The 121,896-nt window shown below is 47.9% G+C and overlaps 1 protein-coding gene and 2 long non-coding RNA genes across 13 annotated transcripts; 2 read left to right on the top strand and 1 right to left on the bottom strand.

The window, feature by feature from the left end:
* The first annotated feature begins 40,153 nt into the window (after positions 1-40,153).
* LOC310684860 lies at positions 40,154-91,777 on the top strand. 3 transcript variants are annotated; one of them, XR_014514895.1, is made up of 5 exons: positions 70,346-70,462; positions 73,598-73,663; positions 80,146-80,316; positions 81,398-87,089; positions 89,785-91,777. It is a non-coding gene; the product is annotated as an uncharacterized lncRNA (long non-coding RNA). The 3 variants fall into 3 exon arrangements; XR_014514893.1 differs by lacking the exons at positions 70,346-70,462; positions 89,785-91,777 and adding an exon at positions 40,154-40,595 and having other exon boundaries at positions 81,398-88,136; XR_014514894.1 differs by lacking the exon at positions 89,785-91,777 and having other exon boundaries at positions 70,329-70,462; positions 81,398-88,136.
* LOC310684940 lies at positions 41,000-50,278 on the bottom strand. The gene is made up of 2 exons (XR_014514989.1): positions 48,760-50,278; positions 41,000-44,445 (listed from the first exon to the last, which is right to left on the bottom strand). It is a non-coding gene; the product is annotated as an uncharacterized lncRNA (long non-coding RNA).
* Positions 91,778-102,056: 10,279 nt separating the features above from the next.
* On the top strand, positions 102,057-120,119 carry SPACA6 (sperm acrosome associated 6). Of its 9 annotated transcripts, XM_083455629.1 has the most exons (9): positions 102,058-102,954; positions 103,791-103,868; positions 108,424-108,492; positions 110,371-110,394; positions 110,507-110,584; positions 111,483-111,586; positions 115,057-115,213; positions 117,996-118,242; positions 119,957-120,119. In XM_083455629.1, exons 1-9 carry the CDS (start codon positions 102,447-102,449, stop codon positions 119,991-119,993), a joined length of 1,302 nt encoding a protein of 433 aa, XP_083311755.1. In that variant the 5' UTR covers positions 102,058-102,446; the 3' UTR covers positions 119,994-120,119. The 9 variants fall into 9 exon arrangements, with proteins under 9 accessions (XP_083311754.1, XP_083311755.1, XP_083311759.1 ...); XM_083455633.1 differs by lacking the exon at positions 103,791-103,868 and having other exon boundaries at positions 102,058-102,950; positions 111,488-111,586; XM_083455632.1 differs by lacking the exon at positions 110,507-110,584 and having other exon boundaries at positions 102,059-102,954.
* Positions 120,120-121,896: the final 1,777 nt, after the last annotated feature.

Raw genomic sequence — 121,896 nt, forward strand, 5'->3', positions numbered from 1 at the left:
GTAGTGACCGAAAAGCACCCCAGAGGCTAGGAGGGTGGTACTCAGTGAGCAAAATTCCTGTTTGGCTATGGTATTTCCTCTCCCCTGAGTCCATGTCTCTGAATCCTACCTCACTTCCCTTCCCCCTCTTCGCCAGCCTGTCTTATGAGGTGGGAATTATTCACCATTGAGGGGTGGTTGTTTTTTGAAAGGGTGGGGGTAAGCTACGGCTACTTTGCTGAGCTGGGCAGCTTACTCAGCCCCTCAGACTTCAAGAAGTAGACAGAGCCCATGACGTTGCAGTCTACCCCCTGGTCCACCCTGGTCTCTGGGAACTTTGCCTTCAGTTGCTACGAAACATCTGGCTGGAGGGATCTGGGCAGGCGCTGAGTCAGGTCTTGGAAGCGGAGATGCTATCATGTACAGGAAATGATCCGCTCACTTGACAGATGAATCTGCAGGGAGGACAAGCTTTCGACGGAACTGAGTTTAGGTCTTAGCCCTCCGCAGTACGTTGGGGCTGTCATCTTGGGCACAGATGATGGCATGACTCACGCCCTGAAGGAATCGGAGCGTCAAAAGGGAGAAGGAACGAGTCCTGATTGTAGGACGCTGTTTTCAGATTTCAGGGGGGGTGGGGAAGGGGAAGGTTCAGTGGCCTCCTCTGGCAGATACTTCAAATTAAAACGCACATATTACTGGGGCGGCAAACCACAGAAGTGTAAAAACGTCAACGTGAGATCACAGCTGAAATGAGCGTAAAGCAGAACGGCTGCAACAATTCAGCATTGCAAAATTCAGCCCAGTGGAGAAAACCCAGTGCTTTTTTTTCTAAAAAAAATGTTTAGGGGTACTCTCATTTTCCTACTCATATTGAAATACTGCCCCTCAATGAGGCCACACTTAGATTCACAAAATGTTTAGGGGTATGTGTACCCCTGTGTACCCCAAGGGGGGAAAAGCATTGATAAAACCTATGCGGGCCAATTCATATCCAGAATGAGCTGTGGTCCAGCGGTCAAGCAAGCTGAAGGTCCCAGATTCAGTCCCTGGCATCTCTAGGTAGAACTTAAAAAGGCTCACTGGAACACCAGATTGCTGCTACCAGTCAGTGTGGACAATACAGTGTTAGATAGTTCAGAGGTCGGGTTCAGTAGAAGTCAGCTTTCCATTCGGGAATGCCTTGGGAAATAGAATTGTCTTTGTCTGCTGCCAATGAAGTAATGCTGTGGAAGCCAGCAAGCCACCTTAGGGAGTGCATTTAGCAAACAGGGTGCCGTGACTGAAAAGGCCCCGTCTCCATTTGCCGCTGACCTACGGTAATTTCAGATGGCGGTGGCCCTGGATGAAAACCTCACTGCAGGAGGAGAACCTGGATAATGAAAGCAATCTCTGGATGGGCTCTTGTAGAAGAAGGTTGTTGATAACTGTTTGGTTTTGGTGGGACTTGCTATGGAATGAAATGTGCCATGTAAGTGACATGGACTTAATTGTGTCAGTTGTCAGTATTGTAGCAGTTGTCAGTACACCAAGTGAAACTATCCATTATTATTATTATTATTATTATTATTATTATTATTATTTATTTTATTTATATCCTGCCCATCTGGCCGGGTTTCCCCAGCCACTTTGGGTGACTCCCAATAGAATATATTAGAAACACAATAAAACATCAAACATTAAAAACTTCCCTAAACAGGGTTGCCTTCAGATGTCTTTTAAAAAGAAGATAGCTGCTTATTTCCTTCACATCTGAAGGGAGGGCGTTCCACAGGGCGGGTGCCACCACCGAGAAGGCCCTCTGTCTGGTTCCCTGTAACCTCACTTCTCACAGTGAGGGAACCACCAGAAGGCCCTCGGAGCTGTACCGCAGTGAAGGGAGGTGGAGACGCTCCTTCAGGTATACTGGGCCAAGGCTGTTTAGGGCTTTAAAGGTCAGCACCAACACTTTGAATTGTGCTCGGAAACATATTGGGAGCCAATGTAGGTCTTTCAGACATATGTGCTGCTGCAGGGGTACGGGGTTGCAATAATGGAATGAGTACCTATTGGATGGTGCCCATGCAGTCGCAGAGAGCAAACCATCCGTCAGGGGCAGCTCATCCTATTTTGCCACCTGAGATGTCTGCAAGAGATTCCTACTTCTTGTCACGTTTGCAGAGATCTTTCTACTTCATATACACCACTTCCCAAACCAGCAGTGGGAGCACACTGGCTGCAGAGTAAACAGAAATGTGCGCGCAGCCTCTTTCTGTAGCACCTAGAAGCTCCTCCCAAGAGGACCCCGGCCCACAGGGTGGGGTGTGCGTTGTTGTCTTGGCTATTAATAGCCACTTATCAGACGTGACGTTGTTTCCCTAGGTGTGGTCTGGCTGAGACGTTCAGGAGACGCCAAAGGGGCTGGAGGAGACTGTCAGGAGCTGAGGTTTCGCAGTCCGTCCTGCAGCCGCAGCTGGTGTTGGCGTGGCCAGGACAAGCAGATCTTGCAAGGGGAGGAGAAGCAACTGAGGGAATGGAAAAGCCTCTCGCAGAGGGAAAGTCAGCGACACCCAAAGACAGACAGGGGCCCACCCAGCTGAGCTCAGCACCACAGCTCGGCTCAGCCAGCCGGGCAGGAGGGGAGGAAGCAGGGTAAAATAGGAAGGCACAGTCTGAGCAAACACAAACTTTCTCACTCCTTCGGACACGGAAAGGGCCGAGGAACTGGGCCTAGACTGCTGCAGACTCCAAACTGTGGGTGTCTCGGTGTGTCCTGGAATGCGAGAGAAAGCAGAAACAACACACAACAGAGCTGAAGCATAGCTTGCGCATTTCCTCCTGCATAGACATCTCAATGCGACTGTGCTCACACCATTCATTTAGAGCACGTGGAAAGCATAATTCCACCCCCACCCCAAAATGGAAACTGTACAGTGGTACCTTGGGTTACATACGCTTCAGGTTACAGACTCCGCTAACCTAGAAATAGTACCTCAGGTTAAGAACTTTGCTTCAGGATGGGAACAGAAATCGTGCTCTGGTGCTGCAGCTGCAGCGGGAGGCCCCATTAGCTAAAGTGGTGCTTCAGGTTAAGAACAGTTTCAGGTTAAGAACGGACCTCCAGAACAAATTAAGTACTTAACCCGAGGTACCACTGTAGTTTTCTTCTCCCAAGGCTACAATTTCCAGTACCCTTAATGAACTACAGTTCCCAGTACAGTCGTACCTCTACTTACATATCCCTCTGAATACAGAATCTTCAGGCCATGGCAAACCCGGAAGTGTATACTTTCGCCCCGCACGCATGCGCAGAAACACGCCTCTATTTACATTTTTTTGGGGGTGTGAATGGACCCCTGGAAGGAATTAAGCTCATATTTGGAGGGTCCACTGTATTCTTTTTGGGGGGGAGGGAGGAGTCCTTTAAATGTATTGGGTGTACACAGCCCATGAGAAAGAAATAAACACACATACACTCTCCCCACTTTTGTACTCTACCTGGAAGTATGACAAGGAAATATATGAGTCATCCTCAAACATCTGTTTGGGGTTTGGGGTGCTTTTTTGTTTCTTTAACCACTTCCAGCTTTGTGCGAAGTGGCTGGAGAGCAGGAAATGGGTTGTTTCGAACTCAGGTCCATGTATGTGTGTCAGTGTGTGTGTGTGTGAGAGAGAGAGAGAGAGAGAGAGAGAGAAGAAGAAGAAGAAGAAGAAGAAGAAGAAGAAGAAGAAGAAGAAGCTTCTTTTAACGCAGAGAAATTGCATGTGGTACAGTCCTTCCTGGACTATGCCACTTTAAAGAGCACAAGAGCAAGACTGCATGCTTGCATTCTTTCCCCACATTTATTTGTTTTTAATCCAGGTCTTTCTGCACATAGAAAACTGGCCTAATAGTCTCCCTAATTTCCCAGTTCCAGTGTGACCCCTGACACAAAGCTCCATCAGTAGGTCTTGGCCATAGTAGCCAGTCCGTGGGGTGGGGGAGGTCAAGCTGCCATTCTCCATCCCCATGTAGTTCTGTTCCAGAACATTGTGGGAAACACCAAACCAAGAGAAAAGACAGAACAGGTGCAGCAGTGCACCCTGGGGCCCACAGATGGCAGGTCCAAGCTGCTGGGCCTGTAGCTGGCGCTCCTGTGGATGCGCTTGCCTCACTGTGGGATGGTGAGATGCGTAGAGCAATTGACAGAAGGACTGTACCACATGCTCTTTCTGCATGTAAAAAGCAGAGCCCTGCAAAGAGTGCATTTGCACAGGTCCATTCATTTCTGATAAAGGCAAAGAAATACTGATCTTGCTAATCATCTTCTGTTTAGTAGTAGTAGTAGTGATAATAATAATAATACTTTTATTATTTATACCTCACCCATCTGGCTGAGTTCCTACAGCCATTCCAGGTGGCTTCCAGCACATATAAAAATATAATAAAGCTCACATTGAACTCATTCCAGGTTAAATTGGGGCAGGGGAGAAACTAGCTGACATTCTGATGCCGACGGTGTTGGGTGGCTGGTGGAAAATCTCACATTATGCGCCCATCTGGAAGCACCCTTGCATTGCACCCTCATAGAAGCATAGAATTGTACAGTTGGAAGGGACCCCAGGAATCATCCAGTCCAGCCCCCTACAATGCAGGAATATGAAGTCCCATACGGGGATTGAACCTGCAACCTTGCCGTTATCAGCACCACGCTCTAGCCAACTGAGCTATCTAGTGTGCCTTGAAAAATAAGACAGGCAAGCTATTTCCCTGTGGTTTATATACCCACCCATCCCTCTACATTACATAAGAACACAGGAAGACCCCTTATGCTGAGTCAGGCCATTGTTCCCTCTGGCTCAGTATTGTCTGCACTGACCGGAAGCAGCTCTGCAGGCTTTTAGGCAGGGGGCATTTTCTGCCCTATCTGGAGATGCTGGGGATTGAATCTGGGACCTTCTGCATGCAAAGCAGGTGTCCCCCCACTGATGCATTTTCTGAATCGGCTTTTAGATACCGGTACATCCTGCATCCATCCAGTTTCATTGGGATGGCTCAGTCGGTAGAGCAGGAGCCTCTTCATCTCAAGGTCATGGTTTCGAGCCCCACGTTGGGCAAAAGACTCCTGCATTGCAGGGGGTTGGGCTAGATGACCCTTGGGGTCCCTTCCAACTCTATGATCTTTGTTTTGGCAGGTGGTTAGTGAGATCGTGTGGTTGAGGAAAGCTGAGACTCAGACTCACCCAGATGAATCCCAATACACATAGGATTGAAAGGCGAACAGAAGCTCCCGTCTAATTTGCATTGGTGTTTGGTGCCATCTCCTGGACCATGATTGAAACATCACCTGAGTAGCTGATTCATAAACATTGCCATGCGTGCACTCCTCTCTATGGGGTTGCAGCGCTCATCTCTCTTTCAGGCCGAGGGAGCTGGTGTTTGTCCACAGACAACTTTCCGGGTCATGTGGCCAGCATGACTAAACTGCTTCTTGCACAACGGAACACTGCGACGATACGATATGATACAATACGATATCTTTATTGTCGTTGTCCCAAGACATTCAAAACCCCCTAAAAACTCTGAAAGCCCATTTTAAAATACAATATACAGTGGTACCTTGGGTTACAAATGCTTCAGGTTACATACACTTCAGGTTACAGACTCCGCTAACCCAGAAATATTACCTCGGGTTAAGAACTTTGCTTCAGGATGAGAACAGAAATTGTGCTCCAGCGGCGTGGCGGCAGCAGGAGGCCCCATTAGCTAAAGTGGTTAAGAACAGTTTCAGATTAAGAACGGACCTCCGGAATGAATTAAGTACTTAACCCGAGGTACCACTGTACTATAGAGACTCCTTATACTGCATTTAGAACCAGAATTGCATTTGGGTAGAAACTGTTTCTCAGGCGGCTAGTACTGGTCTTAATAACCCTATACCTTCTTCCAGAAGGCAAAAGCTGAAAGGGATCATTTCTGGGGTGCATACTATCCTGCGCTATCTCTGCAGCTTTCTTATGGGACCTGACAGCATAGATTTGATCTAAGGTGAGTGCCCCCAATTATTCTCTCTTCAGTCTTTACAACCCTGGACAGCATTGTTTTTCCCCTGGCTGTGCAGCTCCCAAACCACACACAGAGACCATAAGTTAATACACTCTCCACAGTACAATGGTAAAATGCCATCAACAGGTCCTTTGAGAGATTGTTTTTCCGGAGGATTCTCAAAAGCCAGAGTGCCCGGAAACGCCGTTTACCTTCCCGCCTCAGCAGTACCTATTTATCTACCTGCACTGGCGTGCTTTCGAACTGCTAGGTTGGCAGGAGCTGGGACAGAGCAACAGGAGCTCACCCCATCGTGGGGATTTGAACAGTCGACCTTCCAATTGGCAAGCCCAAGAGGCTCAGTGGTTTAGATCACAGCGCCACCCACGTCCCTTTGACTGGACTTAACTGTCCAGGGGTCCTTAACCTTTACCTTTACCTTTACTTTTCTTTAAAGCGCAAAGTCCCTGCCTTGAGCATGATTAAGCATTTCATCAGCACAGACATGAACCACGGTTAAGTCTGGCCTGGCTTTCCACTTAGAACCCTGGTTTCAAATCCCAGCTTCAAACACAGGCAATAGGAGTGTTGATACAAAGCTTAACTAAGTGCAATGCAGATAGGAGGGGAGGAGAAAGCAGGTGATGCCACAGCTGGTTCCTGGGTGTTGATTGTGCTCAAGCCATGAGAAGCATGATTGTGCCATTGGGAAGAAGAGCCATGGCTCAGTGGTGGAGCACATGCGCGACATGCCAAAGCTCGCAGGTTCGATTCCCGCCATCTGCACATCGGGTTGGGAATGTCTTCTGTCCAGAAGCCACTGCAGGTCAGTGTAGACAGTAAAGAGCTTGCTGGAACACTGGTCTGACTCCACATGAGGCAGCTTGCTACATTCCTAATATTTGGAGGGATTTGTTCCAATAAAGACAGCCTACAGATCCCACAGAGGCTCACAAATGTGTTTGTGGGCTGGGAAGCCTCTGTCTGATGCTTTGCAAGGGTGTTGTCAGACAGTGGCTTGCACTTACCCCATGTAATCGTCGCCTCTCCTGTTCATCCTCCCTCTCTTGTTTTTCTACCCTCTTTCGCTCTCATCATGGAAATTTAGATGGCAAGCCCCTTGAGGCACAGACCTGGCTTGTGTTGTTCTGTAAAGTGGCATCAAGTGGACTGCTGCCAGGCAGTAGTAAAAAAAATAAATTAAAACAAATTAAAATAAAGAGGGGGACAGACAGCTCAAGGGTCAGATAACTCCAATGAAAATATGGACATCCTAAGGAAAAGTGAGACATTCAGGGATCAAATTAGAAACTGGGATGGCTTCTCTAAATCAGGGACGTCCTTGGAAAACAGGGACATTTGGAGGCTCGGTGAGAACCCAGTTATATTTGGGTCCTCCTGCCCTTTTGAACTGTTTCCCGTCTACACAACTTTTAAGAAGTGGCACCTGAGTTTGCTTGTTTCCTCTTCCCTCCCCACACCTTTGTCCTCTTGTGTTTGGCTGAGGTTGCTGTTCATGTTTGTTACGGTTAGTCTGTCTAGCAATCTCTTGCTGCATATCTACAGGGCCGGCCCACCCATGAGGCAAGGTAAGGAGACTGCCTCAGGGGGCAGGATCCACAGGGGCAGCAGATCTGGCCTCCAGGGAATGTGTCACCCACTGTTGCTGCTGGGGTGACAGCAAGGACTGGGGTGCACTCTTTGGAGGCAGCCCTCCCTGGTATGCTGCCTCCACAGTGGCCTCATGACAAACAGGAGGCTACTGGTCTCCTCTCCCCTCCTTGTTTCCAATGTAGATCTTTAGTTCTCCCTTGTTCCTGCTGTAGATCTCCACGCATCCCTTCTTCCCTCCCTGGGGGATGTCTTGGGCCAGCCCTGTATATCTCTGAAAACTAAGAATAATTATAGGATCACCATATTTCAAGAAGTAAAAATCTGGACACAAAGGTTGTTGAGCTTTCTTTGGGAAATCAAAGTTGTTGAGGTGTTTTGTTTTGTTTTTTGTTTTGTTGTGTGTTGTGTTGTGTTGTTGTGTTGTGTTGTGTTGTGTTTGTGTGCAAATTCCCCACAATTGTCATTCTTGGTTCTGGTGGCAAAAACCAGAACATTTTGCCAATTTTTCAAAATTTCCCCCAGGGTCACTGATTCCACTGTGTGGAATTCTAGACATATTCTGAATGTATAGCTGGAGGTGGCTGGAGCCCTTTGGGACCGGTAGGATGGAAGGCAAGGAGACCAACAGTAGAGGGCGCCAGAGCCAATAACAGGCAGAGCTAATTCATTCTCGTTTTTTGCCCCTCTTCTCTTTCCTGCTGAATTCTACATGGGCAATGATGGGTTTAAGGAAAGGGAAGCAGACAAGCTTCCTGGACTGGTTGTAAGGAAGAAGGCAGACAGCTGTGGGCTAGCTAAGGGCAGTTTCATGGACCAGCTTCCCCTTCTTTAACTGCATGGTGTTGTACACAACTTGAGTGTTCTACTAGACAAAGCACAGCCCTGTTTCAAGGTGTCCTCTGTTTGAAGGGCTGTCTGGTCCAAGTCAGCTTTATAAGGAAGGAACCCCAAGAAAAAAGGCCTCAAACCTCTTTGAGACCCAGACAGTAGACTTAGCAGGCACACAGGCCACATTTACACCATAACGTACAGTGATTCCACTTTAAGCAGTCATGGCTTCTTCCAATGCATCGTGGGAGCTGTGGTTTGATAAAGGTCCTGAGAGAAGTAGCTCTGGGAGGGGAAAAGGGGTCTCCAAACTACTCTCAGCACGCTTAACAAACTACAGCTCCCAGGATTCTTTGCGGGGGGAGCCATGGCTGTTTAAAGTGGTACCATAGTGCTTAAAATTACTGGTCTTCAGCTGGTGGTTCAGGACACGCTAATGGGTCACAGCCTGGTCCATCAGCAGCACCCCCTGCAGTTATATGGTAAAAGATTAAGAAATGGGTCCCCAAATGCATGGTTGAGCTAAAGGGGCATCCTGAGTCTCAAAAAGTTGAAGACTGCTGTTTTAAATATATGGCATAAATGTGGCCCTGGTCACAGTTTCCTTCCAATACGGTGAGAGGTATAGTGGTACCTCTGGTTCCATTCCGGAGGCCCATTCGCAACGTGAAAAGCCCGCAACCTGAAGCGCCATATCTGCGCAGGTGCGTGGCACAATTTGGCACTACTGTGCATGCGCGAAGCGTGATTTAGTGTTACTGCGCATGCGCAAGTGACGAAACCAGGAAGTAACCCTTTCCGGTCCTTCCGGGTCGCCGTGGGACACAACCTGAAAAAACGTAACATGAAGCAAACATAACATGAGGTATGACCAGATTGCTGTCTTCATGGAGTCACCTGGGATAGCTCAGTCTGTAGAGCATAAGACAGTTAATCTCAGGGTCGTAAGTTCGAGCCCCATGATTCCTGCATTGCAGGGGGTTGTATTAGATGACCCCCATCCTCCCAACAGTACAATTCTATGGTCCTGTTTTAAAGTCTAGTAAAAGCAATTTTGCATGAGGGTTACATTCCAGGTCATTGCGCACAATTGCGAAGGGTGCATAAGCCCGCCCTGCCCCGTGATGCCACCTTTTTCTGCCACTTCCAGGTTCACAGCAATGTGCGTGTGTACAGCCGTGCGTTATTTGAAGGCGTGCAAAATGGGAGTTGCCTGTAAATATTTCCAAAAGTGCGTCGAGACAGACACAAATTAGCACATGCAAATGTTACGCAGATCATTATTTTTTATTTATTTATTTATTTATTTATTTATTTATTTATTTATTTATTTTAAGAACATGCAAGTGACCACCACTGAGAGCCAGTGTGGTGTAGTGGTTAAGAGCGATAGACTCGTAATCTGGGGAACCGGGTTCGCGTCTCCGCTCCTCCACATGCAGCTGCTGGGTGAACCTTGGGCTAGTCACTCTTCTCTGACGTATTTCAGCCTCACTCACCTCACAGAGTGTTTGTTATGGGGGAGGAAGGGAAAAGGAGATTGTTAGCCGCTTTGAGACCCCTTCGGGTAGTGATAAAGTGGGATATCAAATCCAAACTCTTCTTCTTCACCCTAGAGCACAGACATGTCTCGTTTGCCTTTGGCACCAGGTTTCTTACACATTTTAGTAGCAGGTCAAAAAGGAAAAGGGCGTATGTCATCTGTCTCTCTCTGTGTGTGTCTGTGCATCTGCATTTCCAAAGATGGACAGCAGAGGGAGAATTTTTTTTTCATGTTAAGGCACCTAAGCAGCCCCTGAGAGTGCCCCCTTCTCAACACACAGACAGAGCCTGCATACACTGTGCATGTACAAACAGTTCTGTTTGCTCACGTCCTCAGTCTTGACCCATGAGCTCTTCCTCCCCTAGCCCGGGGCTCGCTCTCCTTTCATAACAACTCCACAGAGTTTCTGCCCGCAGCTCACCCTTTGTCACCCAAGCAAGGGCTGCGTCCCATCAGCCTCCCCACAACTTCCACCCCCAAGCTGCCCAGTGCCGTTGTTGCTGCTGCTGCACCATGGAAGCCAGCAAAGGGTTAACATGTTCCAGACAGAACATGGGGGTCGGGCTCTTTGATCTGCTGTGACCCACTGACCTGTGACCTCTGCCTTCATGGCTGGTCGGTGGCGGAGAACTAGAGAGCAGCTGGAGCGTTCGATCCTGGAAGGCGGGGAGGGAAGCGTCCTGTCCTGAGAGACACAAACACACATCTTGCCAGAGTCCTCAGAGAGTAGGCACGGCACGGGGACCAATCCTCATCGCTGTTTTTGCCGAAGCAAACACGGCGCGCTTTGACTTTTCGCCAACACTTCTGAAACATCGCATCGATCTCCCGAACGACCAGGTGTCAGACTTGCAAATCCAAAAAACGGATGCTTGAGATGTTGTTTGAGTCCAGTTGACCAACTCTTGCCTATATCTGGGGCCCATGTGGATAATGTTGTTATATAGTTTAGTCACTAGGTGGCGCTGGACTAAATCCTAGGTATCTGCAGGGCTGGTTCTTTCCTGCTGCTGTTCTGTCCTTGTTGGAGATGGGCAGTGAAGGTCTTGCCTCCTGAGTGCTGTGTCTGTTATTCCTTCCATTACGGGGCAAGCACCTGGGGAAGGAGAGAGACAACACAAGGCATCTTGGTCCCTGAGGGGAAGAACAAAATGGCACCCATTGATCGATGTACAAAAGCCAGCTGGGCTGCCAACTGAATTTTCTTCCAGTACTGGCCTTGAGATAATGCTCTCCACTGTACCTGATGGCAGCAGGCTAGTTATGGGGGTGTAGAGCCCGGGGAACATAACATTCTGCCTCCCAGCAGAAGTTAAATGACCAGGGAGATCAAGTGGAGCAGCCTGAGATAATGGTGATGATTTCGCCTTCTACCCACGTCCCAAGGCGATGTACAAACTATAGTAAAAACTGCCAAAAAAATAAACCCCCTTCAAAACAGCATGAAAAGTAACAGGGCATGGATTTGAAAACAATACAAAGTACACATGGAACAAAAATACTCCAGCCATTATTTTAAACCCACCTTCGTCAACTTGGTGCCCTCCAGATGTTTTGGCAGCAGCTCCCATCAGCCCTAACCATCTTCCCAATAGTCCAAAACATCTGGTGGGCACCAGGTTGACAAAAGCTGGTTCGAACGCTCAGCATTGCATAGTTGATGGCAACCATCGCATACCAGCTGATCTCCAAAATTCACTAGTGTGGGAGTTCTTTTATGGCTCTTTACTAAAGAAATAAAATTACTGGTAAACATGCTAGCGTGCATCAGAACCCTTGTTGCACATAGGAACTGAACAACCTGTGGAAGTCCATCCTTTCGCCTAAGCCGACACCAAGCACTACAGGTTAGCGAAGGCACAAGTGTTTTCTGCATCCAATAAGCGCCTCTGGGTTGCGTATCCGGTGCTCCGGTCTGGCGAGGCCTTCAGCTATTCCCTGCTGGGCTCAGTCCCGTTTTCTTCCCTTTGGGGGAAGCTGGCGTCAATTTTGCAGGAGGGCGTCAACCGCAACCACAGACTGCAGCACGACGTGTCCTTGGACGACCTAGTGTGCTGGAGCAAACTCGCCAGCATTCTGTGTTCCGGGGTGGGAGTGAGGTGAGCGGGGTTCTGGGAGGGAGAGAACTTTCCCCGCCTCTCCTACGTCAGCCGAAGACATCGCTGGATGGCATTGGACTGACTTGAGCAATGTCCCAGCAGTGGGGAGAGGCAGGATCTGTACTAGGTAGAGGCAACCGGAGGAGGCCTGGAGTCTTTGATTTTGCCTGTTGCCTCACCAGGTGATACACAAGGAGCTGTGCGATTTCCAAGAACAGCCTTTGCCAAACTCGTGCCCTTCAGATGTCCTGGACTAGAACTCCCTTCAGCTGATTTGGAACCCAAAACATCGGAGGTTGGCAAAGGCTGTCCCAGAAGACAGAAAACCTCCATGATTGATGAATAAATATGATCTTGTATGCATGATACTGGAGGTAGCTGTATGAGGTAGAATCTGAGTACCCAAGCAATGGGCACCTCTGCACTGAAGTTTATTGTGGACTTGGTGCTGCTCACATATGCAGGCTTTGCACAGCGCCCACATGACTCTTCTCTGTGTGCCATTCCCCTCTTCCAACCCCCTGGCAGGCCCTTTGACCGCATGGAAACTGGAGTGAACTCAAGGAATAAAGGGCATTCTGGAGGTGCAAGGTGTGAGCGTAGGGCTCTTGCATTCTTTTCATCTTCCAGACATTTGCTGGGGCCTCTTACTCTTTCCACCTCAGCTCGAGACATCAGTCCATGTAAGGTGCCTTCATTGGCAGGGTCCTGTCACTGCCTCAAGACTTTTCACTCAGACCTTTGGGGTGCGGGGATGGAATATCGAGCCAAGTTGTTCGACGAGACCGGCCAAAAGTGGGAACACTTCACTTACTGCTGAAATACATTTGCGGTGATCGTCGTTTTTAACCGCTTGGCTGAATGAATTGGTTTGATTCATAGCTCCCAGTTTGTTTTTGTTTGTTTGCTTGCTTTGTTTTGTTTTAACATGTGAATATTGCAAACCGCCTTGTGATTCTGCCAGATAAAAGGCAGTCTAGAAGTACAGTGGTACTTCGCAAGACGAATGCCTCGGAAGACGAAAAACTCGCAAGACGAAAGAGTTTTTCGTTTTCTGAGTTGCTTCGCAAGATGGATTTCCCTATGGGCTTGCTTCGCAAGACGAAACGTCTTGCGCCTTTTTTTTTAAACCGCCAATGCATTCCTATGGGAAACCGTCAATACACAGCGGTGCTTCGCAAGACAAAAAAACTCGTAGAACGAAAAAACTCGCAGAACGAATTAATTTCGTTTTGCAAGGCACCACTGTACAGTGGTACCTCAGGTTACATACACTTCAGGTTACAGACTCCATTAACCCAGAAATAGTGCTTCAGGTAAAGAACTTTGCTTCAGGATGAGAACAGAAATCGTGCTCTGGCGGCGCGGCAGCAGCAGGAGGCCCCATTAGCTAAAGTTGTGCTTCAGGTTAAGAACAGTTTCAGGTTAAGAACGGACCTCCGGAACGAATTAAGTACTTAACTTGAGGTACCACTGTAGAAGGAATCATAAATGCAAGAAAAGAAAGAACACATTCATAACTGACAGATGGGTATTGACATATGACTGTCCCCTAAGGTCCATCTCTGGGCAGGTGTTACTCCTTTCGCCATAGCAGTCGCCCAGTTTGGGGTCACTCAAACCCACCTCAAGCATTATCTGCCTTCATTCTGTCAAGTCACTGGGAAGATGGCTCTTCCACTGAACAATTCTTAATTTATTTTTATTTTTACATTCTCATTCTCACAGATGCAGCCTGTGTGTGAAGTGTGTGTGAAGCCTTATTCAATTCCAGACAGTGCGAGGAGGCAATCTCCTAATCTCTCCATCCAAACCCTCCCCATGCCTAACACTTCTCTGTCCCTAGGGGAGATAACAGTATCTTCAGTGCCTGGAGCAGTCTTTTAACACCAGCCGGTAACAGCTCCATCACAGACAGGAATCAGCAGCTTTTCTCAGCATGGAGAGGCAGCGGTGGCAAAAGCTCCACCTGTTTATTTCTGTCTGTTTGGGGGGGGGGGCAGGAAGCCAAGTTCATATTTGTGGCAAGCATGGCCCCTTGACGTCACCTTGAATTGGCAGAGAGGGTTGTGCCATTTCAGGGAGCAGTTGGGGCTAGGTACCACTTTTGAACACTTGTGTAAGGAAACTCCTTGCCAGGAGAAAACTAACATGTTAGGGAGAGAGGCCTTGCTATTATCTTTCGCCTGAAAAGGGAAAAGCAGTTGGGATGGGGGCTAATTTGGAACAGACCAATGACAGATTTAGGGGCAGTGTGGGTGGTTCCCTCACACAGAGCACCAAGCCGAGGGGGCACAAAGTTGAAAACATCCATAAATGAGAAGATGCATTTGGAGGCGCCAAAATTTGGCTTTGCACTGGGCGCCTCATTACAAAAGATTACCAAAGTCCGTCCCAGATCAGACAAAGAGAACAGAGAGATAGGGTGAAGCAGTTAACCCCTTTTTAAAAAACGTAGCTCACAACTGCATAGAATAAATATGTGCATAGCTCCTTGACACAAGAGTGGATTCTGATTGCCCAGAGATCCGCTTGTTGCGTAGAGCCGCTCTACACACAAAGGATCCCTAAACAAGGCTGCCGAACACACACAGTGGTTGTTGTTGTTGTTTAGTCGTTCAGTCGTGTCCGACTCTTCGTGACCCCATGGACCAGAGCACGCCAGACACTCCTGTCTTCCACTGTCACCCGCAGTTTGGTCAGATCCATGTTTGTAGCTTCGAGAATACTGTCTAACCATCTCGTCCTCGGTCGTCCCCTTCTCCTTGTGCCCTCCATCTTTCCCAACATCAGGGTCTTTTCCAGTGAGTCTTCTCTTCTCATGAGGTGGCCAAAGTATTGGAGCCTCAGCTTCAGGACCTGTCCTTCCAGTGAGCACTCATGGATCACTGCCTTGCCGTGGCGAAGGGGGTCATAGTGGAGAGTTTTGACCAAACGTGATCCACCTGGAGCAGGAATCGGCAAGCCACTCCAGTATCCCTGCCAAGAAAACTCCATGGACAAACACACAGTGGTTAGGGGAGTGAAACCAGCACTCTGTGGGAGCTGGGGCAACGTGGTCTGACCCCACAACCACCCAGTTGTCTTTACCCTGCATGCTGCCATCTTCAGATGCTTTCTCAGCGAAACATATACCTGAAGGAGCGTCTCCACCTCCATCGTTCAGCCTGGACACTGAGGTCCAGCTCCGAGGGCCTTCTGGCGGTTCCCTCCCTGCGAGAAGTGAGGTTCCAGGGAACCAGGCAGAGGGCCTGCCCTGTGGAACGCCCTCCCATCAGATGTCAAGGAAATAAACAACTATCTGACTTTTAGAAGACATCTGAAGGCAGCCCTGTTTAGGGATGTTTTTAAGGACTGATGTTTTATTGTGCTGTTAATTCTGTTAAGAGCCGCCCAGAGCGGTTGGGGAAACCCAGTCAGATGGGCGGGGTATAAATATATTATTATTATTATTATTATTATTATTATTATTAATAATAATAATAATAATTAAGGATGCCTCACAAGACGCCTTATGCTGCTTCAGGCCATTGGTCCCTTCAGCTCAATACTGTCTACACTGACTGGCAGTAGCTCTCCAGGGTTTGAGGCAGGGTCCCTGGGGACCTTTATAACCAATGCACCAATCGCATTGAGTAGCATGGAGAAGGAAGCCGCCATTTTAATTTCCCACAATGCCCTTGGTGTAGCAGCACTCCAGGGCATTGTGGGAAATAAAAATGGTGGCTTAATCACGTGCTGTTGCCTACTGCTGCTCCCAGGCGGTGAGGCACTGAACTAGGAGGCAACGCATCAGACAGCCATTTGCTGAGGGCCCCCTCAAAGCTGGGACTGCGCCTGCTAGACAGGTGCAATTTTGCCAGAACCAAGAAGCACCTTCCAGAATCTCTTCTTAGATGCTGCCCCTGATCACCCACAGTGGTAAATTTCCAGACCCTGGGCGGTTAATTTTTCCTTCTCCGGAAGGCAAAATATTGGGTTTTCACCAAACAGGGAAGGTGCAGAGAAAAGCAGGCAAAGGATGAATTGCTGGACTGCTTCCTTCCGAAAATGCTCAATAGAGAAGTTTAGCAAGGAGGATGGAGGGGCAGATGATGGATGGATGGTGTAATGTTTCTCGTTTAGCTGGTGAGGATGCCTGCATTCCAGAGCAGCTCTTTGAAGGCCAAAGCCAGCCAATTGGATCGGCGCTTCCCAAGTGTGGGCGGGGAAAGGGGCTGTCTGGCTCTGTGTCCTTGGCTCACCCCTCCCCTGAGCTAAGCAGCGGGAGGGGCTGAGGGCCAGGAGATTCCTAAGAAGCTTCCAGATGCAACTAAGCGGAGATGCAGATGGGGAGGAGGAGGAGGAGGAGGGAGAGAGGGAGCAGAGATGCTCTGTTTGCAAAGCTGGAAGGGGAGGCAATGCAGAGAGCAAGTCTGCATTCCGCCACCCCAGCCTCTTAGCAGCCTGCAAGGAGACATCTCTCCCCTGGGTGAAAGCTGAACTCTCCAGAATGGCATCAGAGGACACACTTCTGCAAGGCCCTTGCACACCAGGCTGGCTCTGAATGGTGCCTGTGTGCCAGGATGAATTAATCAACATGCAGCTTATGTTGCAAAGCAGAGACCCATCTGTACTGGGAACTCTGCAGCAGCGGGAGATGGGTTGGGCTTGCAGTCAGTCACATGCCTGGTAGGTCGGCTCTTTGCAGGGTCAGTGCTGTTTCGAAGGTTGTCTCCTGAGAGGCGCATAGCAAAGCAGCAACCAGGGTGCGCCAACAGGGTGCGATGAGAGTGGCGCCACTTGAGGCCTTCTGAGAGTCCCATGGGTATGAGCTGAATAGATGGGGGCCATCTTGGTGTTTTGTTTTTCTGACAAGGAGCCTGTGACCTGAGCAACAACGTGACAGGCAGAAAATCAACAGGTGAAGCCCTTTCCCATCATTATGTACCCTACATAGGCACCTTGACACCACACATTTAAAGCATTATGATCTCTCCTTCAACAGCCATGGCCTCCCCACAAATAATTCTGAGAGCTGTAGTTTGTTAAGGTTGTGAGACTTGCTCGGAGACCTTGATTCCCTCCAGAGAGCCACAATTCCCAGAGTTCCTTGTGGAGAGGGTTTGATTGTCAAACTGCTCTTGAAACTGTAGCTCTGTGAGGGGAATAGGGGTCTCCAAACAATTCTCAGCACCCTTAACAAAGTACAGTTTCCAGGATTATTTGAGGGAAGCCATGACTGTTTAATGTGATATGATACTGCTTTGAATGTATGGTTTAAATGTGGCCTTAGAGTATGTTATGACTAAGTGGTCTATGATCGCTGAAGAATTGACGCTTTTGAATTATGGTGCTGGAGGAGACTCTTGAGAGTCCCATGGACTGCAAGAAGATCAAACGCATCCATTCTTAAGGAAATCAGCCCTGAGTGCTCACTGGAAGGACAGATCGTGAAGCTGAGGCTCCAATACTGTGGCCACCTCATGAGAAGAGAAGACTCACTGGAAAAGACCCTGATGGTGGGAAAGATGGAGGGCACAAGGAGAAGAGGACGACAGAGGACGAGATGGTTAGACAGTGTTCTCAAAGCTACAAACATGAATCTGACCAAACTGCGGGTGGCAGTGGAAGACAGAAGTGCCTGGCGTGCTCTGGTCCATGGGGTCACGAAGAGTCAGACACGACTGAACGACTAAACAACAACAACAACAAGTGGTCTATAAATCTTTCTAAATAACTTTTTAAAAAACAACACCAAATATTGACATTTTCATACAGGAAAAGGCTTCACCTGGTGCTTTCCCCGCCACCAAGCACCATTTTTAACAAAGAGTTCCTTGATATAGGACAGGGGTGGGTCAGCAACCTTTTTCAGCCGTGGGCCAGTCCACTGTCCCTCAGACCACGTGGGGGGCCGGACTATATTTTAAAAAAATAATGAACGAATTCCTATGCCTCACAAATAACCCAGAGATGCATTTTAAATAAAAGCACACATTCTACTCGTGTAAAAACACCAGGTAGGCCCCACAAATAACCCAGAGATGCATTTTAAATAAAAGGACACATTCTACTCATGTAAAAACACGCTGATTCCCGGACTGTCCGCGGGCAGGATTGAGAAGGCGATTGGGCTGTATCCGGCCCCAGGGCCTTAGGTTGCCTACCCCTGATATAGGAACAGATAAATAAGTTTCATTTAAAGTTTCATACAGGGCACCTAATGCCTAAGTTTTGATATAACAAGTCTGTCCATCGCCTCTCACAAAATCCATCCAAATTCAGATTATTACCCTCCAGTGTCAGGAAGCCAAGTTGACCAGAGCCTACACAGAGTGCCAGGGCAGGGCAGCTCCTGTGGGTCTGATGGGGTAAGGGACCACACTTCACCAACTGGGATGGAAGCGGGGGGCGACCACCCAAAAGAGACGAAATAAAACTAGAACAATGGCAGGTGTAAAGGCCTGGTGACACTTGCATTTATTTAATGAGACTATAAACTGAGCTCTAGCACAGACTGGTCTTTGACCAGCTGAAAACCAAGTTATCCAATCAAGGTGTAAAATTCCACAGCTTCTCCCCGCCCGCCCCCCGCAAATTTTACCACAGATGAAAGGCCAAATTACACATAATGTCAAATGTGTATTGTTCTTGTCTTGTTGTATTTCTGTACTGCCTATACTGAAGACCACAGGGCAGCTGACAATATAAAAACACAAAAATGCATAACATAATAAAAAGCAAAAACAACACTCCCCTCCCTGCCCCCATTTTATGTTTGCAGTGGTTTTACTTTAATACAACTCTAGAATCAGCTGAGAGGACTGATGGTTATCATAGCATAGGCATCTGCAGAATTTTTGCAGGGTGGGGCGGGGCAAGTAAAACACTGAAATGGGGAACAGGTTAGTTTTTCATACACACAAATGAGAAAAGTGGGTGGCAGGAGGGCTGTGAGTGTGTCCTGGAGCCCTCATGCTGCCTTCCCAATGCCAGGTGAGCAGCCCTCCACCTTGCTGGGGTTGGGCAGGGGGTGTCAGCTCTGACGGTTCCTGGCTTCATGTGTTTTTACAGGGGTAAAGGGACCCCTGACCATTAGGTCCAGTCGTGGCCGACTCTGGGGTTGCGGCACTCATCTTGCTTTATTGGCCGAGGGAGTCGGCGTACAGTCATGTGGCCAGCATGACTAAGTTGCTTCTGACCAACCAGAGCAGCGCATGGAAATGCCGTTTACCTTCCTGCCGGAGTGATACCTATTTATCTACTTGCACTTTGACGTGCTTTCGAACTGTTAGGTTGGCAGGAGCAGGGACCGAGCAAGGGGAGCTCACCCCATCGCGGGAATTCGAATCGCCGACCTTCTGATCGGCTCTGTGGTTTAACCCACAGCGCCACCCACATCCCGGGCTTCTCTTACAGTGGTTTAAAAGATGGCCAAGGCAATGAATTGTGTACATCAAGTTGTATCCAGCTCAGTTCTAGTTAAGAGTTAGCCCACCGAAACTGATAGACCTAAAGTAGCTGTGTCCATTCATTTCAATGTCTCTAGCACTGGATGCAACCCTTCAATATCGATGATATTATTGATGATGACGGTGGTGATCATCCCTAACAAATATATAGTCATAGCCAGGTATTAAGAGACCCATAGGGAGCGGGTGGCACTGTGGTCTAAACCACCAAGCCTCTTGGGTTTGCCAATCGATCGGAAGGTCAGTGGTTCGAATCCGCGTGACGGGGTGAGTTGCCATTGTTCTGTCCCAGCTCCTGCCAACCTAGCAGTTTGAAAGCACACCAGTGTGAATAGATAAATAGGTACCACTGAAGCAGGAAGGTAAACTGTGTTTCCGTGCACTCTGGTTTCCATCATGGTGTTTCATTGCACTAGAAGCGGTTTAGTCATGCTGGCCACATGACCTGGAAAGCTGTCTGTGGACAAATGCCAGCTCCCTTGGCCTGAAAGCGAGATGAGCGCCGCAAACCCCATAGTCACCTTTGACTGGACTTAACTGACAAGGGGTCATTTACCTTTACCAATTTACCGAAAGGATCCTTGCTCTCTCCAAAGCTGCTGGCCGAACTATCTTGTTTTTTAATATATTTGTCATCTTTTCTTGACACCCCAGAGTCTGACACTTGTGGCAACTACCTCAGACTTCCTCAGGGTTGCCCAGGCCCTTGACGGTCACACCACAAATTTTCGCTAGGCCTCCCCCTATGTGCCAGAGAAACAGATGAAAGTTTCAGCTTTCTTTTCCTTCCCTCTTCCTTCTTTTTAAAGTTATTTATATTCCACTTCTTTAGAAGAAGAAGAAGAAGAAGAAGCTTCAGGCAACTAACAATAATTAAAACATTAAATCACACCGTTGGTGATATTCACGGTTATTCCCGGCTTTGAGGCAAGTGGAACAGAAAGGTGGCGAGGGAGGGTCGGGGAGGCCACTTGTAAGATTGTTTGGCAGTGCAATCCTTTACTTGTCTACTCAGAGGTAAGCCCCACTGGCCTCAATGGGACTTAGCCCAGCCTCAGAAAACACAAGAGGGTATCTTGATCTCCAGCACCAGCCATTAACTCCAGGACTGGCAATTCTGGGGGTAATTTACTGTGGAGTCGGTGCTGCTCATGTGAGATCTGTTGCAATTTCTTCCACACACAACGTAATCGCTGTAAAACCTGGTATGTTACGGCAAGTGGGACACTGCCCGGCCAAGCTCAGTCTGCCCTCTTGCTTACATCCAGCCCAGCGGGTGGCATCCCCTGCCATCTTCCACTTCTTTAGTTTCAAACGTTGGCCTCCTAGAACTCAGCAGGAATAAGGATGGAGGGCAACATCATAAACAGTTGGCTCTGCCAGACATTTGCTCTGGCTCTCCACTTACTTTTGGCCTTCCTACTTTCCTGCTTTCCCAGTCCCAACGGGCACCAGATGCCACTGCATAATTGGCATCAAAATGGCAGCCTGATTCTCTCTCCCCCCCCCCCCCTTTAATATAGATTTGCTCATTCTGGGAAGAAGTTGGTTTCTTTAAAACAAACAAAAACCTGACCCAGTTGCAATGTCTGAATCAGCCCCTTTTCAATATTAAGTCCCTGTTTGGAAGTGTCCACAATTTCTGGTACAGTTGAGGGAGACCCGTACAGAAACAGGGCCCAGGTTCCCAAGGAGCTGACTGGTTTTTTTTAATTGATACTTTATTGAAAAAAATTCAAATATAAAAGAATAAAGTGATACAAAAAGAAAAAGAAACAAAACACACAACTGTGTAAAGTGGGGGACGACAAACATTATATGAATATATACAAAAATACCCTAACCCATACATTCTTTCATAAATTTTATATTATTATCCTAAGACTAATGTAAATATTAATCGCCTGCTACATTTTGTATAAATTCGTTCTAAATATTGTCGTATTTATCCAAGCAGAGTCTACTGCTATAAGCAAGTCTGTTCGTAGGTTGCAAGTGTTATCATATTATCAATCCACTGATTAAAGGAGATAATGTCTTTATTCTTCCAGTTCGTCAATATAAGCCTCTTGGCTACCATTAGAGCGCGTAAAATCCATTTTTGTTGTCCAGTTGTTAACTTTCATATAGCCAGTATACAGTACCATACCGATTTAAACAGCCATGGCTTCCCCCCACCAAGAATCCTGGGAACTGTGGTTTGTTAAGCGTGCTGAGACTCGTCATGAGACCCATGTCCCATGCAGAGCTACAATTCCCAGGAGGTTTAACAATCAATCTCTCTGGACAAAGAATTGTAATACTGCAAGGGAAACAGGACTCAACTCTCAGCCCCTGTAACAAACTACAGCCCCCAAGATTCTTTGCGGGGGGGGGGAGCGAGCACGGTTTAAAAGCAGTGTGCCATTCCAACAAAAGCAGAGTGCAGGCAGAGGCCGAGGCTGTACACCCCAGACATTTAAAGCATCCCATCTTAATTAATAATAATAATAATAATAATAATAATAATAATAATAATAATATTTCAAAATATAATAATAATAGGAGCTGTAGTTTACCAATCACAGCACCCTTCACAAATTTCAATTCCCACGATTCTTGCTTGGAGGGATTTTCCTCGACGCCCTCTGTTTCTGCAGCCATAGGAGCAAATTCCTAGGGGCCAAGGGGTCTACGCCCCCCCCCTAAAATATTTAAGCCCCTCAAAAGTTGATTAGCATTGCCATTCAAATAGTGTGCGTGCATCGCATCCTGTGATCGATTATACGAGGCAGGGCTTACCTTCCCTCCCCCCACCCCAATATTTGATTCAAGTTGGCACCCCCTCATTAGCCCAGGTCGCTGAGCCAATGGTGAAAAAAAAAAAATGCCAACTAGAAACCTCTAAGCGGCATGTGCAATCAAGGGGACGAGACCCTAAGTCCTTCGCCATTCTCCTGGCGCCCGGCACCCTGCCGGTGCCGGATGAGACCCATACCTCTCCCGCGCGGAGCCCTCCAAGCTCCTCCCCGCCTCGCCTGTCGCTCCCAGCTGCAGCGGCGGCGGCCGTGCGAAGGCGGAGCGGGGAGATGGAATTTTTTCCCCTGGCTGCCGGCCAAGGGCTCAGCCTGACTGCCCGGCCACAGTGCGCGGCTGGGGGAGGGCAAGGAGGGAGGGAGGCCGCCAAGGCAGCCAGCGACGGAGGCGCTGCTCTCTGCAGCCAGCCAGCCGAGCCCGGCGCAAGGGAGGCGCAGCAGAGCGCGCAATCGGGATCCCAGAAGGTTATGGATTCGCCGGGTCCTGCGCCTCATATGCATGGCCAGAGTAACGCGGCCAGGAGAGGAACGGCTCCAGAAATATACCCCCCCCCTTAAAAAAAAACCCCACCCCTGCTCGCCATTTGGACATGCACGTTGCGCGCTATGCAGCCCCGTGGGTGCAAAACCAGTAGGAAGATCACGCAGTGGGATCCAAGCTGCTTTACACCGGATCGCCTACGCCTTGCCAGCAGCCACTTCCTCCAGCCTTCAGATCTCCGACAGGGCCTGACCAAGCCGCCAGCCTCTTGGACGGTATCCACTGCTGCATATATGTAGAGCACATTCACACACAGGTGGAATGAGAATCATGGGAACTGTAGTTTGATCTGGATGCTGGAGGGTGGTAGCTCTGTGCGGGGTAAACTACAGTTCCCAGGACATTGGTGGCAGCGGTAGAGACGTGCATGGTGCTTGGGAAGGGGCTTCAACCCCAAATGTGCCTCTTCTAATGTTATGCTATACTGCGTTTGCTGGCCATTCTGCATTTCTCTCTCCTGCTGCTTTTCTATTTCCTCCTCCTGAAACTTTTTGCTTTTTCTGCCTTTAAAATAAACGCCCCCCCCCAAAAAAAAACACTGGGTCCTTGGATATCACTGCTGCATCTGCCACCCCACCTTGCAAATGCACTCAAGCTGTGTGAGAGAAAGGTGTGGAACTCGTTATTCAAATAGGACTCTCTTGCTCCCCTTCCCAGAGTACCGTTTTTTATACAAAGAGCTAAATCCGAAAGAAAACACTGCTTTTGCAATCCAAGTACAATTGGCGACGTTGGGCCACTCACTGTCTGTTAAGCCTAACCTACCTCACAGGGTTGTTGTGAGGATAAATGGGGAAGGGGGAAACTACCACCTTGAGCTCCTAGAGCAAAGGTAAATGTAATAACAGAGAGAGAGGCAGAGAGAAAGGAAGGAAGGAAGAGCAAAAGATTACAGGTCTTGAAGTCACCTATCAACAGTTAACACCTGGACAGCAGGCTAAGCAGTCAGGCAGGTCACCTGGTCACAGTCTTCCCCACCATGTTAAGATATATTTATTTTTAAATTATAGTAATTATTTCTAACTTTGCATCTCTTGGGGCACATGCAAATTTTATGCAGATCTGTGTTTTAATCCCTTTTTTTTGCATGCATTTCCTCGCTTTAGGGTTTGTTTGTTTTTGGCAATGTGTTTATTGGCTACTTTAGTTTTTAGTCTGGACATGCACAAGCAAAAAACCAAAACAAACAGCATACTTCTATGTCCAACCATGGAAGAGGGATGTGGCTCTTTAATTTTATTCTTTTTTCAAATAATGAGATTGCCTCCGAATCGCAAAGCATTAGCATTTCTGGCTCTGCTGCTTCCGGGTTTCATTGGGAACTAACAGAACACACAATTCAGTCAGTCGTAAAGGGTATTGTGACACTTTCCCCTGGGATCAGAAACAGCTTTCCAGCTTGGCACCAGGCAGATGGCCTAAGGCAGCTTTGCAGGTAGCCATGCATGGGACTCAGGCCAGAGCCAGCTAGGCAGACAAGCGGAGAAGGCTGCCTGTGGATTATACCCTTTTAAAATCAGGGGCACTGAGGGCTGCTAAAGCTGCTGCTGGGGTACCAGCAAGAAATTCAGGAAGTGTTCTGCCCAGCCGTAAGATGCTGCTAGAATATGGACAGCTTGAGGCCTGATGTGCAAGACTTCTTCGGTCCCTTTGCTGCCTTGATCGGCCTAAAACATGGATTTGGGGTGGAGAGAGAATGCTGGTTGAAGACCCTGGTAACATCTGAGTTGTGGGCGTTGGATGTGCCCCAAGAGCACGAAAAAGAATCAGTACATATGTCAGAAGACCACGAACCTTAAGCACACCAGAAACCATCTTGGGTGCGGTAACAGCAGTCAGGCTGGTGGGTATGCAGGGCAGGGCCTTCTTGATGGTGGCACCATTCATTTTTTCTTCCAAGTGAGATCAGGCAAGCCCCATCCCTGCAAATTTTGAAGGCGTCTCCGACAAAACATTTGTGTTCTTCTGCTCTTAGGAGGATGTTCAACTGAATGAAATCCATTTAGCAGGAAGGTTGTTGTCTCTGTGTGCTGGTTAATTTTAAAGTTTGAGGGTGTTTTAAAGTTGTATTTTGTATGATTGCCACATGGCATGTTTGCCGCCTTGAGAGGAGATTCTTCTTTAAAGTGCGATAAAAATCTACTAAAATAAGTAAGCAAACAGCACCGTACTTTCCTGAGTCCTTTTGGATGCAATGTTAAACTTGCTGATTTGTCTTATGTTTATTTTGAGATCTTGCTACCATTTGCCCATCTGTAATGCTGTTTATATTTATATTTAAAATGTTTTATTGCAGCTTTTATGTAAACCACTCAGGGAACATGATCAAAGAGGACCATTAAAAAGAAGACCTGTGAACAAATTAAATGTCTTCTGGATTCTGCTTCCAGGTTATTTCACAAGTGGAACCCAAATATGCTATCTCCCTACCCAATCTCTACCCTGTGGCACTATCAGTCTTCTAACAAAAGCCCGTTTCATTCAAGTCAGAGTTGGCCCCGATATGGGGAGGAGTCGGACTGTTCTGTGTACAGTCAGTAAGTCACACAGTTCAAGCTGGAGTTCACTCTTTATTAGAAAAAAACAACCTTCACAGACTTGGGTTTCAGGCCTGATGAGCACAGCAACACTTGCCCTGTAGGTGATACGCAATGAAATCAGTTGCCGAGACGAAAAGCTCCCATCTCCCTACAGCTGCCTAAGTCCCCTCCTCTCCATGATTTTCCCCAAGCAATCAGAGACTGCCTGCATGCAGCCTGTCACTGCTCCACCCATTTCAGCCCTCTCCTGGTTCTGGGAGTCAAGGGAGGAGGAAGACACCCATGACTTCACCAGCCTGACTCATCTCTGCTTCTGGACCTCCCTCCTCCCACTCGCCTGCTTCAGCTTCTGTCTCTGATTCTGGTTTGCCACAGACTCTCCAAACCACTGAGCCCTGTTACCCCTTCGATTTCCCAGTCTTCTCCCTCTTCTCCCTGTAACCACTCTTTACTGTCCCACCACCGCTCCCTGGGCTCTGAGCCGCCTTCTTCCCTTGGTGGTGCTCCAACTGGTTCCTCCCAACACTCCTCTGTGTTCAACCAGTCCATGACATTGGCTTAACTTTGCACCCCAAGTGTTTTTGCCTGGCTGGAATGTGTCCTTAAACTCTGATAATGCTTTTTGCTTGTCTGGATGGAGAATAGAGGGGGGGGGGTGTCTGTGTAGAAACTACCCTGCTGTACAGAGCTAAAACTTAACATTCATTACTCCACCTACCCCCAGTATGTAGCCCTCATAAGGGAATGTGGCTTTCAGGCTATAAAAGGTTCCCCATCCCTGGGTTAGGTAGTGGCAAAAGCTTCACCAAATAAACTTCTTGGGTGTTGTTACTGGCACAAGAAGCACCTTTAAAATGAAAAAGTGGCAATCTTCTTGGGAAGAAGATGTTTTCCCTTCACAGATACAGCTTAGCCATTATCTGAAGAACATTTTTATATGCTGTACAGTTGATTTGTTTTCCTAATTTGTACTTTGTGTGCAGAATTTGACCTTCCATCATGCAGAATAGGTTTCCATGTCGTCCCCTTCTTGCTACCAGACTCTTCTTTCTTCCTCGGCATCAAAGACTTTAGAAGCTGCCATAAACCCCATTAAACCTTGCCAGGGAAGCCAATTACCACCTGTAAACGCATTATACTTGATCAGCGAGGGACTAATCTGCCCGAAGTGGAGCTCAAATTGGGGGCTGAGAGACAGCAGCAGAACTCGGGCTAGTTTAGAAAGAAACGGATGAGCAAAAAAAACGGATCGCGATAAAACTTAAAAGTGACCCCTGTGTGTTGCAGGATTGAGAACAGAGCCGGGTTCATAGCAAAAGGGCAGCCCTGAAGTGGATTGTTCCTTCCAATTCTATCTCCTGTTAATTATGCCTGCCCCAGTTTGAGCCAATGATAATCCCTTTTATTCTGCATTATTTTCCATTTGTCCTTCCAGTGGGATGGCTATAAATAAACCACAGCAAACAACAACAGCATGTTAGAGAGCGAGAACTCGACAAGACAAGCAAAAGCCAAGGAGAGTCAGTACTGTAGTTAGAACTTGGAGCTGGGACCAGAGAAATGGGGTCTCAGGCCCCAGATCAGTGGAACATTTGAATCTGCCTTGCACTGAGTCAGACCATTGGCCCATCCAATATTGTCTACACACCAACTAGCTGCTGATCTCTCGGGTTTCAGAATGGAGTTCCTCCCAGCCTTATCTGCTATCCACTGAGCCACAGTCCTTCCTCATAAAGGATATGAGGGCTTAGTGAGGCTGCCCCACTCCTAAGTTTTCTCCATACATGCAAGCACCCTCACGGGCCATAGGGCTGCAATGAGGGCAGTTATCAGGGATTTCAGTTGCGCTATCATCCAGCAGGGCTTCATTTAACCTTTTGAAACGAGCCTCAGTTTCCCCGTGGTAACTCAAACTCAGATCATGGATGCCGCAGCGCAATCAAGCTGCAAATTTACTTTCTGGGAAAAACAGAAGGAAATCAATCTCAGTCAGAGCAATCTTGTCCTGGATGTGGCTTACACATGAAAGCGTTTTTAGGTACTGTACTGTGAAAAGTTGCATTCAACTTTTCTGAAGATGGTTAGTTTGCAAGAGGGGCATGGCCTGCCCTTCAGATACCAGGTTTGCAAGAGACAATGTACAACTATAATCCAGTGATCTCACTGAGAGATCTGCTTCTGCTTTTTCTGCTATTTGATGTCCATGCATCGGAGGCCATATTACAGTTGACAACTGTCCAAAACTGATCAGGTAAGATGTTGAGGAAACAATTCTCCCTTGAATACCCAATGCCCAGGATTTTGAAGGCTTTTCAGATGGGGTAGGCACATATTTTCTCCTTTACGACACAACCTCAGCATGACAGGATGGCTTTCTGCCTGCCGCATTCTTTAAGGCTGACATCTGTCTGGCTTTTCTTGCCCATATCTTATGGGGCTGGTAATCTATGGCCAGCATCGGACCAACCCTTGACCCAGATTATCCAAATCCAGAAATAGTTTGAGAAGAGCACCTTCTCTACTGTGCCCCTTCTCTCTCTCTTTTTTTAAGAGCGGAGAGAGCAGGTGACTTTTAATATTCCGTAGTTAAGAACATTAGGAAAATCTAGTCCAATATTTTGTGTCAGCAATAGCCAACCAGATGCCTCTGAGAAGGCCCTCCCTTGCTGCTAGTTTTTAGCAGCTCATCTACAGAGGTATTCCACCTTTGAATTTGGAGATTCCATTTAGAACATAGGATGCTGCCTTGTCACAAGACTATTTACCCTTCAGTATTGTCTATTCTGGCTGGCAGCCTCAGCCAGAGGTCTTGCCCATTACTTGCAACCTAATCCTTTTGACTGTTGATGCTAGAAATTGAACCTAGCAGGACTAGTAGCAAGGAAAAATGGGGTGGGCCTTGGCAAGTGCCCACCAAAGTCAACAGGTCTATTCGGGTGGCACCACGAAAGGCCTTCCAGTGAGTGGTCTTTTCTTGATTTCTACCATGCAAAATACACTTCAGGGATTCGTTTTCTGAACAGGGCCCGACCCAGTCCTTGTCCTAGGCATGTCGTACTTGCACAGAAGGCAAACAGGCCCTCAACCATACCCTCCAACATTTCTCCAATGAAAACAGGGACGTCTCATTTCATAATGACATCAGAAGGCAGCCCTGTTTAGGGAAGCTTTTAATGTTTAATAGACTGTATTTTAATATTTTGTTGGAAGCCGCCCAGAATGGCTGGGGAAACCCAGCCAGATGGGCGGGGCATAAATAATAAATTATTATTATGCTAATTTTACTATTTATACCCCACACATCTTACTGGGTTGCCCCCAGCCACTCTGGGCGGCTTCCAACATATATAAAAAACATAACAAAACATTAAACATTTTTCTAAAAACCTTCCCTATACAGGATTGCTCCATCCCCTCCAATGAAAATAGGGACATCCTAAGGGAAAACGGGACATTCCGGGATCGAATCAGAAACCAGGATTGTTTCTCTAAATCAGGGATGTCCCTGGAAAATAGGGACACTTGGAGGGTATACCTCAACTTGTGAACAGAGATGCCTTAAGTACAGGCCTTGCCCCACTCTAACAAAGTTGCTGTTGTTTTGTTTGTTTCTGCCTGGCATTTCTTAGCTTGCTAAACTGGCAACTCTTCCTCCTGTTGCACACCAGCGAGCAAGTGTAAGTGGATAATGACCGCCTCGCTTCGCCGCAGAACGGACTGCCCAGCCACTTCCAGGTCAACCCTAAAATGTCAAGAAAAGGAGTGGGGCCTGCAGCTGCTAGGCAAACCGTGAGGCGCTCCTTGGGCCTAGCTAGGCAGCATAACCAGGTAGCTGGGACCCTGGGAGTAAAGGTGTCTGTAGACGCACAAGCTGAAGGGGGTGTGTGTGTTTGTCACACACAATGGATATGCACACCTCCGGTGCTTTCTCCAAGAAATCAAGAAACTAGGGCATGCGGTGCCAGTTCGGGCTAAAAAAATTCCACACATCAGGGCTGCCGCAGGCTGTGAATTCTTGTGGCCTATTTTAAGCTTTAAAATACCCAGCCATTTTAGAGGGCAAAACCAGGCCATAAGATATTGCACTTCCCATGTCAAAGACAGTTGAATTCTCAGACGTTTCAAGCACTGCACTCTCGTTGCCTAGGCTTAATCCGATCACGGAAGTCACCTTCGTGTCAAAGCAGTCGTTTCCCCCCTTTCTTTTCCCTTTCCCCTTTTTTTGCAAGGCGGCTGGATTCGACTTATCGCCGTGCAACAGCAACGCAGAGTTTCTCGATGGTGTTCTTCTGCAAAGACTTTGCTGCTACAATTCATGACCTAGGCTTTGAGGCCTGGCCAAAAGTTTCTGTGCAATAATTGTGTTTCCAGAGTGGAGGGGGTCAGCGGCCTCTGAGACTGGCTGCAAGAATGAAAATCCATGCAGGATATCTCACCACACCCTCTGACTTGTGTGTACAGCTCTTTTCTCTCTCCCAATTGTGATGTCCCAATGACAGTGCAGTAAAAGAGGTAAGCAATACTTGAGAAGGAGGCTTGGAGGCACCTTGGCAACAAAAGCACACACTCCAAAATTTATCCAATGAAATTAGGAACGTCCTATTCAATAATAATAATGTTGTTGTTTAGTCATTTAGTCGTGTCCGACTCTTCGTGACCCCATGGACCAGAGCACACCAGGCACTCCTGTCTTCCACTGCCTCCCGCAGCTTGGTCAAACTCATGTTGGTAGCTTCAAGAACACTGTCCAACCATCTCGTCCTCTGTCGTCCCCTTCTCCTAGTGCCCTCCATCTTTCCCAGCATCAGGGTCTTTTCCAGGGAGTCTTCTCTTCTCATGAGGTGGCCAAAGTATTGGAGCCTCAGCTTCACGATCTGTCCTTCCAGTGAGCGCTCAGAGCTGATTTCCTTAAGAATGGATAGGTTTGATCTTCTTGCAGTCCATGGGACTCTCAAGAGTCTCCTCCAGCACCATAATTCAAAAGCATCAATTCTTCGGCAATCAGCCTTCTTTATGGTCCAGCTCTCACTTCCATACATCACTACTGGGAAAACCATAGCTTTAACTATACGGACCTTTGTCGGCAAGGTGATGTCGCTGCTTTTTAAGATGCTGTGTAGGTTTGTCATTGCTTTTCCCCCAAGAAGCAGGCGTCTTTTAATTTCGTGACTGCTGTCACCATCTGCAGTGATCATGGAACCCAAGACAGTAAAATCTCTCACTGCTCTCCTGTTTCACCTTCATTAAAAGATTATTTAATTCCTCCTCACTTTCTGCCATCAAGGTTGTGTCATCTGCATATCTGAGGTTGTTGGTATTTCTTCCAGCAATCTTAATTCCGGCTTGGGATTCATCCAGCCCAGCCTTTCGCATGATGAATTCTGCATATAAGTTAAATAAGCAGGGAGACAATATACAGCCATGTCGTACTCCTTTCCCAATTTTGAACCAATCAGTTGTCCCATATCCAGTTCTAACTGTAGCTTCTTGTCCCACGTAGAGATTTCTCAGGAGACAGATGAAGTGATCAGGCACTCCCATTTCTTTAAGAACTTGCCATAGTTTGCTATGGTCAACACAGTCAAATGCTTTTTCATAGTCAATGAAACAGAAGTAGATGTTTTTTCTGGAACTCTCTAGCTTTCTCCATAATCCAGCGCAAGTTTGCAATGTGGTCTCTGGTTCCTCCGCCCTTTCGAAATCCAGCTTGCACTTCTGGGAGTTTTCGGTCCACATACTGCTTAAGCCTGCCTTGTAGAATTTTAAGCATAACCTTGCTAGCATGTGAAATGAGCGCAATTGTGCAGTAGTTGGAGCATTCTTTGGCACTACCCTTCTTTGGGATTGGGATGTAGATTGATCTTCTCCAATCCTCTGGCCACTGCTGAGTTTTCCAAACTTGCTGGCATATTCAGTATAGCACCTTAACAGCATCATCTTTTAAAATTTTAAATAGTTCAGCTGGAATACCATCACTTCCTCTGGCCTTGTTATTAGCAGTGCTTTCTAAGCCCCATTTGACTTTACTTTCCAGGATGTCTGGCTCAAGGTCAGCAACCACACTACCTGAGGTGTACGAGACATCCATATCTTTCTGGTATAATTCTTTTGTGTATTCTTGCCACCTCTTCTTGATGTCTTCTGCTTCTGTTAAGTCCTTACCACTTTTGTCCGAAGCTGTACGCCGGCTCCCTCAGCCAGTAAAGCGAGATGAGCGCTGCAACCCCAGAGTCGGCCACAACTGGACCTAATGGTCAGGGGTCCCTTTACCTTTTACTTTGTACGAAAAGTTCCTTTAATAATAATACCCCGTCCATCTGACTACCACTCTGGGTAGCTTCCAACATATACATAAACAATAAACATTTAAAAACTTCCCTATAAAAGGCTGCCTTCAGGTGTCTTCTAAAGGTTGTATATTTACATATTTCCTTGGCTTGGGGGGGGGGTCACATAACTCCACACCCACCAACATTGATCCAATGTAAATAAGGATGTCCTACCATACCCTCCCAAAATTTTCCGATGAAAATAGGGACGTCCTAAGGAAAAGCGGGACATTCCAGGATCAAATAATCAGAAACCAGGATGGCTTCTGTAAGTCTAGGACTGTCCATGGAAAACAGAGTCACTTGGAGGGTCTGCAAAGGCATTCAGACCCAGTTATAGTACAGACAGTAATCTATCTGTTGACAATAGGAGTCACAAGCCTTTTTTTGCCTCTGCATGTGGGGGAAGATCCAGAGCTTATGCCCTCAATAAAAGCCCTTCTGCTGGATCACACCTACCTAATCCAGCCAGATGCGCAAGTAGGACATGAGCACAACGGCACTCTTCCTCGCTCAGGTTTCCCTCTGGCTCATAGGCATCATGGCAAGTTGCAAAATGCAACTTGCCAGTGTGGTGTAGTGGTTAAGAGCGGTAGTCTCATAATCTGGGGAACCGAGTTCGTGTCTCCGCTCCTCCACATGCAGCTGCTGGGTGACCTTGGGCCAGTCACACTTCTTTGAAGTCTCTCAGCCCCACTCACCTCACAGAGTGTTTGTTGTGGGGGAGGAAGGGAAAGGAGAATGTTAGCCGCTTTGAGACTCCTTAAAGGGAGTGAAAGGCGGGATATCAAATCCAAACTCTTCTTCTTCTTCTTCTTCTTCTACTTATGTAAGAAGAACGCTGCTGAATCAGGCCAAAAGCCCATCTAGTCTAGCATCCTGCCATCACAGTGGCATACCCTCCAGCATTTGTCTGATGAAAATAAGGATGTCATCATCATCATCATCATCTTTATTCCCCATCCATCTTACTGGGTTGCTCCAGTCACTCTGGGCGGCTTCCCACATATATAAAACATTAAACATTTTTTAAAACTTCCCGATACAGGGCTCATAGCTGTCAACCGTCCCTTATCTGGCGGGAAAGTCCCTTATCCCAGCGCTGTGTCCCGCTGCTGTCCCTTATTGATGATGTCCCTTAAATTTCCCGGGTTTCAAAAGGAAGCAGCTCCTCTCCCTCCCTGCCTGCCAGCCAGGGAGGAGGGAGGCTCCAACTGTGTTGCTTGGCTGCGTTGCTCACCCAATAAGGAGTCTAAGAACGACTGGGGGGTGGAGCTTGCATGCCTTGTGCCGATCAAATCAGCTGCGTTGCCTGGGGACTCGCCTTTGCTCAGTGCTTCCCAGCGGAGAGGTGACGGTGGTTTTCCTTGCTGCATCCCCTTTGCTGGGTTGCTGCGCTGTGGGAACCACCGCTTGAGGCTTCGTTTGGCTGCTGGCTGGGCTTTCTGCCTTTGGCTCGGAGCGGCTCAGAAGTTGAACATACCTGTGTTCAGAAAATCCCTTTTGGCTGTTGATCCCTTATTTTCGAGGCTGCCGGTTCCTTATTTTCAAATCTGTAAGTTGACAGCTATGACAGGGCTGCTTTCAGATGTCTTCTAAAGGTTGTATATTACTTATCAGCGTAAGCTACAGTCCAACATGGCGGCAAGAGCTTTGGGGCAGCCCACCTAGGACGGTCTCACAACTCACCTGTGTGTCCTGTCCCACTCGTTGAAGACCTATGCTGCATTCCAGTCCATTCCTCCCAATTTTTCGTGCCCCTCCTGGCAACAAACAACATTCTGAAGTCTCTGAGCATGCTCAGTTCCCATTGGGCTGTTTTTGGGTGCATGGCATGGCATACCCCCTATAGATTTTAGCCTAAATCTTGTTTCCTACTTTACAAAGCTTAGGGTGCCCTTGCCCATGCTTATACCTCCTCTTCCTTGTTTCTCTGTATCCCCATTTTGGCTTCACGGCCATCATAACTCATCACTTGAGTTCACTATTAATGCATGAGACAATCCATACACAGTCGTACCTTGGATCCCGAATGCCTTGCAAGTCGAACTTTTAGACTCCCAAACGCCACAAACCTGGAAGTGAGTGTTCCGGTTTGCGAATGTTCTTTGGAACCCAAACGCCCGACACGGCTTCCCATTGGCTGCAGGAAGTTCCTGCAGCCAATCAGAAGCCACACCTTGGTTTCAAAATGTTTTGGAAGTCGAACGGACTTCTGGGATTGGGAGCTTTGTCCATTGTAAGTATTTTATTACTTATTGCATCCCTCCGCCAAAGAGCTCAACATGTTTCCCCCCTTATTATATTCACAACCTCCGTAAAGTTGGCAAAGCTGAGAGAGTGGGAATGACTGCCCAAGAACCACCCTATACCTGCCGTGAAACAAAGGATGTAATAAATGAGGTGCATTGTTATTTATTTGATGTGTTAGCAGCCCTATACCAAAAAAAAAAAAAAAAAAAGGTTCTAGAAAACTTAGAATAAAAATCCACTGAAGACCCAAGTGGTCTCTGGTCAGGCAGTGCCCTCCATTAGCCAGCCTGAAGTGATAGCTGCCACATTTCCTGGGGAGAGATAGCTTGATCACAGTTATACATGCCTTGTCCACAATTACATTAGATCGCTGCAATGCCTTGTCCTTAGGGCTGCCTTTGAAGGCTGTTCATGAACTTGAGTTAGTACAAAACGCAGCTGCTAACTGGAACCGGCTAGGGATAGGCTTGTGTGACATCATCTTTGATGTCATTTGGGCGCCACTCAAAGACCTTATTAATTGCACAAGGCGCCCCAGCATTTCATATAAGCCGAAGCTGTTCCTGATTATGGTTTTATCTGTTGTGCCAAATTTCAGGGCTCTGTTTTCATTTCGGTTTCTGCTATTTTATTCTGTATGGGTTTTATTTCTTCAATGGTTTTATCACTGTACCATAAGCCACACTTTTTTCTTTTTCTTTAACTGAAGGGTGGCATAGTTTTCTTCTAAACTTTTTTTTTTAAAAAAATTAAAGCACTGGGGAAAGTCAACCAGTTTTTACTTCCCGTTTTAGATTATTGTTTATTATGTCCGAAATGGGACAAACTGAAACTGCACCAACCATGACTGTTCCTGGAGAGGGATAGTTTTGCAACAGCAGTCCATACACTTGTAAGCTCACAATTAGACTAGTACAATGCACTGTATGTGGGGCTGCTGCTTGCACTGGGTTCAAAACGTGCAGGCAGCTAGTGCACAATGCAGCTGCCTGGGTGGGGGGTGGGGGAACCTCAGCTTTTGCACATATCACACCAGTGTTGAGAGATCTGCACTGGCTGTGCATTAGCTGCTGAGCCAAGATTTTGCTGTTGACATTTAAGGCCTGAAACAACTTGGGACCAGGATACCTGGCAGACTGTCTCGCCTGATACAAACCAAGCTGATCTTTCAGATCTTCTGAGGAGACCTGGTCTAATCACAACCAGCATGGTGACAACATGGGAGCAGACCTTCTCGCTGATAGCACCCACCCTCTGAAATGCCCTCCCTTGGGTAATTTGCAAGGCGAAGGCAAAAATGACCTTTAAAAGCCTTTTTAAAACTTACATGTTTACGCTGCTTTCCTGGACTCTGACTCTTAATTTTTAATTTTGAGGACAGCTAAGATTTATTTGTGATATACAGTTGCTTTCTGGGTTGTTGTTGTTTTTTTTGGTGATTTTCCGGAAATTCTATTGAATGCTGTTTTGATATTTTCATGCAAACATAAAAAGATAAGTTATGGTCAGTGCTTTTTTTCTAGAAAAAGAGGTGCCAGAAATCACCATGAACCCTTGTTCTTTTATAATGACAGTGGTGCCTACCTGAGAGGTGCCAGAACTGAGTTCCGGTGAGTTTTGGCTGAAAAATAAAGCCTTGGCTATGGTTACTGTTAACTATAGTTAAGGAAAAACATGCCAATTTTATTCCTAAACCATAGGTTTGGGCATAATAATAAACTGTGGTTAATCGAAAATGGAAGCAGTCGTACCTTGGTTGAACGTTTTGGTTCCCAAATGCCGCAAACCCAGAAGTGAGTGTTCCGATTTGCAAACGTTCTTTGGAAACTGAATGTCTGGCGCGGCTTCCGCAGCTTCCGATTGGCTGCAGGAAGCTCCTGCAGCCAATTGGAAGCTGCACCTTGTAAGTCGAATGTTTTGGAAGTTGAACGGACTTCCGGAACGGCTTCCATTCAGCTTCCAAGGCTTTATAAGCTGTATAAGCTTCCAATCACCTCCCTATCAGCATGCCATAGGACAGAGAAAGGGTGGGAGGAAGCATACAAGCCTGTGTAATATTGCTAAACCATAGGTTAGCATTGTGTCTTAATCTGACTAATGTATAAGTTTTGATACAGTATACAGGCTTTCTGCCCCACCCACCGTTATGGCAGGCATTTTAACATAACCTTGTGAGGGAAAAAGGGTTGACTGCTGCAATGTGTTGTTCATGGGATTGCCTTTGAAGACTGTTCAGAAACTACAGTGGTACCTCGGGTTACATACGCTTCAGGTTACAGACTCCGCTAGCCCAGAAATAGTACCTCAGGTTAAGAATGCTTCAGGATGAGAACAGAAATCGCACGGTGGCAGCACAGTGGCAGCGGGAGGCCCCATTAGCTAAAGTGGTGCTTCAAGTTAAGAACAGTTTCAGGTTAAGAACGGACCTCTGGAACAAATTAAGTACTTAACCCGAGGTACCACTGTACAGCTAAGAATATTAACTGGCTGATTATTCTGAAGATATCACATGAATGCTTCACAAACTGTACTGGCTACTACCCCATTACAAAGCACAATCAACTTGGGACCCAGATTCCTGAATGTACCTGGTGGTGGGCTGAGGTCCTCTTTGGAGACTGTTCTCCAGGTGCCCCACTACCTGAGGTCATGTATTACCTCCTGCACCAAAGACAATATGCCTCTGACCAGTTTCAATGAGCATCACGAGTGGGAAGGTACTACTTTGGTGCTTGAGGGCTTCCTGTAGGCATCTGGGTCGCCACTGAAAATTTGGATGCTGTACTGCATAGACCATTGATCTGACCCAGCAAGGCTCTTCTACTGAGGCTGATGTTGCTGTTATTAAATTTATAACCCACCCTTCCTCGCGAAGGAGCTCAGGGCGGCAAACAGCAATAAAGCATCTTAAAAACAATTCCAATACAGATGGAGGCTTGGAAAGATCTCGACTTAAAAGTCCTGTTGAAAGAGGAAGGTTTTCAGTAGGCACTAAAAGACAACAGAGGTGGTAGCTGCCAAATAATATTCAAGAGGAGGGAACTTCAAAGTGTAGGTGCCACAACACCTAGTGAGCCCAGCAACACCAATGTTCTTATGACCAGAGAAAGGGCCTTATCGATTGTGGTACCCTGTTTATTGAATACCCTCTCCACATAAGCTTGGGCTGTGCAGTAATTACTAACTTTTAAGTGGTCGCAAATATGTTTTTTTAAAAACCTATAGTTAGATTTTTTGTTTTTTAAAAAACTTGTTTTTTGTAAACTAGAAGTGCTGCTGATGAGTGGTATATAATTTTTAACAAACAGTGGGGTTGATATGATTTAGGCCTCTCCTGCTCATAGAGAAACCATCCGTGTGGACCTTAATAAAACACACCCACTGCCTCTGCTGTCACTCTGGCGTTCCTCACTGCACCTTATCCAAACCTCCTTGTGGTGAGACCTGTTGTCTCCTCCAGCTTTACAGAGAAAATACACATGGTCTTAACTGTGTAGTTCTGCCTCTGGGTGCAGATTAGTCTGTGGGAAGGAAGTGCCCTGAACTCAAGGGCAGAACTACATCATTAATATAGAATTGTAGAGTTGGAAGGGACCCTAAGGGTCATCTAGTCCAACCCCCTGCAATGCAGGAATCTCAGCGAAAGCATCCATGACAGAGGGACATCCAATCTCTGCTTAAAATCCTCCAAAGGAGAAGAGTCCACAACCTCCTGTGGAGCATGGTCCTTAGGTTCAGGAATACACCAAGATGATTGGGGGTTGGACTCGATGGCCCTTGTGGTCTCTTCCAACTCTATGATTCTATGATCCACTACAGTAGTACCTTGGAAGTTGAATGGAATCCGTTCCGGAAGTCCGTTCGACTTCCAAAACATTCAAAAACCAAAGTGTGGCTTCTGATTGGCTGCAGGAAGCCCCGCCGGATGTTCGGCTTCCAAAATAGTTCACAAACTGGAAAAGTCACTTCTGGGTTTGCAGCGTTCCGGAGGCAAAACGTTCAGGAACTAAGCTGTTCGAAAACCAAGGTACAACTGTACAGTGTTGTGTAACTTAAGGACCACCTTCTTCCATGAGAACAGTGGTTCCATCATGGCAACACTTGGGGGGCAGAAGTCCAGGCCCCCACTCAGTTGAATGTGTAGAAGGGCCACCAAACACAGCAGAGCTAACTTACCACACTTAGAAGTAAGCCATTAAGTCCAATGTTCAAAGTATAAAATTACCTAACTAAACCACTGTGCAAGATCAAACCAAAACTCTTCCTCGTGTCTTGGAAGCTCTGCTTGAAATTTCTCTGCCATCCGCACTTCCACATCAGTTTGTGATTTATTTATTTTTATAGAAGTCCTCAAGAAAATACATCAACATTTCAGGGCAGACTTCTCCTAATATATGTATTACTGTGCCATTTTGCCCAACATACACATTTTTTGCAAAACAATCTACCCTCTATTATAACACATTGTTAATTTTGCTAACATGTGGATTTTCATGCACATTTTCTTCTAGCATGTGCACTTTTGTACACATTACTTGGCTGGAGTACTGCATTGCAAAATTCAAAGACGTATGGATTTCAAAAGTTGCCTGTGTTTCGGTGAGTATGAATTTGGTAGTTTTATCTTTAATGTGAACTGAATCAAATTTCTTCCCTATCCATATCCGGGACAGAGTGAAACATCTGGGGAAGATTCTTTCTGCCCTCTTTCTCCTGGTTTTTAGAAACTGGGGTCAGTTTCTGTTTATTGAGTCTTCATCCTATTCAGGAGATTAGAGGACATAGCATCCAACAAACACTGCCCCACACTGTCCAGCGCATTTCCCCCTAACTTTCCATATCACAAAATCCCCATTTGGGGATGGGCAGGTTTGTTGTGCAAAGTCTTCAAATCAACGCACTGCAAAACCAAGAGTTTACCAGTGCGTGACTGAATCGCACCCAAAAATAGTGGCAGTCTGGAAGCATCCTAGATTAAAGGGTTGTTTTTATTAGACACCTTCTAGGCTCTCCAGTTATCTATAAGCTTTCTTGTTTGCTCTTATTAGTTTTTGTTCGTTGGTTTCCGGTTTGTTTTTCGTTCATCTCATTTGTTGTATATTTTTCTGATTATTTTATTTGTGCTGCTTTGCTTGCCATGTGTGACACGTTTTCCAGATTAAAAATGATTTTGTAAGCCCGTCGGGCCAAAAGGAGAGATAAAAATATGTATATGACATTTTTGAAAGGGGGACTTTCTTGAGCCTCTTGAGGTTTCGTCGCTTCATTCATAATTCCCTGCTAATTTAAGATTTTGGGAGCCTTACCCTTTGATTAGGAGTGACTTGCATGGGGCAGGAATACCGTTTCCTTGAAGGAAATGCCAGCTAAGCTGTAGTAGCCACACTGATAAGTCCACTTTCCAGTTTAAATTTTGGGCAATATTTCCCAGAATTTGCCAATTCAGAGGCCCAGATCAGAATTGGTTTGCTTGTTCAGTGGCAGCAATAAGATTAAGGAAACAAGCACTGGAGACTTCCTTTGAACCTTTTCCAGGGTCTACCTAGGAGATGGGGAAGCCTTGCTCAGTTGATGGGGAAAGGAGGGTCTCTTCCTTCCAGGTTGTTCAAGAGAAACCTAGAGAGCTTAGGGAATCAAAGATGGGCCCAAGCTCCAGACCAGGCCCTCCTATGTGCGTTCAGAGGATGGAAATCCATCAAAGGACTGCTTGCCCGATCTATACCGAGCAGGATCCTTCCCCTTACGCGCTGGCAATGCTAGAGGACTGGGACCTTTCTTTGGAATGCCAGTTTCCCCCTTAGCTAAGCGGGAAAGGAAAGCAGACTCATCCTGCCACCGTTTGGTGCCCTACCTAGAGTTTTTATGGCTACTGTGCATCTTGTTAGTCCCTGATTGGCAGCTAACGGCACGCCTCCATGGGCGAGGGAAGCACACTCCACACATGCCCAGGGGCAATTACCAGGAGGGATCCAACCCTGGCACTGCAAAGAACCTAGCGCCTGCTGGGCCCTCTCTCCGTTTATAATCTCTTCCCTTGCTTATCACTTGACCCAAGTCAGCTGGCTGCGGCCGGGTGGGGAGAGGGAGAGAGAGAGAGATCAGGGACCCAGGAGTCCTGCTTCCTCCTCCTCCACCACCCAAACTCAGCTTTCCTCCTCCTCCCCATCTAGCTGTGTTAGGGCACCAGACCAGACCCCGTGCAGCCTCCCCCCGCCAATGAAGCGGGCGACGGGCGAGCGCGCCTGCTGCAGCCCGGAGCTTTGCTGCTTAGCGCAGTCCAGCGGCTCAGGCTCAAACCAGCCACTCCAGGGCGAGCGAGGGGGGGAGTCGGCTGCTCCGCTTTGCTTTCTTTTCTCTTCCCTCCGTCTCTCTCTCTCTCTCTCCCTCGCTCTCCCACCCCTTTCTTTTCCGGGAGGGGATCCAATATCCCGCCCCCCCTTCTCCAACCAATGACATCACCAGCACCCCCAAAGAGCCTCTCCCAGCATGCAGCGCTGGCGGGCCCCGGAGACTTGGTCTTCGTTGCCGGTGGAGACGCAGAGGAGGAGGAGGTGGAGGAGGAGGAGGAGGCTGGTGGCGGCGGCAGCAGCAGCAGCAGCGCTTCGGGTCCTGGCAGGTGAGTGCACGGCGAGGCTTGAAATTAAAGATCGGTGGCGGCAGAGAGCGGTGGAGGGGGGGGGCGTCCTCCCCTTCCCGAGCCATCCCCGCCTGCCCTGAACCGGGGCAGGGGGCATGCCCTTTTTGCACTCCTCTATCCCTCCCTCTTTCCTCTTCTCTCTGCATCCGCAGCAGCCCCTTTGCCTTGCCTTCCCCGCTAATCTCTTTCTCCTTCTGCCGATCTCCCTCCCTCGCCAGCTTTCCCTTCTGACTTTCTCCTGTCAACCTTATCTGAGGCTCCTTCCTTCCTTCCCTCCCTCCCGCTGGAAGTTCAGTGGCTTTACTCCCCGGTAAGTGGCCTATGGCAGCCTCCCAGCCCCCTTGTTCCTCCTTCCCTCCCCGTCTCTGCTGTCATTCTCCTGCTCTCCGAGCCCGCTTCCCAAATCTCCTTTCCTCTTATCTTGTGGATCCACCCCCCTCCCCGATCCCGTCCTTCCCAACCCTCTTTTTCCTCCTCCTTAACCTTCTTCCTCTGCAAACCCTACTTCTGCATTTTTTGCGGGGTGGCGGCGGCAATTCTGCTGCTTTCTCTCCCTTTTCAGCACCCCGCCCCCCTCCCCGTTTTCCTCCTGCCCTTGAGTTCATGCATTGCTTCGTTCCCCTCCCTCGTTCAGCAACCTGACATCTCCCCTCTCTCCGTCCTTCTGTCCGTCCTCTCCACTTTCCCTCTCCCGCCGCCGCCGCCAGCCTCGTCTCCTTTCACTCCTGGGTTTCTTCTTTTAGCTCTGAGTTGCGGAGAGACCCCCTTTCTCTCTCCTCCTTTTACCCGCACACCCCGCGCGCGCGCTCCGCCGCCGCCCCACCAATTCTGCAAGATGCAAAGAAGGGCAAAGCTTCCTTCTCCCCTGCAGGTGCAGCAAAACTCCTGGGCTGGACAGCCGCCCCCCACCCTCCCCTCTTTCCCCTCCCTCCCCGTTTCCCCTGCGGGGCCCCTTTCTAACTCAGCCTCTCGCGCTGTGTATTTTCCTGTGCAGAAGCCTGGAAAAAAAAGAGAGAGGGGGGGCACACACGCGCGCACACGAAAGAGAAGCAGATTGGACTGGAGGTCAAGTTCGGAGAGAGGGGAACCAGGAGCCTGGGAGGAGAAGGAGGAGGGGTTCCTACTCTCCCCCCACACCACCAAATCAGAGCAGAGGGGTCGGCAAGAGAATGGCAGGCAACTTCCCTCCCCATCCACCTTGTAAGATGCGCGTTCTTTGTTCGTCTGGATCGCTTTCCCCCTCCACCCCGCGCGCCCACTTTGTGGGAGCTCTTAACTGGGGGAAAGAGAGGATCACCGCAAGCCCCCTCCCTTCCCCCCCGAGGATCAGGTAGGTCGGCAGGGCGGGGTGAGGGGCGCTGCAATGGGAGGCTGCTCCGAAGGAAGGAAGTTGAGGCGCTGGGGCCGCTTGGAAAAGATAGGAGGGTTCCTTTTGCAGGAGGGTTCTGCCCTCGAGCGCAAAGTGGGGGGGAAGGCAGTGCGAGCCCCGTGTTTACTCGAAAGCAAGCCCTACACTTCACGGGGGCTTGCTCGTAAGAGTTGGGCTGCAGCATAAGAATCGTAGAATCCCCTTGATACTTTCCTCTTTCCCCCCGCCCGCCTCTTTTCTGTCATCTTTCCTAGGATTGGTACTGTGCATTGCAATAAACATTGCGAAGGGGACCCCTTTCAGATGTTTCTCCCCCCCCCCCCACATTAATGCACATATTTCGAGGGGAGGGGTGGAGGCTTTTCTGCAAAATCAAAAGGAAAAGCGACTGTCAGGACACTTGGGTTCCTTTCCTGGGAGCCGGAAGAAAAGTGCAAAGTGGGTTGGAGCAAGTAGGCTGTGGATTGAGGCGCTCTTTTAATGGGGAGCGGGGATCTTGAATGGGGGGGGGTGGAGCGGAAGATTGCCTTGGAAGTGGGGCCTGTAGGATTTGTGTAAGGTGGCTGCAGGCGAATCAGATCCGGAGATCATGAATTGTTTTCCAGTTACGCATTGGGCATCTTGGGCGAAGGTTTGGGGTCTTGGCATCTGGGGGTGGGGGAGGAACACAAATCCAGGCAACCTCCTTGGGAGACAGCAGCAATTCTCTCTTCCCTGCCACCCTGCCTGGTTTTGCTTGCCTCTCCCCCTCGCTCTCTTTCGTCTGTCCCTGAATTCTGCCATTCCACTGCCCATATAATTTATTCATCCCAAGATGCACCTCTCTGCAGTTGCAGGCAGGAATGGGGGAGGGGGGCCCAAAGAGCTTGCCTCCCCCCCCCAATGACTCTACATTTTGCTTCTGCTTGCAGCCCCTAACCTGTCCTCCGTGGAGCAGGGGAGGAGGGCATTGTGGGAGGTTTGGGGCATCCATGGAGCTGAAGGGGTGTGTGTGTGTGCCCCCCTCCCCGCTAACGTTTAGGGGTGGGGAGGGCAATGCAACACGAGAGTAGGAGGAGCCCAGGGAAAGCACCGAGGAGAGCTTGGTGTTGAGGCGGGAGAAGGGAGATGGGGCATTTTCAGGGTTTGAACAGCGTCTCCCTTCCGTGCCCCCCCCCTTTTGACTTGGAACTTGCAGAGTGTAAATGTTATTCTGCTGAGATTCGGGAAGGGGTGGGGTTGAGAGCAGGAGAGCATGTCTTTGGGATAGAGCTGGAAACACTCTTTCATTTGGAGGTGGTTTGCATGATCTGCTGAAATAGGTTGACTGAGGATTTGCAGAAGTAAAGATGAATTCAGAGCAAGGGTGGCAGCTAGAATTCCAGACTCCTCTTCCCTCTCCCTCTATTCCGAAAATCACACCTCTTTCCATCTTGGCAGGATCAGGTACAAGAACCCCCCTCCACCCACCCACCCACCCCACAATCCTAGCCGAGTCGGCTGCTCTTTTGAGAGCTGTGGCACTCACAGGGTTAATGTCTGGCCGTCTCCTTGGTGGGGAAGGGCGGGTCTGGAATTAAAGGGTCAAGGGGGAGAGACCCAGCTGCAGCCTGTCTGTGAAGCCAGACAGGGTCAGAGGTCATGGGCGAGGTCAGGGGTCTCTCCCAGCGCAGCCTCCATTCATTGGCAGCGCTTTGCGTGAGCATAAATCAGTTGGCCTAGGAGGGGAGTGGGGTCTAGGGGGCTACAGGCAAGGAGTGGGGCACGCCTCTGTGGTGCTTGGGGAAGCTGCTGCAAACTGGGAATCCTCCGCTCACATCCTTATATAACACAGCCTTACGGCTCTCCATGCGTGAAAACACCCCTTCCCTCCCCCTCTCTCAGTCTTGCTGTACAGTGCATAGAGACAAATCCATAGACCACTCGTGCAACACAGTCATGAATGTGTGTGCACGTGTTTGCACTATAGTTTGTGTAGCAGCACGCAAGAAAAAGTTAACACGTGTTCAGAACCACCTCCGCAGTCCAGGGAAGCAGATGCATATGTTCCTCATCAAAGGTGTCACTGCATCCGCGCATGCGTGAGTGCACACAAACAGCCTCTGCTAAGATGTTCCAGGGTGGGGCAGCATCTTGGGAGTGGGGGGCATAGCCTTTTGGCTCCCCACTCTCTGACATATATTGCCGCCGCCTCTGTGTAGAATAACACTAGGAGCAGTGGGGGCACGTCCAGCACACAGACACAAATTATGAAGAATCATGCATTATTCTACAACCATTACCTAAGTTCATTGCTCAATATGCAGATGCATGTGTACTCTCTCTTCCATATACACTGCACAAGTGCACCTTCTTCCCCTATATATATCTTTCTATTCACTCACCTCTGAATATGACACCATCCCACAAATTCCAACACGGCATAGATCCCAGGCCCCTTGTGGTTACTTCCACGTCTCTTTTGCGCAGGCACCAACCAGCCTGTAACACAAGAGATGTGCCTTCATACCCCAGAAATCATACCTGCTCCCCTTAGGCGATGACTGGGCCCTTCCCACCGGTAGGAACCAAACCTTAATGCAGTGGGTAAAGCACATTATAATGGTCTGTAATATAATGAGGAACAATGCTTAGTTTGAATTAAATGCAACCATCACCCCAGTGCTATGAATCAGCAGATGCGTTTTCCATGGGGATAAGGATGCATCTGAAATTTCATATGCACGGCCTCCAAGAGTTATGGGAATACCTGACTTATCAATAACCGGGAACTTTCACCATAATGGACAGATTTGAGAACAAAAACAGAGCTGCAGCTAGCTAGTTAGTTGCCTCAGAAAGGTAGCAGACCTTATAAGATGGGGCTATGGACCGATGGGGGAGACTTTGAGGTGTTTGGTTTGTGGGGAAGACTGCTGCCTGGTGATTTCACCACTGCCCCCCTCCCCACCCCCTCAGTTGTGACCTACTTTCTTAACCGCCCAAGTAAAGGTGTCTTGGATGATAAGTGGGCTTGGGGTGGTGGTCCTGATCTGTTCTCCCTTTCTGGCTTAGAGGGGGCTGTATTTGTCCATAGTTCCTTAATTTAAGTGTTTGTGTGTCCCTGTTTTTCTGCTTGCATATGCAATTTGACTAGGGTGCTTTTATGTGCTGGGTTGTAGCTAAAAGCTTTGATCCCAAATCTTAGCCCAGTGAAATTATGATCTAGTTGGGTGGAGGGGGGGGGGCTATGCCCAGGACACCCTTGTGTATCTTATCTATGTTTGGCTAATTGTACAGCTTTGGGAGAAGATATGCGTGTGAACGGGCACGGCAGTATGATGTGCAAAGGTGCTGCATGCTCAAGGAGGTCGTGTTCACCTAGCGGAGCACGCCTGCACAGCCGGTCTTTTGTGCACACAAGCATGCAGTCTCCTACAGCCCCTATGCCACCACCCCCATGTACTTTCACTGCCTGTGTTAGAGCCAGAATCCTCTTAAGAACTTGACCTCCCGACCAGCTCTAAGGCGGTGTGTGTGTGTGTGTGTGTGTGTGTGTGTGTGTAAGAGAGAGAACGAGAGCAGGGAGGGAATTGCAGCACAGCAGGGACAGATGGGGGAGGGGAGCTTATTGCAGTGGTCCCATCACTAGCTATTTTCCTTCCTTGCTCCTTATCCCTTTACTTTTCTGCTCCCCCCCCCCCTTGCCCTCCTCTTTCCCCACTTTGTGGATATCCCAGCCTTGGTCTCTCCCCCCATATCCTCTGTGTTAGGAAGGTGGAAGCCTGCATTCAAAGAAACTGGCAAATGTTTCTCTTTGCAATAGTTGCTCAGGGACTGTTGGAGGCTGCAGCCTCTCTGAGCTGTGGTTTGAGGGGCATGGTGGAGGGTGGGGATTCTTCTGTCCTTTCGGTGTGAATGAGGTCATGAAAAAGGCCCTTTGAATACAAGCCACTGTGGTATAAACGGCTGGTCTGGACCGGTCTCTGTGTGTTTTGAAACCTGCACCATGTCAAAAACGCACAATGGCACCCTGTGATCCATTTCCCCACCTGTCCAGATATATAGATATCCTACCCATCACTCTGCTTAACTCAGCCAGCTTCTTATCTCCACCCTTTTTTCTAATGCACACCCATCGATGTCTTGCAATACACCGCCTGCCCTTCATCTCTCCCCATTCATCCATCTCCCCTACTGGCTTCCTCATCCATTCATCACCCTTTATAGGCACTGATCTATTTCTGCTCCTGATAGGCAACTTCCAGCCCAGCTCCGTATTCCCCCGCCCACTCGCTTTTCCATCATTCTTCAGACTTACGCATCCGGTGATTCCCATACAACTTTCTATGCCGTCCCACCCCACGCCCTTGCCTTCAACACCATATGCTCGTATTTACCGCATCGTCTGCATTTAGCCACCCATGTCGGCCACCATTTCCCACCTGGTTTTCCACACTCACTTGTTCAGATATGCCCAGGTTTCCACATACCTGAAGGGTCTGGCACTGCTATTTGGTGGTTGCTGGAGAGGTCAGAAAGCATGTGTAAGGGCAAGTGTTTCTGGGGATGACAGGCCTACCTTAAAGGTTTGGGGCAGTTATGAGGCACCTTCTCTCTATCTTGCCCTGTTATTACCTCTTCTGTTGGCCTAATGTGAATTATGGATTTCCCCCACCTTAGGGGTCAACACCTTTGCTTTTTGTCCTTTTTGTTTGTGTGTTTCCATCTCTCTCACATGCTCACTTGCTCAGCCTTTCCAGGAAGCATCTCTGTGTCCCCAAGATTTGTGCATTATGGTGGGTGGGTGGGTGTAAGAGGAGGATGGGGCAAAGAAGAGAAAATGCGCAGTGACATGACCATCCCCACCTACCTAGGAACTTGGGGTTTGGAAGGAGGGAATGAAGGAAGTGGTTTGACCTTCGAGAAGAATGGGTTGGACACAGCTTTCTCATATTACAGCAGAGACAAAAATGTCATAATTATCAGAGTTGGGCTAGTGCTACTAAAATAGAAGTAGCTTCTTCATGTTAGGCCGCATGCATAAGTTTTGTGAGGCTATGCAAAGTCTCAATTGGTTTCATGTTCCCATAACAGATGGTCCTGGCAGGTAAGAAGGAGGTGAAAAGTTTGCCATGCCAGTCTGTTTAAAAGGCCAGGCCCTTTTGCAAGGAGGAGAGTGCGATGTATCTTCCATGACAAAGCAAGCAGGTGGCCACCAGGTCAGCCCCAGTTTCCATCACTGCCACCACCCAATTTTTTCAGAGCTCTGCATGCTTGCTGTAAGGAGGAACACAGGGGCATGAATTTGGGAGTGGGCCCACTTAACTGATCCAGGGCACCAGTCAATGAGACGTAACTTGTGACATTTTGGGAGTTTAGGAGTGCTTCTAGTTGGATCCTGGGTTTTCAGATGTCAGGGGCATAGAGAGGATTCAAATCTGTGTTAACGATTGTGGACATGGGGCCTGATGGTATGGTAGTTATCTCAGAGGATGCCTTCTTATGCAGAGAGTGTATCATAGAATCATAGAATCATAGAGTTGGAAGAGACCACAAGGACCATCGAGTCCAACCCCCTGCCAAGCAGGAAACACCATCAGAAGGTGGTTCCCAGAAGGGGAGTGGCAGAACACAGAGTCCCAAGTCACTGAGTTTGGTTGTTAGCAAACAGGTTAGTACTCATGGACAGGGTGGACTTCCTTCTGGAACTGTCCTGAGACCTAGGCAGTTGCCTTTCTGACCAAGAGTCCCTGTCCCCATTGCTCAGTCTCCCCCATTGCTCACCCAAAGCAAATAATAGCTAATGCTTCTATACAAAAGCCCTGCACCTACATTCTAACATCATTCCATCACTCTCCACCACCTACCTAATTCCACTCCCCAAACCCGGGAAACCCAGGAAAAGAAGGACCTTTTCCTGGCAGATGAAAATCACAGGTCCCTTATTCCATGGCTAATCCTAGGGGACAGCTAAGATGGCGGTTTCAGTGTGCGCCTGTGTTTTAAGCAAGGCCAGCCCAACAGGGCGCCTCATGTAGCGAATATGGAGAGCATTTTAAGACCATTTGAAGTCCCAAATATCCTACTGAAAAACTGTCTCAGGATACTTGGGGGTGGCTGAGAGATCAGAATGTGGATCGTATACAGGTTTCCTAGAATGGTTTCTCCAGGCTGGTTCCATCTTGCCTAGAGGATGACAAAATATTGGAATACGGGGTAGGAGAAAGCTGAGTGGCAGTGCAGCAAATTACTCAGGTGATAAAAAGGCTCGTTTTAAGTGAAGCAAAGGCCGGGGGGAGGGGGGTTGGCGGCAGTGATATATTTTAAGGTGGCAGGATTATCACCTTTGATCAAAAATCAGGTGTGGGGGCATAAACCCTGTTAGAGAGGTTCTGGGATTTCTGTCTGTCATGGATTTCAAATGTATGGGGTGTCTCCCAGGGGGTCCCTGCATTGTGTTGGCCTCCTGGGTTGTTGGTCAGCATTGTGCATTGTCTTGCTCCCTAACCAGGTCGGTATCCTTTGCTTTCTTGACTTCCGTGGCCAGGCTCCTTAGCCCTCAGACTGTCCCATAGCCTTTGTGCGGTGATCAGCCTCCGAAACTGTGTGGCCTTGCGTAGTTGTCTTGGGTGTGTGTGTGTGTGTTAAATGCGCGCGCATGTATTTGTGGGCGCACGCCTCTGTGGGTACCGTGACACTGCAGTCTGGTGCGTGCACGAGGGTCACCGCTGTGCACTTGCTTTGCTGTTTTCTCTTTGTCGCGTCCCCCTCCGCTCCCCCCCCCCCACGTTTGGCGCATGCATTCGGTTTCACCTGTGCGCATTCTTGTGGCATTGTAATTTATCTGCTGCTGTGCATTAGCCGGGTGATGTACATGGCTGCGTCGCTCTTTGTCTGCATCAGTGGTGCTCCGTGCTTCTGTATCGCAGCGAATCACTGCTTGAGGCTCAGCACCTTGGATCCGACTGTTTGCTCCCCGTGCATGTGGTGCTTCAGCCCGGATATGTCGCGGCACATGCATGTGTGTGTGTGTGCACTGTTGTACGTCTGTATCAGGTGCTAGACTGATTCTCCTGGGACTCTGCCCCAACCCCGCCCCGTAGTGTCTGTGTCTCAGCCTCTTTCCCCCTCCCCAAGATCCCCCTTCAGGGGTCAGGGAGTGCCAGCGAGACAGTCTGCCGCCATGGCAACGAGGCCTAACACAGGCTTCAGCCTGACAGTTCTGCTCCCCCCTTAACCCTTCCGGGCCCAGGTTTCGCTACCTCTCCCCAATCCACCCGCTCGCCCCAATTCAGTCTGCTATTGAGTCCTCTCCTCCAGAAACTTTGCTAGTTAGCTTTTCCGCTGCAAACCCCTGCGGCTTAAAAAACACGGTGACCCCTCTCTCCCCACTGCCAATACCCCTGACTTTGCAACATCAAAGTTGCTTAATTGCTTCAGCCCCAGACCACCCTTCTAATGGCTTTGTACCACCCCTGCGTCCGCATTGCCGGTATGGCTGCTGTTGTGACGCTAAGCCAACCCCCAACCCCCAAAAGCCCTTCCTATTCTTTTGTGTCGTACTTAAACCAAACCTGAAAGATCCAATTTCCCACCCACCATGCTTTTCAGCTGTTGCTACAGCAAAAAAAGGGGGGCAGGCACCTTGTTCTTCTAACTACAGAGTTTTCTAAAGGATGAAGTATTCATGGGGACTAGATGCATGCCCTTCCAGCCATATCTTATTTTCTCACTGTGTATACTAGCTGCAGGTGTGGGTGGTATTTTAACCTCTTAATAAGTTATATTTAGCTGGATCCCACAATACTTCACGATGATGATGATAGTTTCCTGTTGGATCTAACAACTTTGCTGTTATATCGTGCAATTTGGGAAGCTAGATTCGCGTCCAACAAACATGGATTTGTGGGGGACTCCAAATGCAATATACAGTATTTGTTTTTCTAACCATAAGGGAAGGGGCACATCTGAAAATATGATTTTCAGGTTTTATCTGGAGGGTTGGGCCCACTGTCAGGCTTCATGGAGCGACTTTTATCCCCTCCTCCCCGCATATGAAGCTCCTGTAATTTTTTTTAAGTGTACCTATTTTTACTCTTAACAAATGTTGGGAGGTCATGTAGAAGCCACAGATTGACAATAAGCAGCAGCTGCCGTGAGCTCAAAGGGTTGTCAAGAGGCCCTGAGAGGTGAGGAAGGGAAAAGGAGAGAGTCCTCTCTTAAGCAGGAATATTATAACTCAAGAATGGGCATCTTTTTGTGGTCCCCTGTACCTTTTAATAGCTATGCAGAAGGGGGAGCACAATAGCCCTGGCCTGCTTGTAATCCCCAGTAACTGATATTCCGAGACACCCTGCCTTCGATACTGGACGTAGCATATCATTACCATTGGGAGCTGTTCTCCTCCACAATTTTGTCTCATCGCCTTTAAAAAGCCACCCAAGCTGGTGGCCTCTTGTGGCAGGGAATTCCACAGTTTAACCGTGTGCTTTGTGAAAAAGTCTTTCTTGCTTGTCTGAACCTTCCGACGTTCAGCTTCTAGCACAGTGAGAGAAATTTCAGTGCACTACTCCAATATGAGAAGCATCATCTGCCAAAACATTTTTCCTGCATATGGCTCTTAAAAACGCAGGCACCTTGATGCAGAAGAAATGTTGGTTGTCTTCTCCTTGATTCCTCCGCCGTTATAAACGATAAGAGAAAGACTCCCTCTGCCCTTTCCTTCCCAATGTGCCTTTGTCCGGCATGAAGCACATGGCTGTTTGCATTATAAGAATTCTGGGATGCATCTGTCTGCCTTTTCTCACAGCAGAAGGAATGGGGTTGCATTCTTTGGTTCTTAAAGCTGACTGGGTAGGGGAGCAAAGGCACACTCCCCTTTGAATAACCCCTACCAGAAGACTGCATGCTGTTGGCCTATGTTAATGTGAATGCAGCCTAGTATGAGGAAGAATTTTGTATACCATTGGTCCATTGCAGAGAGAGCTGAATTGCCTTGATGCTTGTAACACATCCCATTTAAATCAGGCTCTAAGCAAGAAAGGGGCTGCAAGCTTCTGTGTTTATAAGAGCATCCTTCAGTGTTAGTACAGAAAACAGCCACCCTTAACCATTGCTGCCTTTGAGGAAAAGCCAACACACCAATACTGACCCAGCTAGCTTTTTTAGCTGGGCCTAAGGCAGGGGTGTGGGACCTTTTAGGCATGGCTGGCCAGATCTTTATCTCTCTCCATCCTGTGGGCCAATTTTTGACCAGTTGGTGAGACTATGCTCCTGTCAATCATCTGACATGATAATGCACAAGCAGCCAACCCAGTCATGTGACATGGGGTGAACAGCAGGTGGATGTGATTTGGGGAGAATGGCCTCATGGGCCAAATAGGGAGCCGGATTTGGCCCAAAGGCTTGATGTTCCCTACCCCTTGGCCCAAGGGGTGTTGGGAAGGGGAAACTTTGAGGTTGATTAGCAACTACATTTCACCTAGTATCCCCTAGTTCTAGCTTCTGTCCTTAATGGATACCTTTGCCACTGGTGAGTATAATGAGCCACTGCTGCAGAAGGCAAGGTAAAGGTAAAGGGCCATTAGGTCCAGTTGCGACCGACCCTGGGGTTGCGGCGCTCATCTCACTTTATCGGCCGAGGAAGCCGGCGTACAGCTTCCGGGTCATGTGGCCAGCATGACTAAGCTGCTTCTGGCGAACCAGAGCAGCGCACGGAAACGCCGTTTACCTTCCCGCCAGAGCGGTACCTATTTATCTACTTGTACTTTGATGTGCTTTCGAACTGCTAGGTTGGCAGGAGCAGGGACCGAGCAACGGGAGCTCACCCTGTTGCGAGGATTCGAACCGCCAACCTGATCGGCAAGTCCTAGGCTCTGTGGTTTAACCCACAGCGCCACCTGCGTCCCTTTTTGCAGAAGGCAAAGTTGACTGCAAAGATGGTGTGAATGCTTGCTTATTTATTTATTTAATATTTAAATCCTGCTGTATGACTTTATGAGTCCGTTGTGGTGACTTGCCATTCAACCTTTTTCTAACGATTTTTGACTTACAATTCTAAAACAAACAAACAAACAAAAAACCCTGTTGAAATCCACCGAGCTGAAAATTATTATTATTATTATTATTAATAATAATAAAAACAACAACAACAACAACAACAAATCAACTGTAAATAGTAAGCTGGCTCAGCCTCCGAAAGCTGACTGAAATAAAAGTGGAACAAGTCAGTGGAAGGCGAGGACAAAGCTAGCCTGGTGGGCTTCAGTTCAGGTAACCATTGACAGGTTGCCAAAAGAGAGGAAATGCAACCCTAGGCGGGGGGGGGGGGTAAGTGCGCACAGATTTGCATAAAATAATTACTAGAATTTAAATAGAAATGCAATACATCTCATCATCGTGGAGAAGCCTGTGACCTGGGAACCTTTGTGCCTCCTCTTTCTGGGGTCTTGGCATACAAGGAGGCCTGTAATAGAGGAGTCGTTTTCCTTACGTACGGTATTCCTGAGTCTAGGCCTGTGGCAAATTCATTCAGCCCTCAGTATCATCCCGCTCTCCAGAAGCTGTGGGCCACTCTTGCTATCTGGACTGCGTTCCTTTCTGGTGGTGTGTGTATGTGGGTGGGTGGGTGTACTCCCAAACAAGAGATAGTGAGGCAGGGAAGGGATGGGATGGCACAGAGGGGGAAGAGGCTGTGTAATTTGGCAGTACTGCAAACACCTTCTCGTTTTGACACTGCCTCTGCCCACAATCTCCCCACCTACGCAATGATTTTTTCCTGTGGGTCAAGGACCCTCCATAAGGTGAGGAGCATTATTTACTGCCGGGCTAGATAATTCAGGGCTTATCTCTCTGTTTTCATATCCTGGTTCCTGATATATCCCAGCCGTTGGCTTCACTCCTCCACCACCTTCAGCCACTCAAAAGATCTCCTCCTTGTTCAAATGACTTTATCCTTTTCTCCCTTGCTGCCCCAAGATATGTATTGGCAGTCGCCAGGTGCCCAAAGCTGGTAAAAGATGCTCTTGGCAACAACCCCTTAGTGAGCAAAGCAGGGTTGAGCATTACCCTCCAGGATATTGTCTCTCACCCCAACCCAGATCCAGCTGGGATGGGAGATGTACAGGCTGCCTGAAAGCCAAGCATGCTGTCTGGGAAGGTGGTGAGAGGCTTGCAAGCAGAGGGAGAAATGCTGATGGAGATAAAAAAGGGTGTGCTCACCAATCGATGAGGCCGTCTTGAGAAGATGCCTGGCTCTTTGTCCTTTTTAATTTGAGTGCCCCATTGTCTCTTTGTCAGCATTTGGAGGCTTAAAGCTCTCCGAGCCCCTCTATGGTTTTTGAACAAAATTCAACTGTCTGTGAGTTCCCTTTAAAAAAAAGGAAAGAAAAGAAAAACTAGTCACTTGCGCAATTGCCTTTGCCTTTCTTTGTTTCTTTATTTTGTCGGTGGTCTTCAACCTTTCAGTCTGGGACCCAACTTTAATCCCAGCCTGCTACAATGGCCCCACTATTCATTTTCCATTATGTATGTATGCCCCCGTCTTACCCTTTTCTTTTCCCTGTCCACTTTCTCCTTATCTCTCCCCATGTCCTCCACCTTTATCCTCTCTTTCTGCTTCTCTTACTAATATATATGCATATAGAAAGAATACTGTGATTGCCCCTCTCACGTGTGACCCATCTCGGGTTGACTTGCAACCTGTTTCCACCCCCCGCCCTCAATTGGACCAGTGTGCTATAACCAGAGAAACTTTGGGCTTCCAAACTAAAACTGCAATCCTAAACATTAGGCTTCATTGAACTCACATATTCCTTTAGGTAAACGTACTCAGGACTGTTGTTGTTGTTGTTTAGTCGTTCAGTCGTGTCCAACTCTTCGTGACCCCATGGACCAGAGCACGCCAGGCACTTCTGTCTTCCACTGCCACCCGCAGTTTGGTCAGATTCATGTTTGTAGCTTCGAGAACACTGTCTAACCATCTTGTCCTCTGTCATCCTCTTCTCCTTGTGCCCTCCATCTTTCCCAACATCAGGGTCTTTTCCAGTGAGTCTTCTCTTCTCATGAGGTGGCCAAAGTATTGGAGCAAGTATTTGTAGTGTACTCAGGACTACACTACAAATTCAGGAGCATAGCTGCTCCTACAGAGTCCTCCCCTCTTCCTCCAGCGATAAGGAAGTCTTGGAGCCAAACTGGCAGAAAAGAGGATAATTTGACTTAGCAGTCTATCACTGCAACACAGAGGTGTAATAACATCCCAGTAAATATAGGACCTAGGCTGCGCAGGAAGGGAAAGGTAGGATGCCTACCCTAGTAAGTTAATTTGCTGCCTTGACATGTTGGTGAGGACCTGTGGTTTGTACACCTTTTCTAAAAGGGATTAGGCGAATGTATGAAAAATAGTTCTATTTGTGTCTATTAGTTGTGATAACTTCATAGAGCCTCTATTTGTAGAGGGTACGGTATATATATATCTCAGTAACTGGTTCGGAACAAGAAAGGAAGGCTATTGGCCCATGCCTTGCTGCAAAACTCTCAGAGGCTTTCTGGTAGACCATAGATGGAAACAAGATATTGGATTCAATGGGCCTTGGTTTGATCCAGTATAGCAGGGACTGTAGCTCAGCAGTCGAGCACTTTGCATGCAGAAGTTCCCAGGTTCAATCCCTGGGCATTTACAGTTTAAGGAACAGCTGGCAGGTGGCAGGTAAGACTGTCTGCCTGGAGAGCTGCTGTCAATCACAGTAGATAATACTATACTGGACTAGGTGGACAAATAGTCTGACCTGGAATGTGGTAGCTTGCTATGCCTCCAAGTCAGTTCTGTGACTTGTAGGAGTCTTGCTAGTGTGGAAATGAGTCTTTTGCCCTAGCTGAAAGCACACACGCCTTCCAATCCAAAACTTGAGCAATCTGCAGTTTATTCCCCCACCCCTTCCCGTTTCTAGGACCAGAATCTGGAAGGTCCATGTCCGTAGTTCCCTATAGTTATTGCCTCCAACCAACTAGGTTTTATCTTCTGTTGAAGCATCAGAGGTTGGTGTGGTTACCAATGGCATTTTGGGTGCTGCACATGAGTTTTTGAGTATGCATGGTGCTTCTTTTAGGGATCTGATGCATTTGTGCAACGTGCTTGACTCCTGAAGACTATTAAGTCCAGGGCCTCCAATCCACACTGACCCCTGCTTTTCTAGGCAGTTGATGGGAATGAAGATAGAACTGTGTAAACTACATTCCCAGCTTCCCTTTAGGAGCACAGGGGGAAAGCACCTGTCTCATCAGGGACACTTCTGTGGAGCATCAGAGCAGCAGCACTTGCCAGCTTGTGGGTGGGCATTTTAAAGAGCCTGGAGTATATCTGAAAAAAGACAGGATATTGTCTCTCCTGATTGTATCTGGGTATGTCATACTTCAGTCTCAGGGTCCAACTGACCACTATATATTGGGTTGGACAAGAACTTTTCGGCAGGCAAGATTATTTTGGCGGTTTTTGCCTTAGCTTGCTTTACCATTTCTATCTGGCATTGGTTTGTTTGCTTGAGTTAGAATGAATTTTTTTGCTCCCTTTTTCGCTTGTTGCACACTATAATATTCCATAGATGGATTAGGTTAATTTGTATATCCCCTGTTTCTGCAGTGACCCCCTTCAAGCACGGAAATTGATTCTGGGGGCATAAATGACAGCATACCAAGGACCTCAGTTTTTCATTTAACAGTAAAAGCAAGTTACTAGCCCCTGAGGTTGTGAAGGTGTGCTCCAAGGTATGTGGGCAGTGTCTAGTAAAGTTCATGTCCTCCAACACTGCACAGATGAAAATAGGCCTGTGACACCCCTATTCTCCTACCAGAGATCAGCTTTTGAGCATCATTCATTCTGCATTGCTGCATTCATTTACTGTGCAGTAGGTAGCCTGTCCTTTGCCGGTTTAGAATCAATATGTTCTTTGTTCTTTTGGTTGCAGATATATTGGTGGGGGGGAGACCTGATTGTCTGATAATATACCATCACAATCTCAAAACATATGTCACCATCTGCAGTATGTAAAATGCCAGGATTTGTTTTTTGTAGCGTGTGCATGCATTTTTATGCATGTGCAGAAGGGTGAATATACATCCATCACTTATCCTGTGCACAGAAATTCACCTTCTAGATACTTTGGGGAGGAACCTAAATGTTGAAGAGCTGCAATTCTAGCAGCCCATGCTAAGAAAGCTTTAATAACCCCCCACCCCAGCACAAAATAGGAATAGTGATTTACCAGGAGTGGTAGCAAAAAATATAGATAGTTTCTGGCAAGCAAGGACAGTTGACATGTATGGAAATTTGAGATGAAATCTCAGAAGGCTTTTGTGCCTTTCATAGCCCTTTGTGACTAGGAGATGCAGGATGAGTTCTGCAAATATATCCTAAACTCATTGTTTCGTACTGATCTGCTTTTTGGTACAGAAGTTGGTCCACCTTGCGCCAGAAACATAGGCTGCTTCCACTAACTGTTTTCTCTGAAATTGTCACAGTTCACTCACTCGGTTATTCTGAAGAATCCAGACAGTGGTGCTCCCAAACCATTACATTCCCATATTTTCCCAGATATAGTCTTGCTTTTTCAGCTTCAGATCTGCCTCCTATACAGTGGTACCTCGGGTTAAGCACTTAATTCGTTCCGGAGGTCCGTTCTTAACCTGAAACTCTTCTTAACCTGAAGCACCACTTTAGCTAATGGGGCCTCCTGCTGCCGCTGCGCCGCCAGAGCACGATTTCTGTTCTCATCCTGAAGCAAAGTTCTTAACCTGAAGCATTATTTCTGAGTTAGCGGAGTCTGTAACCTGAAGCGTATGTAACCTGAAGCGTATGTAACCTGAGGTACCACTGTATTACCTTTTCTGCAATGTGGTCCCCTACTACTGTCACTGCCTCTTAAGCAACTTGTACTTGCCATCTGTGAAATTCATATATATTATAATTATTCCCAATTTATAGAGTGAATGTGCTTGTGTGTGAGAGAGAGAGAGTGTGTACACAGGGCAGAGGTACAATAAAAACACTTGCTGTGTTACAATTTGGTTGTAGATAAACAAGTGCAAAAGTTTCTGTTTTTGAAAGGAAACAAAATGCATGGAGGTTGATGCAGTTTGCAGATGAGAAGAAAATGGGGATGAATGGGAGGAGAGACCTGCAGTGCACCATATGTTTCTCTATACTGTGCCATTATGCATTTTTACTATGGAGAGAAAAGTGTTACAGGATATTACTTTATTTATTTATTTATTGAGATTTTTATTTATTGTGATTTGTGCACTCCTTGATTGTGAATTAAACCTCTTTGTTTTAAAAATGTGAAATACACGTTCAAATAGTTAGTGTTGGTTGGAAAAGTAGCTTGTATGTGGAACCAGAGTTTTAATTTCACTTCCATCTGACTGCGGAAGAGCAATGACTGCATAATACTAAGACTCTCTGGTGTGGAAGCTTTCTTATAATCTTGCGGATGCCTCTGGGGGAGCGTGTGTGCCTTCAGTCCTCTATCTCCTTCTGAATCGCCTCTTTGGCACAGGTAGGTACAGTCATCAAACTGGTCCATGCAGCTGAACTCAAACAGTGAATGCATCATTGGTTTATATTTAAGCAGACTTAACATTTGGTGGGGTGCAGATTACTGAGAATTTTGCCTTTGGCTGAGGGTTTTCAATTAAAAAAAGACCTTCAGGTTCTCTATCGGTCTGTGACTCAACCAGAGTGAAGATCGCCAAAGAGACAGATAAGCATAACGTGAACAAGGAATTTAAAAAGAAGGCCAAAAACGGTTAGAGATACACTGGCCATATGTTCTGCGTTGCAGAGGAGAGCCCTTTATTTTGAAGGCCTCTCAGAGGACGTTCCTCTATTTGAAGGTGACCTCTGTTTGAGGGCTCTCTTATCCAGGTTGGGATTAAAGATAAGGAACCATAAAAAGGAAGAACAGGAGCCTTGACGTTGCGCATCAGCAATGAGCGGCACCTGGTCTGAAGGTTGAGAAGGCACACAAGTCACCTGGTGCCTTCTCCGCTATGTTGAAATGTGTTTCTGTTCATTACATCTATACATATAAATCGCCATATGCAAATTCTGTGCAAATTATTGCCCTCTCTTTTTTTGGTGATGCAAATCTTCTTTGTTGGCAATGCGTAACTGGCCGTGAGGAACAATGGCCAGGAGGAAGGGTGGTGTAAACCATTCCTTCACTTTTCCTAAAGTCTGATGCTCTTTATGATGTGTTGACTTTCATCTTAAACTGCCTCCCCTCCGGCCAAAGTGCTAAAATGGATTCCAGCTCCCATCATCTCTAACCATCAGCCATGGCAGCTGGGATTGATGGAAGTTGGAGTCCAACAACGTCTGAAGGCTGGTCCCTATCTCTGATTTAGAGTAGTCTGTGGATATTTAGTGAGAGAGAGGTGGAGATCTCTGCTACTTCAGTGGATAGCTAAATCGGTAGAACACCTAACTCCATCTCAGGGTCATGGGTTTGAGCCCAACATTAGACTAATGATTCCTGCATTGCCAGGGATTGAACTAGATCAGGGTTTCCCAAACTTGGTTCTCCAGCTCTTTTTTGGCCTACAACTCCCATCATCCCTAGCTAGCAGGACCAGTGGTAAAAGGTGATGGAACTTGTAGTCCCAAGTTTGGGAAAGACTGGACTAGATCTTTCAAGGGTGGTGCCTTCCAACTCTATGATTCTGTGAAGCTGAGCCAATGGCAGTGTTAAGGGCCAGGAAACACAGGCCTTGCCAGGGCTACAGTGGCACCAGGAAAAATAAACCACCAGAGAAGGATAAGTAGAACTAAGTTGTACAGGGGGTAGGGAACCTGTGGCCAACTCCCATCAGCCCCAGTCAGCATGGCCAAGTGTCAAGAAAGATGAGAGTTGTATCCTACACCCATACAGTCCCTGTACCTGCTGTACTGCTCTGAAAAGTTTTAACAGAGCAGGAAATTCGCCTTGCGCTGCACAATATGCCTTTGTGCTTGTCATTTATGGGCTAGCACTACTCAAGGATATCACGGGTCGCACCAAAATTTGCCTTATACCCTCAAAGGAGCAGTTGCCTCTCTATCCTAGAGATTTTTGGTCATCTCCCCACAAATTATATGCTGTTTCTAGAATGGACCTGAAGCCATGCAGTGCCTGTGCCCATTCTGGAAACAATTCAGTCTCAATTGGACCTCCTTTTTCCAAGTGCGGAAAAAAGGTCAGAGATAGAGATTGCCACAGTATCTGACTACAGTATATTTATGATCCACCATACAGGTGGAGCAGAGGTGTGGAGATGCAATCCCCTTGTAATATATTTCTGACAGCATGTGCTACTGAAGCAAACTTGAAGAAACTGTAGGATGGGACGAAAGCCCTTGCGTCAGCACAAAAAGTGCAGTACCTGCTTGCAATTACAGGGAAAGAGAAATAATGATAGATTATTGGTACCAGTGGATAAATTTCTGTGTTTGGATATGTGCATTCTCAGAATCCACAGCCTCAGTTTGTCTTACTCTGCACCTGGGAGGCTGGCTTAAGACATTTAAATTTGAGGTTCCCAGCACTTGCAGGTTTCATAAATTTTGGCGAGGTAAATGGCTATAATAAGGGGGTTTAGAGTATTCTGTGACAAAGCAAATCGTAATTTTCAGTTCAGAACAAATTAAAATGATTATAAATTAATCTACAATATAAGTACCCTAATTCCCCAATATAAGTAGCCTAATGTCCTTATTTGCACCCATCTCAACATTCATTTTCCAACCTTATATCTGGCATGGTCTAAAGAGATTTTGGGGCATACGCCGCTTTTAAATAATTGTGCTACTCTGGAAATAGACCCAGATGTGCTTCCATTAAATTCAGCGGGACTGGCTCAAAATAAGTTAATGTTGGATTGTGCCCCGTGAAACTACTGGCATCTGAGGCACGACTGTTGAAAAATATTTCAGATTCCTAGGCAACAACATCACATATTTCAGTGCCTTAGAAACTAGGCACCTGGGATTTTTTTCTCAGTTGAACTTCTCGGTCATAGTCAATGCTGCCTCCCATTTTGAAAAAGCCAGGCTTTCTCATCTGCTATGATGAGAGAAATGATTGGTGCATTTTTGAAAAGGCAGGGCGATTTCTGGCAAACAGTGGCCTAGTTCGGAATCTTACCCCGGCCAAAGATTGCATTCCTAACTTGGCATGTGATACAGGCTTGTATGCAGCGTAGCACCAAACATTGCTCTGCGCCAGTGAACAACCTCCTCTTAACGGGATCCGACCCATCTCTTATCCCCCCCCCCCATGTGCCCCACAAATATGTTCCGGGGGTTTCGCCAACCTAGGAGGGACAGTGAAGGGAGAGGAAAGGGTGGCAAAATCACATGCTCTGGCTCCCAGTTAGCACAAGGGTTTAGCTGAATGTTGCCCAAAGACCAGGGGTCGCCAACCCTTTTGGGCCAGTGGGCACATTTTGAATTTTGAGAGTGCTGAGGGTGCCTGTAGCAAAATTGCAACCGTGGGAGCAGCGTAAAGCAAAATTAGAGAGACAGCCATACCCCACATTCTTGTGTTTACCGTGGGAAGTCAGCTATGTCCTGCTGGTCCAGATTGTGGAGATCACACAATATTGATTTTACAAACACACACAGATACTGTAGCAGCAGGGAGCATTCTTCAGTACCAGGAAAAATATACAAGATGCTCAATATCTTTCATTCTAGAAGGGCTAGAAACTTCTTTTAAAAATATCTTAAAAGGAAGCTTAGAGTCTGGGGCACCTCCACTCCCCCACTTTTGGAATCAGGAATTTCAGTCAGGGTAAGTATGTATCTGAAGAACAAGGCCGTGGATGTTTTTTCTCCATAATGAGAACATTATTAAAAACAACAACACACACACACACTTTTTTTTTCTTCCAGAAAATTTAGTTTCCTAGTTGTCCAGAACAAAACAAAACATTTTAAATAAAATTCGGAGGAACCTCTGAAGCAAAGGTCTTTGAGGTGTTGCTCAGATATTGACAGCAAAAGCAGCTGTGCACCCTTCTCCCCTTTTTAAAGGCGAGATTTGAACCCTTTAGGTCGGAACTGGTAAGAAGAAGACACTTGCTGGTCGAATTAGCACAATTGCGTACTTTGTACATTGTGTAGAACAGGGGTGGCCAACCTGCGTCACGGCAGATGTTGTTGGCCTCCAACTGCCCATCATCCTCTGCCAGGATAGCCAGTGGGCAGGGATGATGAGATATAAAATGTCCTGTGCATGTGTACAAGAGGGTGGAACATCACCATTTGGGAACCCACCATGATGCTCCACCAGCACTTTGTTCCCTTCCTGCTGTGCACTGCCTAAACTGTTTCACCCTTCTAAACTGTAGGAACCCCAGCACTGTGGTTCTGTCATCCCTGTTCTCTATCGGGCAGTAGAGATACCTATCTTGAATCGAGGAGAATCGAAAAGCTTCCATCCCCTTCTGTATAGGGCTTGCGCCACCTTCTGTTCATACATTTCTGTGGGCCAAATAAAGAGCTCCCCTCTCCTCAGTGGTGGAGTTTTGTAGGGACAAAGTATTCTTGTGAATGACAACCAGTGCTGTATCCTCTGTGCCAGTCCTTGCAGATATTACTTTGGGGGCCGTATCTGCACTCCAGATGTACAGTGGTACCCCGCAAGACGAATGCCTCGGAAGACGAAAAACTCGCTAGACGAAAGGGTTTTTCGTTTTCTGAGGTGCTTCGCAAGACGGATTTTCCTAAGGGCTTGCTTCGCTAGACAAAACGGCCCTGCCTCTCGTGTCATGGTGACGGTCACTGTACGCACGCGCGCTCGCTTCCCCACTCCTCCGGCTCCCTCCCACCTTCCCGCTGACTGCTCTTCCGGCTCCCTCCCACCTTCCAGCTGACGGTTAGTGCCTCGCGCCGCTGCCCACCCCCCTCACGCGCTCCCCTCAGAGAGCCGTTGCTGCCAGCAGCCAGCGTTGCAGCCGGAGTCGCGCTCCTGAGCCCCGCCGCCCTCCAGCAGCCGTGTCGCACGGTGGCCACAAGGCGCGGGTGAGTCTGAGGTACCGCCTGCGGCAGCTGTCCTGCTTCTCCCCGCCCCTCCCCGCCGTTGTCAGTGTTTAGATGCAGTGGTGCTTCGCAAGACGAAAAAACTCGCGGAACGAATTAATTTTGTCTTGCAAGGCACCACTGTATATTGGTTTTCTCCCAGTTATGGCTTCCACTCCAAGGATTCTGGGGATTGTAGTTTGGTGAAGTAAGGCAAGCTCCCCTTCATGTGACTGCAGTCCCCAGGCTTCTTTAGTGCACTCACACTAACTTTCCTGTAAGGCAAGGAGGCTGTGCGTTTCCAGGCCGGATATCTGCTTGCAGTGGCTGTCGCAGGTCGTTCTATTCCCAGGTATATTTCCACAGGGCCCACGTGGGCACTTCCTTTCAGTTTGACTCAACACTCTGTAAATATGGCCACCCACAGTTCTGCTGCCCAAAGAACCACCTGGTCCTAACAGTATTTGGGCATGCAATCTGCACACATCTTCTAATGCATGCAAACACACAACACTGCTTTGTGTTTGTCAGCAGGCTTGTCCAGCTTGCCTGGCATTGTCTCTGACTGGCAGTAGCTCTCTGAGGCTTCATATCAAGCTCCTTCTTATATCCCTGGTGCTTGCGTTCCTTGTAAACCAGGGACGCCAGGGGCTAAACTTGGGATACGATGCACACAGAAGCATGTGGTCTACCCCTGAGTTGCCGGCAGCATCCATTTCTGAGGAAGTGGTGAAGCACAGACATGTTCAGATTGCAGAGGAGCGCCACTCAGAATGGAATACTTATGATTACCGGAAGCCATAATAGAACAACTCCTTAAGATGTGGGGAAATGACTTACCCATTCTTTAAGCTGCTGAACTGTATTCTCATCGACGATGCCAGAACACAACAACCAACGAGGGTGTAGTGAAGCCACAAGTACCTCCTGCCCTCACACAGAAAGGTTTAAGAAGTTGCACAGGATCAGTCCACATGCGTCCGTTCTTTCTGGTTTATTCCTTTGCCCCAAGATTCACTGGGTTCGTGCCATGTGTTCAAGCTTCTCATGCAAACACAAGAGCTGGAAACTTGCCTTGAATAAAACAATTAAACTCGAAATGCCAAGGACGCTACGTGGGAATTTGCAGGAATATAGCAGAACCCTTTCCACATTGGGGAAACGAAGGAATTCTGTGTGTGCCCGCTGCTGGCGTTGAAGCAAAAATTGAAAAGGGAATGGTATTGCAGCTCATAAAATCAGGAATATTGTAGGGTTCTTGGAGAATTCTGATGAAAATGGAAACTGGGATGAAAATTGCAAATGTTTGCTTATTCTTCCCATGGCTCCCTGACTGTGGAATGCTCTCCCCAGAGAGGCTCACCTGACACCCTCATTACATGCCTTTAGACACCAGGCAAAAACATTCCTCTTTACCCAGGCCTTCCGCTGTATGGACTGTAAAAATGTGGGGGAGAGGACTGTTATTTTTATGATTATTTTACTATTATGCTGTCTATAAGTTTGCTTTTTATTATGTTTTTATCATTGATGTTTTGTAACATGTTTCAAAGGTTGTACACCATCCTGAGATATTTTGATAAAGGGTGGTATATAAATTGAAATAATAATAATAATAATAATAATTAATAATAATATATAATATAATGTCCGGAGCGGAAATTATTCCAGCAAATACAATCAGTATTCACTGCTGTTGTTGCTTTCAGTCCCCAAACAACACATACAGTGGTACCTCAGTTTACGAACTTAATCCATTCCAGAAGTCCGTTCTTAAACCAAAGCCGTTCTTAAACCGAGGTGTGCTTTCCCTACTGAGGCCTCCCGCTACCTGTGCCCTTCCACCATTCAGCTTCCATTTGTTAGACCAAGGTAAAGTTCGCTAACCAGAACACTACTTCCAGTTTTGCGGAGTTCTTATACCGAATAGTTAGTAAACAGGGCTGTTCTTAAACCGAGGTACCACTATACTTGATTACATCCCCCGTTGAACCATTTGCATTGTGCTTCCTTTACATCGAAATGAATGGGGTGGAATAGCGTAATGACAACATAATTTACATAATTACGTAAATTGCATACGTAATGTAATTTTGCCACAGCGGGCAGCAAAATGAATGATGTAGTTTTTGGCGGAGGGTGAACTGCAGTGGGACGGAAACAGAGCTGTAATGAGTATAGGGCAGAATGAAAAACAATGCCTTTTTACATCCCTAGTCATGGGATGACCTGCTGCTGGCTCTGATTCTGTCCTCATGCCTGGCAATCATGCCGCGCTGCGATGTGGATCCCACACCTCAGTTGAGTATTGGAATACAACTGGTATGCAGCTGACCCACGCTATTTTGCAGTAAGCATGGACTCTGGTGTATAGATTGCATTCAGGGGAGACCACCCAAAAGGATGTGTCTTACCCAAGGATGCTTCATGAGCATGCAGCTAAATTAGGATATCCAACTCATGGGGGCCTCGTTGGCTCTTAGGGACCCTCTTTCTGGTCCCTTCTGTCAAAGTTTCCCATTGAAGAAAGATAAGAAGGCTTTAAAATGATCACCAAACATCCTCAATAGAGGAGGAAATACTTCCCTGCATGCAAATGGGAGGACGATTCTTCCTATGCAAGAAAGAAGTGCCTTGACTTGCCTAAATGGGAGCATCCTGCACTCTGTGCTAAGTGCTTTACTGTAAAACAGGACGTGTGGGAAGCAGCGCTTGGAAGTGCAGGGCCAATGTAGCTTGGTAGGGTTTCATGCAACAGTAGCTCTACATTGTCTCTGCCACCAGTGCATAATCTGCAATTTCCTGTATCTGCCATGTAGACGGATGAGGTATTTGTTTGGGGATGTGCATGGCTTGCTGTGAAGTTAGGGAATGCTAAGTAAGCACATCTGAGACCGCTGTTTACTTGCTATAATTATTTATATCCCATCTTTCAGGATGCAAATCCTTCTAAGGCGCAGCTTACAGGCAGCACTGTAAAATCAGAACAAACGACATCGAAACAAAAGAAGTCATTGGGATCCTTCCCACAGGGCATTTGGTGGTAGATGGTTTGGGGGGCAGAGAGGTGGAGAGGGAACAGTCCAGCTGGGCCTCCTTCCCTCTCTGTGCCCTGGTATCCTGCCCCAATCTTCTTCTGAAGATGCCCCTATAAACCACTGGTGACACCCTGGGGGTTGTGACTAGCAATTGGATTGTAATCTTCATGAAGTGAGTTGCAATAGATGGCAATCAGGGCATGGTGAGATCAGGAGAGACGTGAACCTCAAGACCAGTGGGACCACAGCCCCCAAAAGTGCCAGGATCCTTACCTTCTACAGAGCATCCAGGAAGACCAGGTGTGAGGTTTTCAAGTTATGCATAAGACAGAGGAGAGGGAAATGTTTCTCCCTGTCTTTCTCATAACACATGGGACCACTTATCAGCGGTAGATTCCAGACCAGGGGCAGGCAACCTAAGGCCCAGGGGCTGGATGCGGCCCAATCGCCTTCTCAATCCGGCCCGCAGACGGTCCAAGAATCAGTGTGTTTTTACATGAGTAGAATGTGTCCTTTTATTGAAAATGCATCTCTGGGTTATTTGTGGGGCATAGGAATTCGTTCATTATTTTTTCCAAAATATGGTCCGGCCCTTCACAAGGTCTGAGGGACAGTGGACCGTCCCCCTGCTGAAAAAGTTTGCTGGCCCCTGTTCCAGACCTTCCAAGTGTCCCTATTTTCCAGGGACACTCCCAGATTTAGAGAAGCCGTCCCGGTTTCTGATTTGATCATGGAATGTCCCGCTTTTCCTTAGGACGTCCCTATTTTCACCGGAGAGATGTTGCAGGGTATGGAGCTATGTGACTCCTGACCCAAAGAGATAAGTAACTATGCAACCTTTAGAAGATATCTGAAGGCAGCCCTGAATGGGGAAGTTTTTTTAAAAAATTTTTTAAATGTTTTATTATGTTTTGATATATGTTGGAAGCTGCCCAGAGGGGCTGCAGAAACCCAGTCAGATGGGTGGGATATAAGTGATAAAACAACTACTAATACAGAGGTACCTCGGAAGTCGAACGGAATTTGTTCCAGAAGTCTGTTCGACTTCCAAAACATTCGGAATCCAAGGTGCGGCTTCCAGTTGGCTGCAGGAAGCTCCTGCAGCCAATCGGAAGCCACAGAAGCCCTGTCGAACATTCAGCTTCCAAAGAATGTTTGCAAACTGGAACACTCACTTCTGGGTTTGTGGCATTCAGGAGCCAAAACATCCGAGTACCAAGGCGTTCAACAACCAAGGTACCACTGTACTGTTATTGAACAGGACGTCCCTGGTTTCATCAGAGAAATGTTGGAGGGTATGAAATTCAGGACCGAATTTTAAAAGTACTCCTTATAGACACACGCACGCACACAACAGTGTGCATAATTAATATATAGCGTTTACTGTCGCAGGATGCGGCAACGGCCACAAGCTTCAATGGCATTCAAAGAGAATTAGACTTATTCATGGAGGGAGGGAGGCGTATTGATGACTATTAGCCTTAGTGGCTGAATGAAGCTGCCGCATTCGAAGGCAGCATGGCTGGGGGCTTTGTGGACAGGAGGCATTAGTTGCTGGGGGGCAGTCAGCAGTGGAGTCTCATTGCGTTCCTACCCTACCCATGGGCTACCCCAATGCATTTGGTTGGCCACTGCCGGAAGCTGTATCCTGCCATAGCTCCGCGATAGAGCATCTGACTGGCATTTAGAAGGTTGTCGGTTCAATTCCCAGCATCTCCAGGTCGGGCTGGGAATCACTGCCTACCTGGAGAGCCTCTGGCAATCTGTGTAGACGATACTGAGCTAGTTAGACTAATGGTCTGGCTCCGAATAAAGCAGCTGCTTATGTTACTTAGTCTAGCAGGGCCAACCTCATGTATGAGAATTCCCCACTGGCACATCCTACCTCTTCGGAGTTAAGAGGAGCTCAGAAAGCATAGCTTTCTTGTGGGCTCCAAAGTCTTGGAGCCGACAGCGCTTACTTGTTTTCTGCTTTGCTCCGATCGCCAGGAAAGAAGCAGGGGCACGAAATGGCTTGGGGTGAGGGGGGGAGAGAGCTGTAGGAGGTGAGAGAGAAATCTAAAATGGCTGCCGCTGCTGGTCACTCGTGCCTCGGCGGCTAGTGCTGCGAGTCCTGGCTGGGCTGCATGAGGATGGAAGCAGGAGAAAGTCCAAGAGAATGGGGAGACAGTGAGATAAGATGGGTTTCATGTTCAAGCCTGGGGTTAAATATGTGCCCCAAGTCTGGGAAGTTTGCAAACCGCCGCTGTCTATGCACCCCCTAAACGAGCCGGGGAAATGGACTCCTTTTCCGGTCATAGGGGCAGTTGGATTCGGACAGAAGAAATGCACCAGAAAGAGCCAGCTCTGTTTGGCTGAGGCTGTGTGCAAGGAGAAGAATCTGTGGAGAGCAGCCCTGAGTCTCGGTTTGGGGCTGGTGGCCCCAGGCCAGCCATGGGTGCCCCTACTCAGAGGCATGAAGGTTCCTGCCGAGCTGGGCTGAGTCAGTCGGGGTGGGAGGAGAGAGTTAACCATGGCTGTTGGATCATGGCCCAGAGCTCTGTTTTTTTTCCCAGCGTCCCTCTCTCCTTTGCTCTCTCCCGCTCTCCCTCCTCCTTTCTCTCTTTCTCTTCCCCCCTCCACTGGCACTGAGCGCTCACTTATTCTCCCAGCAAAGCACCCCCAGCTCTCTCCCAGCTCCCCTCGGCCACTGTGCCCCGGCACCCTCTGCAATCTCCTCTCCCACCCTGCTCCAAGCCTCAGGCACCATCTACCTCAGCTTGGCACACCCTGGCAGAGTTCCCGGCCTCTCGTCCCTCTCGCCCTCGGTGCCAGCCAAACCCCTCCATTTTCTTTCTCCTTCGCTCTGTAACCTGCACCCTTTCTCGCTTTCGTCCCCCACCCCACCCCCAGCTCAGGGCATCCCCCCGTCCCCCCGCTTGAACCCTGAAGACCGCGTCCCTGGAGGTGAACCCGTCCCGAGCCGGGTGAGGCGTCGTGCTAAAGGCTTTTTTATTCCCCCTGTGTATGCCAATTTTGGGAAGAGGAAAAAAGTTTTGTTTCGGGATAGCTGTGGGGCGGTGGGCTGAGATTGAGGGGCGTCCCCATCGGGTTGGGACACTGAGAGGCTTGGCTTGGCAAGCGAGGGGGGACGAGGGTGGAGCATAATGGCGGCGCTTTGTTTGAGGATGGGGGTCCCGCAGGCGGGGAAGCAAGCAGGTCATGCTTGCAGTGCCTCAGTTTATCTTTGCTGTAGTGAAGCCCAGGTAGATACTGCAGCCCCAAGGGCCACGTTGACCGTTCTTCTGCCGTACCAGACAAAAAGGAGGCGATAGGTGGGCCAAAATGCTTGGACCACATTGCGCCCGGGCACAGTTTGTGCCGTGGCGGTCGGAGCAAACGCCAAGTCCTGCTTCTTCCTCTGATCTAGGAATGCCAAGGCACAAACTGCTTAAGGGTTAGCTGGGCTAATTCCCGGAGAGCACCGCCGTTGCATCCTGAGCCCTTTGATGCTCTCCCTTGTGCGCCCCATAATTTTGGTGCGTGGCCTCACGGATCCTTCACCCTCAGAAGGGATCTTAATCCACCACTGCAGAACCCCACAGGCAGGTACTGCAAATGCCAGCAGCCTCCTTTGGTTATTCCGGCTCACCCCCGGGGTTTGGGCCCGCAGCCCCTCCGCGCACACCCCGACTGTTCGCCTGAGCTCCCCCAGGCTCAGTTTTTTTAAAAAAAAAAATTGGCCGCAGTGCAGTTGTGTAACAGGACTGAAGGCCTTTCAGGAATTTCCCCCATCAGGCTCTGGGCTGGAAGATCGCCGCAGAGTTAGGTAAGGAGCGGGGGTGCCTGGAGTTCTGTGGTTCCCAGGGAATCTGATCTGGCCTGGCTGTAGGGCTCGGGAGCAAAAAGCGGTGTGGCGGCAGCAGCGATAGGGGAAGTGCAAAGCCTCAGGATCTCGTTCAGACACCTCCTTCTGCGTTTGCTGCATTTGCTCAGCTCCCGTTTGTCTGCATCTAAAACCGGTGGTGTGTGTGTGTTTCGTTTTCAAACCACAACAGGGGCGAAAGAAGAAGAAGAAAGGGTTATCCAAGACAGTGTAGGATGGGAGCGTTGCCCCTCAGCAGTCCCACTCCAGTTCGGTGGGGAGGAATAGCAAGAGGTGGTTGGGTGGGGAAGGCTGCAGTGGGTCAGGGTTGAAAAAGAGAGGGAGGGAGGGAGGGAGAGAGAGACTTGTAGCATTGATGGAAGCTGTATGCGCAGCACTAAGAAGGGGGCTGGCGGGTGCCATGGGCGATGGATCGGCACAGGGAGGGTGGATTGGCACGATGCCAAGGCCTAGGCGGCCGTTGCTAGGAAACCCAGGTTCCCTTGGCAGCCAGACCGCCGTTTCACTTTCATTAAAGGGTGAGGGAGACGGAGACAGAGAAGAAATGGGGAAAGTGGCAAAGGGGGGGGGGAGAGAGGCAGGTCAGGCAGAGCCTTTAGAAGGGGCGGTGGCGGAGTCGGGTCAAGCAGCAGCGTGTGGTGGTCACAAGGACGAGGGCACAGTGCGGAGCTGGGTTCAAATGCCCACTGCAGAGGGCAGGGTGGGGTCGCATCATGGTGTGCCAGCCCCTCCGCCGCGAATAGATAAGGAATCAACTTCTCCCTCCCCAGAAGATTTTCATGAGGAGAGGGTGTGTGCATGTGCGCATTCATGCTCTGGGCCTTTGGCTCACAAGGAAAGTGCAAATGTGAGTGGGGGGGCAGTGTGGGGGAGAGAGCAAGAGGGCAAAAGACCCACCGCTGGTCAATTTGGGGGGTGTAGTATCAAGACAAAGGAGGCAGAGGCCTTTGCTCGTGCTTTTCAAAAAAAGAATATTCCACAAAAAATTATAAACTACACAGCAACCCTTGGTCCCCCCCCACCCCCTCTGCAAGCTCCCTACTCCCCCTCACTTGCTTTGAGGAATTTTAGGCCCAAAGCCTAATCCCTTTCTTTTACACTCCCCACCCCACCCCAAAAACCCAGGCTGCTCTCTGCTGCCATTGTCTCTTCTGCCCTCCCTGCAAAATGGCCAGCACGGGTCATTTGGAAGCTGGGACAGAGGCATATGGGGAGGAGGGGTATTTGGTGGCTGTGAGTGTCTGGAAGCGGGTGGGTGATGGGTTGGTAGATCAGGAGAGCTTTGGATTCCAACCTGGAATAGCTGTGGTTGAGCTCTGGCAAGTGAGGAGGGCACCACGCAGGGTGAATATTCGCTGCACTTAGGGAGACAAGTCGCTGCGTGGAGTGGCAGCCGGTGGGGGGGGGGGGTCGGGAAGGTTGGGTCAGCAGACTGGTACTCCAGAGCAGCTGGCAATCTGGAGGGTGGGCGTTGAACTGGAAGAAAGGAGAGGAAGATAGATGGCACGGGGAGGGCCTCTCCAGTTGGCGCTTAAGGGTTGGCACAGGAGACGGTGGCAGGTAATGATATAGCTGGGGAGGGTTGGCGGTTGCGAAGCCGGGGGGGGGAGGGTGGCAGGTTCCTGGCATTTTGAGGCCAGGTTGGCGAGCAGAGAAGGCCTCGCAGGCAGGCGGGTGGGGGCGGAGGAGGGCTGGCTGCCTGGCACTCCGGGGGCCAGCCTGCTGGCGGGCAAGTTGGCATAGTGTACCGCAATACAGCGTGATGTGAATTCATTAGAGGCCAGAGCGAGAGAGCGAGACAGGAAGGGAAGGGAAGTGGCGGGGGGGGGGAGAGAATGGGAGACGGGCACTGACCCAAAGGCCAGACAATGGCAGCAGGTAACCATGGTGATGCGCCCGGCTGTGCCAGCCTAGCTGCCGAACTGGGAAGAGAGTTATCCAGACAACCCCTGGGGAACTGCCCGCCCACAGTGGTGTGGGGTGCAAGAGAGGGGTGGGTCACCCATTTCCATTCTTCCCCTTCTGTCTACTATTTATGAATGTGCGGCTGGTGCCAACATGACCCCCCCCCCTTTCTGCTCCCACACTCCATCTCTACCTCCTCGGCTGTTTTCTCCATCCTTCTCTCACACCTCTGTCTGATCTTTTCATCTCTCTGTCGTCCTCTGTTGCTGTCTGGCTTGCCCCTGTTCTCCCCCCACCACGATAATCTCCCCCCCCCCCCGCCCCGCCCCACAGCGGTGCCCTTCTTTCTTTCCAGCCAGACCCCTATCCACATCACATCCCCCTCTCCATCCCAGGACCCTCCTGTGTTGACGGTGCCGCCTGAGGGACGGCGGGGGGGCAGGGAGGTGGCACCGTGCCCAGATCTGAGTATTCCTCCCTGCCTGCACGTCCCTATCTTTCTTCTCTATTGTCTGCCTCGGTCTTTTCGCTTTTCGCCTTCCTCTTGTTCTCCACGCCACCGCCACAGCTGTCCGCCGGCTTCTCCCACCTCACACTTGGCCCTCTCTGTCGTTTTATTTCCCACCCCCACCCACCCCCTGTGTATCTTGGCACGAGATGCCCATCTAATAGATATTCCGAGTCTCACTCTCCTCTGCCACTGCAGCCCCCCTCCCATTCCAGCACAGCACCTCAGGGTGAGTCCCGGTAAATGGTCTGTAGGTCCCTCACTCCACCCTTGTTCCTCATTTTAAAACACACACACACACACAGAGAGAGAGAGAGAGAGAGAGAGATTAAATGTTTAGGGGGAGATGGTGACAGTTGTGGGGGGAACATGCCTGGGATTTATTTCCTCCTTTACAGACCCATCTTCTCCTTGCACTCCCTTCGTCCTTTCATTTCTGCCATCGTCTCTTGCAGCCAGAGAGATTCGCGACCAGGCCTGGCCCTGTTGTCAGGCAAAGTGGGGCGGCTGCCTCAGGCGGCAGATGCGGGCGGGTGGTATCAGTGGTGAGATACTGAAGGGCAGAGCTGCGTTCATCATGCAGTCTGCTCAATGCCTCCTAAGCTAGCCTGTTGCCCTCAGGTACTACTTTTGTACCCAGAAAGGAGAGAGGGCGCCATCTTGTCCTTTGTCTCAAGCAGCGAAGTGCCTTGGGCTGTCCTGTTTGCAGTACAAGGAAGGTGCCTCTACGTATTAGGGCTCCATACACGCTATACATCTAAAGCATCCCCACAAAGAATCCTGGGAACTGTAGTTTACCCCTCCCAGAGTTACAATTCCCAGCACCCTTAACAAACAACAGTTGCCAGGATTTTTGGGGGGAGGCTGACCTGAACAGAAGGAGCCTTGTCTTCTGTGGGAGAGCAGGGGTGGTGTTCAACTTGTGGGGTGAGGGTTTCACCTCAGAAGATGGGGCTAGTTTAGTGGGTACCTAGTTTAATATAGCTAATATATCTGGTTTTCATGACGCTGCAAAGGTCCATTTCATTCTGAACCACGAAAGGAAACCACCTTTCCAGTTTCTAACGCAGGAGAAACGATGGCAGAATTAAAAACCCCATTTGGATTTCTCCGGAAGGGCCTGTTACGCCCCTGTCGGTCTTCAATCCTGGTGTAAATTTTTCAGCATAATTAGAAAAATGCAGGCGATTACCTCAGAGTGCAGCCCATAGATAGGGATTATGAAGGCCTCCCCCCCCTCCAAAATTATAATTAACTTGATCAATATTCCAGTGTAGGGCTTGGAGAGATCCCTGCTGCCAGCCATTGTAGGCAGTACTGGAACAATGATCTATCTCATTATAAGGCCATTTCCCATATTTCTAAATTTCCTGTGGCTTCTCTTGAAATTCCTTATGATGTTTCGCTCGAGGAAGAACATCTAAAATACCCCATGAATTTTGATTTAGGTGACGCCTGGCAACAGCCTAAGGATGCGTAGAATTGCCCAGGTAATTATTTGTCAGTTTGAGCAAAATTCGTTTGGCTTCCCTCCACGCCCCCTGAGGACGAATTTTTAAACGAACTCCTCAGGCGAAGTTTCGGCTGAAGCAACTGGAACCTGCGAAATGGAGCCTTTGCAGGGCACCAGGAACTGATGAGCACAACTGACTTGTACCTCAGAGAGGATTTTTGTATCAAGGCCTACTTCCTGAGCATCTGTCAAGACAGAGATACCCCGAAACAATAGATAGACCCGTTATTCAAATATACCTGCTTGCCTCTTGAATCTACAGGACTTAGCATTTATATAATTAACTAGACCTCTCTCCTTTTTCCTTTAGTCTTGTTGTTGGAGGGTGCCTCTGAACATGGACAGAGTCTTTCTCTCTCTCACACACACACTGAGTTGTCACTGGGGTGTTGCGTGTTGAATTTTGGGTGTAGGAAATGGGCTTATCACTCACTGATCCTAACCTAGCTTGCAAGGTTACACATAACAACCCGGTGTAACTTATCCTGAACTCACTGGAAGAAGCGTGTTATGCAAATGAACAAAAGACAAAAAGAATTAAGGGGAACAGAAGGGTTTTTTTCTAGAGAAGTTTGTTTCCCCTGTGCTTCTTATTTTCTAAGAAAAAATAAGCCCTTTAAAATTGGGGGTTCAAGTATTCCCCACCACCTGGGAACTCAAAGTGATTAAACTACAAATGCACTCAGAAACCACTAAACTCAGCTTTGCTTTATTCGGTTTGTACAGTCTCCTTAAACAAAGAGAAAAACTTTTCCCTCTTTTTTTCTAGACTAAGAACCAGAGAACCCATTTCTGAGCCCCACTGAAGAGAAATGGGGGAAGACAACCCCTAGAGGTAAGACTGTTAAATGAACATTATTTCCCCTCATCGGTAAACATCATTTCACAAGCAATTTGCACATTTAAAACGACAACAAAAAGAAGTATTCTGCCGTTCTTGTTCGGTCTCACCACAACTTTGCTGCTGATGTTCCCATTTTGCAGATTGGGAGCTATAACTTGGGACAGCGATGACTTCCCTGAGACGGACCAATGAGTTCATTGCTGCCCAGAGATATGAACTTAGATTGTTCAGATCCCGTGCATTGTTAGTAGTTTGCCCTGGCTTTCTTCTCCTCCACCAGACAGTTGCCTCTACCCATCTTCCTTATCTTGACTCTGCTGGAAGGCCCCAACCTTTTAGCATCTTTATCAGGGCTGCTTCAGTAATTGCAAGGAAGCATCGAGAGCGAAGCACTTCCTCTCCCCACCCGTGGTGTCAAGAGGCGAATGATGGGCATGTCCGCTGTGCCAGGGGGTGAGGAACCTTTTTTCAGCCAGAGGGCCAAATATCCTCCTGGACAGCCTTCCGAGGGCCACATTGGGCAGGGTCACAGGCAAAAACAAGCAGAGGCAAATTTTACCTTTCTGCTGTAGGCCAGTTCCTACACAAACTTGCACACCCCATCCAGACAAGAAAGAGGCCTTGTCAGTCAGGCTGAAGTGTTTAGGGTGTGAAGCAGGCTCAGGGTTGGGGTACGGCTTGTTGAGAGGGTGAGACTTCCAACAGTCAGGCAGATGTTGAGTGCCTGGGCCTCAGGTTCCCCATCTCTGCCCTTACAGGGACATGAGTGTTCTCCCCTCTGCTTTAGGCAGATGTACTTTGTCCTGTGTGAGAAATAAACGCCACCTCCTTTATTTATAGGGAGAGGAGGCATATGTGGCTTGTGCTTTCTGTCTCTTACCACCTGTTCGAAGAATTTAAAGGAGCTGGTGATCGTACTGTGCCCCTCGCAGACCCCCAAGCATGGGGACCCCTAGTGAGAGGCTGTCATTGCATCATACCCTTCCTGACTAACCCTCCCATTCCTTCCCCACCCTTCAAAGGGCGGGATGGGTGTAAGGTTTACTGCTGCTGGGACACAGGAAGGAGGGGTGCTTAGCACCAAAGGATTGCCCACCCATCCCTCCCCAGGGTTCTTCTCTCTTGCCTCTGAGCTGGAGAAACGCCCATTCATTTCAGCAAACCATGCACAGGAGAATTTCCTAGAGGACATGAGAGATTTGCCTTTTGAATGTTCAGCCTCAGGCACCCAAATAACTTAGACCGGCTCTTGCTGTCGCGTGCCACCCACTTCAACACCTCTGTGACATGACTGGCACCATCATTGTGAAGAGTCTTTGTACAGCAAAGCGTGGCGATGAGCGTAATCAGCCTTTCCTTCTTCTCTTCCGGGCCCTCCCTGCAAATCTGGGTTGAGTTACTTTCATATTTTGAGTTGATTCACGGTTTCCTCTTACACTCTGCAGTGAGTCAGCACTTTTATTTTGAAAAATCGTTGTTTTGTTCTGAAAAGAACCGGGCGAGGCTTCTTTCACAATTCCGCTGCAGAAACATTTATGTTTGGAGCAGCTGGAAACAGCTTTGGCTGGGGAGAGGGGACCAGCATCCACAAAGTGGCTAAGAGGCTAGGGTACCCCACCCACGTGCTAAGCATCTGTCTGTGCAGAGAGCAATCAATTCGAAGTGTTGGATGCCCTCACCCAAGCTGCATAGGAGTGTCCGGTTTGCAGATCTGTGCCATACATTTAAAGCACATGGTTTTCCCCAAAGAATCCTGGGAACTGTAGTTTGTCTAGGGTGCTGGGACTTGTAAGTCTGCGGGGAGGAATACTACGCTTCCCATGATTATTTGGGAGAAGCCATGTGCTTTAAATCTATGGTGGGGGTTGTGACCTCAAAATACGTTTAAAGCACAGGATTCTTTTGATGGGCGGGTGCTTTAAACTTATGGTGTATACACACCCTCACTCCCTAGTGACCCTTCCCCCTTCATTCTGCATATTTAGTAGTGCTGCACAGCAGAAGGAGCACAGTTTCCATTTGGAAGCCCTGTGACGGCTCCCAAGATGGTGACCGTAAACAACATTAGCTTTTATTGCTGCTGCATCACAACTGTCGAGTCATTGTGATGTCCACCAAGACCCCTAGATCCTATTCATATGTATTGCTGGTAAGCCAGACGACCCCCCATCTTATATGTGTGCATCTGGTTCTTCCTGCCTAAGTGCAGAACCTTACATTTGTCCCTATTGAAATTCGTTTTCTTAGCTTGGGCCCAATTCTCCAATCAGTTAAGGTCTATTTGAATTCTGATTCTGTCTTCTGCGGCTACCCCTCCCAGTTTGGTGTCACCGACAGATTTGATGAGCAGTTCCTTCATCCAAGTCATTTACAAAGCTGTTGAATGATGGGCTCAGGACAGGACCCTGCGGCACCCCACTTTCTCCCAGAATAATAAGGAGCCATTAGAGAGCGCTCTTTGGGTTGCGTCAGTCAGCCATCTTGCAAATCTACCTAGCAGTTCCAGCCCATATTTTCCAAGCTTCTCCACCAGAATACCATGGGGGACTTTGTCAAAAGAACTCAAGATACACTATGATTCCTGTTTCCGTAACCTGACTTCCTGGTGCAAGTGAGCCAGTGCGAGAAAGGCTCAAGCGGTGCTTTTAAAACTCCCAGTTACACTTTCTCCCTACCAGCCTGCAGTGTGAGCCCTGGATTCTCCAGGCCAGATTTCAACAGAATGGATGACTCGTACAGGGATGAACTAAGTTAAAATCCCCTTGCCCAGCCATGGATGTGCTGGGAACTTTGGGCAGGCCACAGTTTATTGAGCTCAGCTTCCTGTCTCTAGAATTGCATCCTACCTTAGCACTCAAATGATCAAGGCCTGCTGTTATGTACTCCAGGCTCAAGCTGTCACTCCAGCTCAGATTCATGGCTCTTCTTCCAGCAACAGGTAATCTGGTTTGGGGAGGGGCAGGGAAACCCAACCAGCAGAATCCTAGGTCCTTAAAGGATTCAGAATCCCAGGACCAGGGCACATATTTATGTTATTTTTGCCCCCCCAAAAAGATGCTGATTTGGGAAAGAGCCTGCTGGATCAGGCCAAAGGCCTGTCTAATCCAGCATCCTGTCCCCAACTAGATATTCACATGCAAGCATGCAAGATGGAACTGAGCACAACAACACTCTCCCCTCCTATAGTTTCCAGAACCCGCTCATTAGGAATATACCACCTCTGACCAAGGAGGTAGGGAAATCCATTCTGTAGGCAAAGTGTGTGTGCGTGCGGGTTTTTTTTTATGTTTAAAAGGGGGCAGTGGGAAGGAACAAAAGCCTCAGGCCCCCTTGGTTACCCCCTTAACAACACCCTTGTTGCCCAGCTTGGGCCCACTTAACTCTGATGATTAAAATAAGTAAATAAAATTCCAGGAACTGCATTCCTTGTTCCTCCCCCCCAAAAAACAACAACAACAACAACAACCCCAAGGTGATTGAAATGAAGTTTGTACAGATCAGCTTAATGTGTCTAAGGTAGGCATTTTTTAGCTCAGACTCCTAGACTGTGTGTGTGTGTAATGACATTTCATTTGGGTTACACACATAAATATTAAGCCTAAACACTGCTCAACAACTACCTCTAACATTACATTATATTTATTATTATTATTATTATTATTATTATTATTATTATTATTATTATTTTGAAGCACAGTATGGTGTCTGAGATAATACATGTTACGTTACCATCTGGTTAAACTTACAGTACCATAGCAGAATGCTGGTGGCGAAAGAGCTCCCCCTTGTGCATTTTCTCTGAAATTCCTCTCTGCCGCTACCCTCTTGCATTTTGTCCTGTGACAACCGTCCTTTCTCTTTGTTGCCAGCTTCTGCAGGACGGTCCATAGAACAGGCTCACCAGCCAGAAATAAGCTAGCAGAAGCGGCGGGGGACGGACGGACACCCTCTTTGTTCAAAAGGCAGTGTGGGCCATTTGAAGAATAATAAGTGGGAGAGAGAGAGACTGTCGTGCCACTGGGAGAACTAAGAGCATAACCCAAGTCAGTTGTGCATGGTCTTTCGCGGTCACTCCTAGCCGAGGGTCTTCCATGAACACGGTCTTAACAGTGTGTCCGTAATTGACTGTGGAAGCTAATTCTGGATCCACACGTCCTTCCACAGTGGGCACATAGGTCTCCAGGTGGGAGATGATCACAGTGAGGATTTGCCAAACATGCCTTCCTCTTAGCTCATTTCTCCCTTTCATCCTGAATTTTTGCTTCTTCAAAGTCCACAACGACTTCAGTAGAGGCTAATCTCCAGCTCAAGTGCTTGCAAGCCAGTGTTTCTGAATTACGTTTTTTAGATTTGCCTTGACATCGTCTTTAAACCTCTCTTATCGTCCACCAGCATTTCGCTTTCCATTCTTAAGTTGGGAATAGAGTACAGTCAAACTTCGGGTCCTGAATGGCTCCGTTTTGGAACGTTTTGGCTCCCAAACGCCAAAAACCCCAAAGTAAATGCTCCAGTTTTCGAACATTTTTCGGAAGCCAAATGTCCAACGCGGCTTCCGATTGAGTGCAGGAAGCTCCTGCAGCCAATCGGAAGCCACACCTTGGTTTTTGAACAGTTTCAGGAGTCAAAGTGATTCCTGGAACGGATTATGTTCAAGAACCAAGGTACCACTGTTTTTGCTTTGGAAGATGATAATCAGGCATCTGAACAGCATGTCCATAGTTGTGCATCCACGACTATGAGAGACAGTTCCAAGACTGCATGGTGGTTAATAATAATAATAATAATATATTATTTATACCCCGCCCAGCTGGCTGGGTTTCCCCAGCCACTCTGGGCAGCTTCCAACAAAACACTAAAATACAATAACCTATTAAACATTAAAAGCTTCCCTAAACAGGGCTGCCTTCAGATGTCTTCTAAAAATTTTGTAGTTATTTTTCTCTTTGACATCTGGTGGGAGGGCGTTCCACAGGGCGGGTGCCACTACAGAGAAGGCCCTCTGCCTGGTTCCCTGTAACTTGGTTTCTCGCAGTGAGGGAACCGCCAGAAGCCCCTCGGTGCTGGACCTCAGTGTCCGGGCAGAACGATGGAGGTGGAGACGCTCCTTCAGGTATACTGGACCAAGGCTGTGAATTCACAGCTGGCCTGGGATATGCTCTTAGTTCTCCCATGAGGATGGCAGGTTCTTAGCAAAGTGTTGCCTGGTAGCCTGCCCTTTCAAACACTCTTAATGCTGATGAGCCCTGGTGGCCCTATCTGGCAGTGGTAGACAATAGCTATTGGACATGTGCTCTGATCAGCACCTTGGCAGTGGGACTTATCCAGTGGATCATCTTATTACAATAGCCAGCCTTCCTTTCACGGAACTCATGCCAGGTACAGACCAGACCCACACCTGCTTAGCTTCAGTACTGTTGCTGTGTTCTATGCCTTCAGATCACAGGCTTACAAGAAACTAAAGTAATTCTTTCTTTTTAAAATTTTTTATTAAAGGTTCCAACCTAATATACCATCAAATTCAAACTAAACTAAAGAGAATAATAAAAAACAATACATCATACTGGAAAAAACTGGAGAAAAAAATACATTAATAATAATCCTCACACGATCCTCATAAAGCACAAAATTATAAATATACCTATGTAGCGCTCAGTCGCCGTTTTATCTTAATCTTCACACATACAGAGAGTTGAATCCTCCCTCTTCCCACCTGAGAGAGTTCCCCCTTCCTTAGTCTCCCCCCCCCGAGAAAAGCCACTCTGACCTGCCTCTCATACAGCCCCCTTCCTCTTCTCTCTGTCAGCCCCCCGTACATCTCTTCATTTATCACAAATAACGTTTTTCAGACGTTAAGCATACTAGTGAATACCACTAAGAGAGCCACCAAAAATCAAAGATCACACAAGAAACCCAATCTCAAGAGAAAAGAAAAAGTGATGAGAGAGAAGAGAAAGTAGAGAAAGGTTAAAAAGAAGAAATACAGTGGTGCCCCGCAAGACGAATGCTTCGCAAGACGAAAAACCCGCAAGACGAAAGGGTTTTCCGTCTTCAGAGGCGCTTCGCAAGACGAAAATTGACGAAATATTTGAAGGGTTTTTTCGCTCCCAACCCCCTTTTTCTGAAGCGCTAAGCTGCTAAAAGCCTTTTAGCAGCAAAACCGCTAATCCCTTAAGCCTTTAATGGCCGTTAATAGCCCTTAAACTGTCAATAGCGCTAATCCGCTAATGGGCTTGCTTCGCAAGACGAAAAAACCGCAAGACGAAAAGACTCGTGGAACGGATTCTTTTCGTCTTGCGAGGCACCACTGTACTACCATTTTCCTATTTGCCAATTGTGAATATAGCTGTTATTCATAGCATTTAACACATATACTCCAGAGCAGTTCTAGCTATAAGTAACATCTAGTTATTGTGCTGAAGAAACTCACTTTATTCTTCCTTCTCTCCTCTTTCCCTCTCTCCCACAAATCCCAGTGTTTTTCTTTTTCTTCCACAGCCTTGCAGGTTTTTCTGCCCTGCGCCACAGGCCTCTTCAGCTCCTCCAGGCCATAGTCTACCCAGCTCCTGCCGTGGTTTTGCCGGTTGCCATAAACCCGTAGATCCGAACTTGCGGTACGACTGCCTCACACAAGCTCGAGTCTGTGGGTATGTGTCGACCTTGGCCAGGACTTCCAGACACGCTGTTGCACCCGGACCTTCTCTCTAGTGTTGGGGCTTAGATACAGACCCCCCTGAAAGCTGGCGAGAGCTGATGTCCCTGCAGCTAAAGCAGGCAGTGTGACAATTCCCAGCTCCCCGTTCTCTGGAATCATTCAGCTGCAAGGGCAGGGGAGAGCACAAAACACGGGAATTTAGCTTCCCAAGAACCTCAGCTTTTGTTTAAAAAACAACAAGATCCTAGTCCATATGCCTCTAAAAGAAACATGCTTGGAAGTGTGTGGCGATGCCTGCTGAAATTCCAGAATCCAGAGAGGTTGTTGTGTAAGATTTTAGTGAATGGGGGTGGACAGGCCTTCAAGTGCCCTACATAGCTCCACGCTGCTCCTTATGCTAAGCAAATCCAGATTCAGTGGTGCAAAAATTAATAACAATTATGATGATACTTTATAAATAGAATAAATTATGCAGAGGAGAAACGGCGAGCGTTTGCCCTACCGGCTAGTTTAAACAGGTTGCAGCATTTGGACTGCCTGGGAAGATATTTTCCATTTTCTTTTCAGCAAGCAGTTGGCACAGCCCTGCCATCTAGCCCCATGACCAGCACCAGCAGTTGGCAGGGCTGGCACTTGCCAAGCCCCGGAAGCTGCTGCAGACCCTCTCGCCAATCCTCCCTGCTAGGGAATTTGCGATCTCCCAGGCACGCAAGTTGCTAGATCTTCGTTCCGATTTATAGGCGCAGATTTTGTAAATGCTACCTAGAAGCCTTTCCCCAGAAGCCTCTTCCCCCTATCTCATATGCTTTGAGGCTGCCTGTGATGATGCAGGGATAAGGGAAAGCCTGATTTTGGACCAGAAGGATCCCTAAGGGCCTCTTACCCAAAAGCCCGTGAAAACCTGAAGCCAGGTCTTCTCTCTCTTGCATATAGCTGGGTGGAAGCCAAGCGTATCTGAGAAGAAAACCCATTCTATTTCCTCAAGGCAGTAGGTTTCCATGGTCTTAGAGGGGGCGAAATTGGCCTCTTTCTCTTGGGTGGTAGAGCTGTGTGAAAACCTCTGTCTCCTGCAGCTGGACTTCCTCCTAGCCAACGAATGACTGCTGTCTTCAATCTGCGGTGCAGCTGTCTCCTCCTGCTGAGGGTCCCACCACAGTTCCGGACGAAACCTGGTTGGGAATCTTTCTCTCCTCTTCCTCCAACTCCTGCTGCGTGGCCTCGTGTTGAGGTAGTAGGTTGTATGGTTTAGAATAACACCATCAGGAGATAACTGTACAGCCTCCTAGCTTTCCCTGGGGCAACGCCACCATCCGAGTTGGTCCACTTGGCAGCCGCCGTAAGGGTGAGTAGCAAGCAAGGTGTCTCCCTGTTGCTGGAAGCGATTTGGCTTAACCTCAGAAACTCCCTGCTGTAGTTTCCTCATGGGCTGGTGCACCGGAAGGCGAACCACACACCTAAAGCTGTAGACCGGCTTCACGAGACCTGGAAATAGTTTGAGAGAGGCTCCTCTTTGTGTGGCGCAACACACACACACACTTTTATTTCGCTTACGCACCTATTTGGTCGGAGGAGAAAGTTGCACGCCAGCAGCGATCCCTCTTTGAAATGTCCTTCTTCTAAGCGGACTGCTGTTTGTGCATTGCCAAAAAGGAGGGTCGGGTCTGCATAAAATGTGCACCTGCTAATTCATATGGATAGGTGCAAATGTAGAAGCAAGCACTGCAGTTTAAATGGAAGTTAAATGCATTTGACCCTACTGTGGCAGAGGGGGACGAAGTGACTCTTGTATGTCTTCTCAGTTCGCTTTCTGGGTGCTGCTAACTTAAAGGAGAAGTGGAAAAGACCCTCCTGCCCGCCCTTAACTATGGTTTTTTGTCTTTAAACCATACTTGGTCTAGGCAGCCTTTCAAGCAGAGAACTGTTAGCTGTAAATTATTACTGTTATCAGCAAACAGATATACAGTTTAAAAACAAAAACCAAGCAAAATACATTTGGAAGCATATTGAAGGTAAAGGGACCCCTGACCATTAGGTCCAGTCATGACCGACTCTGGGGTTGCGGCGCTCATCTTGCTTTATTGGCCGAGGGAGCCGGCATACAGCTTCCGGGTCATGTGGCCAGCATGACTAAGCCGCTTCTGGCGAACCAGAGCAGCGCACAGAAACACCGTTTACCTTCCCGCCAGAGCGGTACCTATTTATCTACTTGCACTTTGACATGCTTTCGAACTGGTAGGTGGGCAGGAGCAGGGACCGAGCAACAGGAGCTCACCCCATCACAGGGATTCGAACCGCCGACCTTCTGATCTGCAAGCCCTAGGCTCTGTGGTTTAACCCACATACTTCCATCCAGTGTTTTCTCGAGGTTTGCAGGTACAGCATTCTTCAGCCACCAAATGGCTGGGTGAATGGGGATGTTTTCAAATTCCTCCTGAAAGTTAACAATGAGGAAGGCAGGCACTCCTCACTAGGATACATGGCAACCCTATATCTTCAGAAATCTTAGGGCCGGAGGCAGACATCTTTCTCCAGGTTCAGAGGCTGGAGAGGTTGCTGAAAACAATTTTCAGTGGTCAGGAATGAAGATCCAGTGCCTTGCAGGACTCCTTGTGGCTAGCGGAAACTGCACGATTAAAAACTCAAGATTGCCAATTCTGCATAACGCGTTTTGTAGAACAAATCTGCAGGTTTGTGTGGCAGTTGCCTTTCTTTCGGTGCAGGCCATTGTTTGTGTAAATTACACAACCAGATGGAACATGCTCAATTGTCTTCTGGTGTGAGAGTGTGTTGCATTCGTACGTATATAGTTTGGGGTGTTTTTCCCCCCAATTGTGTTAAAACATGTGTATTGTACAAGAGGCTTAAAGACAAAGATTCTGCAGGTGCTGACCTGCAAGGGATGCCAGGCTTCTGGGGGTAAAAGGTTTGGCGAAATGGAGTTGACCTTGGAGAGGAAGTGGGGAAAGGTGGGCAAGGTGGATGTCTGGAGCAGCTGTAAGAAATGATACTGAGCCTAGGAGAAAGACAGGGGAAGGCATACAAGTGCTGGAGATATACTTGTTGCGTTTTTATCTTGCCCTTCGCCCAAGGGTGGCATGCAAGGCCTTTCCAGATGGGAAAGGATGGCGCCGTCTCTTTATGTGAGGTGTTCAAATGCCATGTGCTGTGCAAGCAACACGGGAGCAACAGATGGCTTTGTGAGTCACATTAGGGGAAATGAGAGGGCACCAAAGAATCCCGGGACCACGTACGAGGAGGCAAGTTCATGCCTGGCCTTAATGGCATGTGAAGATGTCAGCTGTGCACATGCTCCTTGCACTAAGTTGTGGTGAGGCACATCACCGTGTGATATGCAGGGTCTCTCCACGACCTTTCTGCTGCCCCTTGTGTTCACCCCTTGTGTTCACTCAACTGGGCAGAGAAGGATTTGTGTTACATTCCCTTGGCAGTGGATGAGCAAAGTGGAAGAGATTCTGCGTGCAGGACTTTGGTGTGTGTGTGTGTGAAGGGGGTACTTACTCCAGATAAATTATTCTGGAATCTTGTTTTATTTTAAAGCATGATCCTAGGGGAGTGACCTTTTGGTTCTGCGCACATGGAGGGCAATACGCATTTACAAAACTGCAGGAATACGCAGATCGGGTTGTGTTTTGTAACCTTTGGGAAATAGTGTGTGGTCTGAAGCAGCTCTTTGTTTTACTGCGTGAATTGTCCTTGTTTGTGCTGTGAGCGACTGTCTGGCGTGGTGTGGAAGCTATATTGTGAGATGTAGCCTTTGTTAGCAACACAAAGCCCTTGCAAAAGCAATGCATGGAGTTAGGAAGTACCAATTTATTTATTTATTAAGGGTTGTACCTGTGGGGACAGGGCATGCACTTTTTGGGGCGGGGGCAGCTGCCTGCATGGGAGGGGCTGCTTCATTCGCAGACGGGCCATTTGCCTTGCGCCTCACGTGCCGTTGTCTAGGTACGTACACGCGTGTGGTGCATCTGTGTTTCATGCGTACACTTAATGTGGAGAGCGTGTGTATTTGAAACGTGAACATGGGGGGCGCGTCTCTCTGGGGCAGACCCTTGGCTCCAGCATTTGGTGCTCGGCAACGCTCAGGCATGATAGTGCGGGCCATGCCCATTTGCCCCATGTAGTTTAAGATACACTGCCACTGAAAATGGAGGCTCCATTTAGCTGGCATGGATGGTTCTGGCTTGTGCCTTGCGGCACTTTTTTTGTCATTTTCACGCGAGGCAGCCGTGCGTGGCTGGCATGCTCTTGACCTGTGGCGGGCCATGCAACATGGCATGTCTGGCTCTCGGTCCATGTGGTGTGGCTTGCGTCTTTTGCCTTGCATTTGCCAGCCGCGTTGTGCCGCGCTGCACGCTCTCGCCCGATGGGCGCAGAGTGTGGCGTGGGTCTGTTTGGGCTCAGCCCCACCTGCCTAGCTCACCTGCCGCTTATTGTCTCGGTTTGCTGCCATTTGAATTTTTCCCAGCCAGCTCCCTCCCTCCCTCTCCGCCGCTCCCTCTTCTCCCCTCCTTCCCTCTCTCACTCTCTCTCTCTCTCTCTCCCCGCCCTCCCTGCCGTCTGGATCCAGGCAAGTCTGATAAAGTTCCATTCCAGACAACAGCCGCATTGCGTTGCTACAGCATAGACAGCGGCCCAGGGAGAGAGAGAGAGAGAGAGACATACAGCCAGAGCTAAGCGATGATGGGGAGAAAGAGAGAGGAGACCATCCGTCAATAGGCACAACCACCCGTGAACCACAGCCAAAGCCAAGGACGGAGGATGGCAAGCGAGGAGGGCAGAAGGAGAAGAGGACCAGAACAGGTTAACCTTCCCTGCATGGGGAGTTCACCAGCCCTGACCTGCGGGGTGGGAGAGGGAGGGAATTGGCAAGGGAATAAGGAGGACCAGGATGGAGGCTGGAGGAAAGGGGCTGGGTGGGTGAGTGCAAGAAACAGGCAATGAAGAATAAGGGGAGGGGAAGGGGCTGACACAGAGCAACAAGGAGGAAAGAGGCGATGAGGCAGAGGTACTTGGGGGGGGGGACAGGTGGCATGTCAGGGGCAAAAGGGGAAAAGGGAGATGGGTCAGCCCTTGCGCACAAAGCTTGGGTGGTGAAGGGGATTGGCAGGTAGGTTGATGACCTTAAGTTTGGTGGTGAGGAAGGGGGAATGTGTGGGGGTTTTGTGTGGGAGGAGGCGACTCACCTTCCTTGGGAAGATGAGAAGCCCCGATAGCTGTGGAATGCTAAATTTCCATCCTGCCTGCCCCCTCCAGGGGCAAGTGGAAGCAAAGATGAGAACAGAAAGATGCACTCTTTCTCTGGGGTTCAACAGTTGCCACCTGGGGCATCTCTCTCTCTCTCCCTCTCTCTCTCTCTCTCTTTCTCTCTCTCTCTCTCTTTCATATGTCATGTGTGTCTTTCTCCAAGGAAGGCGAAATGCATGTCCCCATCCCTCCCACCCAGCCAAACCAACCGGGGGGGTTTCTTAGAGAGGTCCCAGCTGCTACCACCCCTGTGGGCACTTCCTGACATAACACACCCGTGGACCCATGACCTCATTGAGGGATCCAATGCATGACCCCCCCCCAAAAAAAACCATTGCCTCCCCCTACTCCAAAATACAAGATGGACACGCTGTATGCGCATTGGAACGATTCATGTGCGTGCACACACGCCTCGGGGGCCACACCCACCCAAGGGATTCCCATCCTCAGATATACACAAACCTCTTTTGGAAACACTATTGGGCTCTTCTCTCAGGGGGAAAAATGTGCGCTCTCTTACACACACACACACACATACAGGAAGAGTCCTCCAGGACTGGTCAAGGAGGAAAAAATCTGCATGTGAGGGAGCTGGGTGTGGGTGTGTGTGGGAACAGAAAGACTGAGAAAGCGGTTCTTAAGGTTATTCGTGACAGATCGCCTTCCGTTGTGTGCATGGATAACTCCTGTTTGTGTGCGGTGGGGTGAGCCGGATTTGGCAAGTTGAAAGCAATGGGAATTACGTGGCACAAGTTCCGTATAACAAGGAGAGAGGGGTGTGTGTGCCGTGCCACATGCGTGTGCCATGAATCAATCCATTGTGCACCACGGAGGCAGCGTGCTTGCAAGGGGCAGTTTGGCAGAGGTCTGTGAGTGCGCGGAGAGAGGGTATTGTTTGCGGAGAGGATGGCGTGGTTTGTGGGCAGTGGTATCAATGTCAAGGTGAATGCATAAAAGAGATCTCTGTGCGGGGAAACATGTGTGAGCCTGTGTGTGCCCGGGGTGTGAGTGCGAAGGAGCGGGCAGGCGTGTTTGCTGTGCGTGCCGTGGCTGCAAATGTTCAAATCCTTGGTATTCCTCTGGACAGAACATGCTCACATAACACAGACCCCAAGCAAAAGTATCTTTTGGGGAGTTGGACCCTGGCTCTGTCTGGAGTGTGTGCATCATAGCATGTTTGGAAGATGGCTTGTATCCAGCACAGTCTTGGGCTGAAGGAAGTTTGGTGTATGTGTGCCCGTGTGTGTATGTGTGTTGTGCATATATCATGAATTGGCCGTAGAGCGATTTGTGTACGTGGTTGCTGGCTTTGGGGGGCTGGTGGAGTTACCTGCAGATGGTTTGGGTTGTCCATTAGATGTACTTTTTGGGAAACACAAATGTGCTGGTGCAGGTGTCTCTCCTATTATATCACAGAGCCGTTCGTGATGTGGCTTTTGGCTCACCTCGCCCAACGCCTGAGACCAGCGACAGCAACAAGAAACACACCCTGACCAGGTGAGTTGGCGGGTGGGGAGAAACCCCTTTTGTGTTCAAGGACTGGGCTCCAGCCCCTCCAGATCTCCCTCAGACTTGGCTGGTTATGCTTTTCCATGCAGCCCTGATCAGTGTCCCTCGCCTAACCTAGCGAGTCTCCGTGGCGCTGCTCCCTGTGGACTTCTCAAAGGCCACCGAGGACTGTTTCACATGATGGCTGCAGTCAGGTGCCCACCGCTTCTTTCGGCTTGTGGGTCAGCCGATGTGCTCGCCCCGAGCAGATGCTGCCGCTTTCTCATGTCGCCTCAGATCAACACCCGTTGGCAGCAGACGAGGCAGACAGCTTGCCACAAAATCAGGGGCTGAAGCAGCGGCCACGAGAACCACAGTTGTGGAGACTCAGCCCTGAGCAAGCTGCTGGTTTTCCGTGAGGAGGGCAGTCTGTGCCTTGGTGGGCTGGGGGGGGGGGTCCTCTCACACAAGGGCTGAGTTCAACAGGGCCCCAGAGCCCCTCTTGAACTTTCTGGGCCAGCACATTTCCCTGACTTGAAGCCTACCCAGAGACTGAGCCGGCCAGAGGAGACAGCCCCCTGACTGCATTGAAATCCACTTCACCATTTGCAGCAGCAGGGGGACAGGCGCAGTTCTGTGTCCTCTGGCATACGCTGGAACATTCCAGAAATGTAGGTCCATCCCTTATCCAGAGTGTAAGGGAGTCTCTCTGGAATCTTAGCAGGAACTAAGGCCCAAAATGCAGAAATGCCAAGAGCACAGCAGGTACAGGCTGAAGCTGTCCCCCCTATAATATGCCACCCAATATTGAGGTTGAAACATCCCGGTGGCTTCTCCTTGCCCACCCACTTTCCGCAAACTTCTCAACTGGCGCTTATCGAAATGGAGATCAGGCCCAGGCTTTTCTCCAAATTGAAAGCATCCTTTAGAAAACTTTCTAAGAATGGCGCCTTTCAGAACTTCCAAATTTCCCACAATAGTTCATTTAATTAAATATGTCTTGCCTAGCCTGGTTTTGTTTCCATATTTGTTCAGTGCTTAAAAAAAGAAAAGAAACACCTTATATCCTTCCAAACAGCCTTCCCTCTTTTTAAAAACCCTTTTTTAAGATTCCACTTCTTATTTAGCAGCTGGCTTTGATGCTCTCTTTCGCCATGACCTTCCTGAGTTCACATTACCTGTTCTCAGTGTGGTTTCCGCCCCCCCCAAGCACCACATTCTCTGCCCTTTTGTGATTGTATTTTCTTTGGGGCATACCCTTTTGGTTGCACGTAGTAAAACTCCCAACTTTTTTGGGGGGGTTGCATTTTCCTGGGTCCGTTTTCAGCAACTCTTGGCTGTAACACATTACGAAACCTGTGTCCCCCAGACGTTGCCAGACTCCACCTACCACCAGTCCCCCACCAGCCTGGCCAGAGATCAGGGGTGACAGGAGCTGTAGTCCAGCAGCATTTGGGAGGCCCACACATTCCCCCCATCCCTAGTACTCCAGCGATGCTCTGCCCTGAAAATGGTTAGCTGCTGTAGAGCATCGGTCTTCAGCTGGTGGTTTGGGTCACGGCCTAATCCAAGCGGGTTGCAACAGGAGCACTTCCCATCGTGCAGTTGTATGGTAAAAGGTTAATAAATGGGTCCTCAAATGCATGTTTGAGTTACAAGTGCGTCCTGGGTCTGAAAAGGTGGGAAGCTACTGCTGCAGGATATTAGGAGAGGTGGGTGGCAGGAGGGAGGGGAGGCAGCGGGACATGTGCCTTTGCTGCATTTTGATCCTGATTGCTTGCATACCAGTGGGGCAGGTAATAGCGCTGCAAAGTGACAGTGGGCTGTAGCCAACGCTCATTCTTCTCAGAGCAGACCCACTGAAATTAATGGGCAGGACTGATTTAGGTCCATTAATTTCAGTGTTGTCTAAGCAGAAATCAGGTGGCAGTTAAATAGATCTAGTTGTGGTGGGAGCTGGCAGAATAAAAAGGTTGGCTTCCATTGGACCGAGGACTCAGTGGGAGGCTTCAGGAGGTGCCGGACTTCAAGCTTCCCAGGATATTGTATTCTTTGGCCTAGGAATTTTTCTTTCAGCTCTCAGATATTTGGGGACTGGCTACCAATACTAAGTGGTCCTTCATGTGTCTGGGAGGAGACTCTGTGCGTGTTCAGGGTAATTTCTTGTTCATCTCACTTTCCATGTCCTAATATTTGGCTTTGAGAATAATGATCCAGCCCTGGCAAAATTGCAATTGGATAATAGTGGTGATAATTTACGCAGCCACCGAGAGCTCCCTGGATGGATTACAGCGATGATTTTAAAACGCAATATACAATAATAATTACAAACCAACAATTAATAATAATATAAACCTTACTTGCATAAAGCAGCCTGAATTTAAAACAATTCAAAAGCCTGAGTGAATAAAAAGGTATTTACTTGGCACTGAAAAGACCACTAAGAAGATGTGAGGTGAGACAAATGTCATCAAAGAGACCCTGCTTTGAGTGCCAAGTGCGGTCAGCCGAGTGGCTCCAAAGAAGAGAGCCTTTTTGATAGTGGCACCATAGCCTGCCTTCAGTCAAATGCCTTCCTTATGGCATTTCTGGTGCCTTTTTATTCACCCAGGTGTTTTAACCCAACCCACAAACCGCCAGATAATTAGATATGAGTTATGTCAGAAAAGCAACAGAGCGTTCTGTTTTGTATTTTAATTTTCAGGGGAAGCTAAAAAAGAGAATCGCATTGAAAGAATTGACCCAGTTCCGCTGAACTTAAAGGGTGTCATTAAGGCTTCCTTGCATTTCCAAAGCGGCTGCCACCCTTCTGCTTTGCTGCCTGCCTTGGCGAAGAAGGGGAGATTTGGGGATAAAAACGAAACCAGAGAAGGAGAGTCTTCCAAGAGACTTTGAGGACCTGCCATGATTTGTGTGTAGCAGCAGTTGAGGAACGGAAGTTTGCTTGCTCTTTTTATTCCTGTCTTGCTAACCTTATGGTGCCTTGTCTCTCACCTGTTTTCCCCCCTCCCAGGTTAAGGAGTCACATGGGGGAGCTACCTCCTCCCCACCCCTGCCTGCCCCTTCCTGTTATAGTCCCGTTATCCTTTCTCTGCCTTCCTGCTTCCTCATTTCCCGGCATCCTCTCTGTCCCTGAGACCCTTAACCTGTGAGGAAGCCCAGAGGTCACAGGTGAGGTTCTTGGGAACTGAGCGGGTAGCCCACCCCCTGCGACCCCCAAACACCAGGGTTCTTGCCTCGTTCCCCCAGGACGGAGCAAAGGGGCTCGGTAGCACAAACTACTAGATGCATTGTGAAATACTGTGGCTGTCTTGGTCATCCAGAATGGTGAAGAAAGCAACTGCTTGAGTGGATTCTATCTTACGCTGCAATTCTATCAAACTCACAGAAAAGCTCTTAAGATGAATGGTTTGCACAGCATCGGCCCGATAGGGTGTGTGATCTTTGTGCTATATACCTCTGGTCTCAGAGCTAGAACCCATACTGCTCCCATCTAGAATGTCCCATGTCCAGCACAACCTCCTATCCTGAGTACCAGAACCACAGAGGCTTCGCCTGTGTCAACAGTTTCACTAATGAAAGCAACTTCCTCCAAAAGGAAGTTGCCCCTCTTGAGCTGTTCTTGCTCAGTCTTGGGGGGTTATTGGAGACAACAGAATGCAGAAACAAATTGGCCTGAGCCAAGTTGGGAATGTGCATCTTCATTAGGGCTCGCTTTCGCAAAGAACCCCTGGGAACTGTAGTTTTTGTGAAGGGACCAACAAGTCTCTCTCTCAGGATCCCTGGACTTCTTGTTCCCTGCTGCAGCTCCTACAGTTCCCAGGATCCCTTGGGGGAAGAGACAGCAACATTTACACTAGTAAACATCAGTAATGTAAGAGACGCTCCCCTTGTGAATTGGCAGTGGCAGTGGCACATATGGTACTTCCTCCCTTGAGTCGAGGAGTTTTCGGTACTTTAACCGAGGTTGGGAGAGCCTTTCCCATTGCTGTGTTTGCACCAGTCACAGAGATTGCTCAGCTGCTCCTGTGCAGGCCTCTAAAGGCCTCCACAGAGGCATAGCTGTGAAGCTTGAAAGGTGCAGTTGACCCCCAGCCCAAAGTTATCCCTGGCTGCCTGGAATTGCCATCCATCCCCCGCCAACCCAGCATGAACCGCGACTGATTTCTAGTCATTGCATCAAAACGTATTCTAAGCAAGCTGGTAATTTCTGGATTTTCCTGATTGGACCATTACGCATTAATCAAGGGAGCAGTAACGCTGCCTGACCTCCTGCAGTAGAATGTTTTTAACACCACTGAGAAGCATCTAAAGATAACTGGATGTGCTCAGCTTTGAGGTGTTCCTTTATTAGGTAAAGGTAAAGGGACCCCTGACCATTAGGTCCAGTCGTGGCCAACTCTGGGGTTGCAGCGCTCATCTCGCTTTACTAGCCGATAGAGCTGGCGTACAGCATCCGGGTCATGTGACCAGCATGACTGAGCCACTTCTGGCAAACCAGAGCAGCACACGGAAACGCCGTTCACCTTCCCACCGGAGTGGTATCTATTTATCTACTTGCACTTTGACGTGCTTTCGAACTGCTAGGTTGGCAGGAGCAGGGACCGAGCAACGGGAGCTCACCCCGTCATGGGGGATTCGAACCGCCAACCTTCTGATTGGCAAGTCCTAGGCTCTGTGATTTAACCCACAGCGCCACCCGCGTCCCTGTGGTATAATACCAAGAATGACAAAGTGCGCATGGTTGGGTAGACGGACTAATCGTTTCACACATATGTGGGCAACTCACAGGCAGTCATCAGAGGTCCCATGTGGCCCGCTCAGGTGTTCAAGTTGCCCCCCACTGCCGAACTTGTGCATGCAAAAGGCTCCCTGCCCTTCTCAGTACTGCTCCATCCCTGTTTTACTCGGACCTCTGTCGTTGTTTAAAACCACCATTTTCCTCTCAGTGTTGCTCCACTAGCACTTTCCACAAACTTCTACCATTATTTAAAACAACAACATTTTCTTCTTTCCAGTGTAGCTCCCTATCACTGCACTCCCAACTTCCCCCTCTTCTGTTCCGTAGCTGCCTCTTGTGGGATAGGTAAAGCATGTGTAGCCTTCAGCTATTCCATAGTACTTGCACAAACCTCTGCTCCTGTTCAAAAGTGCCACTTCCTCTCATTTTTCTCCATCCCAGCTTTAATCAAACTTAACCCTGTTGTTTTAAAACACCACTTTCCCCTGCTTAGTGTCCTCCCTCCCTTGCCACGGCCACTGCTCTTGTGCAACCTGCCTTCAATCTTGCTCCGCGATCCTGCCCCTGACTTCATGCAAATCCAAGATTGTGGTGAGGTACGACATCCTTACATTTTTATTATAGAGGGAGATATGACTCGTTACTTCAAGCTAAACTGCGGGAGGCTGGGTTTCTTTTACACCTTCCCCACCCAAGGGAGCAGGTTTGACAGGTGTCTCTGTGCCTTTAAGGCTCCTCAGAGGGAGACACCATCAAATGACTGATCCCCTCTATCTCAGCAACATCGGGGGTCCACCATCCCACCTCAAGAAGAAACTGAACAGGAGGACAGTAGGGTCACTTTAGCAAAACCTGATATTGCGTGTTTTTCTGTGACATTAAAGAACGTGCTGTCCAGCCCTCTGTTTTTCATATAGCCTGCCATATCCCAAGGACTCTGTGTAAGTAACGGGTAAGTTTGAAAAGAAATGGAAATATGCAACCGACAGTGCTAGTGAGCTCTTGTCATACTCCATTTTAATGTTACGTGGCAAAGGTGAATGATTTGCCAGTGGTATGGAGTCCTTCACTCAAGTGTGAGGTCTGTTAATCACATAGACAAGACATGTGGTCTGTGCTGTCAGAGAGTGCAGCAGAGCCTACAGCTAGCTGGCTGCACATTGTTCTGTTGTTGCAATTCAGGTGACATATCAAATCAATGAACAGTCATTTTTCTTAAACAGGAGAATGGATGGTAAAGCTCATACCTGCTGCCTGTCTTCTGCAGGTTGCCCTTCTCAGTTATCCTGGATAAATGGTACAAGCAAGGCAGCACAGGTGGGGCAGCCCTATTTCCAGTGGGTGATTCTAGGTGGTTGTCTAGGGCAGCACTTTTGCTGCTGCAACAGCAGGCTGAAAGACCCTTTCCCACTGGTAAAAAGGTAAAGGGCCCCCTGACCATTAGGTCCAGCCGCGGACAACTCTGGGGTTGCGGCGCTCATCTCGCTTTACTAGCTGAGGGAGCCGGCATACAGCTTCCGGGTCATGTGGCCAGCATGACTAAGCCGCTTCTGGCGAAACCAGAGCAGTGCATGGAAACACCATTTACCTTCCCACCGGAGTGGTACCTATTTACTTGCACTTTGACGTGCTTTCAAACTGCTAGGTTGGCAGGAGCAGGGACCGAGCAACGGGATTCGAACCGCTGACCTTCTGATCGGCAGGCCCTAGGCTCTGTGGTTTAGACCACAGCTCCACCAGCGTCCCTATCCCACTGGCACCTCTCTACATATGCTTTTACAGTCTGAGACCAGCAGAGGGCAACATCTGAATGGAGTAGCATCCAAGGAAATATCATCCAAGCAAGATCCCAAGAGGGTCCAGCAGCTGTAAGTGAGGAATCCTTGGGACCCAAAGTCTGGTCTGATGCTGTTGATTTTAAGCAGCGTTCAAGCGGTCCTTTGCTATATTTCTATCCCAGCTTTTAATGCAGATGTTCCCAAAGTGAACAGTTCGAAAACAGCAGTAATGAAAGTGGGCTTTCAGGGTGAGAAGCAGCATATGGAAAGGAGAGATCTGTCACATGTCCCAGGGGATATAATGGACACTATTCATAAGGTGCTCGCGGGCAGCCGCAGATTGTACAGTGCTCTTTATTGAAACAAGCTGGGGTTTTCCTGCTACACAATGTGGGAGCTCATTGATGGGGGAAGTGCCATTTCCCTGCACAAGAGAAGTGCCAACTTCAGGTGTGGAGCAGGTAGGTGGGGCAGCTGGCTCTGCTGCATCAGCTGAATAATAACTGCACTACGTTGAAGACACATGTTTCTGCAACTATTAAGCACGGCACATTATGCTTGTGGAAAATATTGGCCCATTAGAGCTACCGTTCATTCCAGCTTTCTTGAGCCTGGTGCCCTCCAGAATGTTTGGACTTTCCGGGTGAGGTTGATGGGGGCTGTATACCAAAACAGCTGGGGGCACCAGGTTGTCAAGGCTTTTTTGCTGACACTGAGTGAAGGGGAATGGAAGATAGCCACACTTGAAAAGGTGCCCGATTTCTGCTGATAATAAAGTTCAATTTCAGTATTGGATAATTAAAGGTAAAGGTACCCCTGCCCATACGGGCCAGTCTTGACAGACTTTAGGGTTGTGCGCCCATCTCACTCAAAGAGGCCGGGGGCCAGCGCTGTCTGGAGACACTTCCGGGTCACGTGGCCAGTGTGACATCGCTGCTTTGGCGAGCCAGAGCCGCACACGGAAACGCTGTTTACCTTCCTGCTAGTAAGCGGTCCCTATTTATCTACTTGCACCCGGGAGTGCTTTCGAACTGCTAGGTTGGCAGGCGCTGGGACCGAACAACGGGAGCGCACCCCGCCACGGGGATTCGAACCGCCGACCTTTCGATCGGCAAGTCCTAGGCGCTGAGGCTTTAACCCACAGCGCCACCCGCGTCCCGATTGAATAATTACACACTCCTTAAAAGTGGCTTCTTTAAACCTTGGTTTATTGCCTCTAGTGCTTAAAACAACAACACACCTTTCAGAAACACTTCTATGCAAGTTGCCTCTGGGCATGTTTGAAGCACCTTTGTAAAAAGAGTGCTTCCTTGCCTGTCTTGAGTAAGGTGTGGAATCTGGTTTTTATGCTAAAGCCTGCCTGCCCTAGCATGGGAGAGCCCCCAGACACTGTCTTATCTGAAAGGTAGTATTTTGTATACAGTCACTGCGTTCTGTTTCCGGAAGGGGGGGGGGAGGCATTAATCCTTTGTGATTACTGGTTTCACAGGTGCACACAGCGACAGCAAACACATGGCACTGACAACTACCAACCTTTCTCTTCTGCCTTTGCAGCCTCTTCATTCAGACAGCTGACCAAAACTGATACAGTTCTGGCTTGGACCCCCCAATTTTGCCTGGGTTGCAAAAGCAGTCCCTAGAATTACTTTTGTCCAGCCCTAGGCTCAACTTGATGCTCTCCAGCTGTTGGATTACAGCTCCCTGCAGAGCCAATGACCAGAAATGATGGGAGTTGTAGGCCAGCAACATCTGGAGGGCACCACATTGGGAAAGACTACCTCAGGGTATCACTGAGCTGGCACTATAAGGGGGAAAACTTTTCCTCCTATAGCAGCAGCGAGGAACCTGTCATTCCCAAGGGCCACATATCCCTTCTGAGCAACTTTTCAGAATTTGAGGACAGATTTTAGCTAGGCAAACACACTTGGTGTGAGGAATGTGGGCTTAGGGAGGGGGGGATTGGCATTGGGCCTCTAGTGGAGGAACTGCTGCCCTCCTGAGGGTCCAAGCAGCCCTTGCTGAAGCAGCAGTGGCGTAGCGTGGGTTGTCAGCACCCGGGGCAAGGCAAGTAATTTGCGCCCCCTAACCTGTGGATTTGTGCCCCCTAACCCCCAGATGTTGCGGCCGGCTCCCCTGCACCCCCCACGCTACGCCACTGTGAAGCAGACCTGAAAGACCCAGGTGCAGAAACGTACCACCACCAAGTTTAAGAAATGAGCCGTTTAAAGCATCTTGCGGAAAGCAAATTGCCACTGGATTTTTACAGCTGGGTTTTTAACACACACAGGAAAGAAGTTAAAAATGTCTGGTGGGAGTGCATTGAAGGAGCTGGCATTTGGACCAAGTGCGAAACCAGCCGCAGAAATGGAGGCAGGGCAGAAGGACATGCAGATTGGGAACTGAGTCTTGAGGGTCCAAGGCTGAGCTTGCCTTGCAGATCAGTGTTCTCATTCGTTCTCTTATCGATTTAGCTGTCATGGGCAAGAGCACCTTCTGCCTTCTCTGCTTCTCCCTCTCCTCCCTGTTTAAAGGACGTATTCTCAGCTTCAAGCTGAGCTGTCTGGTTTCCATGGAGACAGAGGTCTGAGGCCTACAGATCCCTCCTCTCTCCCATTACGGCTTTCCACTCTTCCACATTCTCTCTCTCTGCCTCCCCCCTTTTCCACCTGTCACGATGCCAAGAAAAGCAATAACTGTATAGACAGAAGGTGCCAACAATGCGGCACCTTCCGTCTTGCCAGGGAGAGTCGTCGTCATTCTCTCTCGGCGTCTTTGTTTCAGCAAATGGTCTGGTGCTTTTACCAGCGTGCTTAAGACAAGGGGTCCTGTTGGCCACAATGAACAGGTACCTGTGGGGAACAGGTGCGTGAACAATAAAACCATTGTCCAGCCCATCCAATTCTGGGTCCCCATAGTGTCTTAACGGCAATTAAAAAAAAAATACGTGCAAAATCGCCTAAGAGTATGAAAAGTTAGGGATGGTTTCCAACTAACACGTCCTGTCAGAACAAGGATTTATGCTTGTACAGCAGAACTTACCCCCTGTGCACCCCTAAATCTGTTTTATGGGTCTCCCCAACCCTCTGGATGAGATTGGTGAGGATGGGGAAAGAGGAAATGTTCCATTGCATAAGGGTAAATCGACCTTTTTCTCCAAAAAACTAAAATAGAAGCTGGGCGCACCTCGCTGGGATTCCACAGACCCAAAGCACCCAAACGGGGCGAGTCTGTAGAGCAGCACCTGCTTCCCCAAAACAAATGCCAGGCCCTCAGGGTTTCCTTAAGCTTAAGGCGTCCGTCACCTTCGCTGGCTGAAGTCCAACCGCTCAGTTGTTTCTCTTCAGCCCTCTTTCAAGCATATCAGATGTGCACGGTAGCTAGGAGCCACCAGCCACTGATAGTCATGAAAGAAATGTCTGGATATAGGAAAGCCAAGAGAAAGCAAGATTTTGCTTATCCAAAAAGAACAGATGCAACAGGTTATAGAAATGTGGAACCAAGCTGCAAAGCTACATATACATTATGTTTTTATATATGTTGGAAGGTTCCCAGAGTGACTGGGGCAACCTAGTCAAATGGGTGAAATGATGATGATGATGATGCAGATCAACACTTCCCAAGGATTCCCAAGAGTCTAGATCAGGGGTTGGCAAACATTTTCAGCAGAGGGCCAGTCCACGGTCCCTCAGACCTTGTGGGGGGCTGGACTATATGGGGGTGGGGGAATGAACGAATTCCTATGCCCCACAAATAACCCAGAGATGCATTTTAAATAAAAGCACACATTCTACACATGTAAAAACACCAGGCATGCCCCACAAATAACCCAGAGATGCATTTTAAATAAAAGGGCACATTCTGCTCATGTAAAAACATTCTGCTCATGTAAAAACATGCAGCGCAGATTTAGAAGGCGATTGGGCTGGATTCGGCCCCTGGGCCTTAGTTTGCCTACGCATGGTCTAGATGCTTAGTTATGCCCATGGAATACCACGCGAGTATCTGGCAAGTGAAACAGTCCATGCTCGGAGCACTGAGAGGTCACAAATACAGCCAAATTTCATGCAAATAAATGGTCATATTTGCATATTATCGCTTGCTTAGCAAATAGAAGTTGTAGTCCTCTCTGTGGTTTTTTTGTTTTGCTTTTTGGGTTTGTTTTTTTTACAATGGCCAGGGGTAATGTGTGATCAAATGGGTGGTATCCAAATTCTCAGGCTTTTGTTTTGCTTGGCAGAGAGTGTGTGAGGGAAGACTGTTAAGCCCAAGGAATCTTGAGAAGGGATTTGAGAGAGATAACTTGAAGAGATAACCTGGGAGGAAGGAAGTTTCAGGCACAGAGAAGGAGAACGAAGATGCACCTTGTTTTAAGAGCATGAGATATCGGGAAGGTTTCTTAATGTTTTATCATGTTTTTATATATGTTGGAAGCTTCCCAGTGTGGCTGGGGGCACCCCACTAAGATGTGTGGGGTATAAACAGTAAAATTATCATGGAAGGGAACGTCCCTATTTTCATCGGAGAAATGTTGGAGGGTATGGTTGGAACATAACCATGGTGGTTATCATGTCTCATAGGAATATAGGAAGCCATCATATACAAAGTCAAACCAGTGGTCTAGCTGGCTTTATATTGTCTGCACTGACTGGCAGAAGCTCTCTGGGGTTTCTCTTGGGCTGCCTCCAGCCCTGCCTGAAGAGAGCAGAGGTTAAACTTGGGACCTTCTGCATGCCAAGCCAATGTTCTGCCCTTGAGCTATGGCCTCTCCTGTTGTCTTTCCTCTAAAACGTCCCAAAACTTACCTTTCTTTATCCCCTTGATAATTTTGGCTGCCCTTTGCTGAACCGGCTTCGGCTCTCTGATGCCATTTTAGGTGAGGGATCTTTGTTATTGACAACCTGATCCTTACCTCTCTCCCCCCTCCCCCCGCCAACCTCTCTCTTTGCTTAATGTGTGGATGTGCTGAACCAAAGGTGACACATGGGCGTTGCAAGAATTTTCGATTTTTTAATAAATCAAAGAAGTTGTTGAGCATTTCTTCGGAAATCACAGGTAAAAATGCCCCATAAATAGGCTTCTGCTGGGCGGTGGAGCAAAACCATAGCTGTCAACCTTCCCTTTTTTTGCGGGAAATTCCCTTATTCCAAGGCCGTTTTCCGCTGCTATCCTGGATTGTTAGATATCATGTAGACCACGGGTGTCAAACACAAGGCCCGCGGGCCGAATCCGGCCCGCCAGACCTCGTCATGTGGCCCGTGTAGCCGCCGCCGGCCGCCAGTCTTCACCTTTTATTCTCGCTGCTTCTTTTTTTTGACACAAGAAAGCCGCCTCTTCAGCGCACGCGCAGCAGCCTACAAGCCAGAGAACGTCTGCCCTCTAGCGGCGCTTTAAAGTGTGCCATACTAGTGGAGTGTTGCCAACGTTACTGAGAGCAAGGGGTAGTTTCGAGGGGAACCCCGTGGTGGCAAGTCTGGGCAATGGCTGAAGGCGGGAAATGGAGAGGGGCGGGAATGGGGGTACCTTTTGCGTCTTTCGCCTCCTGCTCCGCCTTCGGCTCCATGGCAGGTGTATGTCGGTTGCTAAGCAACCGAATGAAAGGCGCGCCAAGATCCCTGGGAAGTTGAGTTCAAAACCTGCTTCGGCTAAGAGCGCCTGCGCAGCAGCAGCAGCATAGTAGGAAGTAACATCAATGAGCAGCTTGCTCATTTTTCTCCCCTTCCCCCTCCGATTACTCTAATATAATATACGCTGCTGTGCACAATGGAGACAAAGCTACAAATATTTAAGGAATTCCAGGGGGAAGGAAATATTTATTTACTTTAGTCATTGCCACTTGCAAATGTATATAATGGGTAACATTGGTTTCTCTCCGTGCGTGTGAAATCGGGGAGTCCTATTGAGTTCAATGGGCTGCCTCCCAAGTGTGCCCGCTTCATTTAAAATAATGAGGATCGCGCCTTTAATAACTGCATTAACAGGGCAAAAGGGTTTTCCTTCCTGGAGGTGCGGGGGGGGGGGGGAGCCTTCCTTGCTAACTTTTAATTGTTACAATGCCTGCCAACATTTTTCTGGTAGGTTTTCTGTGTGCCGAGCAGAAAATCTGCCGGTGTGGCTACAGCGAGGGAAAAAGACGGCACCTGTTGAATTTCCTCTGCGGAGATCTTCCAGGAGGAGCAGGGAAATATCCCTCTTATGTGGTTGCCAAATGAGTGCCCGTCCACAGCTCTCCATTTTCTAATACCCATTTTGTTTTATTGGTGAGACGACCGCATTGCTCCAGAGGAGCTAATATCTGCCCGATCCTATATACAATTAGGTTCCCTAAAATCTACATAGGATCGAACTGTTGCAACGCATTTTATGCCTGCTTAGACTGGCCCTTTGAGGGTGACCAAACTGCTGATGCGGCCCCCGATGAATTTGAGTTTGACACCCCTGATGTAGACTGTCCCCAGGACAGGTGAGTCTGCTGATCCCTTATTTTCGAGGCTGCTGATCCCTTATTTTCAAATCTGAAAGTTGACAGCTATGAGCAGAACCTCAGATAAATGAGTACTTTCAATACTTTTCAATAATATTTGTGGATCTAGGGAAGGCAGCTGCACACCCCCCCCCAGCTATGCCCATGAAAGTTAAACTGTTCCAGTAGCTTTTCAAACGCCATCTTGGCAGTCAAAATAACCCCACAATTAATTGGTAGTTGTTTGTAACCTTGAGCTCATATATGTTTATATTCACTTGCTTTGATGTGGGTTAATTGGCTTTGCTTTGATGCTATCCTTATCTGTGGCCTTGGAGTACTGAGCTTTGAGCCCAGAAAGTGGAACTATCTGTAAGACTTGGTATTTGCCATCCAAGGCCTCATCTGGTCAGGTGGAGTGATGGGAAGCCCTGGCCAAAGTGCTGTTTGCCGCTTTGTGTTTATAGAATTATAGAGTTGGAAGGGGACATGAGGGTCATCTAGCCCGACCACCTGCGATGCAAGAATCTTTCACTCGACCTGGGGCTCGAACCCACGACCCTCGGATTCATGCCCTTCTTCTTTTGTATATCTGCACCCAGCCACACCCACGAACCTCCCTTTGGGCCTGTGGTTCAGAACAGTTGATGGGAAGTTGAACAACCAACCTGAGTTTACCCTTCTCCAAAGTTTGCAAGTCAGTTTTTGAAAGTTTAAACACATCCAAATGTGCATTTTGAGAGGCAAAAAATATTAATAATAGTAATAATTTATTATTTATACCCCACCCATCTGGCTGGGTTTCCTCAGCCACTCTGGGCAGCTCGCAACAGAATATTAAAAACATGATAAATTTTAAAATACATACTTAATCACACATATAAATGCACAGTTGCTTTTAAATTCAGGCTGATTTTTTAAACAACAACAAGCATACAGAGAAGCCGTTGGTTTGGGTCCACCTTCAGAGCAAAAGAAAACAAGCTTGCTCTATCTCCCATGTGACAGCCCTTTAAATATTTCTTCTTTAAAAATCTTCTTTTCCAGGCTAAACATAGCCAACTCCAGGCTAAACATACCCAACTCCCACAACCTCATAACCCTTGATTCCTTCCAAACCTTTGATCATCTCTGTCACCCTCTGCACACATCTCAGCTTGTCGATATCCATCTTAAATTGTGGCGCCCAGAACTGAACATGGTTGGATGGCCATCTGCCTTGTATGATTTAGTTGAGATTCCTGCATTGCAGGGGTTTGGACCAGAAGGCCCTCGGGACCCCTTCCAACTCTACAATGCTAGGATTCTGTGAAGAGGAAGTCTAGTCAGACGGTGAAAAGAAGCAAAAGGCCAGTGCAGTGTATGTGATAAAGGGGAGCCATACCGGGGTGAAGGCGTCTTCTTCTGTTTGTCCCCGTGTCAGTTTCAGTTTATTAGTTAATTTTTCTAGTAGGGCTGTTTCCCATACTATTTGGTACCATTGGTCCATACTTACTCCTGACAGGTCTCATACACAGCCCAACAGGACAATGACAATAATCCACCAACAGCATACAAATCAATATGGCTAACCTGATCCCAAACACCCACCCACCTCACTCACACACGAAAACAAAGATCACCACAGCCAATCACAAGCAAACAATCACACCCTAGGCCAACCCCAACCTCTCTCACCACCAAAGGAACACAAGTGAACAACACAAATAACGCTGACCCCAAACTCTACATACATTAAACATAATAGAAACACCGCCACCCGACCCCACCCCCTTCCATTTTCCCTCTCTCCACCCCCCCTTTTCTTTTTTCTTTTCTTCTCCCCCTAATGCCTCAACAAATGAAATGGATTTGTAAAAATGTTACATGGAAAAACAATAATGAGGCTTTACACTTACTTCTGTAAACCAAGAAAATCCTTAATAAAATATCAAGATCAGAATAAAAAAAGAAAAGAAAAGAAAAGGCCAGTGCAGCAGTTTTAAAGAGGAATGTATTCTATGGCCTGAATGCAGAGAATGCAACTATTTCAGACACGAGTCATTGTGGGTAAAATTGTGTAAGATGGACTAATGGTCTGATTCAGCATAAGGAACCTTCTGAGGTGCCTACATTTGTTTTGTTTTTTACTTCAGAGTAGTTTATTTATTTTATATTATCTCTTCTCATTTATGAATCACTTCCCATGAAACACCCTGAAGCAATTTAACAGCAATACCGTCAACAAGAAAAAACACATGTATAAAACAATTTTAGATCCAATACATGAATGGACAGGGATTTTTTTAAAAAAGTCTTTAGCAGGTGATGGATGCTTTAGCCGAGATCCCTGCATGGCAGGGGGTTGGACTAGATGACCCTCAGGGTCCCTTTCAACTCTACAATTTATGATTCCAAAGGGTAGATGCCACCACACTAAAAGCCTACTGCCTACATTATACGTGCTGGGTGAGATGGCATCGGCAGGAAGCCTTCTGCAGAGCACAGTGGTTGGTTGGGTACAGATGGATGGGCGATGCAATATTTTAGGTGCAAAGACCTTTGACCCTCCGTGGTCCCCTCTTGGAGCTACCCTTCTGCATGCGAGCCATGAAATCACAACCAGCTCTGTGGACCTCCCTTATGACATCACCGGAGAGTTCTTTTCTTGGGTGTGGTTCTTCTCCAGCGGCTTCCTATCCCCACTCAGAAGGCTGGGCATAATGCTTACCATACATTCCCTGCTCCTCTGGCTAGCCTTTTCTGCACAGGCCACAGCTTGCCTTCTCTGCTTCACCACCCAACGAAAACGTGCCCGCGTCTGCCAATACTTCTTTGGCCACCGGGTTTCCCAGCATGGGAACTGCCAACCGATTATGGAAAGGGCCTTTGCGCGTTTCGCCAAAACCCAGGTGGGTGAGTGCCGTCCAATTGAGCACTGGACCAAAATGGAGGTGGTTGCACATACCACCTGCCATGTGCAATGTTCAGTGTGCATGCTTATGGGTGCTTATAGGATTCCCCAATCTCGGTTGTTTGACTTGAAGTTTCAGGGGTTCAGCTATTTTCGCTGAAGGTCCGCAGCCAGAAATACGTTAAGCGGATCTTAACAGACAGGGCCATAGCTTGTTAGTTATCCCAGTGCTGCCAGTCAGTGTCAGCGATACTGAGCTAAATGGAACAATGGTCTGGCTCGATATAAGGTAGCTTGATATAAGTTTCTTGGATAGCTATCTGAAAGCATAGGCAAATGTGACCAACTTGGCCAGGCAACTGTAGATGATGCCAGGGAAAGGAATATGTGGAGGAAATGCCACAACTGTGGTGCCACCACAGAGAAGGCCCTTTCTCTGGTGGCCATCAGCTTCTCCTCCAAAGGTGGGCTGATCTGGAGAAAAGCTTTCAGGTGAAGATCTGAACAGATAGGCAGGTTCATAAGGGAACAGGTAGCCCTGGAGATATTTTTCTGCTTGGTTCCCCAGCTTGTGTTCAGCTCCCTGACATAGCAGATGCCATTCGCCACCCTCACACTACGCTCCCGAGCTCCGCCCCTATCCGGAATTATAGAATTTGTAGAGTAGGAAGAGACCACAAGGGTCATCTAGTCCAACCCCTTGCAATGCAGAAATATTTTGCCCAGCCTAAGTCTTGAACCCATGACCCTGAGATTAAGAGTCTCATGCTCTACCAATGGAGCTACAATGGGAAAGGGACCAGGCCCTTCAACAGCTCCCTATCATCTTCTTTCCAAGATGCATCCGAAATCGAGAAGCTGAAGGACATATTTGGCAGAATGATCTTTTCCCTGGAGGAGAAAAGCATGGCGAAGGGTGGGTATAGACTCTTCCATCTTCTGTACAGAACTCTGCATATTTAATTGGATTTATCACCCACGCTTTCCCAAGGTCTCATGGTTGCTAGTGGGAATGTTCTATTTTTTATTTATTTTTTAAAAATATTTTTATTTAATTTTTTTGAAAAAAATATAAACCTACAACAACAACAAAATTCAAGATCCAAATACAGTATTGAGATTACTCTGAATCTCCTGACTTTTCCCCATCCCTTCCATGGGTCCTAGTAATAATATTTACAACTGCATACCAATACCATCCAAGTTCTATCCTTCCAAATTATCCATACTTTACGTTAATTTACCAGTGTGGTTAAAATCCTGCTAATTTTTTAACCTGCTTACAATGGTTTTGTCAATAAATTGTAAACTTCCTATTCTTTTTTTAAAGCTCTTGCCCTCTTGATTTCTGAGCTCCCCAGTTAATTTTGCCATTTCCGCATAGTCCATCAACTTGGTTTGCCATTCTTCTCTGGTTGGGGTTGTTTCTTCCTTCCATCTCTGAGCTACTTCCTTCCATCTCTGGGCATCCGTGTGTGTGTTGTCACATATGTGAACAGTCTTCTCTGGTCCTTGGTAGCTTGGTACCTGTAATTCCCAATAAGAAGGCTTCTGGTTTTTTGTTAAAAAGCTAGTGGGAATGTTCTAGAAGAGTAAAGGTAAAGGACCCCTGGACAACCGTCCAGTCCAGTCAAAAGCGACTATGGGGCTGCGGCGCTCGTCTCACTTTCAGGCTGAGGGAGCTGGCGTTTGTCCACAGACAGCTTTCTGTGTCATGTGGCCAGCATAGCTAAACCGCTTCTGGCACAACAGAACACCGTGATGGAAACCAGAGCAGCACACGGAAACGCCGTTTACCTTCCTGTCACAGTAGTACCTATTTATCTACTTGAACTGGCATGCTTTGGAACTGCTAGGTTGTCAGGAGCTGGGACAGAACAATGGGAGCTCACCCTGTCATGGGGATTTAAACCGCCGGCCTTCTGATTGGCAAGCCCAAGAGGCTCAGTGGTTTAGACCACAGTGCATCCAGGGGTCCTTTACCTTTCTTTACCTCTAGAAGAGTAGCCATGCCACAGCACCCACAGCACGTAGAACATAGAATTCAACCGTGCCCTAAAGGTCACATCCGCACCATAGCTCCGTCCAAACAAGAATCCCGGGAACTGTAGTTCATCCTCTCACAGCACTACCATTCTCAGCATTCTCAGCATCCTTAGCAAACTATTGTTCCCAGGATTGGGGTAGAGGCTATCGTGTGGATGATGGCAGAAGCCTATTTTCTCTTTGTGTGACCAGTGAATTAGCTTTAGTGCAGGACTGGATAACCTGTGGACCTTCGTTGGACCACAGGTCCCATCACTCCTGACCGTTGGCCACACTGTCTAGGCCTGATGGGATTTATAGTCCCACAGCATCCCCATCTCTGCACAGAATCCAGCATTCTCCCATCTGATGGATCTTGGACTGCCACTCCCAGCCCAGCTGGGCAGTGCTGCTGTTTGGGCTTGATGGTATGAAACAAGGATGGGGAACCCCTTTTCAGTGTGAGGACTGTATTCTGTTCTGCACAACCATCTGAGACCTAGTGATATGCAGGGCCAGAAGCAAAAGCAGGCAGAACAACTAATACAATGTTTACCTTTCTTCAGCATGAACACATCCTCTCTATCTTCAATCCAGGCAAGCAAAACGTACTATCAAAGTCAAATGACACATTACAGCCAGGCAATGTCAGATAGGGGAGACTTCTGAGGGTCAAATGCACCTAGAGGTCTACATTTGGCCCCTGATCCAGAGGTTTGCCACCACTGGTCTAAAACATCTGGGCAGCACTAGGTTGGGCGAAGGATGATCAAGTACATATACTTTTCTTCCACAATAAATTTCCTGTAGTGTTAAGTCTAAAATTTACATGTCAATACAGAACTTGCTCTTTTAAAAAAATTGTGTGTGCCCTCTGCTCCCATGGACTTGGGAGCATGTCCTACTGATTTCAATGGGGGCTTACTCTCAGGTAAGGCAGCACAATATCGGACCCATAATTGCTTTCGAGGGTTCATGTCTCTTAAAGACTTTGCAATATAAAAAGCAAATTGGGGTTATAAATGGTTCCACGAGGGCGCTGTGAGGGAGAGGGTAAGGCAGAAAATAAGCCAGGGCTGTCACTTTGTAGAATCAGTGCTTTTTTTTGTGGGGGATGCAGGGGTATGCATACCCCTAAACATTTTGTGAATCTAATTTTGGCCTCGTTAAGGGGCAGCATTTCAACATGAGCAGGAAAATGAGAGTACCCCTAAACATTTTTTTAAGAAAAAAAAAGGCACGGTGTAGAATAATTCTCACCTGCTTAATCTTTAAGGTGATTTCAGGCTACATAAATATGCATATCAGAAAAGAACAGTGGTTCTAAAGAGGGGGGAAATCTTCTGGTTTGTGCTTCATTGGGTGCCCATTTCCATAGCTCCAAAAACGAGAACATAAATCTGCCTTAAAATGTGGACCTAATTCACGGGTGCAGATAAACTTTTGGGAAGAATTGCTGTTGTTTACATGCAACCACATCTCACCATAGCAGGGGAAACTGAAAAGGTTAGCCATGTGCCTGCTCAGTCCTTGAGCTGGGAAGCTGGCTGTTGTTAGGCAACTTCAAGGTCCCTACTCTCCTTTCCCAGAGTTCTTTATCTGTAAAAGCACATAGCTAAACTGTGGAATTCACTATCCCACGGGAGTCAGCGATGGCCACAAATGCACAATACATTTAAAAGATAAATATAAATACATTGCATGTTTATACCAAAAAAACAGAACAAAGCAGACCCCATAACAGCCACAGGAAGGTTTGTTGTGGTGCATTGGTAACAAAACAACACCATCTTAGTCTATCAAAAGCCAGCTGAGGGTGGGGAGGGGAGATAAGCCCTTCCTTAGCGCCCAAAATATGTCAGCGGTGGCAATGCTGCAACCCTAACAAAAGAAAAGAAAAGCCATTTTTAAAAACCCCACCTGTCCCATGTATGGAGAACAAGAAATTATTCTGAATATTTAAGGTAGGAAAGGTGATTAGACATGGAAATCATAAAATTATATAATTGTAGAGGTGGAAGGGACCCTGAAGGTTGTTTGGTTCAATTCCCTGCAATGCAGGAATCTCAGCTGTAACATCAATGACAGATGGCCATCCATCCTCTGCTTAAAAGCTTCCAAGGAAGGAGAGTCCACAACCTTCTGAGGGAGACGGTTCCACCACTGAACAGCTCCTACCATCAGAAAGATTTTCCTGATGTTTCGTCAGAATCTCCTTTCTTGTAACTTGAAGCCCTTGGTTGGAGTCCTACTTTCCAGAGCAGGAGGAAACAGGCTTGTTCCCTCTTCTATGGGACAGCCCTTGAGATGTTTGATGGTGGCTATCATATCTCCTCTCAGTCTCCTCTTTTCCAGGCTGAACATTCAGGGAAGGAAATATGTGGTGGGGCTTCGGAAAGATACTTCCATGCAGTGGCGTAGCGTGGGGGGTGCAGGGAGGGCCGGCTGCACCGGGCGCAACATCGGGGGGGGGGGGCGCGCTCGCACTCGCAGCTCTCTGCCCCTACCTGGCTCACTCACTCTCTCTCACTGCAGTGCTAGCTGTGCAAATCCGATCCGATCCGAGCCGCCAGGTCGCCGCCCACTGTGGAGGGGAGGGTGCCAGGCGTGCGGTGCGGTGCGGAGAGAGAGCGAGGGACCATCTGGGGGAGGGACAGTGCAGCGGGGGGGGGCGCAAATTACTTGCCTTGCCCCGGGTGCTGACAACCCACGCTACGCCACTGCTTCCATGTACAGTAAGATTGGCCAGTTTCTTGGCTCTAAGGGACAGGGAGAGTAGAATGGATTCTGCATTGGCCAAAGAGTGCTGCCCAACCTTCTCCAGTCCGGAATTCTCCATAGGTTTTGGATTACGGCTCCCATTACCCATGCTGCCTGGGGCTGGAGGGAGTTGTAGTTGTTCTGAACTGCAGGCCCAAAGTGCAAACTCCGGTTGTCTGCTAAACTTCTGATGCACTGTTCTGAATCGCAGACCCAAAGTTGGGTTTGTGGGGGTGGTTGGGTACAGGGATGTCAGAAACATCAGAGCAATCAATTCCAGTGGTTTATTAAAGAAGGTGCAGACTTACAGCAAATCAGCCTGCCAGGTATCCCAGCCTTTACAGACTGTGAGACGGACACTGCAGCAAGGCGATGGCTTGTCCCATACATTCTTTATACACAAGGCATCATAGGTCACTTGGGCCGGCTGTTCCCATAAGGGCATACGTGGCAAACAACCCGAATCTTGCAGATAGTTCCCTTTCTGGCCTCAGAGCCCAGCATCCCAAGCCCACAGATGCATCAAAGCCAGCCAATTAGCCTGTATCAAAGCAAGGGAATAGAAACATGTATAGTATGAGCTCACGATTACAACTACCCCTTAATTGTGGGGTTATTTTGATTGCCAAGATGGCCTTTTGCATCCAAAGGAATAACTTCACACCCTTCTCCATCTGCCCTCATAGTGCCTTATCCCCTGGCAGTTAAAGAAGCTGAGAAGCAGGTTGAAAAAGAGATGGCACAGCTCAAAGCAGGTAATGTAGAGATATAACTGGACGCGGGGCAAAGGCGCCGTCTTAACGCTGCCTGTTCCCTCTTTGGAGTCCGCAAACGTTGTTCCCTCCACCACACAACCTCCTTTTCTATCTCCAACTTGAAGATAGCTTTGCATCCACGACTAACTGAGCGTAGGTTTTGTCTGGCTGGGTGCATTATCATGTTCCTGGAAAATGCAAGGAGATCTCCTCTTGTAAGTCCCACAATATTTTGCTGGTGTCTCAGCCTTTATTGTGGCTATTAGATGTGATAGCTAAATCAGGCTTGTAAACAAGCCCATAGAAGTTAGTAGCCTGTGGAAATATTTACCAGAGGATGGCCAGACAGCTCCACCAGCCTCTTGCGTTCCCATGCTAGGCATGGAGAAAGGTGCTGGAGTTGCTTTGATATTACTTGGACAATCTTAAAAGGGGATTCGATGAATTCATGGAGATTAAAGGCTATCAGTGGCTCCAGCTACACTCTCCCTCCAGTGTTGGGGACAATATATGAATACCAGTTGGTGGAAATCACAAGTGCAGAGAGCACTGTTGACTCAGATCCTGCTTGTAAGCTTCCCATAGGCATCTGGTTGGCCAGAGCAGGATGCTGGACTAGGTGGGCCATTGGCCTGATCCAACAGTTTCCTTCTGGCAACCCACTTGCTTTTACACTGGACAAGAGGAAAAACAGAACACTCCATTGCTTTCCCTCCTCCATCACCTTCTCACTCACTTGCATGGAATTCATTCTTGCTTACCACTACCAGGCTAGTGCTTAATTACAAGGCTGAATAGACCCAGAAGTTTCTGGGACTGTGTACAATGGAATAATGATTGCTCTGGGGCAAACAACAGGAGAGGTTTTCATGTCCAGCGCACAGGCTTCACAGAAGTATCTGGTTGATTGCTGGGGTAGAAGTGGGGATGTGATTTCGGCTGGTCCTGCCCTGCGGCGGAGCTGAAGCAGCCAGAAGCGGTTTAGCCAGATAGATAAAGGCAGGAAGTGGTGCCTGAGTGATATAATAAGACTTTTTAATGGGTTGACCCTTGAGGGGAGGGCATTTGGACTCCTCTTCATGTGGTAAATGTTTGAATAGAATCAAAGGCTAGATGGACCTTTGTTCTGACCCAGCAGTGTTGATAGGTTCTTCTACAAGAAGGCTGACTTACCCACGGCCCTCCAGAAGTTGTTGGTCTCCAACTCCAACCAGCCCCAGCCAGCATGGAGGATGGGAATTTGTAGCCCAGCCATGTTTGGATGCCTACAGATTCTCCACCCATACGTTCATCCAATACAAAAGCTCAAGGCGGCTTGCAAAATTGCAATAAAAAATAAATTAAAAAATGGGTAATAGATGAGAGCTGGCGTGGTGTGCTGAACCAGGACCTGGGAGATCAGGGAGATCAAGTCCCCTACTCAGTCCTGAAGTCCACGGGGCAACCACAGATCAGTCACTGTCTCAGGTTCAACCTACCTCACAGGGTTGTTGTGAGAATGAAATGGGGGTGGGGAGAGAAGCATGGACGACACCTCAGTTGAACTTATTGGATGACAGGTGGGATAATAATACAGTGGACGCTCGCGTTGCAAACATGATCCATGCAGGAGGCACGTTTGCAACCCGCAGCGTTCACAACCCGCGGCGCATACGCAGGTTGTGATTCGGCGCTTCTGCGCATGTGCGATTAACACTTCTGCGCATGCGCAAGCACCGAAACCCGGAAGTAACCCATTCTGGTACTTCCGCAAGCCAAAAACGTGCAACCTGAAGCGTCTGTAACCCGAGGTATGACTGCAACAACAATAGTTTAAAATGTAATATAAATGTAATAAACAAGCAAACAAATAATGCCATTTTCTCTCCTCCTGTACAGCTCCAGCCTGCATCCCACCGTGTGGTGAGTACCCAAACCTACCACTTTCCTAACCTATCCTCATTGCCCCTCCGTTCCAACTTCCCTCCCTGGCTTCTGCATCTATTCCCATCACACCCTTTCATCTTCCTCCCAGGGTTCCAGAAAGAGGCTCGCCAGTACCGATGCTCGTCTTGCACCATGGTGGACTGCTCGCTGCCCATCGATTGCCCGAGTACATCCCTCTTGGTTCTTCCTTGATTTTCGGGGTCAGGGATATTTGCTGGCCCAGGTGGTGGAAAGATTCTGTGCCAACAGTACCAAGAAGGAACTTGCACTGAGAGCTATGGAAACCACAGAGATGTGGGAGGGGAGAATTGTAGAGTTGGAAGGATAAGGAAAGGCCATAGCTTAGTGGTAAGACACATGCTTTGCATACCAAAAAATCGTGGGTTCAATCCCTGGCATTTAATTCCTGGTATCTGAAGACGTGTGCATGCACATGAAAGCTCACACCAATAGCAAACTTAGTTGGTCTCTAAGGTGCTACTGGAAGGAATTTTTTTATTTTGTTTTGGCATTTGCAGATAGGGATGGGGAGGAGGCTACTGTCTGAACCCCCTAAAGAGCTACTGACTAAAGCTTTGATGAAGTTTCAGGGGGGCTTCCTATGTTCCACATTGCCCTGGTGAATGATGCGCATCAAATTGGGCTCACAGCTTAATAGGAGACTTATGTCGTGTGCATTTCAGGGGCGTTGGACTAGAGGACCCTTGGGGATGGTTCTATGATGATTCCATACCTGTGTTAAGTACATTTGAAGTATGTTCTTTCGCTCAGAAGAATTCTGGGCACTGTAGTTTGTGACCGCTAGGAACTGTAACTCCATGAGGAGCAAACTATCCATTATTGATGTCTTAAACTGGTATACTGACCTTCGTCTGTAGATCTCAGGGCAGTTGACAACATGTTTTGAATGTGCTTTCAAGGGATAGCGCGTACAAGGCCACAATGTTTCTGAGCACCATCTAGGATGAGAAATTTCCCCAATCTGACTTACTCTGCTGAAAAAATATATCAATTTGATTCTTTCTCCTCCCCGCTCCCCAATTCCTCATCTCCCAACCTCCCAGTTCAGGATGTGCATAAATCTGAAGGGGACGTGACACTTCTCAGCTGCGGAGTTAAGTTTGAGATTCCTGAAGATGCAACCTTCCGATGGAAATTTGCCAAGGAAGTAAGTGGCGCTTGGGTGGTTGAAACAGAGCCGTCCTCGCTAAACCCCCTGCTTGTGAGGTAGCTCTATACCAGAAGATTAAATGCTCCTCACAGTGTCCCTTGTTCAAAGGTGCTTTGAGCAAGGTTTTTGCTGCAAAAAACCACAAAACTTTGACTCAGGTTTGGAGGGGACCCCAGATTTTGGGGTTCATAGCTGATGAAGCCATTCTTAGGGCTTTCCTTAATTCCAAGTGTGTCTCCACCGATTTGTGGTGTAGTCCTGCAAATCTTCATTCAAAAGAAATAACACAAAATCCAATGCATGTCTAACGGTTTGCAGCCCTCACTGCAAGGAGGACTGTGTTCCTGAGGAGGGGTGAGAATGCTTTTGTGTATGTGTAAGTAGCCCAATAATATATATACTCACCCAGCAGAATAGCGCTCAGACTGCAAAGAGGATCATCCCCTGGCAGTTGAAACTGACTGGTCTCAAGACAGTCTTCAAAGTGACGCTGAAACCGACCAAGAAGTCTGGTATTCTTTCATACAACCAGTGCCGGATTTAAGCTAAACAAGCTATAGCTTAGGGCCCCAAAAAAATTTTAAAGGAAAAAACCTGGATGTACATTTCCAAAATATAAGACAAAAAACAAATAAAATAAAACCGACATACAGCAACAGTGTTTGTGTTGTGTAGGCTCCTATTTGTTATGTGCAAATTATAGGCTTTAGATACCTATTAGGTCCATAAATTATAGGCTTTAGATAGCTATTAGGTCCATAAATTACCATATAGCATATATTCAACAAAAAAAACAGTGACAATTTGTTGTTGACAAAGGACAGCTGGACATATAAAGGGCCCCATTACCTTCAGTAGCTTAGGGCATGGGTAGGCAAACTAAGGCCCGCGGATCCAGCCCAATCGCCTTCTAAATCCGGCCCGCGGACAGTCCAGGAATCAGCATGTTTTTACATGAGTAGAATGTGTCCTTTTATTTAAAATGCATCTCTGGGTTATTTGTGGGGCATAGGAATTCATTCATCCCCCCCCCCCCCCCCGCAAAAATATAGTTCTGCCCCCTGCTGAAAATGTTTGCAGACCCCTGGCTTAGAGCCTCATCACACCTAAACCCGGCCCTGCATAGAACCACCATTTATTTCTAGAGGCAATGCATCTGTGATCCCTAGATGCAAGCAGCAACAATAAGCCATCGCTATCAAGGTCAAGGGGGCCCTGTTTACTTGCAAAGACACCTGGCTTCCTGCTTGTTGGGAACAGGAACATTGGTGTACTTTTTCTGTGGCCTTGCAAGCCTGCACAGATAGTCCTTGGACATTCTGTAATCTGCACAAGCGATCACAAGCTCTCAGAATACAGTTTAAAGGCTACGGCAAGGATGAGAAACCTTTTTCTCCCCAGCTGGAGGTCCACATTGACTTCTGAGTAGGCTTCTGGAGCTACTGGTCGGTGGGGACAAAGGCAGATGTGGACAGAGCGAGAAAGGCAAATTTTGTGTTTGCGCAGGAGGCTCGTTCCTACAAACACCCTTCCCTTTCTTTAATCCAGGAAAGCAAAAGGCATTATCAGAGTTGAAGGACACATTCCAGTTGAGCAAAAAATGCTGGGGAGGATGCGATGCAGGAATAGCAGATGTGGCCTGGGGAGAGGGAGGGTGGAGAGAGGCGAGTTTTGGAAGCCAAACAGAGAATCTCAAAGGGGCCCGCACACTCCTACCCCCGGGCTTGAGGTTCCCTGCTCCTGGAAAGGACAATATTTATGTGCCTGAAGGTGGAACTGCACACTTGAAAAGACACACACACACACACACACACACACACACACCAGGTGTTTCTCCTTGAGAAAATAATCTATACAGGTCCCCCTATATTCCATCACCCAGGGAGAATATAATAATAGTAATAATAATAATTTATTATTTGTACCCCGCCCATCTGGCTGGGTTTCCCCAGCCACTCTGGGCGGCTTCCAACAAAGATGAAAAATACACTAAAATATCACATATTAAAAACTTCCCTGAACAGAGCTGCCTTCAGATGTCTTCTGAATGTCAGGTAGTTGTTTATCGCTTTGACATCTGATGGGAGGGCGTTCCACAGGGCGGGTGCCACTACCGAGAAGGCCCTCTGCCTGGTTCCCTGTAACTTGGCCTCTCGCAGTGAGGGAACCGCCAGAAGGCCCTCGGAGCTGGACCTCAGGGTCCGGGCAGAACGATGGGAGTGGAGACGCTCCTTCAGATATACTGGACCGAGGCCGTTTAGGGCTTTAAAGGTCAGCACCAACACTTTGAATTGTGCTCGGAAACGTACTGGGAGCCAATGTAGGAAAGACAGATTCGCTTAAGATTTCGGGGGGGTGTTTGATTTTGAACAGAGAAATGGCTGGAAAGGAAAAGGTTCTGCAGCCCCCACACTAGACAATCTGCAGCCACCTACAGCTGGTTTGCCTGGCAAAATAAATTCCTCAGGAGAGCTGGGTGTGGGTGCAAAATCGTGCAACTACACACTATGGGTTACACTCAACTAACTTTTACTCAGAGGTGGACCCATCTGACTGAACGGGTCTCATTTGGTCATAGCCACTACTTACAATGGGTCCTCTCAGAATGAAAGTTAGCTGACTGCAGTTCCTCCTTGACAAGAAGGTTCTCCACACCTGGGTGCAAAAAAAAGTGTTCAGAGGATCCACCAGGATTCGCCTCCATCCAGGTAAGAATCTGAGGGAACACCTGAGGGAGAAGAGTGGCAGCATGGCTGCTTTACGTCATTAAAAACAGTCATAATCATGACTGCATGAGAGGCACACCATATTCAGAGTCATTTTTGTCCTATCCCTTTATTGTTGTTACCATCGATTTATCATGAATCCTCTAAACCACTGTCTGAAAGCAATTTACATAAGCAAGATACATAAAAAGCAGCTACAAATGTGAAAACAACAAATATACCGTATTTTTCGCTCTATAAGGCGCACCAGACCACAAGACGCACCTAGTTTTTGGAGGAGGAAAACAAGAAAAAAAATATTCTGAATCTCAGAAGCCAGAACAGCAAGAGGGATCGCTGCGCAGTGAAAGCAGCAATCCCTCTTGCTGTTCTGGATTCTGGGATAGCTGAGCAGCCTGCATTCGCTCCATAAGACGCACACACATTTCCCCTTACTTTTTAGGAGGGAAAAAGTGAGTCTTATAGAGCAAAAAATACCGTATTTAAAATGAGTCCAAAATCCTAACAAGGAGAGACCCATTCAACCATCTGGGAAAGGCTGTCAGAAGAAAAATGTCCTCGATTGTTTTAGAAGGGGTACTGATAGTGACACCTGTCATATCTCAGCAGAAATGTTATTCCACAGCACAGGGGCAGCCACAGGAAAGGCCCTGCTCCGAGTTACTGCTTAGGACTTGTAACACTTCATTTCCCTTCCTTCCTTCTCTCACCCCTCTTCTCTTTCCACTTCTCCACCTGCAGATCAGAACCAACAAAGTTTTCCTCTTCCAAGACCTGAACTTTGGGTTCAATCCTTCCCTCCTTATCCGCCCCACCCTGGGATCCCACCATGGCACTTTCGCCTGCCAGATCGCCGAGGAGGACGGGGTGCTGGTCAGGAAGTTCTTCTACCTCAACGGTGAGGAGTTGGGGCTTGTGGCACAAATAGGCTCCTCAGAAAAGTCCAGTTGTTTTTGGCTGGTGAGGCCTAGACTAGCTTGGGTCACGTCAAAACCACACCATACATTTTAAGCCCGCTTATACCACTTTAACCAGCCATGGATTCCACCAAGGAATCTTGGGAACTGTAGCTTGCCATTTGCCAAGCTACAATTCCCAGTACCACACTTCCCAAGTTCCCCCCAAATACGAGATATCCCATTTTCTCCTGTGAGATCTCAGCAGTCATTTTGGGTGCCATGCTCTCACCCCCCCAAAAAACCCCCCCATTTTGGGGGGGGTGAGAGCAAGGTACAGGTCACATGACTCACCCAGGAGTCCCAGTTTAGGGTGTGTGTTTTTTTTTAAAAAATGGACGTTTTGGAGTAGTCTTTATAATCTACAGTTTCTTCTTGGGAAGCAATGGCTGTGAAAGTAGCATAAGAGTAGTTCAAGGCTCACCTTTTTGCCCTGGCTGTTGACACTTGAGAGCTATACAATGGTACCTCAGGTTACAGACACTTCAGGTTACAGACTCTGCTAACCCAGAAATAGTACCTCAGGTTAAGAACTTTGCTTCAGGTTAAGAACTTTGCTTCAGGTTCTATGATTTCTATGATTTCAGGATGAGAACAGAAACTGTGCGGCAGTGGCACAGCAGCAGCAGGAGGCCCCATTAGCTAAAGTGGTGCTTCAGGTTAAGAACAGTTTCAGGTTAAGAATGGACCTCCGGAACGAATTAAGTACATAACCAGAGGTAGCACTGTATATACTTGGGGGACCCACCTTATTTCTGCGACTGCAAGTTGCTTAAAATTGTTTTAAATATTGTGCTTTAACCTGCCCTGGGACCTCAAGGTGAAGGGCAAATTAACAAACAAACAAGCAATGCATGGAGTGGACGTGACCTTTTCTTATACAGTGGTACCTCTGGTTACGAACTTAATTTGTTCTGGAGGTCCGTTCTCAACCTGAAACCGTTCTTAACCTGAGACACCACTTTAGCTAATGGGGCCTCCCGCTGCCACCACACAATTTCTGTTCTCATCCTGAGGTAAAGTTCTTACCCCGAGGTACTACTTCAGAGTTAGCGGAGTCTGTAACCCGAGGTGTTTGTAACCCGAGGTACCACTGTACCTGGGGCAGGAGGCAAATGTGGGGCCCAGTCAAATGATGTCGCAGCAATAATATACAAAGGTAAAGCTTTCCCCATCACTGTGTGCTTGGGATTTTTGATTATTTCCTGCGCATGTGTAACCCGCCCTTCCTCCAAAGGTTTCAGAATGTGGTCATCCTGCCCTTTATCTGAAATGGATAAGGCTGAAAGGCAATGAGCGCTCCAAGGTCATCTGGCAAGAGTTTCATGCCTGAGTGGGGTTTTTTTTCAGCCTGACTCTCTCCCCTTTCCTTTTTGTGTAGGTGGGTGATTTCAACCCGAATTGCTCCATCAAAAAGCGTTTGCTCATCAAAAAAGCCTTTTATTTGGCTCTCCCCATTCTTGATCCTGTGCCCTGAGCCCTGCGCCATGATGTTGCTAGGGGCAGAAAACCAGACTTTCTTTAAAAATAATTAAAAGATAATGACTTTTTTTAAAAATCGGTTGCGTTTTTGCCTGTTGCTCAACTATTAAATAGACAGGAGTTTCTCTCCCTAAAAACCTGGCAACCACGGACTAAATAGCAACACGTTGAATTTGCCACGTCAGATTGGTACAAAAAGCCTTTGGACAAATGCCATGCAAAGTTGATTCCACACTTGCAAGAAACTGATCCTTCAGTATGGCTTGAGTACTCCCTGCTCATTTATATTAGGCAGGTGTTATTGCAGTCTTCTTTTCAGTAACTGCTAAAAAAAATTGTGTTTAAGCAAGCCTACCCAGACATATAAATCTGGCATGTGTGTGTTTTTATACTGTTTATTTATTTATTTTTAACTCCTGGTTTTCTTTTCATAGAATCATAGAATTCTAGGGAAGGGACCCCGGCGGTCATCTAGTCCAACCCCTTGCAATACAGGAATCCCGATACAGTGGTACCTCTGGTTACGTACTTAATTCGTTCCAGAGGTCCGTTCTTAACCTGAAACTGTTCTTAACCTGAAGCACCACTTTAGCTAATGGGGCCTCCTGCTGCTGCTGCGCCACAGGAGCACAATTTCTGTTCTCATCCTGAAGCAAAGTTCTTAACCCGAGGTACTATTTCTGGGGTTAGCGGAGTCTGTAACCTGAAGCATATGTAACCTGAAGCGTATGTAACCCGAGGTACCACTGTACAGGAATCTTCAATGACAGAACCATTTAGCCATTTAAGGCCAACCTTTTCCCTAATTCATTATTTTATTGGTAACTTAATGTGTGTTTTGTACTTTGCGTAAACCGCTTAGAGGTTTTGATGACTAAGCAGTAAATCCAGTGCATTGTTAACCTGTGGAACTCCCTGCCACAGGAGTCGGGGGTGGACAAAGTTGTGGAGGGAGAAGCCCATCAATGGTTACCAGCCGCGATGTCAGCATTCTGCCTTCATGGTCTGAGGCAATAATGCTTCTGAATGCTAGCTGTTGTGAATCACAAGTAGGGTGAGAACTGTTGCACTCAGGGCATGTCCTATAGGCATCGGTTTGTCCACTGTAAGGGCAAGATGCTGGACCACTCGCCTGACCCAGCAAAGTTCCTCGTATGTTCTCAAATTCAATAAGATATAGCAAGGTTGGTCTTTCAATGGCGATTTGGCTAAGTGGCTTGGACTTTCCCCTCTCCTCTGCAGTGACGGAGAAGAGACTTCATCTGGAGAAAGAGTTGCAGGAAATGTTCAAAGCCATCTTGCACCCCCCGCCGATGGTAGAGGTTGCGGGCGAAACATGGGGAGAGGAGGTGCAGACCAACCTAACCGAGTCAGAGATGCCGTCCTTGGAAGAGATTCTCTCTGGGCCAGACTTCCTCCACAAGAAGGTCGTTGTCTTCCTCATCGTGGGGATAGCCATGCTCTCAACGCTGGCCACTATGATAGCAATGTGAGTTTCGTTGCAGTTCTTCCTGCACAGAGGGCTGGGATTCCAAAATAAAGCAACTTGCTTTATTTTATCTCGCATTCTGTTCACCTAATTTTACAAATAAAAACGAAAAGTACCGAGGCACCGGTTTCCTTGCCTGGAACAACCTCAGCTCAGGGGTAGAAGATGTGTTTTGCACATAGAGTTGTCCAAGCTTCAGTCTTTGGAGAGCAACTTCTATAAAAGTAGACAATACTGAAAACAAGATGGACAATGAGTGTAAGAAGATTGCTGGCAGGGTCAGCTCAGTGGCCAATCTCACAGTGGCTTGTCAATTGATGAAAACTAGTATCTGTTTAATAACCTGCCTTTTAAACCAACTAACTGATTAAATCTAAGGGTGTCACCTGACTAAATAAATCCAGGGTTGCAAAACTACACCCATTTACCAGGGAGTTAGCCCCACAGAGTAAACCTGCATAGGAAGGCCATTGATCAACGAACTGATTAAATCTGCTCAAATCTGCATATGAGAAACACCCATTTTCAAGGGGGAGAAAAGATCATTCCTGATTTTTTCCAGATAAGGTTGGCATACCCAAAGAAGATGCTTTTGCCTCCCTCCTCACACACAAGTGGAAGAATGGTGTTCACCATCTCAAGTGTGTTGTAAATAAGTTATATTAAACAGTGCTTTTTTATCCCTGGGGGTACGCAGGGGTACGCATACCCCTAAACATTTTGTTTAAGTTTGGCCTCATTGAGGGGCAGTATTTCAATATGAGTAGAAAAATGAGAGTACCCCTAAACATTTTTTTAGGGGAAAAAAGCACTGATATTAAAAATTATGATAAAAAAATAAGCAAACAAATTCTTAAGACCACATATTTAGTGCCAGGTATATTTTTTAAAAAAAAGATAGTTCCAGCTGGCTAATAAACAAAACAGTTGCAACTCTAATTAAATATATTTTATTTTATTGCATATTACTGCGATAAACAACTCAATAGTAACCAATTTGTTCAGCATCAGCTACACTTGCTTTGCCATTCAATAAAAATAATTTTGCTCCCCTGATTTTCAGGTCAGTGGAATCAAAGTTCTGAAGCAAATAAATAAATAAATGTTTTTCAGACAGATCCATCCATTCATAGTTTTAACCTCTTTGAAACCTTACATGCTTAAAACAATTTAAGAATGGGCTTAGGGATGAACAGAGGTCTTCATCTGTCCCTGGTCACATTATATTTGAAACCTTGCATTTTAGAGCAGCTTTTTTTTTCACCCAACAGATTTTTATTTTTAGAAGCCTTTTGTATTCCTAGGTTTTTGCATTTGGAAACCTCAGGTTACTTTTCTCATCTTTCAAAAAGAGCTGGGTTTTTAAAAATAGTTTGATCTGTTAAACCCTGGAAGTTTAACTACCCCAATTCCCATTGTTAGAGGGGAAAGTTGTCCTCTCGAAATATTTTCCCCATCTTCAGGAGCTCCCAAAAACACATTAAAAAGTGCTCTGTTATGCATGTAGCTTTGCTGGTTAAATTTGGCCGGCTAAACATCCTACACATTTTTTGGTTTTGAGATTTAAAGGTCCTTTTGAGATCAAGAGCACTTTCTCCCACATAAGAATGCAGCCTTGATTAATCTTATCTCTTAAGCAGCTGCTAAGAGATGTTAGTTTTAAGTATTTGGAACAACCATTGAACTAAGCATCAACTCTCTGTTTGCTCCTCAGGACAATTTATCGCTGGGCTACAGACATCAAACTGTGAATTGGGAGGAACTTCACAGAACATTCCTCCCTTCCCCTCTACCAACCCCTTCTTTTTGCTGTGCCTTGGTAAGGACTGTACAACGATGGCATCACCATTACGACACAATTAAAAGAATAATAATAATCCAGGTCACACATTGGAACTTCTAAGGACAAGTTATGAGTTTTGCAATTTGTACTCTCTTCCATTTAATGACGGGGTGGGTGGACTGGTGACTAGCAAAAACTCCAAAGCGTGCATCTGTCTGTCTGTCTGTCTGTCTGTCTGTCTGTCTGTTGTTTGTTTGAGCCTGTCTGAGCCTGTCACAACAAAAGGAAAAAGCACATTGGGTCCTCTCTGGGCTGTTTTAGACGTTTCTCCTGCACTCATCCCCATTAAGAGGTTCCCCCCTCCAAATTTCTGCAGAGCATAGGGTTGTGCCAAGCCTACTGGTATCTCCTTCCTGCTAAGCGAGCAAGGCACTCAAATCTGAAAATGGAGAGATTAGAAGACATATAATCTACAAGGACAGAGCTGTATTACAGTATAGCTCAGTGAGAGGGCATCTGCTTTGCATGTGGAAGGTCCCAAGTTCAAGTCCTGACAAGGCTTGAAACCTTGGAGAGCTACTGCCACGCAGTGCGGACAATACCAAGCTAAATGGACCCACTTTCTGACTGGACCTGCCTGCTGCAGCGAAACCAAAAGAAGTTTTCTGAATGGAAATTAAGCCAAGGATTATGAGCTGGTCCTGCAACAAAATGTTGCCGTGTGGCCTGTTCCCTGTTCAGGATTCTGACACCCAGGTTCCACCCCATCCCCGCAAAAGTCCGTCTGTATTCCACGTCACGGGAGACAGTCAAGTAAGAAACTAATAGTGCAAAGTAGGAATTTATTAACACAGGAATTAATACATTCCTCTAAGACAGGGTTCGCCAAACTTGGCCCTCCAGCTGTTTTTGGACTACAGCTTCCATCATCCCTAGCAAGCAGGACCAGTGGTCAGGGATGATGGGAACTGTAGTCCCTAAACAGTTGGAGAGACCCAGGTTTGGGCAAGTCCACTCTAGGGAGGGAAACCTGTTCATCTCCAGATGTTGTTGGAATTTAACTCCCATCAATTTCAGCCCGAATGGTAGGGATGATGGGAGTTGTAGTCTGGCAGTGAATGAACAAAGGTTAATCCCCAATGAACTTGTCACCTCGCCTCAAGAAGGATATTTGGGGAAGTTCAGAAAAGGGCAGACAAAATGATTGAGGGGATGGAATGGCTTCCCCAATGAGGAAAGGTTGCAGCACTTGGGACTTTTTAGTTTACAGAAAAAGCAAGTAGGAGATGACATGATATATAAGTTTATGCTAGGCATGGAGGAAACTGAGAAAGAGAAGTTTTTCTTCCTCTCTCATACATAACACTGGAACACAGGAACATCCAAGGAAGCTTCGCAATAGATAAAAGAAAGAGTTCTTCTTCACGCAGTTAAACTTTGGAACTCACTGCCGCAGGAGTCAGTGATGGCCACCAACTTGGGGGCTTTAAAAGAGGACTGGGCAAATTCATGGTGGGCAAGGCTAGCCATGGTTACTAGCTGCAACGGTTATGCTGTGCTTCCACAGCTGGGGACAGCAACGTGTTGAATATCATTTTATGGAAACCACAGGAAGGAAGGGAGCGCTTGGGTTCTGCTTGCAAGTTTCCTAAAGACACCTAGTTGGCTGTTGAGAGAACAGGATGCTGGACTAGAGGGGCTACTGGCCTGATCCTGCAGGCTCCTCTTACATTCTCATGACTAGAGCAGGGCTGACAAATCTGTGGCCCTCCAGAAGTTACTGAGCTCCATCTCTCATCAGTCCTGGCCAGTATTACCAGGAGGCAGGGATGATGGAAATTGTCGTCCAGCAACATCTTTAGCATGGCAAG

The sequence above is a fragment of the Podarcis tiliguerta genome (genome assembly GCF_965153285.1).
Source record: "Podarcis tiliguerta genome assembly, chromosome: 8".
In the NCBI taxonomy this organism is placed as follows: domain Eukaryota; kingdom Metazoa; phylum Chordata; class Lepidosauria; order Squamata; family Lacertidae; genus Podarcis; species Podarcis tiliguerta.

Coding starts and splice junctions, on each gene's coding strand:
- SPACA6 (XM_083455628.1), top strand. CDS start 102,447: ATGATTCCAAAGGGTAGATGCCACCACACTAAAAGCCTACTGCCTACA. Junction 110,585..111,482: donor GCTGCCCATCGATTGCCCGA/GTACATCCCTCT, acceptor CCAACCTCCCAG/TTCAGGATGTGCATAAATCT. Junction 115,214..117,995: donor GAAGTTCTTCTACCTCAACG/GTGAGGAGTTGG, acceptor TCTCCTCTGCAG/TGACGGAGAAGAGACTTCAT.